The 140,711-nt window shown below is 54.9% G+C and overlaps 1 protein-coding gene and 1 long non-coding RNA gene across 4 annotated transcripts; both read left to right on the top strand.

Moving 5' to 3' along the window:
• Positions 1-23,450: 23,450 nt before the first annotated feature.
• Positions 23,451-130,302, top strand: PAX7 (paired box 7). 3 transcript variants are annotated; one of them, XM_055574316.1, is made up of 9 exons: positions 23,451-23,718; positions 26,230-26,465; positions 27,033-27,159; positions 28,342-28,476; positions 78,831-79,030; positions 86,476-86,641; positions 87,864-88,066; positions 119,390-119,636; positions 126,394-130,302. In XM_055574316.1, exons 1-9 carry the CDS (start codon positions 23,634-23,636, stop codon positions 126,507-126,509), a joined length of 1,515 nt encoding a protein of 504 aa, XP_055430291.1. In that variant the 5' UTR covers positions 23,451-23,633; the 3' UTR covers positions 126,510-130,302. The 3 variants fall into 3 exon arrangements, with proteins under 3 accessions (XP_055430291.1, XP_055430292.1, XP_055430290.1); XM_055574317.1 differs by having other exon boundaries at positions 27,030-27,159; positions 28,348-28,476; XM_055574315.1 differs by having other exon boundaries at positions 27,030-27,159.
• LOC129647125 (uncharacterized) lies at positions 61,473-64,571 on the top strand. Its single transcript, XR_008712283.1, has 3 exons — positions 61,473-61,521; positions 63,049-63,126; positions 63,739-64,571. It is a non-coding gene; the product is annotated as an uncharacterized LOC129647125 (long non-coding RNA).
• Positions 130,303-140,711: the final 10,409 nt, after the last annotated feature.

Genomic DNA, 140,711 nt, shown 5'->3' with positions numbered 1-140,711 from the left:
CAGGAGGAAGATCTTGACCCAAAAGAGAGGTGTCGGGTGGAGGGGTGGGCAGGGAGGAGGCGTGACTTCACATCCCATCTTAACAGAAAGAGAAAGAGGCTTCAGGAGGGTTTGGGTTCTCTCTCTTGATTATTATTATTTTTTAGAGTTTCAGAATTGTTTCCTGGGTTTGCAGGCTGTCAGCAGAATACTTATTTTACTTTATGGTGCATTAGTAACAAGATTGTCTTCCCTTCCCAGAGCCGACTTCAAACCCCCGTCTGTCTGGAAGGAGAGTGTATTAAGTAGGAGGATTTCTTTTTTGCCAAAGTCAGCAGCTAGAGCAGAGACGCCCCAACTCCCAGAGCTCCAGCGGTAGCAGTGGCCTGGCCCATGGAGGCTGGGGGAACAGGGAGCCCGCTGGACCTGGCCCCCACAGCCGTCCACCCCGCCCCACCCCGGCATGGGCACCCCAAATTCTTCAGACGGCCGCAGGGGGCTGCCGCCCTTCGGGGTCTCCCCACCCACCCCCAGCAGGGTACCACACCCCAGGATGGCCTCAGTACTAGCCGCAAATTACAGCCCAGACGAGCGCAGATTCCTGGGCAGCAGGGAAGTGCTGGTGGGGCATGCAGGAAGGGGAGGTGGCCTGTCTGCCCCCTTCTGAAGAGGGGGGGGCGTGGGAGGGTGGGGGGGTGGGACAAAGGACCGGAACATGGAGGCTGGCTGCCACCGCCCTGCCCACAGCAGCTTCCCATACAGGTTTTACAGGTCTGCCCTGGAGGCGGGGAGAAGCGTGGCCACAAGCCATTCATTACAAATTGGTTCAGGGAGGGCAAGACTGGAGAAGCTATTTACACACACACCCCTCCCAACCTCAGGTGGAAATTCTCTACTCCAGTCAGGACGGGCCCCAGAGCAAGCACTGGACTGGGAACAGCATCTCCTTTTGTTTGCTGGGTGATGTCCAGTGGGTTCCTGGCCCTCTGAGCCTCACTTTTCCCCATCTGGCAACCAAGCTGTTGGATTAGATTGGCTCTAGCAGTATTCCTGACTCTGATCATGTCTGTGTTCAGTTCAGTTCAGTTCAGTCCAGTGGCTCAGTCGTGTCCGACTCTTTGCGACCCCATGAACCGCAGCACGCCAGGCCTACCTGTCCATCAGTCCACCCAAACCCATGTCCATTGAGTCAGTGATGCCATCCAATCATCTCTTCCTCTGTGATCCCCTTCTCCTCCAGCCCTCAATCTTTCCCAGCATCAGGGTCTTTTCAAATAAATCAGCTCTTGGCATCAGGTGGCCAAAGTATTGGAATTGCAGCTTCAAAATCAGTCCTACTAATGAACACCCAGGACTGATCGCCTTTGGGATGGACTGGTTGGATCTCCTTGCAGTCCAAAGAACTCTCAAGAGTCTTCTCCAACACCACAGTTTAAAAGTATCAATTCTTCGGCGCTCAGCTTTCTTTATAGTCCAACTCTCAGAAACATACATGACCACTGGAAAAACCATAGCCTTGACTAGACGGACCTTTGTTGGCAAAGTAATGTCTCTGATTTTCTATATGCTGTCTAGGTTGGTCATAACATTTCTTCCAAGGAGTAAGTGTCTTTTAATTTCATGGCTGCAATCACCATCTGCAGTGATTTTGGAGCCCAGAAAAATAAAGTCTGACACTGTTTCCCATCTATTTTCCATGAAGTGATAGGACCAGATGCCACGATCTTAGTTTTCTGAATGTTGAGCTTTAAGCCAACTTTTTCACTCTCCTCTTTCACTTTCATCAAGAGGCTCTTTAGTTCTTCTTCACATTCTGCCATAAGGGTGGTGTTATCTGCATATCTGAGGTTATGGATATTTCTCCCAGCAGTCTTGATTCCAGCTTGTGCTTCTTCCAGCCCAGCGTTTCTCATGATGTACTCTGCATAGAAGTTAAATAAGCAGGGTGACAATATATAGCCTTGACGTACTCCTTTTCCTATTTGAACCAATCTGTTGTTCCATGTCCAGTTCTAACTGTTGCTTCCTGACCTGCATATAGGTTTCTCAAGAGGCAGATCAGGTGGTCTGGTATTCCCCCATCTCTTTCAGAATTTTCCACAGTTTATTGTGATCCACACAGTCAAAGGCTTTGGAATAGTCAATAAAGCAGAAATAGATGTTTTTCTGGAACTCTCTTGCTTTTTCCATGATCCAGCGGATGTTGGCAATTTGATCTCTGGTTCCTCTGCCTTTTTGGCTCAGACGATAAAGCTTCTGTCTACAACGTGGGAGACCTGGGTTCGATCCCTGGATTGGGAAGTTCCCTGGAGAAGGAAATGGCAACCCACTCCAGTACTCTTGCCTAGAAAATCCCATGGACGGAGGAGCCTGGTGTCCATGGGGTCGCAAAGAGTCGGGCACGACTGAGTGACTTCACTTTCACTTTCCTCTGCCTTTTCTAAAACCAGCTTGAACATCTGGAAGTTCACAGTTCATGTATTGCTGAAGCTTGGCTTAGAGAATTTTAAGCATCACTTTACTGGTGTGTGAGATGAGTGCAATTGTGAAGTAGTTTGAGCATTCTTTGGCATTGCCTTTCTTTGGGATTGAAATTGAAAGTGACTTTTTCCAGTCCTGTGGCCACTGCTGAGTTTTCCAAATTTGCTGGCAAACTGAGTGCAGCACTTTCACAGCATCATCTTCCAGGATTTGACTAACACATCTGGTTAGTCGCTCAGTTGTATGTGACTCTTTGTGACCCCATGGACTGTAGCCTACCAAGCTCCTCTGTCCATGGGATTCTCCAGGCAAGACTACTAGCATGGGTTGCCCTTTCCTTTTCCAGGGGATCTTCCCGGCCCAGGGATCAAACCCACGTCTCTTATGTCTCCTGCATTGGCAGGCAGGTTCTTTACCACGAGTGCTACCTGGGAAGCCCGATTCTGATCATAACAATCATTAAATAGTAACAAGCGCCGCATGGTGAGAGCTGACCGGGAGCCAGCGCCGTGCCGTCACTTCATAGTATCTCATGGGATTCTCCAGCAACACCGTGGGCTGGGCATTATTATGCTCATCGCTGAGATGAGGGGGCAGGAGCTGAAGCAGCAAGTTCAGTGGCCCAGGAGGTAGAGAGCGCTTTGTGATCAGGCAGGCAATATCCAGGCCCCCATCCTGCCTGACTCCAAATCCGCATCTCACGACTCTCTCAGTATAACTACCTTGGGTAGTTCTGCAGGTCTAGGATGATCCATTTATCTTCCGACTTTTCCTCCTCAATTAAAAACAAAGACAGAGATGTGTCTAGAATCTTAGGACTTCCAGAGGCTTTCCTGGGCAGATAGTACTGAGCCATGCCTATGCAAACATCAGCTGAAAGATGAGAAAGTCCAGGTCGGAGTCTTCATTCTAGGAGGTGGGGAGGGTGCGGAGAAGGCCCCCAAACCCTGTGAGTGGAAGCGCCACCTGCCCACAGATCGTGTTATCGCCCTCCCCATCTCCTCTCCTCCTCCAGGATGCCCTCATCCCACCAGCTCACCTCTCCTCCCACTGGACCAGCATGTAGAGCAGGGCTTCTCAGCTCAGAACCACAGACCCACTGGGCTGGCGACGCTGTTAGAGGAGCCTGTCTTATACGTTGCCGGACACTGAACAGCATCTGTGGCCTCTGCCCCCGAGACACGAGTGGCTTCCCCTGACTTATCCCTGCCCCCATCACTGTGGCAGCAGCAAATGTTTTCAGGTATTGCTGAACGCCCTTTGGGGGACAAAAGCATCCCCAGTTGAGATCTATTGCTCTGGTTGCTAAACGTACAGGGGCCACGGCGCCCCGGTTCAGATGTCCCTCGGCCACTGAGAGGACCCCATTTGGTTATCCTCTCTAAAGCCCAGTCTCCACATCTGTAAAAGGGCGTGGTAAAGACACACAGGAACATTGTCTGAGGAGCCCACGAGATAAAACCTGTGAAGGGTACGTGAGGAACTTAGCCCGGCAGCTGGCAAATGTGCTTCACCAAGGAAATGGTCCCAGGATGGGAGGAGCAGACTGCGTCACCCAGAGATTAACATCAATGATGGAAGTCACCAGAGCCAGCTGGGAACAGCACAGGCTGAAAGATGTGTGGACTTTGAGACTTGATCCTGAAGCCCCTGCTGGTCACATTGTCCAGTCCTTTATCCAAAGACCCCACCCACATCAGGGATGGTTTCCTTTCACTAGAGCATCAGTACCTAACCAGGGCAGCTTTAACCCCCAAAAGACATTTGGCATTGTCTGAAGATATTGTTAATTATCCCAACTGAGGGGGATGGAGGGTGGGGATTGTTTCTGGCTGGGGGTGCTGCTAAAGACACCACACAGCACAGAACAGCCCTTCACAACAAAGAGCGATCAGCCCAGCACATCACAGCCGCCCAGGCTGAGAGACCCTGCATCAGACTGATTAAACCCACTTGCTTCCCCTTTTCGCACTGGCCACCGGGAAGCTCAGAGCAACGTTCTGATGGGCCAGCCCCTTCATCACAGTCCTCCACCACCATCACCCTCCCTTCCGTGCCACCAGGCTGCCTGATGGGAACACCAGACTCAAAACCGCAAAAGAAAGTGTATCCATACAATGGAATATTATTCAGCCATAAAAAGGATTGAAGTCCTGATTCCTGCTCCAACACAGATGAACTGGGAAAGCGTCCTGCTACGCGAGGGATGCCAGACACTAATGGAGACATATTGTATGATTCCACTGAGAGGAAGCATTTGCAGTAGGCAAACCTATAGATATGGAAAGTAAATTAGTGGTTGCTAAAGGCTGGGCTCAGGCTTCCCAGGGAGCACTAGTGGTAAAGAACCCGTCTGCCTCTTAGGAGACATAAGAGACATGGGTTCGATTCCTGGGGAGGAAAGATCCCCTGGAGGAGGGCAAGGCAACCACTCCAGTATTCTGGCCTGGAGAACCCCATGGACGGCGGAGCCTGGAGGGCCACAATCCATGGGGTCACACAGAGTCGGACACGGCTGAGCGACTTAGTATGCACAGACACAAGGGCTGGGGTCGGGGAGGAATGAGAGATGGCTGCTGCTGGGTATGCGGCTTCCTTCCGGGGAGGGAGAATGTTCCAGAACGATGCAGCAGCGATGGTTACGCAGCGCTGTGCGCGCCCCGAACGCCGCCGAGCTGCCAGCGTAGAGTGCTTAAACGTGGCGCGCTTTGCATGCTGCTGCTGCTTCGTCACTAAGTCATGTCCAACTCTTTTACTGTCCAGTTTAAAATGGTTAAACGCGGCGTGCTTTGCATGTTGCTGCTGCTTCGTCACTAAGTCATGTCCAGCTCTTTTGCAACCCATGGACTGTAGCCCGCCAGGCTCCTCTGCCATGGGATTTCCTAGACAAGAATACTGAAGTGGTTTGCCATTTCCTTCTCCAGGAGCTCTTCCTGGCCCAGGGATCGAACCCACACCTCCTGCATTTGGCAGGCAGGTTCTTCACCGCTGAGCCACCAGGGAAGCCCTTACGTGGTTCATATACATACATGTGTGTTCCCACAATTGTTTTAATGTAAAGAAAGAATGGAAAAAAGAGGAAGAGGAGAAAGAGACTTAGAAAGGAAGGAAAGAAGGGAGGAAGAGAGGGAGGGCAGGACTAGCCTGGCTCCTCTGGGCCAGGAGTGTGTGTGTAGGGGGGGCTGTTCCTTCCTCCTCCGTCTTTCTGTTTGGGAATGTTCTCTGTACAACAACCGAATCAATGGAGGAGGAGGAGGGGGGAAGAGAAGAAGGGAGAAACAAACCACCGGAGCAGCTGAAGTCTCGCTGACGGGGTGGGGAATCAGCAGGTCAAAGAGGTGAAGCGATCAGTCTGTCAGAGGGGTATTTTGTCTGCACAGCACAGCACAGCTGCTTCCAAGTTTGGGGCTCTGTTTGCTTTTCCCTGGCTTTGACTGGCTGCCTTAACTTGGTGAATAAGCAATTTGAGAATGACTGGGGAAAAATAATATTTTCACTCAAGCCCAGGTTTCCAAATTGCCCAATTAATAGAGGAGGGAGAAACCTCTCTTTGAAGGACCTGGCCTCAGGCATTTGGAGTCGGAGTGACTGTTGGTCCCTCTCCAAGCGATGGGAAAATGATGCAAGGGGCTTGGCTCTTCCCTGGGGCCGAGAGCAGAGGGTTTATATAACAGGTGTGCCGGGGGGCTCATCACAGCCCTATTTCTCCTGGGGGAAGGGGGAAGCAACCACAGAAGTGTCAGCTGGGAATAGCTAATGGAACTGCACTCTGTCCATACAATGGAAGGTGATGCTGTCTGGATGAAAAAGCAACTGTGAGCATGAAGATATACTTTCCTATAGATTGAGTAAAACAGCACAGAGTAGGATGGCAAATGTAGGGACAGGGAAAATACTGGAAACAAACACGTGGAAAGAAGGAAACGCAGTGAATGATTTTGTGATGGGCAGTCTTTATTTCGTCCTACATCGCAAAGAGTGGGTGTTGCTTTTATAATCCAAAACCATTTTTTTCCAAACATTTTCAGGGAATATCAAGGACCAGCCTTCCCTTTGAAATGGCTTCCAGCTTGCAAACGGCCTAAACTCGTCTCTGCTCCCCGCCTGTCACGGCAGCACAGCGGCTGGGGGGATTCAGATCACAGGCAAAGAAGCCACTAGGCGCAGGCCGCCAGCCACCTCCCAGAGGTGCTGCCTTGGCAGAGAGCAGCAGAGAAAACAGGTGCTAGGGAGGCCGCGGTGTTTGAGGGCTGGGGCGCGGGGGGTGGGCCGGCGAGGGGACACATAGCCCCCTCCAGGAGAACGCGGGCCTCTCCCTTCCCTGGCTCTGCCCCTGGTGGACTGCCTTCTCAGAACCAGCACCATCCTCTTCCACCTGAGCGTCGGTGGTCCTCCCCTTCCGCCTCCCATCCTGCCTTCTCTCTTGCGTGCTCTCCACCCCTCCTTCACGTAACTGGTCATGTGTCCTTGGGCAAGTCATTCGAATCACCACTATTGAAGGGAAATACAAGGACTTCCCTGGTGGTCCAGTGGTCCTTGCAATGCGGGGGACTCAGGTTCAATTCCTGGTCGGGGAACTAAGATCTCATGGGCCGCAGAGCAACTAAGTGAGCCCATGTGCTCTGAATGCAGGCCACAACTAGAGAGCCCATGCACCACAACCAAAGATCCCCAGCACAGCAACTAAGACCCCATGCGGCCAAATAAATAAGCAAAGGAGAAACCCACTCTGTCGCCGTGGGTGCTGAACCCACGGGTACGGAGGGTGAGCTGTACTCTGCTGTGCTGTGCCGTTTCATATAAGGGACTCCAGCATCCGCAGTTTTGGTGCCCGCAGGGGCTGCTGGAACCAATCCCCCAAGTATGCTGAAGAGAGATAAACGAGGTTGTTTCAGTGAGATTCAAATGAGCACGTCCTCAGCACTCCAGTCCTGCCTGGGACTTTAACCCTGCATTCAGGCCACTCCGGTCTACTTAGTCACCTATCTGGACAGCTCCCCAGGGCAGACGGGCCTCTACCAGAGAGGAAAGCCACACGGCTGGAAAATGGCAGAGTCGGGGTTTGAACACAGACCTTAGGCTCAGGGCCAAAGCCACTTTGAACTGTTTCTCGTTTTTGTGTCCACGCTGTCCCTCTGGCTACAGTGTGGCTTGGCAATAAATGTCATATCTGGTTCAGTAAACGTGTGTGACGAATCTTTAATAACAATAAACATTGATTACGCAACCACCAAATGTCAGCGGCCGCGCTAAGTGCCTCTCGTGCACCACCTCGTCTAATGTTTCATCAGTTGGGTTATCAGCCCCGTTTTACAGACAAAGAGAGGAAGAAACAGAGACACCCAGGGTCACACTCTTGGTGAGCCAGGGTGTCTGAACCCCAGAGGGCTGGATGTGCAGAAGTTTACTAGGTCTACGGCTTGGGATTTACAGCTGGGATCTGTATAGGTGGCTCAGCGGTTACGAACCTGCCTGCCAATACAGGAGACTCAAGAGACTCGGGTTCAATCCCTGGGTAGGGAAGATCCCCTGAAGGAGGAAATGGTTATCTCCTCCAGTATTGTTACCTGGGAGATCCCACGGACAGAGGAGCCTGGCAGGCTACAGTCCATGGGGTCACACAGAGTCGGGCACGACTGAGCACACACACGCGCACACACACACACACACACACACACACACTCTATTAATAAACAGGACCGGGGTAATGGGTTCTATACTGACCGCTCTGGGTAGGTTCAGACAGTAAGGCCACTGGAAACCCTGACCCCAGGTTCTGGCTTAGAGCTGGGCAGCAGAGCCCTGGGTCTAACACTGTCGGTACCTTGGGTCTCCATTGCTCAGCAGAGACTGGCAGCAGGGAGCGCTAGCTGTGGACTGGTGGATGCTGGGACCCGGCTGTAGGTCAGCGGACATCACCGGGTTGGCAAAGACAAGCTACGACGCTCTTTACTTTGCAGCCTAAGCACATGCCCTGCTGACAAAGTGTAGGTGTTCACTTCCCAAACTTTCACACATCATGGCATGCACAGAGACTGGTAATACCTGGGATGAATCAGGCTTGCAGCTGGAGGCAACTGACTCAGCCACCCCCATTCGCATGCCAGGTTTGGGGATCCAGATCTTGGTACACAGAGTGGGAGGCTTGGTTCAGGGAGCTCCCTCCACTGCCCTCTCCCATTCCGGCCCTCTAGGGTTTACTTTGCACTTGAAGGGAAAATAAAGAATTTGCCTCTGGAGGGTTCTTAAAGGACTCCCAGTTCTTTCCAAGGAAGCTCTGCTTTCATGCCAACTCCCAGTTTTCCTGCAAAAGCTTTGGTGTCCATGAGCACTTGAAGAAATGTTTGACTTCAGTGAGCACATGTGAATGGCTCACGTTTTGCAACTCAGAGCAACCAACCCAGGATCAGTCAACACTTTTTGCTTAATGTATCTTTCAGGGAATAAAGACAACTGAAGTCTTTTCCTTTTATCTGTATCTGTCTACATCTCCTATGAGTTCCAGCCCACAGCGGTCTTTAGGGCACAGACATGCACTGCAGCCATGAAATTAAAAGACGCTTACTCCTTAGAAGAAAAGCTATGACAAACCTAGACAGCACTTAAAAAAGCAGAGACATCACTTTGCCAACAAAGGTTTTTCAAGCAGTCATGTATGGATGTGAGAGTTGGACCATAAAGAAGACTGAGCACTAAAGAATTGATGCTTTTGAACTGTAGTGTTGGAGAAGACTGTTGAGAGTCCTTTGAACGGCAAGGAGATCAAACCAGTCAATGCTAAAGGAAATCAGCCCTGAATATTCATTGGAAGGGTGTATGCTCAAGTTGAAGCTCCAATACTTTGGCCACCTGATGCAAAGAGTCAACTCATTGGAAAAGACCCTGATGCTGGGAAAGATGGAGGGCAGGAGAAGGAGACGACAGAGGATGAGACGGTCGGATGGCAACGCTGATTCAGTGGACATGAGCTTGAACGAACACCAGGAGACAGGGAAAGACAGGGCAGCCTAGCGTGCTGTGGTCCATGAGGCCACAAAGAGTCAGACACAACTTAGCTGCTGAACAACAACAAACGAAAAGTCCACACACACACAGTCTCACTTTACAATTCCATGTTTCTTCCCTAGAATTAATCAATACAGGAACACGGCTCTGTGAATCTTCTCAACCAGACCCAGCTCTGGACATTCAGAGCAGAAAATAATTTTCAGGTTCCAAATCCTGGATACAAGCTTCTAGGGACCCTCAGACCCTGTAATTAAACTGAGGAGCCCACTGAGGCCCAGAGGGGAAGTGACTTGGCCAAGGTCATCACGTGAATCTGTGCTGGAGCCCAGGTGGGCCCCAGGCCCCTTGGCTCCCAGTCCAGCACTGCCCAGAAAGGTTCAAGAACCAAGGTCATTGTCTAAATCGCAAGGAGACGAATACACTTCCCCATCCCCGAGGAGAGCCAATGGAGGGAATCTTCGCAGGCACAATTGCCACAAAAAGTTTTCAAAGCCTTTCCGAACCTAATATATGTAAAGAAATCTTTGGAGAGTCATTCCCCATTAATCAGCTGTCAGCAGCGTTCTGAGGAGGAGGAGGGGAGGAGAGACTAACTCATTTCCCAGAGCCTGTCTTCAGGATTTCAAAAACGAGTTTAGCAGAGCCAGTCACTTTGGGGGCATCTAAAAAAGATGAGAAATCCCTCTCACACCCCCAAATACATGTCCCCCAATACTGGCACCATGGACCCCCTCACGCCCCCAAATACTCTAACCTGGCACCACAATCCTGACTTAGCGACCTTCACCCTTTACATGAATCATCTGGAAGGCTATTAAAGCACAGATCCTTGCCACCCCCCTCCCCAGACACCCACCCACTCACCCAGAGCTTCTGATGGAGCAGGTCTGGTGTGGAGCCCGAGAAGTTGCATTGCTAACAAGTGATCTATTGCCGCTGGTCCAGGGAACCATGCTTGGAGAGCCAGTGTTCTCTGCTCCTGAAGCTGCTGGGACAGTCCAGACAAGAGAGGGGGCGGGGAAATATGTTATTATCTGGGAGCCGAATAACACAGCGGTCGGGCCAAAGACTCCAAGTCAAACAGAGGTTCTGGCACCTGACATCCCTAACTGCAGGAGCGCCGTCTGTCCACGCTGCTCCCTGCTGTCTGGGGCCAGCATATCGTGGGTGTCGGGGAACGAGGTGCTGGGGTGCTGTCTTGGTTGCTGGGTGGAGGTAAATCAAGCAAGTGTTTCCCCACTCCCTACGTGGAAAGGAAGGGAGTCACAGCACAAGGGTCTAGGGGAACATCATCTAGGAGAACATTAAGAGTGACCCGAGGGGCTTCCCTGGAGACTCAGCAGAATCCACCTGCCAATGCAGGAGACACGGGTTCAATCCCTGATCTGGGAAGATCCTACAGGCCGCAGAGCAACTAAGCCCGGGAGCCGCAGCTCCTGACTTACCCTTTAGTAGTACATATTCATTATTTGGGTCAACATTCCTCTGGGGTTACTTTTCTATGCATAAGTTTTGCTTTTTTTTTTTTAATGTAGTATCATGCCTTTTTGGAAGTGACTTTTTTTACTCAATATTTCATAAACGTTTTGCCAAGTTATTAAAAATTCTAAGAGGTAGCATAGTTCAGTTAAGACAGACCTTGCTTCTGGATGACCTTAGTTCACACGGAGGTCTGCCACTGACCAGGTAAGAGACCAAGAAAAGTTAATGTCACTGTGCTTCATGTTCTTCCCCAGCTGGGGTTATAATGTTAGCAGCTGTCTCAGTTGTAGGTATTAAATGAGCTAAGCATTTAGAGGGGCTGCTAGCGTGGAGTGAAAGGAATATTATGCAAATGTTACTCCCTTCACCGTGTGTACCTGTGATGGTTCCAGAGTATGCCGCTATACGGAGGTTTCGTAACATACTGGCAATATCCTCTTGTTAGAAGTGTCTTTTCCTGTTTTTCCTATTGTAAAAAAAAAAAAAAAACCTGAACACACTTACATCGTTGCCCATATGCATGATAAATTCCTAAAAGTATAAAGTGATAGCCAGAGGATGGTTCTAAACATTCCTAAAGCTTTAGAAACATGCTTTCCAAGTTGCCCTTCAGAAAACTGATACCAGTACAGTCTGCCACAAAAGTATATGAGAATCCCAGCTTCCAGAACCCTCAGTAACCCTGGACAGCATCATTTTCCCCTCACAGCTGCCACTGTGATGGGTGAGCATGGTAACTTGTTAATTTCGTTTCTTGGGTATCTGGTAGTCCATGGACTCTCAAAGAGTTGGACACGACTGAGCAAGTGAACTGAACTGACTGGGTATCTGGTAAGACCAGCAACTGATGGCTCAGACAGGAAAGAATCTGCCTGCAAAGTGGGAGACCCGGGTTTGATCCCTGGATCAGAAGATCCCCTAGAGAAGGAAATGGCTACCCACTCCATTGTTTCTTGTCTGGAGAATTCCATGGACAGTACAGTCCATGGGGTCACAAAGAGTCAGACACGACTGAGCAGCTAATACTTAAGAGCTCGCATGCATGTCTCTAATAAATTGCCTGCCCGTGTCCGTCAACCGGGGCTGTTCGTCATCCTTAGTGATTTGCAGGAGCTCTTTGTATAGCAAAGACGAGAACAGCAGAGACGTTGACAGTATTTCCTTCAGCTTGTCATTTACTTCTCGGCTTGATTTTTGGTGGGTTTTCCCACCTGTGTGTTACTTTTTTCTCCTCGGATCCATTTGGTAACAAGCCAGGGGGCTATAGCTTCCTCCCCATCCGTGTCTGCCCTGCCCAGTGCTGTCAGCCTAGGGCCCTTTTAAGTTTGTAGCCAGAGGCAGTCCCTTTGATTTACTGCCCCCTACATAATGAAAAAACCCAGATTGGAAAGTGGTCTCTCAGATCTTTCCAGAAGTCCTAGATGACCCCAAATCTCCTGGGCTCCCACCCCTGCTGGCTGCATAGGTCACAGGTCATCACGCCCCAGTGACCCCCAAAAAACGGATAACTCAGGCCCCTTGGTGACAGCAGTTGATGCCAGCCAACTGCTTTGGAGGCTTGTGTCTCTAAATTTCCCTGATAATTTTTGGTGGAATGTAGGTTATAACCCAGGACTGAAAGAGGGAAAACACCATTCAGTTGAGAAAAGCAAGGAAAGCCGCCCTTACCGAGCCCTGCTGACCGCCTTCTATCCCCAGGAGCCCCACAAGCTAAGTGTTTCTGTGCTCATTTTTAAAATGAAGAAACCAAAGTTCAGAAAGGTTATGTCACTTGCCCCAGGAAACACAGCTCCTGAGGACCAAAACCTAGATGAAAATGGAGCTCATCAAGATATGAAGCTTATGTCCTCTTGCAGAATCCCACTCACTGGACCTACCTGGATTCTGCAAACTGGCTTCCCTCATAGCTCAGTTGATAAAGAATCTGCCTGCAACGCCGGAGGCCCCAGTTCGATTCCTGGGTCAGGAAGATCTGCTAGAGAAGGGATTAATCCACCCACTCCAGTATTCTTGGGCTTCCCTTGTGGCTCAGCTGGTAAAGAATCCACCTGCAATGCGGGAGTCCTGGGTTCAATCCATGGGTTGGAAAGAGCCCCTGGAGAAGGAAAGGCTACCCACGCCAGTATCCTGGCCTGGAGAATCCCATGGACTATATAGTCCGTGGGGTCGCAAAGAGTCAGACATGACTAAGCGGCTTTCACTTTCACTTCACTTTCACTTTGCCACCTGCTTGCTCTGTGACACCAGGGAAGTTGCTTCATGCCTTCATCCTCAGCTTTCCTCATCTCGGGAGAATAATAGCCTGCCTCTGTATCACGCCACATTAGGAGAGAATCAAGTGGTGGCTTCCAGTGTCTTCCCATCGATGGCTGTTCAACAGCCAGTTGTGATTTTGGTACTCTGGCCAGAGAAGATGAGCACACGTCCTTCTACTCTGCCGTCTTGAGCCAGTTTCCTGGTTTTCTTATTCGAGGGTATGTGGCTTGGATCCCAAGCTCCCAGGAAGCCTGGGACGGGCAGGAAGCTGCTCCATCCTCTTCAGCCCACCCGATGGCGGTGGTTCTGAGCAGAGAATCAAGTTTTTAAAACACGGTCATGAAAACTCCATAAATTGTAAAAGTGTTCAAATGAGGTGCAAATCCTAGATGAATTTCACGGAAGCACTTACTCACAACCTTACAATTTATACCAACGTGTATCAACTTGAATTCATCATACATACTATAAACATACAGGATAGATATCCAGCCAGTTCCTACCCTCACAATCACACTCATTCATTTGCTCAACAAATAATCACTGTTCCTAGGTCCTGGTCGGGGTGGTGGGGGAGGCGGACTATATCTGTGACCTCAAGGAGCTCACACTCACACGCACGTGCACACACATTCTTGTCTCCACTTGCGTGTTCCTGATGAGTGTCTTGCTCCTCATGTCTGGGAGCATTGCGTCTTCTGAGGTCTCAGAGGCACGGAATCCTTAAGTTCACCTGGAATCAGGTTCCCATCGCTTCTGCGTGCTGCGATGGTCCCAGCCTCCCAACACGTGCAGATCTGTGCCCCTCGGGTGCCCCTACCTGAGGGCACAGGGAGGGCACGTGTGGGCCTGCCCTTACAGAGCACGGGAGCCAGAGACATCTCAGCTTCTACCCAGCAGAACATTTCACAGAGGTGAAAATCAGGCCACTCCAGATCCAAGTGTATTTGCCCAGCATATTAGATACTTCTCTGTCTTTGAACTAACACTATTTGGAACTTCGTTGGTGGTGCAGGGGATAAGAATTCACCTGGCAATGCAGGAGACACGGGTTCGACCCAAGGTCTGGGAAGATTCCACGTGCCTCGGAGCAGCTAAGCCCACACATCCCAGAGCCCTCAGGTCCTAGAACCTGTGCTAGAACCTGAGGTCCTAGAACCTCATCAGTAAGAGAAACCACCGCATGAGACGCCCACGCACTGCAGCGGAAAGCAGCCCCGCTCACCACAGCCAGAGAAAAGCCCGCACGACAAAAGCAATGAGGACCCGGCACGGCCGCCCAAAACCAAAAAATACTGACAACTACTTATGTCAATAAGGATGAATTTCAAAACCATTATGTTGGGAAATAAAAGCAAGTTTCAGGATGAAGCCTACTTATAGCATACCATTCTATAAACTGTAAAGACCACACTCAATGTAAAAGGTTGTAGGATTATAAAAGGATGTATTTGGCTTCCCTGTGATTGTGGTAACGGATTTCCACAGACTTGGTGGCTTAGGACAACTGGAATTTATTCTCTCATGGTTCTGGGGATCACACGGCCACCGGGCCGAAACCAAGGTGTCGTCAAGTCCGTTCTCCCGGGAAGCTTTGTGGGAGAATCCATCCCCCACTTCCTTCGGCTTCCGGTGGCTGTCAGCCTTCCTTGGTTTACGGCCGTATCGCTCCAGTCTCTCTCTCCACAGTCACGGCAACCCTTCCTCCTCTGTCTGTGTCAAATCTCTTTCTTGCCCTCTCTTTGAAGGACACATGGTATGGCATTTAGGACCCTCCTAGAAAATCCAGGATAATCTCTCTGTCTCAAGATCCTTAGCTCAGTCTCATCTGCAAAGATCCTTTTTGATTTTAAGGCAACATTTACAGGTTCCAGGAATTAGGACCTGATATCCCCTGGACTGCAAGGAGATCAAACCAGTCCATCCTGAAGAAAATCAACCCTGAATATTTATTGGAAGGACTGATGCTGAAGCTGGAGCTCCATTACTTTGGCCACCTGATGTGAAGAGCCAACTCATTGGGAAAGACCCTGATGCTGGGAAAGATTGAAGGCAGGAGGAGAAGGGGACGACAGAGGATGAGATGGTTGGATGGCATCACTGACTCAGTGGACGTGAGTTTGAGCAAACTCCAGGAGATAGTGAAAGACAGGGAAGCCTGGCATGCTGCAGTCCATGGGCTCACAAAGAGTCAGACACGACTGAGAGAATGAACAACAACAATCTTTGGGGGCTGTTATTCAGCCTCCTTCAGCGTGTACAGAAATAACAGCAGTCATGACTGCGTTTCTTCTAAAAGAAAAGAAGGGGAATAATTCAGTAGAGGAGAGCATGAGGAAGTTGTCTATAGGCGCCCACTCTATTATATCTGTGTGAAATACTTAATAATTTTTTTTAAAAAAAATTTAAAACCCTGCCACCTCCGAGCAGTGTGACCCTGGGCAATTTATTTCGCATTTCTGGGCTTTCATCTCCTCTTCTGTAATATGAAGATATCGATCCCTCCTTCGCGAGAGTGTAGGCGCTTTCAAAAGTATCAAGTTTATGAAGTGCCTAGCAGGTGTCTGGTGCATCATAAGCATCATTATTATTATTGCTGTTGTTGCCTTTCTGGAACTGAGCAGCATTTTCTACAGCGCACTCATGGGCGCGTGCACACACACACACACTTACTGAGTGAGAGAAATAAGTTTTTCTGCTCCAAGCTCTGGTTTCTGAAACCCAGCGTTGGTGGGGGTGGGGTGAGCAGGAGAGCTGAAACCACGGTGGTAGAGACGGGGGTGGGGGGGGCCTGTGCAAAGGCCCTTTTTGATCTCCTCTAACTGCCACTATAGAGAATTAGATGGAATTCATTTCTATGATGAAGGAATTAATGGTTATGGAGAGAATTGGGTTCAGGTGGAAGACTTGAATCCAAAGAAGGGAATAAAGCCTTGAAATTCAAATGAAAAATTATTATATAAGCATAAAGGAAACCTATTTTACACCTGTAAGACTAAATGTATAAATATGAACCAACCGCTCCCTCTGGGAAATGGGGATTGTGCTTTTAATTCACCTAGACAAATATGCAGTGCTCTCTCCCTTCCGTCTATGCATTCCGGTGAAGACCGGCACTTGCCAGGGCTGCAGAGTAACGCCCCCTCAAGACTGGCCACCTCCTCCCTTGGTCTAAGCATCTTCTGGGTTCCCAGGGCCCCCAGGAGGGGCTGGTCTTCTGAACCTGCGAATTGCATGGACAAGGTCATCTCAAAGACTCCTCCCAGCTCTGGCATGCTCTGGTCTGGTCTTGCCATCCCCTCCCCACCACCCCCCCACCCCCACGGACTCTCATACAGGACATAATGCCCTATGGTCATTAGGATGTTTCAATCTCATTCATTTATTCATTCAGTAGCGTCTCTGAACACCTGCCAAGTACCAGTCTCTGTGCTTAGAGCTGGCGATCATCCAGTTTACCAAAGGGGAAACTAAGGCAGCAAGAAAAGAAATGGGAGCGAGAAAGAGAGCAGCCTTTAGAGTCAAGGCTTTCCCTTTCACCTGATGGCTCCTTGACCTGGAACCAGTCTCAGTTTGACCTTTGTTGTTCAATCGCTAAGTCATGTCCGACTGTTTGAGACCCTATGGACTCAGCACATCAGGCTTCCCTGTCCTTCACTGTCTCCTGGAGTTTGCCCAAACTCACGACCACTGAGTCGGTGATGCCATCCAGCCATCTCATCCTCTGCCACCCCCTTCTCCTCCTGCCCTCAGTCTTTCCCAGCATCAGGGTCTTTTCCAATGAGTCAGCTCTTCACAGCCAGTGACCAAAGTATTGGAGCTTTAACTTCAGCATCAGTCCTTCCAGTAAATATTCAGGGTTGGTTTCCTTTAGGATCGACTCATTTGAAAAGGCAAAAAAGATGACACCAGATGAGCCCCTCCAGGTCAGCAGGCGTCCAATAGGCCATTGGGGAAGAGAGGAAAAATAGCTCTGGAAAGAATCTGACCTTGGACCTCCTTGAAACTCAGCTTCCCCCTCTGTACAATACAGATGCTGCTATCTACCACCAGGAGTGGCTTTCAGATTAAACAGGCTTTCCTGAGTGCCTGGCACGGGGCTACCGTTCAACACTGCTGGTTACTCACATTGGGGCTCATGGTCAAAGAGTAACATGGTCACTCAGTTTAGCCCTTTCTTGAGCACCCTGTGCTCTAGGTCAGCCCCAGAGATAAACGCAAAAGCAACCCAGCGGCCAACTGTATGGAGGAAGCGGGAAGGAATGGAGCCGGCACCCGCTGAGTGCCCACTGCAGATCAAACGCTAGCCTGGGTGTTTGCACCCAACTCACCACTGCTGCTCAAGATGGTACGGATCAGCCAGGCTTCAAGCTCCATTTGGGCTTCCTTCTCTCTGCATGTGTGGCTAGTCACCCTTCTCACGCTCCAAGAGACTGAGAAAGCCTTGGTGCACAGAAGCCACACCAAAGGTTCAATATCCCTACACATCACTGGCCTCACGAGATTCAAGCCCAGGCCTCCCAGCCTTTTCTCGAGGCCAGACACCCTGCTTGTGCCAAAGTCATTCACTCACCCACCCATTTATCCAATGAGCATTTACTGAACATCCACTAAGGAACTTAGTTGACACCAGGAAATACACAGAGTAAGTGCTCCTGCATCCAGGAGAAGGAAGACCCCTCCCCATGTGACGGAGGAGGGGCCTTCTCCAGGAGAGGACAGAGAAACCCTGGGGACCCCAGGAACTCAATTCCACCAGCTTCCCCTTAGCGACAAGCCCATCTGAGGTGGGACCCCAGCAGCGTCTGATGTTTGCTTCCTCAGCCCGGTCCCACCCTAGCCCTCCAAGGCCTGGGGTCCTGGAAGGAAAGTTTCCCTGGGCTTGTGGGCTTCCCTGGAACGTGTGCAGAGCCACAAGCTCCAGGCTGGCTGGAGCAGACAGCCGCCAACCCCTTTGGATTTGTTTAATGAAAACGCTTTGCCGGTTCCACAGATGCTCAGCTGTGATAAGGTAACTGTCTGAGCATGGTAGACAACCCGTTAACGCTGGACTCAGGGCAAGTTGAACTTGGAGAAATGAACTGAAGCGGTCAGTGACGGCAGCCCATCTTCAGCCGACACGTGGTCTTTTGTTCAGGCAGCCAGGGGCTTGGGAGGAGATGTCCCTCCCCAGGCTCCTCCGTGGATCCAGTGCACAGGGCTTTCTGTTGCACACTCACTTCCACCTCCTCGGATCTGTGTGTGTGCACGCACACAGAGGCACACGTGCCCACATACAGACGTCCCGACGCGCTCTCACACACGCACTCAGCTCACTTGTCCTCACACACACACTCTGTCACGCAGTCACCAGCACCCACTCCACGCCTCTCAGGCCACTGGGACCCGATCGGAGGGACCCTCTCCTCTTCCTGGGGAGGTCCTTTGCCCACCCCAGAAACGGCAAGGAAAGAGAGACTCACGGGCGGAGGGCAGGTGTGTACAGATATGGGGGACTGCACTTCTGAAAGTCAGTGGGAAAGCGGTGACAAGACAGGGACGTCCAGAGGCGGAAGAGCAGGACGAGGGGCAGCCCCAGCGGCCAAGCCCCTGCCAGTGAGGGGCCCAGGCGTCTCGGCCTCACTGCCTTTCCTTCCAAGTTTTCAGGAGGCTCTCAGGACCAGCCTGAGAATAAGGAGAAAGAAGAGGGGGAGGAGGAGGTGGAGGAGGACGGAGCCCCAGGAATAAGGAAGGAAGGAGGAGGCTGCCTGAAGCTGAAGGAACAGCGGGCCTGGGAGAAGCCTCCTTAGGAGTGTGTTGCCGTTGTTTACCTTGGGAACTGGAATCCAAGGCACCCCATTCGTTTTTTCTGGGGGAAATTAAAATGTCAAGCCCAGAAACACCCCCATTTTCCTTTTCTTCTTCCTCGGGTTTGGACAAATATTTCAAGGTCACTCTGAGAAGAGTGTTCCTTCTTAAGAGGAAAAAAAATAATAAAAGATTCTGGGGAGTAGGGGGGAAAGGTGCCTCTTCCAACGGCCCTGAGTAATTCTGGCCTCAGGAACCTGGAGAGAGCCCTGAGTGGCCACTGGAGGGGCCTTTGTTCGTGGATATTCCATTTCTCTCCCCGCCCCCACCTCCCTCATTATCAAACATTTGAAGACTGAATAATTCCATTTGTCGACGTCTTCGGCTGGAGCCTCAGAAAATGCAAAAGGCCCTGCCAAAATCAAAACCCTTGGTTTTCAAGGTGGATTTATCATCCTTTAAAGGAAGATTTATTGGGTAATCGCCTTCAAAAAGTGCTCATTGCACAGGGATCTGAAAGAGTGTCCTCTCCCTTGGGCTGGGGAGAGACCCCTGGCCCCCTGGGGGCCCGGGAAAGGAGCCCCAGTGGTGGCCACAACTGATCTCACCGTCTCATCAATTCACAGCCAAAGACCAACTTCCCCAGCTGAAGTCAACCTGAGGTCTTGCCCCTAACCCTTGGGCCTTTGTCTTTCCCCTTTTAATTGGGGTTGGAGGGTTCCATTTGGGAACGCGGGGAGTGGGGATTCCTTATTTTAGCCTTGTTGCGGCCCTTAATAAAGAGGTGGAGGAGCTCTCAGACCAGACAAGGTGGCAGTAGAGAACCACTGTTGAAGCCTTTAGAACATCTGGGAGACACTGGTTCCTGCAGGGAATGGGGTGTTCAACCACACTGGGCCGGGCCTGGACAACCTCCTTTGGAGAGTTTAAGGTGGATGCCAAACAGAGGAAGGTGTCTTCCCAAAGGTCGTTGTGGATCCCCATCTAACCAAAGGGCCCCCTGCCCTGGGACTCAGGCTCAGAGAGCCAAGGAGGACCATACATACTTCGGGAAACCACGGCTATGGGGGACGCGGCGGACAAACCGGGCAGAGGCGGGGAGGAGATAGCCCGGGAGAAGTCAGAAAGGCCAAGGGGAAAGGAGAGGGGACTGGGGGAAGACAGAGGAGCCCGTGACACAGACTGCGGGGGCAGGGAGGGGCAGAGAAGTGTGTGAAAGGGACAGCGGAAGAGGAGCGGAAGAAACAGGGAAAGAGAGACTGGGGTGAGGGGCTGGAGGGCCAAGAGGAGGGGGAGTGTTCCCTCCCCGTCCAGCGGTGCCGCCCCCGAGCCCAGGTGAACCACCCCCCTTTTCCCCTGCTGGATGTGAAATCGCCATTTCACCCCGACACACTTCTTAATTGTTGCAAAAATCATTTGTGAAATTGGTCTCCAACAGGCGAGAACGGCCACGCTCATTCCAACAGACACCCCCCTCTTTCTCCCCCTCCACCTGCCCCGCGGGAGCCCACGGGATCCCCCAGCCACGGAAACCCAGAGTTGGAGCCGCCAGCCCAGGTTTAGGGGCGCCGGCTGGGGGGTCTCCCTTGCAATTGACTGAACCCACCCCGCTGAGTCTTCTGCAGCAGCAGAGGGCTGGGACCAGGCCAAGAGTTAGATGGCCCTGAGTGGGCCGCCCGGGGTTCCAACATCCTTGACAGCCACGTTGGGGCCCTGAAGTGGGAGACAGAGCTCAGCGCGCTCCGGAGGGCTTCTCTCACCCCAGGGGATCGACCAAATCCCGACTCACACCTTCCTGATGGGTGCTTAGAGCTTTGCTAGGACAAGGAAGAGAAGGCAGAACCTAAACCCTGGCTCTGACCCCCACTTAGAAGCACACACTGAGTGGGCACACACCCACACACCCACCGCAGACCTACACACAGATGTGGACACAAACCTGTCCACACACAGACACACCGACCACACCATGGGTGGCCACACATGCAGAGGCGGGGAGGCTTAAACGCTTCCTCACCATGATGGAAAGTACTGATGGGCGCATGAATGGATGAACAATGCGTGTGTGTGCGTGTGTGTGTTACATAGGTATGTCTGTATGTGTACCTGTGTGTGTGTATGCAGCCACCTCAGGAGGTCAAGGCAGGCCAGACCCTCCAGCGAGATGAGATGGACTCAAGGCTGACTCATCATCCCCAGACTCACACACTGTGGCATAAAATGCCACCTCTCATCTCTCTTGGGGGCAAGCATCTACTCTCAGTGGGGCAGCATCTCCAGAAAGGAAAGGGTCACAGAAAACCTTGCAGGGCCCCTGTAACTCAGGCAGCCGGGCACCTTGGTTTCCTAAAGGGACTGGGGGGGGGGGGGGCTTTCCAATTTTAAAGCTACTTGGCCTTCCCCTCTCAATTCTGGGGCCCCAAGGAGGGCATGAGTGTAACAGCTTTTCAGCAGGCCCCCATTTCTAAAGGGTCTCCCCCACCCACCGCCCCCACCTCTGGCCGGAGGAGCCCCCAGTCCTGGAATAGAGGGGAAAGGAAGGAGGCTGTCACAGGCTTAGAGGGGCAAAGGTCACAGGTGAGGCAAGGGGGAGGGGAGGGGGCGCACGGGGCCAGCCTGAGGAGGCTCCCAGGCCATGCCCGGAGGGGGCTGACCCCAGCAAGGGGAGAGGGCGGGCAGGGGGCAGGCTAGGGGTGGGGGCGAGTTTGGGGGCTGGGTTTATTTTATTGTATCTGGCCTCCAGCGCTGGGCCGGAGACACTCTTTCTCGGGGGAGACAAAAGACCCGCAGTCGTGGCGTCCTGCCCCGCTGGGAGGGCGTTTCGCCCCCAGGACTCGGCATCCCCCTGGCAGAAGGGTCCGGTCACTCCGGCCCTGGGGAAGGTGGGGAGAGTGCAGAACGGCAGGACCTCCCTCCCACACTCAGTGATTAACTGGGCCTCCCTCCCCCCCACCAGCAGAGGACCTCGGAACTGGGGTTCTCGGGGGGGGGGGGGTACCCTCCCCCCCACGTCCCAGCCCTTTGGACCCCCAGATCCTGGGCACCTCCTTGCGGGTCGCCTCAAGGCAGCGAAGTACCTGCTGGAGAGGGCTTCTGGGTGTGGCCTGAACAGGGGCAGGAGTTTAATCCTGGCTGGAGATGGGTGAGGGCTGGGGGGCCGGGAGGAGAGGGGAGGAGGGGGTGGGTCCCTAACACTGAGCATTGAGCTTTCCGAGCCCCAGACCCCGCCATCCTTCTGGGCTTCCCAGAGCTGCAGGAGGCCGGGCAAGAACAGGACACCGGGGCTCAGAGGCAGTTTCACAAAGTCATACCCCCACCCCCAGGTCACCTAGGTCAATTCCAGGTGGACCCCAATGGCAGAAATGTCAGAGTGTGTGAGTGAGACCAGGGAGAAGACGTGAGATCCAGCTGGGCTCCGACTCTGGGAGGCTAGAGCTGAGGCGAGAATTCGAGGCAACCACCGACGGGAGGCAGGCATTCCCATGCAGCCGGACTGCAGAGCCGGGCTGTGGGCGACCGGGGGGCTGTGGGCTCGGCCGACCCGGCCCATCCGTCAGGGGAAGACACCGGGACTGGAGGGCCCCCTCGCCTTCTCCCTCGCCCCCCCCCCAGCCCCCACCACGCCCCCGCCCTTTGCTCCCTCTGTTTTAACGGGCGGTTCAGATGCTCCCCCCAAAGCGAGGTGAGTCGAGGATTAAAAAACAGAGGGGAAAAAAAATAAATTCGTAGATTTCTTCTCGTTATTGGTCCTCGGCTGCCTTCCGCCCTGGCCCCCTGCCCTCCTCATGAATAAAAGAAAAGTCCGAATCCATCACGTCCCATTCGCCGCCGCCGCCGCCTCCCGCGCGCGCTACAACCAGGACTTCTGCGCAACTTACCCGGCGGATTGCTCTCCCCTCGCCTCCCCTCGTCTGCCCCCGACCCCGCCACCCCCTTGTCGCCCCCTCTTCGGCCCCCGCAACCCAAGAGGTTCCTTCTTCCCTCCCCAGATCTTCGGGGAGGGGGGCGGGAGTGTGAAAGCTGGCGTGTCCGCGAGGAGCGAGTGTGGTCGGAGAAAGAAGGCGTGGAGAAGAGCAGGAGAGGAGAGGGCGGGGGAGCGAGATGATAAATATATAAATAAATACGGAAACAGGAATCCAGTCCGCAGCCGCTCGGCTCAGAAACTTTGGCCCGCAGCGCGGGAGCGCGGCCCTCGCCAGTCCGAGGCTGGGGGCCTGGACTCCGGCCCCGATCCCCCCACCACCCCCGCCAGCCTCGTTCGGTGTCCAGGCCGCGGGCCCCGCTGCTGCCCCGCGCATCCGCCCGCACAACTTCTGGCCTAGCGGGGCGGGCAGAGGAGGCCTCGGGGTGGCTGTGTTTGTTTGTTTGAACTTCCTCGTCGCCACCTCCCCTCTTTCCCCAGCCTCCCGACCTCCGCCCCCCAACCTCACCCCCACCCCGCCCTCCCCAGCTTCTGGACGCGAGCGGCTGCTGCCGGGGGTGAGGGGTGGGGAGTGTTTGCCGAGGGGAGGGGGAGGAGGTTTAAAAAAAAAAAAGGAGACGAAGAAGAAGAGGAAAGAAAGAGATCGCGGCAGGGGGAAGGGGAGCGGACGGGAAGCGGTATTCGCCGACTCGGGACCTGCCGCCGGCGTGCGCGAAGAATGGCGGCGCTCCCCGGCACGGTACCCAGGATGGTGCGGCCGGCTCCCGGGCAGAACTACCCTCGAACGGGGTTTCCCCTGGAAGGTAAGAGCGCCCGGGGTGGCCTCCCTCCTCCGCCCGGGCCTCCGAGTCCTCGGGGAGGTGGCAATCTTCGCGGGGTCGTGGCGACGCTAGCAAGGGGGCAGCCGGGTGGTTCCGTTCGCTTTTGAGTCCGAGTCCCGGCGCCCGACCCAGGAAGTTTCTGGGGACCCACACTCGTCCGTCTCCGCGTGGGTTTCACCGACCAGCAGCCCCAGCATCACGGGTCCTGGGTTGCGGCCTTTCCCCGCCAGGCTGAACTCCGAGTCGATCTCGACTCCTAGTCAATTTCAAGTCCTAGTGGATCTCAACTCATTCCACTATTTTCAGATACTTTCCACCTAATACTTTCTCGGCTCCCCTGTGTCCTGCCAGCTACGGGGCTTTCTACTCTTGTTTTGAATTGTTCTAACAATCCCTTTTATTTCGAAATACCAAGAGGGTGTGATGTTTTATATGTCTTTACTAGGACCTCGCCTTCGAGCCTGGAAACAAACTAATGTGAAATAATAAGCAGTAACGGTTTCCGCCCCCCGGAAACTTTCCACTCGGGCTTCCGAACTCTAGAAATCCCTCGGGAGAGACCTCAAGACGGGGAGAGGGCACGGAAATGCCCAGACAAGGGGAGAGTGTTAGTTTTCTAAGGTCTCCTCCCTAAACATCCAGCACCGGGGATGAGCCGAAGGGACTGGCGGGGGTGAACCGGTTCTTGGCTCCAGCAAGGGCTGGAGCGCACCGAGACCATTTCCTGCGTTCTTGTTTTGTTTTCTTTTTAAACTAATATTAGGCCTTCGACCTGTCAACTGAGGGATCCCTTGGCTTCTGGGGGTAGGTAGCCCAGGATGTCAGACGTGGTTAGAGATAGGTGCGACTTTTATTTTTTAATTACTCTTCTTATGATTGTATGAGCCACTTGTGCGCGAGGAGGGGAAACAAGGCAAGGAGGGGAAGGACGGGCAGGCAGCCTGCGATCCGGGGAGGGAGGTGTCCCTCCGGCAGCTAGACGGCGCGGGCCCCGGAATTAGACCGCGGCGATGAGAGCGGCTCCGTGATCAAGTGCGCGCGAGCAGCCACGCAGGCGGGAGAGCGCGCCGGCCCGGGGATTTGTCGCAGCGCTCTCTTGTAGCGAATGCAAGTAAAACAGGCGGCCGCGGCCGCGCAGCGGATTAGGACAATATTTGCCCAACATGACGGAGAATACTGAGGAGAGCCGAGTGCCGGTCGCTAAAGAGGCTCTTGAATATAAAGTTGGGCGCTCGAGAGCTCTCCAGCGCTAATGGCATATCCCGCCACGCAGACCGAGTGACTCTGACTTGGCGACGCACGATTTCTGATTAAATCCGAGGGTGGCTTCAGGCACCCACTTTTCCGGGGGCGGGGGGAACGGCAGAGCGAGGGGAGGAGGCGGTAGGAACAGCTCAGCTACCGAACCTCTGCTCGCCTCCTTTCTTCCAATTACACTGTCAGCTCCCTCCACTCCCGGGGCTGTGAAATCGTTCTAATCTACCAGATCTCCGCAGCCGCCGAGTCCCCAAATTGGGGGGATCGAGGCTGGATTAGTGCACCGGGTGTCCCCCCCACCCCCAACCTTCTGGGAAGAAATTGTGTGGACTGTGCATTAAAGCTTCCTCCGCATGCTCCCCTCCCCGGCTCACACGGCGACGGGCTTCTGTCTTCCTGGTTCCCAGAAGGGACTCTGGCCCATCTGTGCACCGGCCTCTTCGAACCTGCAGGAACAGTTCATGGGTGTCTGAGGCCGAATGAGTATTTGATTTAGCCGCTTGCTGACAGTGGAGCAGATCACCCCCAAATCATCCCCAAACGAAATCTGAACTGCGAGAGGGGTTGGAAGGAAGGGGAGTCCCTCGAGGGGCAGCCAGGAGCCCCCGGGGGCAGCAGCCAACAGCTTTCTGTGGCGGGTCCCTCTGCTGTGCCTCGACCATCCAGTTATGGGTAGGACAGTTCTGTTGCACAAGCCAGAGCTGTAAATACTAATAATCAACCAGCCTTTCCAGGGCCAATATCAAACGGATCAGACTTGACCACTTAGAGCATGGAACCGACCAGATGGGCCCCATCTCACCGGTTATCAGCGTCTCTAGAAGGCAAGCAGACCCTCCGCCCAAGCTGCCAGTCCAGAGAGCCATCAGTTCGAGTACCCAGGCTCCACCGGTCTCTAGGCTCTCCCCTCTGCGTCTCTCCCTCCCCTTCTCAGACACAGATCCCCCAGGTGTATCCTCATCCCCCGTAGTGTGGCAGGACTGGGGACTCGCGCCATCTGGGAGGACTCTGGCAGCCAGCCCTGACCACTCTCCCCATCCCTGCTGGGCCTTCCCTGGGCTTCATGGCAGCTTTCCCCCTGACATCTGAACTGCCGCAGCTTCAAATGTGGGGGACGGAGATCTGTTTGCAGGGGTCTTGGAGCTCAAACAAAACTGAAGTCCAAAGGGCGGTACTCAGTATCCCCATCCTCACCCCATGTCTCTCTTCTTCCTCATCTCCCCCTTCCCTCTCCAGTGTCCACCCCGCTTGGCCAAGGCCGGGTCAATCAGCTGGGTGGGGTCTTCATCAATGGGCGACCCCTGCCTAACCACATCCGCCACAAGATCGTGGAGATGGCCCACCACGGCATCCGGCCCTGCGTCATCTCTCGCCAGCTGCGCGTCTCCCACGGCTGCGTCTCCAAGATCCTCTGCCGCTACCAGGAGACCGGGTCCATCCGGCCTGGGGCCATCGGCGGCAGCAAGCCCAGAGTGAGTGTCTGTGCCGCAGAGCTGACAGCCAGCCTTCCCGTGGCTGGGGGTCCTGGCTGGAGCCCCTCTCTCCCCTGTGCCATCCCGTAGCAGTAGGGAGTCAGTCTACATGCTACCTATGGGCAGTACAATGGAAGAAGGTCCCCACACCCAGACCTCCTCCATTATTTGAATTTCTCAAAGATGGGGATAACTGGGGGTCCAGATTTCCCAAAAGGCCAGTGAGTCATTCCTGTGTTGTCCCTACATCTGCCCAGAACCCCGTTGCCATCCCAAATGAGGGAAATCTTCCTTCAGTCTTGCCTGGAATAGTGGTGGCGGAGAAGGGGGGTCCTAATTAGGTTTCTAGTTTATTACCTATCCTATTCTACATTCCCCAACCCCAGCAGCCTTCCTGGGAGCCAGGAACAGGTTTCTGGAAAGGATGAAGCCAATCTCAGAATGGAGGCATGGTGACCAGAGCCATCAGCCTGGCCCTGGGGCTCCTGGGAGGTTGATATTAAAAGTGTCTCCCTCCCCCCACCCCATCTTTCCACTCCGACTCTCCCACCTCCACCTCTGAAGCAGGTGGCGACTCCGGACGTGGAGAAAAAGATCGAGGAGTACAAGAGGGAAAACCCGGGCATGTTTAGCTGGGAGATCCGAGACCGACTGCTGAAGGACGGGCACTGCGACCGCAGCACCGTGCCCTCAGGTGAGAAGGCAGCTGAGCCCGCAGAGCGCGTCCAGTCCTCACCCTGTGTGTTCTTTCTCCAAGTCACCAGGGCCGGGGCTTGGGCCATGTGAGGCTGGGACTGAGGGGCAAGGGGAGGTGATGGAAGCCAGGGAACTTGGAGAAAAGCTGGGAGAAAAAGAGCCAGAGCGCAAAGGAGGCAGGTCACAGGAGGGAGTTAAAACCGAAAGGAAGATGGGAGCAGGGAAAAAGGGAGGAAAAGAAGTTAGGAAAGGAGAGAGGAGCAGAAGGAAGGAAGGGAGGAAGGAAGGGAGGGGGGAGGAAGGAGTTGAGCAGAAAGTTACGAAGTTGGATAACAAGGGACGTTCCCTAGGGGCCTTCGCAGAGAATGGCCTACAGGGCTGAGTCCATCCTAGAAGGGTTGGTCACAAGCTCCCTGGACTTCTTTCTCCGAGTCACCATTTCTGTGCTGTTGCTGACCCCAGCCACCAGTGGGTCCCAAGTGTGGAGGCCCTGGATCTTGCTGCCTGCGGGTGGGAAGGTGCCCCCAGGTGTATATGTGTGTGTACCTGAGCATTCAGGCGTTCCACTGGGATGCACATCTGAGTGTGGGGAGCAGCGATCGGGCTGGAAGGGCTCCAGGAAGGTCCTGGAGGGTGGGTATGAGCGCGTCTAGGGGAAGGTAGGCTACCCACTCCAGTGTTCTCAGGCTTTCCTGGTGGCTCAGCTGGTAAAGAATCCGCCTGCCATGCGGGAGAGCGGGGTTCGATCCCTGGGTTGGGAAGATCCCCTGGAGAAGGGCAAGGCTCCCCACTCCAGTATCCTGTACTGGAGACTTCTGTGGACTGCATAGTCCACGGGGTCGCAGAGGGTCAGACATGCCTGAACGACTCTCACTGACCGACTGACTGAGGGTATGTGATAGTGCAAAGTCCAGGCGTGCACAGGCGTGGCAGGGTGGCACTAGGGGGGCCTCTGTCGCAGCCTTGGGGGGTCCGGCCCGGTGAGTCTCCACGTGGGTGACCGTACCTGTGCCTCCCAGTAAGTGTAGGTGTTTACCTGCGACAGGGCTGGGGTGGGTGTGGGTCCCCCTGAGTGTGTTTAGGGGGGAAACGCGCTTCGTGACTTCTCCCAGCGCCCCAGGCGGCCGGCCTCCGAGGCCCCAACGACTTATACCCGCTCTTTTGCCTTTGAATTTCTGAGGTTTAGTGAGTTCGATTAGCCGAGTGCTCAGAATCAAGTTCGGGAAGAAGGAGGAGGAGGACGAAGCGGACAAGAAGGAGGAGGACGGCGAGAAGAAAGCCAAGCACAGCATCGACGGCATCCTGGGCGACAAAGGTAGGGGGCCGCCCGGGGCCGGGAACGCCCGAGCCCGCGGGGCTCCTCGTGCGCCAGCGTGCGGGCCAGTGGCGGCGCCGTCCCACCGGACCGGCGGGCGGAACGAGAGCCTGTCGGGGTGTGCGGGGAGCGCCCCCTCGGTGCGCCCGGGAGTGGCTCCCGCGACGCCGTTGCGCGGTGGAGCGGGGTCCAGCCGTCCCCGGGGACCCCGGCAGCACGTGGGGGCTCCGGGGGCCGCCAACCGCGCACCCTGACGCGCCCCCTCCAGCCGAGGGCTCCGGGCCGTGCGTCCTCCGGGGCCGGCGTTTTGGCTGGTAGTCCCGGTGTCGATCTATTATTTATAGGAAACTTGGGCAAAGGGGCGGGGGGCGAAGAAGGAGGAGCCGGCCCGCGGCTCCCTAAATGAATTTGTTAACCAGACCCGCACACGCTCTTTAAATGGTCCCTTGAAACCCCGCCTGACAGTTGACTGACCGCTGCAATCAATAAAAATTAGCGCGGGCCGCGTGGGCCGCCGCCTCACTCTCCGACCCGCGACGCCAGGGCCGCACAGACAGCGCGGAGGCAGAAGCGGACATTTTTAAGGCGCTCTCCTCTCGGGCACGCGCCGGTGGGCCCAGGGGTGGAGGCCAGGTTCCCAGATGCCCAGGGTCGGGGCGGGGGGTCCCCGTGGGAGGGAGAGTTTAGGGCTCCACCACGCCCTCTCCCCGCTTTTAGCGGGGCTGTATTTTGGAGATGAGCTAGGGAAGGCATTTCTCTTGTAAGCGCCTGCACGCCCAGGAAAGGGGGATGTGCTTTTGTTTACTGACGGGTTATTTTCAGGAGAAAGGAAAGTCCTTCCCCATCACCACTGCCTCCCTAGGTCTCCTTGAGACTTGGTCAGTGTGCTTCGGGGGTGGGGGTGGGGGTAGGGGTGGGGGTAGGGAGGGCGTGGAAAAAGAAAGAAAAACGTAAGACCCAAAGTCACAAAGATGGACCTGGACCGGGGAAAGAAGCTAAACCCCCAGACACACAACGCAGGGAGGCAGCAGGCAAACCTCTAAATAACCTCTAAAAAAAAAAAAAGTGGCTTTGGAAAAAGTGGGGGAGGAGTGTCTTGAACCCCGAAACTTGTTCAAGCGCACAGTTCTGTTTGAGTTTCCGTCCAAGGGGTTACTGAGGTTGTCCTCTCCTCGCCTCCCTGGAACTTATACCCAGGTCTCCCTCTGGTTTTCAGTAGTCTCTCCCAACCTTGAAGATGAACTTCACAGACAAAGCCCCGCTTCCAAAGACAAGTCCCAGCGAGGCCCAGCCCCCACAGGCCTGGTCTAAGAGGGGAGGGGGGAGCAGGGGCAGCCCAGTGTGAGAGCAGGCTGGGGCTGGGGAAGGGGCGGGCTATTGACATTCAGGGCCCCTGGTAGAGCCCAGTCCCACCGGGACAAAAGGGCAGGAAAGAAAGGGAGCGGGCTGTGCCCGGCACCCCGCTGTGCCGGGCCTGCGGAGGGCCTGGGGTCTGCGGCGGGGAGGGGGATGCCTGCCAAGCAGCCCCTGGCTGGGAGGAGGCAGCCCGGGACCCCTGCGTGGGGACCCACTCCATGTTTCAGTTTGGAATAAAAAGGGACTTAGTTGTACTTCCTTTGTGGGGGGCTGGGAGGGGACAGAGAACTCGAATAATCTTTCCTGGCCAAATACAGCACAGCAGACGCATCTTCTGAGAGGTACCCTGGGAGGGAAGAGGAGGCTTGGTTTTGTTCGGAGAGACTTTAAGGTGTATATGTGTGTGTGCAGCAGGGGAATGTCCAGTTCAGTCTGTGAGGAAGCACAACAGATACATTTCTCCTGAGACGGAAGAGAAAGGAAGGAAGAGGGTAGGAAGTCCGGTCTGACGATGCTTTTGGCTCAAAGGAATCCAGGGGTTTCTAGTGCTGACCTGGCTTCCAGAACCAGCGGACAAGCAGTTTCGCTGGACAGAGGTTTTCCCTGAGTGGAACCGGGAAGTTCCAGGTCCCCGAGGGTTTCAGGAGGAGGCTGGCAGTTGCAGAGTCCTGGCGCTCTGGGAGTCTAGGAGCGGAGTTGCAGAAATGAAACGAAAGTGGTGGGCCCGGCGTCCAGCAGGCTGTGTGGTTTTGGAGTGACAGTGGGCGTGCGGCGCCCCGTGGCTGGGAGCTGGATGGCTGTGAAAGTGCCTGTGTCTCAGGGTGGCTGTCTGCCCACCGGACTTTGGAATGGAATCGTGGGATTCTGCGTGGATGTGTGGTGCGATCGCAGACGGGCGGAATGGATGATGTGAGAGTGGGGAAGACAGGGGGCTGTCTTTCCATCTGTGGACAAAGGGTGTCTTATCAGCTCTGGATTCGAGTACCTTGGCCAGGGACTGGCATCCTGCTGAACCACCCAGTTGGAAACTCTCATCTCTCTCCCAGGCCCCAGGTGTCAGTTTCATGGCCAAGTTAAAGGTGAAAAGACCTCCCAACCTCCACCCAAGTGGGCCAGGTGGGGAGAGGCAGAGATCCCCTTGGGCAGAGCAGGGGGAGGGGTACACACCCACAAACTTTGTTTTGGCTTCTTGCTCTTGACAAATGCTTTCTCCGGGGGTTGCCCCTCTCATGGCGGGGAGTCGCCCAAGAAGGGGTTTAAGAGCTCTCCTCTTTAAGCGCTAAAGAGAGATCCCTCCCTGAGTCCGTTTTTTCCTATCGTCCGCTTGGCATTTAATAATGTTAAGACTTATTAGAGCTGGTAATGAAAACTGGGACTGCTGAATAGGAAACTGTGTTGGAGAGGGGTGTAATAGCTTCCAGGCATGGTAAGAAACTATTTATCCGCAATCAGTCCTCACTCTCAGAGTTTGAAGCACAAACGTTAAGTTGAAGGGTTTTAAAGCAGATTAAATTGAGCTTTTATTTCTGTGCACTTTCATCTCTGAACAGCTCACTCCTGCTCCCCTTGGGCTGATATTCATGAGGCTGTTCATATTTTTTTTTTTTTTTGCTCTTATCCTTGTTAAGACTGAGTTATTAGGATTGTTGGTTGTGAGAATTCTCAGACCACTGTGGATAGGGGCTCCGGCCACACTCAGCACACCTGGAAAGGTTCCTTGCCCTCAGCCACTTGGCCTCTCTCCTCCTCACCCCTTCTCCGAGGAGAATCAGGGCAGACCCAGGCAGGGACCGCCTGGAAAAGGATTTGAGGAGGGACGAGGAAAGAAAAAGATTTTCCCAACCTGAGTCCAGGGAGATGCTTGTGGGAAATTTGATAGGGGTTTGCAGAGTCAAACCGTCCTTCTGTGAGAGCCGAGGGAGTGGGTGTGAAGAAATTATTTACAAAAAGAGTGACAGAGGTACTAATCAGGAGGAGGCCTCTTGCATCTGACAAGTTTAGGCTGAAACTGACCAGATCAGACCGCGCGGTTGGTCTCTAGGGTAGAAAGCCCAGCTGGGTCACAATTAATATGAAATAAGGGGGAAAAGTCACAAGATTAAAAAGAAGAGTGTGCATTCTCCCGCGGAGAGGGGGCGAAGTCCATCTGAGAATCTGTTGACATCTGAAGTGGGGGGCCAAGGGTGTGTGTGAGAGGCAGATTTGTATTTCTTTGCGTTCTTCCTTAATTCATTTTTAAAGCAGCAGACTTACAGGTGTGGAGTGAGAAATGACGGAGAAGGACAGGGAAGGAGGGGAGAGCCCGAAGTCTCGGTTTTAGACACTTGTAAAAGGAGGTGGGAAACAATTTAATTTGGCAGCAGCGATATCTGCTAATGCGGTTTTCGGTCGTTTGCTACACCGGAGGAAGCTGTTTTGATTGTGTGTACAAGGACCTGCCAAATTTAATTAGGCTCCGGGGGAGCGAATGAATAGCGGGAGGGGGGCAGGGCTCCCCTCAGCCCACACCGTTTTTTCGGCTTCACACCTGGAAGGGGCATTGTTTACTGGATAAGCGAGAAGGGGAAAGGGGAGGGAGGGGCCCCCAGGGAGAGGGGCCCTTGGAAGAGCGAGCCAGGGAGGGGTCGAAGAGTCCATTTATCAAGAAACAATCTGCATTGATTTAAACCAACAAGTTCCCTCCTCTGTAAATGTGTGTTTAGAGAAAGGTAATTGACACTCCACCAAATCAAAGGATTACCCCGGGTTGGCAATCTAATCAAACAGAGTCCAGGCGGGATTTGAGGCTGTTCAGAGTGGGATCAGCTTCGCATAATGGGGGCTCGGAGGAAGATGGGAGGGTGTCAGGCAATTCCCCGGCTTTAGGCAGCGCTCGGCGGTGGATATTCAGTGAGACCGGAGGGGGAGAGGGAGGGGGCGACGGCTGTGCCGCGCCGGGGCGCTGGGGGGATGGGGGGAGCGGAGAGGGGGCGCGCGGGGCGAAGGGGGATCTACCCCGGCGGAGGGGGCCCCGGGCCAGGGGCGAACCCACACTGGGATGACAAGACTCCCCCTGTCTTTCCTCTACTCCCCCCAACCGAAGACGAGAGGGGGCGGAGGGAGCTGGGACTAACGAAGAACAACAGTGAGATAACTATTACAAAGGCGAACCCTGGCGCGCGCGCGCTCGCAGCCCCGGAACCCACGGTAAATAAACAGAGTCGGCAAACTGTTTGCCAGATAAACTCGTGCCTAAATCGAGTGTGACGGGCAAAGAGAGAAGAGACAGAAGGAGATAAGGTTGGAGGGGGAATGAATGAACATAATCTAATAGAAGACATTTAGAAAACAAACTTGAAACAAGCGAGAACAGGCGAGCGGAGGGTAATTACCCGCCCCAGAGAGCGAGGGACGCCTTCGGAGGGCTGCGGGTGGGGTCTCGGAGACGCTAGCCGCCGAGAGCCGCGCGCTGCGGAGGAGGGAGGCCTTCGGGACTCCGCAGGGAACCAGGAGAAGGTCCCCCGGGCGCGCCAAGGAAGGGGCTCCCAGACTGAGGCTCCCGCGCGGCCCCCCGTCTCTGAACGCGTTTCGGAGCAGGTTGGGGTCCCCCGCTGCGAGGGCACGCGGGTTTTCTGTTCACCCCCGGGCGCGCACCGCCACGCACCGGCTGTTTCCAGGCGTTTGTACCTAAAAGACTTGGTGTGCACGGCACAGCCGTTAAAGGAATTAGATATTTACCAGTTTGAAATAAGCCTGGCTAAGAAGAAGAGAGAAGAGAGACATTGAAAAGATGAGGCTGGGGGAAGACTTCAAACGAATTCATCATTTGGAATGGTGGAGAGGAGATTTACCAGACAGTATTGGGAAGTTATTTAGATATTAATAACACATTTTCCTGAGGCGCGACCACGGCGGCCATCTGCGCTGTTCTCCGAGCTATTTGGCTGGGTGAAATATGGGCGTCTCAAATGTTGGGAAGAGATAACGCAATCAGGCTAACCCTGGTCCTAAGACGGCATCGCAGCGTTAAACCCGGATTAACCTCCCCCCTCCCAGCCCCGCGGCCCCCTCCCCTTTCACAGCTTTCCAAATTTTTCAGTGGAATTTACATGGAAGGATTTAAAAGCACATATAACAGTAGCCTTAAAGCAGTAAGGTGATTATTTGGGCTTTTTTTTTTTTTTTTAAAGGACTTCTTTCTGAAAATGATAGCTGTCACACACTACATTTTATATAAATAATATTATTTACAAACATACCTACTTTTATATAGGGAGAGAGCACTGAGCAAATGAGATTGCCTTCTAGGTTGCCTGTTTGGCGTTTCTATTTACCATCATCAGCAAAGTTGATGAAGCTTCATTCCTAATGGGGACTAAGGACATAAACATGAAATGCACAGGGTCCCGGGCTCTGGCCCTGGGACAAGCAGAGTCCAAAGCCAGAGAGAGCTCACAGCACATAATAGACGGTCCCTCGTGAGGGGAAGCCTTCCTGCTATAAAGAGGGACATAGAAGAGACACCCCAAAGGGGACGTTCTCCAGGGACTTTGGGGCCTCGAAGGCCATGACTAAGGGGGGCACATTCCAGGAATTCCATAAAAATAGTTCCTCTCCCTCTCCCACTCCAGACTAAGGAGGTAATTAGGAAACCCAGTTGGGGTTGGGGTAAGAGGGATTGGAAGGTTGGGACAATCCCCCCTCCCTTCTCAGTTTTTGCTGTCGCGGGCCTTTCTGCTTCTTTCCACCACCACCACCCCCCCCCCCCCTTCCCCCAGCTCTGGCTGAAAGAGGAAAGGTGGAAATGGGGTCAGCGCTTTCTGACCCGCTCCGGAGCGATTGGCCCCGGCTGGGGTCGGGTAGGGGGAGGGAGGGAACGCGCCTTCCCAAATCGAATCAAGGCAGAACGGTGACCTAAGGGGGAAACTTCCCCATTAGTAGATAGATCTCTCCAGAACTTCAAACAAAGTGGGGGGAAGGGAGAGGCGAGGCAGGGGGGCAGTCCGGAGAGCGCGCAGGGGGGACCAGGAGCTAGCCAAGGGGAGGGGCCTGCAAGAGGAAGAGAAGGGGTCGAGGGCAAAGGGGAGGTGGGGGCCAAAGGAAGGGGTGTAGGGAAGGGGGCGCCGGGGGTGGGGGCTGCACTTGAATCTTCAGCCCCCGGGGAGCGGTGAGGCGTCTCCGACCACAGCAGCGAGGGAGCGCTGAGGGGAAGTTGCGTACACCCCAAGTCTTGCTCCCCAGAGGCCCCGAGGGCATTCCAGGGCGCCTTGGGCTGCTCTCTTGGGCAACTGAGTGAGCGCGGGTTGCCAGGGGCTCGGGATGAATTGGTTCAACTTCCTTGGGGCTGCGGGTCAGCCCGTGGACGTTTCCAAGATGCGGTCGCCCGGGGTTTCGGGGTGTGCTGGGCCCGAGCCCGGGTCGAGAGGAAAGGAGGGATGAGTAGAGACCCGGGAGACCCAGAGCCACGGAAGGGCGGGGGGACGAAAGACAGTCTGGAAAAGGGTGGAGAGCGTCGGAACAGAGCGCGCGAGAGAAAATTCAGAGAAAGACCAGCGCGGGAGGAGGGAACCTTGCTTAGAGCGTTCGTGCAGGGCGAGGGAGGCGCGCAGCAGCAGGAAGAAAGACAAAGAGGCGCCTAGGCACCAAAAGGCGGGCCTGGGCCGGGCGGATCAGGAGGGACCGCGGGGCCCGGAGACAGCCCGCGGGCGAGCGCGGGCTGCGAGGGCGAGCGCGCAGGGCCGGGCGGCGGCGGGAGGCGGGCGAGCCGCTGCCGTCCTTTTGATCCTCCGCGGCCTGCCCTTATCAGAAGAGCTTTCGGTGACACTGGCACAAAGGCAGTTCATCATATTACAGCGCGGCCCGGCGGCTCGCTGAGATCCCGCCGCTTAATTAGAGGCGAGCAAGTCGGGCCGGCGGGGCGGGCGGGAGGCCGACCCGGGTGCTGGAAAGAGGCCGGTCCGCACGCCTGGCCCCTCCGGGACTCGCCGCGAGCGAGAGGGGGCGGAGAACCCTTCCTGGGAGCGTTGCTAGAGAAACGTCCCAGTCCGGGCTGCGCAGCCCGGAGACGGAGGCGCACCGCCTTCCGGTTTTTAGCAGCCGCCCCTTCGAAATTCCCAGTTTGGGGAGGAGATGGCGTCCAGGCCATCATCTCTACTCGCAGCTTCGGACGCGCAGACTGGAGGGTGAGCAGAGTGAGTTACAGAACTGCACGAGCTGCCGGCTTCGCGCTGCTCTGGATTCAGTTCTCACCCACCGGCTCCCGGCGGCTGATAGCTGGATTCCCGCCTCCAAGGGCCTGCTCTCCCAATCTCCGCCTGAACCCAGCAGGGCAAATCCGGGAGGGGCCAGGAGCGCTAAGGTGGACCAAGGGAGTAAGGGTTCTGCCACCCCCACCCCCCAACTCACTAGCAATGAAATCCTGAACAACTCTCTTAGCCCCCCTCTGGGTCTTTTTTTGTTTTCATGAAAAAACCAGAGAATTGCACCAAGTCAAAGTTTCTCATCCTCTGGGGGACCCTGGACCCCTTTGAGAATCGGATAGCACCCTGAGAAATTGGCCATTCACAGAGGTTCATACAGGAGGTATTTTACAGACAGAACATAAAGGATCTCTCTCTGGGCTGCTAGAGGCCACACCCCAGTAAGAACTTCACATACACATGTTTTCTGGTGACTCCGGTATTTTTGAGGGAGCATCCGATTCCAGGAGCAGGCGTCCAGGAGGAGGAAATGGATGGTGGATGGGGTGGGGTGGGGCGAGAGGTGAGGCTGAGCGCCTGCTCGCCTCTGGCCATCGCAGCTTCCTCCTCTTTCCAAAACAGGCAGTGACTCCCACCATCGCACCCCTGTTTGGTTGTTGGAGGGGTCCTTGGGAGGCTGTTATGTGCAGAACTGAACCCAAACGCTGTGCTCCTCTTTTGTCCCTGGGAAAGAGAGAAAAAGAAAGGGAGAGAAAAAAAGGGGGGGAGGGGAGACATCTCAGGGGACCCAAGTCTTCATTCTATTAAAAATTATTGAGCATCTACTATGTGCCAGACTTTGTGTTAAGTGCCAAGGATACCTGAGACATCAGGAAGGCCCCCTGCCTTGGTGGAGTTCTGAGCCAGGTGGCAGAGACACAAAATTAAAGGTTGGTGAGAAACAGACACGCTTCAGTGCGTGTGTTCGTGTGAGTGTTTACCTACCTGCCTGGTTACCTGTGTATGTCTGGGTGTTCGTGGATGCTGGCGGAGGGGGGGATGAAGTGTGTGTGTGTGGCGGGGGGGGGGGGGGGGGGGGTAGGTGGACGGGCGGGCACAACAGCAGGATGTGTTTGGGGGCCGTGGCTGAATTTGGCACGCAGCCTCCAAGCTCATCTGGGCAGCCGCAGGCAGCCGCCGGTGCCTCCAAGCGCGCCGCGGGTTCGAGCGGGAGGAGGACCGGCCGGCCTTCCCAGTACTCTTTGTCTGACCGGAGATCAAAGAGGCCCCGGGCCGGACCGAAAAGGGGGTGGGGCGCCGGCACTGAGAAGTAGCTTGGAAACTCCCCCTGAACCCCTCTGGGGTCCTTTCCCGGGGACCCGTACCCAACAGAGCCCCAGCCGAGTGGGCGGCCATTCTTCCGCGGGGCCCTCTCCACTCGGGTCGCCCGGGGTGACAGGTGGAGAGGATGTGATGGCTTGGGGCTGGAATTCAGACCGCCGGACTCTGGACAGCAGGGGAAGGTGGAGAGACGGCAAGAGTGGGTGTCCGTGGGTTTGGGTTCAGTGTTGTCTCTACTTGTGCGTGGAGATGGGGCCAGACCTGCCTGTTGCCTGGAAGTTGATCCTGAAAGCCCGCGCCGAATTTTCTGCGCTGTCTAGACAAGAACATGGGATTCACGCTAGAGTTTTCCTTCTAGAGCGACAGTTTCGGCGTTGGGAGGGGTCGGGGGCGTCTTAACGAACGTTCTCGGGGTCTTAAGGAAGCTTCTGGAACTCTCTGGTTCCCAGTGAAAACCTATAAAAAGCCTGTATCTCAGGATCTCTCTTGTATCCACGGGTACAACTGACCTACGGCTGGTCCAGCTGCAGGACTAGAACCTGACCCCAGAATCTGCACTAAGCTCCCCCTCCCTTCCCCCTCTGGCGATCCTCATCCTTACAGTTTTCCTCCTAGTCTGGACTTTTTGAGCGCGGACTCACCCTTCGGAGGGTCAAAAAGTCCGGCGGAAATAAAGAAATCCCAGCGTCTGCACTTGGGAGAAGGGGCGCAGCTAGTCTCCTTTCTTCTGCTGCCCCCCACCCCCATCTCTACCCCTTCTCTATTCCTCTTCCAGCTGCCGGGAAAGTCCACGTGCAGAATCTCTACCACCCCTCCCATCTTCAGCGACGGGGGAAGATTCTGAATTACTGCGCCCCCATTTCTGGGGTTTATCCGAAGTGTGGAGAGTGAATCCTAAGACAGGAGGTCCTGGGACTTTCTTGAATAGGTGGGGCATAGTTTCCCTCCTTCAGGGGGTCGCCTCGTGTTTGGGTCTGGACTTTCCTTTTGGTGGCCTGTACAGGCAGGCGACAGCAAGAGATTTAGCTGGTGCGCTCGGAGCTGAGAGCCCTAGGCGTCTCCCCCCCACCAAAAAAAACAAAACAAAATCACACAAATCCCCCTTTCCGCCCCTGGCTGCGCGGTGGGTTTGAATGCCGGGAGCGCATCTTCTAGCGCGGAGCCTCGGTTTCCCGATCTGATTAGTGGGGCTAAGACCCCTCCCCACCTCGCGAGGCGGGCGGGAAGCAGGGCCGGGAAAGGCTCTTTAGAAAACGGTCCGCGGGTCCGAGGAGCGGGGGAGGGAGGAGGGGGAGAGCGAGGAGCGGGAGTTCCTCCCCCGCCCGGCCGCCCCCTCCTCCCAGCGCCCTGTCGGCCCCGTCCCGCTCGCGCCTCAATGGCCACTTTAGAAATACAAACAACTTTAGAAATAAAGTAACCAAACCCCCGAAAGGGGCTTTGAAGGGGCGAATGCCTGGTGGCGCTTTACTATGGTGTGGGCCGAGGCCCCGGCCTAATCCCGCTTTCATTTTCACCGACGGCCGCGGGGGAAGCGCTCCCGGCCTCCCGGCCCCTCAGGAGGCTGATTAGGCCACAAAGAGCCCCCATTATCCCGAGAAGAAAACCGGGGGGCGGCGCGGGGGGAGCGGCCCGCCCGCGCCCGGGCTATTGACTTAGTGGATGAAGTCAAGAACCGGCGCGCTGGGAGCCCGGGACCGGGGGAGGAGGGGGGGGCCGGGGCCGAACAAAACAGGACGCGCAAAACCCCAGCGCGAGCCCGAGCCCCGGGCCGGGGCGCGCCAGGCCCCGGTGGGCTGGGGAGCTTCTGCTGGGTCAGCCGCCCCCGGCGGCCCCCAGGGCTGGGGATGTCCCACTGGAGCCTGGTGTCGCTGGCTGTCTTGCGAGGGGGCTCGGAAGAAGGGAGAGAGGTGTCTAGGGTGAAGCAGTGCTGGCTAGCGATGCGGCCCTGACTCGCAGGCCTTGCCTTCCTCCTCCTGAACGGAAGGGCTTGGGTCCACCTGCGGCCTGTGATGAGGGACGTCTGGTGGGCGGAGGCCACTCCTGGGAGAGGCCCTGGAGGAGGGGCCTGAGTGAGAGGCCGGGGAGGGAGGAGAAGAAAGGAGAAGTCCTGGACTTCCGCAAGGTCTGCGTAACTTTGAGTGAGTTCCCCTGAGAGCCTCAGTGACCCCATCTGTAAAATGGCCCCATGGATGAGACCTGTGAAGTGCTCTGGAAAGAGTCAATATAATGACATAAATCACAAAGCCTATTGAGGGACTGAATTGATATTTTTCTCCAATCCTTTCCATGTCTTCTTCTCCAAGGCTTCTTTCCATCCACAGCCCACTGTCCTTTGGCTTCAAAAATAATGGGGGCTAGAAATCTACAAGCGATTACTGTATTTGGACTGGGGTGTGTGGGGGTGAGGGCAGGTACTCAGCTGGGCGCCAACGAATAGAGCTCTTCCTTAACTGAAAGAAATCAGCGGTCAGAGGGCCACTCCGCATTCAACAGAGGCCAGAGGAGGCAAAAATAGAACTCCACAGCCTTGTCAGATGTGCAGACAGACTTCCCTTCCTGAGGAGCGCTGCCCTACGCCCACTCCCAGAGAAAGGCAGCTTTGGCAGGTAAGGGAGGAAGGTGGGCAGCACGAGGTGACTGGGGAGATGGCAGAAGCACCTTCCAGGAGTAAAGGAAGCAGGCCCCCAAACACCTCCCCTCCCCAATCCTAGCTCCTCGCTTCCGAAATGGAGTAGGTCCACACCCTGACCCAAACAAATGACACGGGAGAGCTTGACGGCTGTCCATCCCTTCATTCCACAAGTGTTAATGAAGCCCTCCTTCCTGCCAGCTGTGCTGGGGGTGATCCCACCAGAGCCCCGAGTGTAGACTCCTCGAGGCAGAGTGAAGGAGTTGGGCCTTACTCCCAGGGCAGTAGGGAGCCAGGGCGGGGCAGAGATGGACTGAGCAGAGTGTGTACGGGAAGGTGTGCAGAGACCAACCGGGAGGTTAATGTGAGACAGAGGCACAGAGGATGAGAAGAGGGATTTTAGGAGAGGGGAGCCCCAGCCTTGATGGAGAGGCAGGGAGAGAAGCAGTTGTTTCCAGATTCTTGCCTCCTGATGCCCATGTGTGCTGAGCCCATGGCTGGCTGGGTGAATTCAAGGGAGCTTGGAATTCCTCTCTAGGCTGAGATCCCAAAGGGTAAGACGGTTGAGCCTGTACATCTAAAATGGCCATCAGGTCATTTCACAGATGGGAAAGCTGAGGTCCAGAGGTCATAGCCAGAGAGAGCCCAAAGGAGGAAGAAATAACCTGGTCTGCTGGCAGTTGCTTTGGTAAAGGGTCAAAATGAGCTGGTGGAAATCTCATCTCCAGGAATTGAAGGCTTTGGGGAAGGGCGTGGAAATACCACCCTTTCCCATCTGTTCAGCACATCAGTCTTTGTGTGTAATGTGATGCATGCTTTCAAGTTCTATTTCAGAGGGGGAAACTGAGGCACAGAGAAATGTGCCCAAGGAAGAAGGCCGTGGGGGCTTCTTCCCTAGTAGGGTCTGCAGGACTTTGATGCCTTTTCCCCCAAGAAGCCTGAAGGGCACAAACCCCGCTGTGCTTCCTGCCACTTCTGAACAATGCAGCCCCCAGCAGCCTCCCCATCCTTCAGGAACCCTACATCCTCAGGCCTGGGGAGACTGTGGCTTAAGCTGGTTCCCCCCACTGCTTCCCATGAGCACCTACTGGGATCTTGAGTCTTGAGGGATGCCCCTGATTTGGCCTTCTGAGGGTCTGGGAAGAGTCCTTTTAGCAGCAAGAGAAAATAAAGCCCCAAGGGAAAGTAACCACTGTATCCTGGCTAGGGCCGGAATTCAGATTCTCCCATGGAGAGGCCCCGGCTTCAGCACTAACTGCCATGTAACTCTGGACACAGCTCCTCTGGTCCCTGGTCCTGTCTGAGCCACGGCAAGGCGCAGCCAGCCTAGCAGTTCTCTAACGCTGCTCTGTGGAGCCTTGGGGTTCCATGCAGGAGCTTCAGGGGTGACGCAGTCTGTGAGGATCCTCCAAGCGCTGATGCTCTGAGCATGTCTGCACTGGGCGGTGGTGGGGGAGGAAGTCAGAATTATTGATAGAGGAAACTCTGGTGAGATTCTGGAGGGGAGGAGGGAGGAGCTCTGTTTATGCCTGGGATCAAGCCCCAGGCTGTGGTCATTGGTCTTCAGAGATAAGCTGATATTGCTTATCCGGTGACAAATGGTTCCCCCTCCTCTTCTATTGCCCTGATTAGGGAACTTTCTCTCCTGGCTGGGAGGTCTCTCTGGGAGCGCAGGCAGAGCTGGGCTGGATTCCAGACCGTGGGGTCTACCCCTGGGGTCCCTGCCCAGCCTGCTGTGTGGCCACGGGAGGCGGTTGCCCTCTCTGTGCTTCCTTGGGACACTGGTGGTGTGTCTGGGTTGCAGCGCTGTCTGGGCTTGGTCCTGGAAGGAGGATTCAATATAGGGTAGGGGAGATGGAAGGCCAGGAGGGCAGAAGGGTGTGCCCGCGTCACCCAGGCATTTTTGCCAAGCCTACACGCCTGGTGCTTTCTCGATTGCGACTTCTGAGGGGAGTGGGGTTTGGGTCCTTCTGATGGCCACCCTGTTGAGAGCCTTTGCTCTAGTGCAGCCCTGTTTACAGATGGAGAAACTCAGGCCCAGAGAGGGAAAGAGACCTGTTTCCTGTCGCACAGCAAATGGAGAACAGAGTCAGAACAGAGACCCCACCTCCAGACTGGGAGCCCAGACGCCATGCAGGGAACACTCTTCTAAGTCTCTGGGCGCCTCACCTTTGATTACTGTTTCCTGCCCCCACTGAGGGGCATCCTGCCAAGGCACCGTGCCGAGAGCCACGGGGCTGAGGGCACCCCCTGCCTGCCCTGTGTCCAGCTCTGCCCACGCCGCAGGGATGGCCTCCGGACACTGACCTTCATCTCAGCTCCGGGCCCCCAGCCCTCGCATCCTGAGGCAGCCAATGCTGGGCCGTGAAAGGAGCCAGTGAGACCCAGACCCAGCCCCCTGCCCTGTGTCCCCTGAGAGAGTCGCTTCACCTCCCTGAGGCTTCGTTTTCCCATCCAGCCAGTGGACAGCAAGAATTACAACAGGAGTGAATGAGTGAAAAGAGAGAAAAGATGGTTGGCACCCAGGGAGTGTGTGATTAACATGAGATAACAGGCCTGAAAGTAATTTGTGTGGCATCAGGGATCCCTAAACGTGGCTGAGAAGAGAGTTTCCTGAGCCAAACACACGTTGTTTGATCAGGGGCTGGAAAATAGGTATGCATGTTTTTTCATATGAATTTTAAAATATATTACAAAAGCCACAAAATACTCATAATATTTCAAAGCAGAAAAAAAGTATATAAAATAAAAATATATTTTTTAATATATAAAAAATCCTCTACTTCTCTAGAGAGAATCTACTTCCCTAGAGATAACTTTGTTGAGACTGGGGGTATAACTATCTCAGTGTATATACACCTATCTAGATTATATCAGTATTCATCGATCCATCCATCTAGATACAGACGTATATTTAAAGGAAAGTGACATCACGTCGACTTAACCCAGGGACTACAGGGGCTTCAGAGGGGGCCATGGAGCCCCTGAACTGAAGTCTTCACTCATGGGTACGTGTCTGTGTCTATACATTTCCCTGAGGGAGAAACTGTTAGGTTTCCTGGGTCTGCTAGCGCTCAAGAGCCTCAAAAGGTTGAGCATTCCAAGGTGGGGGCTTTGCAGGCGTCTGTCCTCTCTGATGAGGGGCAGACAGAAGTGTCCCCTCCCCCCAGGCCCCTCAGTGCTCCCCCCTCCCCTTCATGCACCTGCCTGGGCTTCCGGCCTCCTCGGCTTCAAAGCAGCAGGCTGGGCTTTACCTGCCTCGCCTCGGAGAAAAGCAGCCTGGTTTGAAAGGGGAAGTGGCATTTCAGGCACTTAATTAGACCCAGGACAAGAATGGAGGCTGGCTCTAGGGTCAGGCCAGGGGGGATTGTTGGGGGATTAACACCCAGGTAAACCCATCAAGGCTCACTGGGCCCCTTGGCAGCAGGCAGCGGAAAGGCTGGGCCGGCAGGTTGGGAAAGGGGGCGGCGGGGTGCAAGGGGGGTGGAGGATGGGAGGAGAAGGAAGGGCCTGCAGCCTCCACCATCCTCCTTCCTCTCCCTCACCACCGGTGCCCCAGGGGGCGGAGCTAGAACTACCACTTTATTCCCACAACGATGTGCTGAGTACCTACTGTGCGCTGGGCACTGTGCCAGGAGCTGGGACAACAACCTGGAACCACACAAAGCCCTGGTTTCCTGGATCTTGCACCTTGGGGGAAGGGAGGCAACACGCACATCCTCAAGTAAGAAAATACTTTCAGAAGGTGGACAAAGGTTTGAAGAGGATAAAGCAGAGTCCTAAGAGAAAGTGACTGATGGTGTTGGGTGGGGTGGGGTGGGAGAGTGATTATCAGGGCGGCCTGCCTGGAGGAGGTGATATTTGACCTGAGGCCTGGATGGCAGAAGAGAGGCAGCCATTTATTGAACATCTACTTGGGAGAATAGCCCACTGGAAGCCGACTATGGGTCAGGCACTGGGTTAAGCCCTTTACAGGAATGAATGCATGAAATCCTCCCAAGAGCACCTTGAAGGAGGGATTATTGCGATGCCCGCTTATAGATTCAAAACGTGAGGCACAGGACGTATTCAGCCTTTGGGGCACAGACAGGCAGGGATGTCTCATTGGAAAACTACGTTGTCGGCCTGTCCCCCTCATGATGCTTCATCAGGCGCCTCATCTCACTTAACCCCCAACCCTGCCCTGTGGGTATTTATTATCCCGATTTTGAAGACAAAAGTAGAGCTCAGAGAGGCTCTGATTCCCCAGAGACACACAGCCAGCAGGCGGCAGAGCCAGAAACAGAATCCGGGCGCCCCGAACTCTTCCTGCTCTGGCGCACCAGCGATTGGCAGGCATCTGACTCTGGAATACCCTGCACTGATTCGCAGGGTCCTGTGTCCCTGGGGAGTGGCTCCCCCGTCCCTAGAGCCAGTGGCTTGTCATTAACAGAAGACTGAGCAAGAAGACGGCTTGATGATCTGTTTTTTTAATGGGGTACCCTGCCCACATTTCTGATCTGCATTTGGGATCCTGAATTGAGAAATCGGAGGTGGCCTCGGGAGTGTGTTAGAAGGTAGACGCTGCGAACCGTTTAGGGAGTGTTTTTCCGTGTGTGCATTTTGTTGTTGCGGCTGTTCTGTGCACACATGGCTGCTGATGGATCATGTTTAGGAGTCAGGGTGAGGTAGAGTTGGCTCTGGTTAGATTGGGTGGGGTTTTTTTTCTTTTTAAATCAATTTATTTTTTGGCCACACTGCTCAGTATGTGGATTCTTAGTTCCCCAACCAAGGGTTGAACCCAGGCGCCTGCATTGGAAGTGCCGAGTCTTAGCCACTAGACCTCCAGGAAAGTCAGGGCAGGGGCTTTGTCTTGGGATGTTGGTATGTGTGAGTATGTCCTTGTGATGTGAGGTGTGAGGACGGCGTGTGAGTGTGTTCAGGGGTGTGTGGGTGTGTAGATGTGGGTGTGCATCTATTGGCGATGTCAGGGGGACGGCCCTGGGTGTGCGTGAGTACGTCATTTCCGCTGTGCATGGGAGAGGTCAGTGCGTTTCTCTGGGGTCTAAGCGCACCTGCCCCCATCTTACAGATGGCAACTGAGGCTCAGAGACTTGAGGGGCCAGAAGCCGCCTAGCTAGTTAGTGGCTGAGCCGAGAAGGAAAACCAGGGATGCCCTGAGTTCCAGCCTCTCTCCTCCGGTCCCCAGGATGGGTGTAAGGGACAACAAAAGGTTCACAAGCCAGCATGCATGGCGGCAGCCTCTGTCCTGGGGCTTGGCGGGTGGACATGTGTGCGGTCACATGCCTGTCCCCCTCCTCACCCTGGCGTCTCAGCCTCTGCCCACTCCCTGGGCCCCGGGCCCAGCCCTGTTGCACGCGGGGCCTTTCTTTCTTGGGATTGCAAATACGCCGAAGATTAACGCCCGCAGCTGGCTACAGCCCTGAACAATGGCAAGACCTAGGAAGTGAAGAAATCACCAGAGAGGCACCACAGTTCTGTCCAGAGAGGCGGTCCGCAGGGTCTGCCCAGTTGACTCGGAGTGACCCATCCCCCCAGCCCTCCCCCCGCGCCCCGCCCCCTCCTCCTCCCAGCTGGAAAGGGAAAACAGCCTGTAAAGAAATTCTCACTCCAGAGAACACTGCTCACAAGTTCACCGCCTCAGACCAGAGATTAGGGGAAAGTTAAAGAAGGGGAGGGGCACCCCTTCCAGGGGGAATATCCAGTAAATAATCACGTGTGGGAGAGAGAAGGAGAAAGCTGGGCAGGGGCCGGGGGGGGCTGGGATCCCAGCCTGAGATGCATCAGCTCCAGCTCTGATCTCCTTAGTGGGCGACAGAGCACAGCAGAATAAAGCGAAACCAGCTCGCTGGGATGCAGGGCCTTTCTCCTTCCCGAATCTCTGCTCACCCACTTCTTCCTGGCAAGCCGGGAGGTGACCAGGTGCCCCTGGGGAACTTCACAGGCGGCAGGGCTGGTGGAGAGGAAACAGCAAGGTTGGGTGGGCTGGGAGGTAGCAGGACTAGATTGCAAGGCTGCCACAGCTCCAGTGGACGGGCCGGGCCCTTCTCCAGCTAAGAGGAAGTGTCACTCGCTCAGTCATGTCTGACTCTTTGCGACCCCGTGGACTGTAGCCTGCCGGGCTCTTCTGTCCTTGAGATTCTGCAGGCCAGAATACCAGGGTGGGTTGCCATTCCCTCCTCCAGGGGATCTTCCCAACCCAGGGATCAAACCCCGATGCAGCTCTGGAAAACAACCTCAGCAGGGTGGAGAACTCACTGTGTGCCAGGCAGTCGCCCTCCTTAAGGTGCCCACAACCCTGTTGAGTATCACAGGTTTTATTAAACCCACTTTACAGATGAAGGAACTGAGGCCCAGAAAGGTTAAAGTCACTTGCATAAGATCAGGTCTAGAAAAAGAAGCGGAAGGAATTTGATCCCAGCCTCTCTGGCTTTCAGGTCAGCCCCCGACCACCTCCCCCAACCAGGGCTCAAGAGGGGCCAATCAAAGGGAGAACTGAACTCGCTTTGCACAGGCTTACCGTGACACAGTCACATCAGAAGCGCATATATATTCCTTTCTTTTTGGCATAATTATTATGATTTAATTTTAACTCTGCTCTTTCATCTGGAGCTGGTCAGGTTTGTGCAAGCTCCTTCCCAATTCAACAGCGCAAAAAGAAAGAAAGAAAGAAAAAAAGCTGTTTTAAAGGAGGATGACAGAAGTCCCTTCTAGCAGCCAGAAGCTGGTCTCCCTGGATTCCAGTTTGCATGGTCAGAAACAAGGGCTACCGCCCTGTCCTAGCCCTTGACTGGGAAGCTCAGAAATGCAGGTGGCGCGTCCCCTCCTCAGATGAAGCCACTTAATTACCACGCAATCAATATGCAAACAAGTGCCAAACTGGGCTTGAATCAAATTTCTCACTGGGGACTCAGTGGGGGAGGAGAGTCCTGCAGAAGGGAGGCCCTCTGGGGTGGGCTGGCCGGGAGGGGGGCTGTGGAAAGGGACCCGGGCACCCGAGGGCTGCTCCGAGGCCCCCGAAGCCCCCGGTGTCTGGCTGGTGTGGGCCCTGCTCCCATTGAGGGAGCCAGGGTCTGTGGCTCAAGGCTGGGGCTGCGGGAGGGTTTCCAGGCCTGTCAGCTGAAGTCTGGCGGCCTCCACTAATTCATTTGACTCGGAAATCTCAGTTTGACCAGGTCCCCCCTCCCCTCTTTAAAACAAACTCATTAAACTTGTCAACACTCATTAGGCCTGTAAAACATTGAACTAGAGCCACTGGGGAGACTTTGAGGAGGGGTGTGTGTGTGTGTGTGTGTGTGTGTGTGTGTCTGGGAGCCTGCACTGCAAAACTGAACCAGGACCTTGGAGACGACAACTTGCCGGGGTAGAAGTCAGGTTCGTCTGTTCATCTGCTTCGTCTTCTGCTTCTGCCTTCATTGTACTCACAGCAGCGTGGGGACCCAGGTGGAGCCTCAGAGTCAGGACAGGCTTGGGTTCAGATCTGACTCTGCCCGCTGGGCTGTCTGCCAGTTCTTTCTCCTCTGTGCCTCAGTCACCACTTCCATATTATGGGTGTTATAATAAAAGGCCCCGTCTCACTGGGCTCTTGGGAAAATAATGTCCATAAAGTCTTATGACAATGCCCAGCACCTTTAAAAGTGTGACTTTTCTAGCTATTATGACTTTAAATAACACCTTAAAATGTAAGAGGCAGCTTTGTTTAACACTTGAAAATGTGGATTAGAGAAGACTTGAGTTTGGACCTTGGGTCAGGGATCATTTCTCTGAGCCTTGGTTTCCCCAAATAAAATGAGAAAAAAAAATGTGTGTTAGAAAGTAGCACAGTGGTGAGAAGTGAGTTAACACATACAGAGTCAAAATTCGTATAGCGTCCAGCATGGTAGAAATGTTGGAATATCCTGTCTTTCCTGTTCCCCCCAATTCAGCCCACTCCCCTTACCTCACCATGCATCATGGAAATGGGGGGGGGGGGATTTCTGAGTCTTACTCTTTTGGGGAGGAGCAGGGGGAGCACTTTCTGGGCTTCCCAGGTGGAGCTAGTGGTAAAGAACCTGCCTGCCAATGCAGGAGACATAAGAGACGCAGGTTCAATCCCTGGGTAGGGAAGATCCCCTGGAGGAGGGCAACCCATTCCAGTATTCTTGCTTGGAGAATTTCATGGACAGAGGAGCCTGGTGGGCAACAGTCCATGGGGTCACAAAGAGTCGGCCACCACCAAAGCGACTGAGCCGCACGCACGCATGGGGGCACTTCCTACAACCTCAGCAGAGCTTTAGAGGGAAATAGGGCTGGGGATTGAAACTGCAGAAGGAAACACTGCTCAGAAGAGAAAAAACTGCCCACCCACCTCATCCCATCACTGTCTTGATTAATTAAAAAAAATAAACACACACCTCCTCCCGCTTTTAAAAACCACCTAAAGGGAAGGAGACCACGTGACCCCAGATCTCACACAGAAACTGGACAGAAGGCGCCTGCCTATCATCCGTTCTGAGCCACACGTTCCTTCTAAGAAATGTCTCCTCTCACCCCGACTCCCTGCAGCGGCGACCTCAGCCTTTCCAGCCGAGGGCACCCAGAGCCAGTGGCCCAGAGAGGCTCAGATGCAGGCAGGCCTGGGGCCCCTGTGAATAGCGGTTTTGTCTGGGCGCCCATCTAGGATTTGTGGCTGTGGTTGTAATGTGTTCTTTTTCCCTTTAAAGTGGGGTGTCTGCCGGCTTTCTCCTTTTCTCTCTCTTTTCCATTCCCCTTCTCATTGAGAATGCCTCCTAAAAAAAAAAAAAAAAAAAAGCCACGCCAGCCTTCTGCTATTTTTCTTCCCTCTCTGAAAATGAGAACATCAGCTATTGAGGCGGATTGATGAACTCTTCCCAAAAGTTTATTAAGGGAAGGTTAGACAAAGGCCCCGAGGCCCGCGGGCAACTGAGCAGTCAGTACGTGTACCGGCCCCTTTTGTCCCCCAGGGCCGACGCATGAATACCCCTCAATGGCCCTCTTCAGAGTGACAAGATCAAGCCAGACAACGGCTTGTTAAAAGGCGCTGTTTCTCTTCCCCCAGCCCGGAGCTCTGTCCCGCTACTCCTGCATTAATGTGCATCTGCAGCAGTAGAAATAATCGGCTGGAATTCACCGGTTTTGTGTGGGTTTTTCTTTTCTCCTAACTGCAGCCTTCCTCCTCCTCCTCCCTGCCCCCACCTGCCTGCCCGCCCCTCCCCCCGCCATATGTTGCCCAGCACAGCCTGCTGGAGTCTTCCGGGGACCCCAGGGTGGGCAGTTCTGGAGAAAAGCGAGAGACTGGGGTCTCCTCCCAGCTCGCTGCCTCCTCGTAACCGCGTTTATTGAGCACTTACTGCGTCCTGGGGGCTGGAGGGGGTGCAGGTGTGTGTCATCCCTCAGGGGAGCCTTCATGTCGAGGATGGGGTTACTCACCCCCAGTCGTGGGTGGGAAGTGAGACGAGAGAAGGAAGATGCCGCTGGGATGTACTCTGAGCCTGGCTGACGCTTGAGGCCTCTCCCTGTTTTCCAGGGTCTGCGTTCAGGACACAGTTTGAAGCCGAAAGTGAATCTTAGTCCCAGTGATAAGCAGGCTTCTAAGCGGGCTGGCTGTGACTCAGATCAGAGAGAACCCGTGTTGTTCTGGGAGAGCAGTCGTCTGGAAGAGGCCTGAATCTTGGGGCGCCGGGCTGTGGGAGAAGAGCTGGCAGGGGCACTGGACTGGAAGTGGGGCCAGAACCCCTTCCTGACTTTCACCCAGATCAGCCACCGGAAGGGGGAGAACTCCAGGTTCCCCCGGACTAGGATGGGGAGTGTGTATGTGTTTGTGTATGGGTCTGGATGTGTGTGCATAGTACACGTGGGCTATAGTGTGTGCACACTTGTATGTGTGTGTGTTGTGTATGTGTGCATGTGTGTCCATATGCGAGTACACATGGGCAATAGTGCGTCCACTTGGGTGTGCTGTGCATGTATACATGTGTGTGCGTGTGTGCGTGCAAGTACATGTGGGCAATAGTGTGTGCACTTGTGTGTGTGTTGTGTATGTGTACACGTGTGTCCATGTGTGTGCATATGTGAGTACACTTGGGCAATAGTGTGTGCACTTGTGTTTATGTGTGTGCATGTGTGTGCATATGCAAGTATATGTGGGCAATACTGTGTGCACTTGTGTGTATATGTGTTGTGTATATGTACACGTGTGTGTGTGTGCATATGCGAGTACACGTGGGCAATAGTGTGTGTGCACTTGTGTGTGTTGTGTATGTGTACGTGTCTGCATGTGTGTGCAAATGCGAGTACATGTGGGCAATAGTGTGTGTGTATACTTGTGTGTGTGTGTGTGTCCTGAAGATTTCACTGTCCTAGTGGGTATAGTTCTGTGCTTCCATTTCCTGTGCCAGATTAGAACATTTTGGAGGGCCAGGACTAGTTAACTGCATTCTATTTTGTTTTGACCCCCCTCTGCTCGGTTCAATACCGTAGGCAGAGTAGGTGCTCAAGACCTGCCCCCTAAATCTGGAACTTTCCTGAGACAGGTGGACAGTGGAGGCGAGAGGGGCACCAGGCGTCTGCTGGGAGTGAGGCCAGTCTCTCCCACCTTGCCTCCCCTTCCCCTTTCCCCCTCGCTCCCTCCCACACCTGTCTTAGCCTGAGTCCTGAGGGGGCCCAAAAAGGGAGCCTCATGATCGAGGGCTAGAGAATCAGAGCCGGGTGGCTTGCCTTCACCTTCTGAGTACCTTCCCTTGTAGCAGCGGCGGGAGGGGCGTTGGCAGTCCTCCTCCCTGCTGGTTGTTCCCTGGAGAAAGGGATAGACTGGAAGAGAGGGAAGCTGAGTGAGACAGGTGGCAGGAAAATGCCGCTGCCTCGGAGCCTCTCCATCAGGCCTCCCCTCTCCGGGGGGGCCTAGGCTGCCCTGATTTGCATGGAGCTGTCCTGGGTCAGCACTGGGGCTCTCACATTCCCAGGGAAACTTCAGTCCTGGGCAGACTGGGGTGGCTGGTCACCCTCCTCCCTGGGGCGCAGGGACAAGTCTCTGTGAGGTTCAGCTATGTCACCGTCGAGTGGGGTCATCTCAGCCTCATCCTGGCTTTGTGAAAGGGCGGGGTGGGAAGGGAAGAGGGGCGTTTCCTCTCTGGAAAAGCATGGAGGGCTCTGTATTTTGAGGCAGCGTCTGGGGAGGCCTCTTGGCATGCGCACTTGTGCTGGGTGGCTGAGGAGGGTTCTGGCTGCTCCTGGAAGTGGAGCTTGGGGCTAGGGCCTCGGGGCGGGGGAGTTTCCACCAGCGGAGGGGTCGCCTGGGTGGGCCCGATTCTGACTTGGTGGTTTGGTCCTGACTTTATTTGGTCACACTGGGTGGCTCGTGGGGCCTTAGTTCCCCGACCAGCAATGGAAGCCATGCCCCCTGCAGTGGAAGCGCAGAGTGTCGACCAAGCGGCCCGCCCTGGGGGTCCTGACATTTAGTTTCAGACCGACCTCCAGTCCCGGCTCTGCCCCTCACCAACCAGTGATTTCTGCCAAGTCACCCGGCCTGTGAAAGGGAGTTGAGACCCCCTCAATCCCCAGTCTGCCCAGAGCAAAGCAGGCCTCCAGCGAATATCCCCTCCTCCCTTCACTTCTGCTCTGCTGGTCCCCCAGACCCCGTATTCCTTTCTGGCTGAAGGGCGGAATTAGAGGGAAGCAAACGGGAAATCCAGATGCTGAATCTACCCAGAGAGACCAAAGCGGGGTGGGGGTGAGTGAGGCCTGCCTGGGGAGGGGGGGCAAGATGGGGAGGTGGTCGAAGCATCATCATAATTTAAGAAATCTGCCTCTCCTCCCCACAGCCCGCCCCCCGAGATAACAGTCGCTATTTCATGGATGGTTCAAGTCAAACGTCCCCCAAGGAAGGGCTGTGACCTTCTGACCCCTGTAACCTGTATTTAGCACGTTCAAAAGTCCCTCCTAGCCCCAGAGAGCTGACCTGAGCTGGGACCCAGGCAACAGGGCAGGCAGGGCTATAAACAAGCCCGGCTCCTTGGACTTAGGAATCCTGAGCGAAAAAACAGAAGGGCGCTCAGAGGTGGGGCGGACCCAGGCTGGAAGCACGCCGGCCGAGGAGGGGCTGGGTGAGGGTGGAGGGCCCGGAGGGTAATCGGGAGGTAGAAAGAATTAGGGGAGAAGCAGTGGTCAGCCAGATCCCCCCAGAGAAGAAGGTGTTTCTTCTCTCCGACCCTCAGTTTTCTCACCTGTAAAATGGAGCTAAGAATTCTGTTCTCTCGGGGGTTTTATAAGGATTCCGTGAGATAGGGTGGGTGAAAGCAGCCTGCATGAGCTTGGAGCGGATTAGGGGCTCAGGAATGCTGCAGGGGAAAGATCCGAAGAAAAATGTGATAGAGCAGGGGTCACAGAATGAGGGGGTTGTGATTGAGAGTGGAAATCGTTGGTGCCCTGTTGTCAGTCCATCAGTTGGTCTTTGTTGAGCTCTGACTAGATGCCAGGCGCTGGGCTGGAGCAGAGAACGACCTGGGCACATCCCTGCCCTCTTGGGCCCCTTGTTTGGTGTGGGGGACAGACAGACAGACAGGATATGCCCCTCCCATGGTGTGAGCGGTGCCTGAGGTGCAGCACGCAGGCTGAGAGGGGAGGGAGATGAGTTTGTCTTTCTTTTCTTCAAGCTCACGCTTCCTATGCGTCTTTCCAGAATCTTTCTAACCCTCAGTCTTCTCATCTGTAAAATAGGATGAATGGCCCAGTGGACAGTTTAGAAAAAGCCAACGGCCTGGTGCGGAGCCGGCACACAGTGGGTCCTCGGGGCGCAGGCGCAGCGGGTCCTCGGGGCGCAGGCGCAGCGGCCCGCCCGGGTCCACGCTGCCTTCTGGCCACACACAGGAGCCAGGGCTGGGCTCCTGGCCGGCTGGCCTTTGAAGCGGAGGGCAGCTCCTTATTACCGCAATTAATTACCCGGGACAATGGCACGCAGCCCTGCCCTCTGCCCACGCCTTCGAGTGGCAGGGGGTGAGCGGAGGGTGCTAGGAGGAGGGGGCCAAGCGGCTGCCTATTTGTTTACGGGCATAGGACGCATTGTTGGTTTTACACTCCAGCCTGTTTTGAAGTCAAGGAACGTTTCCAGGGAGGGGGTGGAAGCCAGCCTCCCTGAGCCCGGAGAGTGGCTTCTTTATTTTTTGGTCCCTGGTTGAGCACAGCCCGGTCTCGGCGAGCACCGATGTCCTCAGAGGCTGCCCTGGGACTGGATGACGGGGATGGATGCTTTGCCAGGGACAGGGTGGGCACTCAAGGGCCAGGGACGCGGCCTTTCTTCCATGAGCTCCCTGAGTTGGGGACTGGGGGTGGGGTTGACCTCCCAGAGCCTGAAGTGAGCCATCTGAAGCATGGGGCCCTGGCCAAGCCTCTCGTTCTCTCTTTGGCGACCTTGTCCTCAAAACAGACCCAAAGATGATGGCCGCGTCCCAGCAACCTTGTAGGACGCCCTAAGTGATGCTCCGTGACGATGTGAAAACATCAGGCAACCATCGTCAAGTTGTGGGGTTTGTAGTCGCGTCTCTGTTCTTACTTTGGTTCGCGTGTTCTCTTGCCCTGGAAGAGAGGTGATGATTGCAGGTCAGACTTCTGCCTGGAATGAGAAAAAAGAAAGCTGGTTTCTAACCTCTTATTAGTTCTTTCTCTCTTTTTTTTTTTTTAACACAGATTTATTTATTTTACTTTTTCACTGCACTGGGTCTTCACTGCTGCTTTCGGACTTTCTTTGGCCGCAGCGAGCGGGGGCTGCTCCTTGCGGTGGGTGCGGGCTTCTCACTGCAGTAGCTCCTCGTTGCAGAGCCGAGGCTCCGGGGCCTGCAGGCTTCAGGAATGGTGGCACATGGGGTTGCTCCATGGCATGCGGGATCTTCCTGGAGCGGGAGTCAAACCTGTGTCCCCTGCATTGGCAGGTGAATTCTCAACCTCTGGACCGCCAGCAAAGCACCTGTTAGTTCTTCATTATAAAAAATTACCTGCTTCATGTGAAAACAGAAGTCAAACATAGAAAGGAAGTAGAAAGTTATCTCCTTCTTTCTGTCCCCCAGAGTTAAATATTGTGAATAATTTGGGAGTCTGATCTTCTAGGTATTTCTCTGCAGGGAAATGTGCACATCCACACGTGTATTTATTTTGATTAAATGAGCAGCAAGCCCTGTTCTAGGCTCAAACAGTTCATGTGTCAAGGACATCATTTTCTGGAGGCTGGCACAGAAGCTGTTTCCTTCACGATGCCTCGCGAGCCATGGGCTTTGTCACTTGCTTTGTCCCTGTTGATCTGACAGGTGAGAGCTGATGTGCCTAGCTCTGGGCCCGTGGCTCTCACCTGCTAACTCCAGGAGCCTCTGCTGCCCCTATTTTACAGACGGCAAGACTGAGGACCAGAGAAATAGAATGTTCCGTCAAGCCTCTTGATAGAAAGTAGCTGAGCTGGAATTTGAATTTTCTAAGTCCTCTGGAATATTCTGGGGTGTGCGGAGGAATAGGCCCCATCCTAAAATACAACCGCTAAATTCAGAGGACAGACTCCAGATAAGAATTGCCTGGCCCCATGGGAAAGATAAGCAGTGCCGACGTTCTCCCGACGGGCCAGGAACTGCTACAAGACTTTAACGTGGCCTTGACGTTAGGGCCGGCTGCTACCAGCCCATCCTCAGTGGCTCCTACAGAGTACCACAGCCTTTCCTTCTCCCTCCCACTAAAGAGAGAGCGCAGAGAAAGAGAGATGTCTGCCCGCCCCTCACCCGTCATGAAGAATGTGGAGTCCTGGGGCTTTGACTCCCTTTCCCATCCAGGATCGGGAGACTCCCAGCTCCCCCAGGTCGTTGCACGAGGGTTGTGATTTGGAGCAGAAAGGAGCTTCCCCAGCACCAGATCCATCTCATGTGTCAGCTCTGGAGGCATCTAGTCTGACCCTCTCACTTTCACAGATGGAGGGGCAAAGGCCCCAGAAAGGTTAAGTGACTTGCCCAAGGTCACACAGCTAATTAGTGGCAGGGCTGGGACCGATTCCATCTTGCTGGAAAGATGATCTCGTTCCTCTGAGGCGGTGGTGACCCCTCTCCTGGCCCCCCTGACAGCCTACAGCCACATCTGGGTTTCCCCTCCCCAACTGTTGAGAGTCCTCCAAACCCGGAGGAGAGCAGGAGGCATGACAAATGGGGAGCCAGTGACCTGGAAAAGGGAAGACAAAGCTTGGGGGGGAGGGGGAGAGGAGGTGCTCCCGGGGCTGAGGGTGAGCTAGCCATGCCCGGAGTCCACTTACGAAGTAACCACCGGCTTCTCCATTGGCCAGCGCTTCCCCTGTGGCTCAGCTGGTAAAGAATCCGCTTGCAGTGCAGGAGACCCTGGTTCAATTCCTGGGTCGGGAAGTTCCCCTGGAGAAGGGATAGGCTACCCACTCCAGTGTTCTGGCCTGGAGAATTCCATGGACTGTAGAGTCCACGAGGTCGCAGCGTCGGACACGGCTGAGCGACTTTCACTTTCCCTTTCCAGTTTACAAAGCTCGTCCAAGGCTGTGGTCCTCGCTGCCCTCTGTGGGGCATCACTCTGTTTTACATAAGGGGAGACTGAGGCTGGAGGGCAACATCAGTAGCTCAGAGCCTCACAGGAAGTGACAGAGTGTCAGACCGGGGCTGGGGCGGGGAGCCTTGGGGTCAGCTAGCTGTCTGCCCCCATTATACAGATGAAAAGTGTAAGGCCCAGAGGAGGGCAGGCCAGGAGTTCCTAGTCTGTGATCTGCTCCCCTGGACACATACTGTTCCCCTGAACATGTGACAGGTGAACCCCAAATCCTGGGGGACAGGACAGTGTATTGCCTTCCCCGGGGGCCATGCCAGGCTCTTGACCGTGCCCAGCCTGAGGTGCCACCTCTGGCTTCCAGGGATTCTAACATGGCAGTGCAGGGTGGCAGCTGAGCTCCCAGGCTCCAGAATCAGCTGGACCTGAACTCCAATCCTGACTCTGCTGTGTGTCCTTGGGACGGTGACCTCATCTCTCTGGGCCCGAGTTCCCTCATGTCCACTCACTCCTTCACGTGACGCAGTTCCATCACAGACAGTGGCTGAGCAAGTTGGATGGCGGATGCACGCATGCAGCAGGGAGCCTGGACGCAGCTCTCGATAAATGTGGCAGCTGATTATTTTTATTTCTGGGCCAGACTGAGAGGGGTTGAAACTGGAGCTCTCAGCCCCAGTAGCCTTGACAGCACACCTATGGCATAGCACACCTATGGCATGTGTGCTTCCCAGGACTCCAGCCAACACGGAAGGCTGAGGGACCAGGTGTCTTGTGTCTGGAGCTAGACAGACGTGGGCATGGGCAGGCTCAGGGAGCGGGGCGTTTCAGCTGCAGAAATGATGGGGTTTCCTGCAGGAGAAAGCAAGGAGTGGTTATTTGCACCCGAAGTGAAAGTCGCTCAGTCATGTCTGACTCTTTATGACCCCATGAACTATGCAGTCCATGGAATTCTCCAGGCCAGAATACTGGAGTGGGTAGCCATTCCCTTCTCCAGGGGATCTTCCCTACCCAGGAATCGAACCGAGGCCTCCTGCATTGCAGGTGGATTCTTCACCGACTAAGCTATCAGGGAAGCCCCAATAGGTGCAGAAAATTTACACCTATTTTCTGCCAATTCAGAATAATGATTCTGTTTCGAAATGATGATTTAATCTGGAGGAGAAGAGCCCCCAGCTTTGCAACTCCAGACCTCAGGCCTGTCCCCCGCCCCATCCCATTGCACACAGTGGCCTGGTTTCAGTCCGGGGGGACCTGAGCACTCTGGCCTGTGGGGACCACAGGCCCTGCAGAGAAGAGGTTGTTGGGTGCGGGTAAGTGTACTCTCTGCCTCCAGCCCCAGCAGGGCATGCGGCACAGGTGAACACACGTTCCCTCTAAGAGCTGCCCGGTAGGACCCTCCAGGGTGCGAGGGACCTTCAGCGTGCTCTGCCCATCTCAGGCCCCCAGTCGGAGTCAACTCCGTGGCAGCCAATGACTGTGGCAAGGCTTCGGGTGGGGGAAGGGCACAACGGGGCCCTGAGCTGACTCTGGGAGGCACCCACCCAATCTCGGAGCTAGGATACCTCCCCATTCATTCCCTGGCAAAGTCCTCGGGGTTCAACCTTTCGCCCAGGTGGTGCGTGGCAGCGTTCCACCTGAAGACAGGCTGTGAAAGTCAATTATTTGAAACCGGGGAAGCCAAGGCCTCACGGGCCTCTCAGAGCAAACAAGCTCTTGGCAAGTTCAGAGAAAAGGAAACAGGATTGAATTTCCTCTCGGGCTCACCTGGGGGAGATTCAGGCTGCTTGGTTGGGGGGGCATCTGAGAGCCTGGCTCCAGTGGTAGGCTGCGGGGGCAGGCATGCTTAGGGGTTCATTCAGAAGAGACATCCTACCGCTCCCCCTGAGCAGCTGGTTCTAGGACTTGGGGCGTCTAAGGTTGAGTAGTCCTTCTTTTGGTCTGACTCTCTTCCCTCCTGCTGCAGATCCAAAGATGACAGGTCCTTGACTGCTTGCCCTTGACTCAGAGGCTGAGTTGAGGAGGAGCTGGGTCCAGGTCCTGACCCTGCCACAGCTAGCCAAGTGTGCAGTGGGGCAAACCGCTGGACTTCCTGTGCCTGCTCCCCGTTGGTAAATGGGGGCAGCAACAACACCCACTCTCAGATGGTCAACTGTTAACTCTTACAGAAAGGGAAGGGCTGGGGAGAAGTTTGTTCTGTGACTGGTCTTCATTTCCGTCCTCTGTTAGAGACTTGCAAGGGAAGGAAAGATTCTTTGGACTAGATACATCCCTCAGTTTGCAGCAGCCCCATAGAGGGAAACCCTCTTCCCAAGAAGCGTAGCTAGATCCCCCCACCCCCCCCGACAGTGGCGCCCAGGGAGGACAGGTTCCAGGAGACAGATTCTGGAGGGTGCAGCTAGAAGGATTGAGGTCAGACTTAAGGAAATGCCCACCCACTAGTCTCTACAAGTCATGAGGTCCTGAGTGGGGGGTGGCGGGGAGGAAGATTAGCTAGGGGCCAGGGTGGGATTTACTCCAAGAATGTGGTGGAGGCAGGAGGATGGTGTGAATGACCCCCCCAGTCCAGTCCCAGGAGCTCCTGCCCACCTGTTACCTTCGGCTGGGCCCCCTGAGCCAACCCAGCCAGCACCAGGGGTTAGTTAGGGAGAGTCCAAATTTTGCTCCTTTCTTCCTCCAGCCAAGGTCACTGGCATACATGCTCCCACTTCATGCCAGTCCTCTGAACTCTCTTAACCATCCGTCTCTTCAACTCCAGAGCTAACTAGGAGATGGGAAATTCTGGAGCAAGGCCCAGGAGCCCTAGAGCAGCGGTTCTCAGCCCTGGCTGCATGGAAGAGTCACATGGGGGAGCTTTAAAAAACCTCACTGCCCAAGTTGCACCTTCAGACCATTACATCAGAAGGGAGCAGTATTTTTTTAAAAAGCTCCTGAGAGGATTCTAGTGAGTGGCCCAGGCTGAGAGCCCAGAATCAGAGCTGTGGGTATTCCATCACACGGATGCCCGAGCCACAGGCTCCCAGCTTCAGCCTCTTCACCTGCAAAACCGAGAACTGTGAGAAGTCTCTTAGCCCGGATGGCAGCTTAGGAGGGAGAGCATGCGAGAAGGTTCCTGGGGCTGAGTAGGTGCTCATTAAGTGCTCGTGAAAATAATCGTGGCTCCCGTCATGGAGCACGTGCTTGGTGCTGGGTTGGCACATCTTTTTCCACGAGGAGGGTTGCCTTTGTCCTGGTTTTGAAATGGGCAGGTGTGTCTGGCGGCCCTGGAGGAGGACCCTGCCTGGTTCTTGTTTGGGCACATCTTAGGTAACTGTCAGCAAATAGTGACTCAGCCGTCGTGGAGTCCCTTCCCCAGCCAGGCCCGTCTTCCTCAAGTTTCTTCCTGCAGCATGTCGGGGCCCACGAGGAGGTAGCCAGCGCCTGTGTCCGTTTTCCTCAGGGGCCCTTGGGATGGATGGGAGTGAGGGACAGCAAGCGTCTCCCTTGCCTTCCTGTCCTCAGACACTTGCGTCACTTGGGCACCCGCCTGCCTCCCAGGTGCTGGAGCTCAGAGAGGTCACAGGGCCAGTGAGAGCTCGCCCAGGATTCAGACTCCCGGCTTGCTGGTCTCCGAAGCTGCATCTTGCTGGCCACCTCTAGTTCCACGTGGGGAGCACAAGAAGGGCGCTCCAGTCCCAGCCTGGCTGACACCAGTCAGTTCCTGGCACTTGGCCTCCTCTCTTTTTTTCTCCTTCCCAACTCCCAGGTCTGCAGGTCTGCAGCCAGGGGTGTGGTGGGGATGGTGGGGGGTGGGGTGGGGCGGGGCGGTGGAGGGGTGGGAGGGGTGGGGGTGTGTGGGGGGGGTGGGGAGGTGGTGGCAGCCAATAGAATTGCTTCCAGGTTTGCAGGGGAGGGCTGGGAGGGATCAGGGCGTGGTCAGAACTCAGAGCACGTGTCCTGGGTCAGTGACCCCAGGGCTTAACTACACAGCGGCTGTACTGGCAGCAGCCTTTGCAGAGCCCTGTCTGGGAGGCCTGCTGTTGGGCACCCTTCCCCCCATTGCTCACGTACCCGGGAGTGCCCAGGGGTCTCTAGAGGAGGGCCAGTCCAGCTCTCCCACTGACTTGCTGTGTGACCTCAGGCGAGTCACACCCGCTCTCTGGTCTTGGTTTTTTGCAACTATAAGTTGAATCCTAATGAGTTGGGACTCCCGGGTCTCCTAGCTTGAACCAACAGACTCTCTTGACAAAAAGATTTCAAACATTAGAGTCCGAGTTCATCTGGGAAAGCCTCCCCTCCCCAAACAGGTCGGTGCCTGCCCTGGACCTGGGATCAGCTTAACGCTTTGCCTTTCTGAGCCTTGGGTCGTCTTCTGTAAATGGAATGATAGTCATTGCAACATGTTGCCGTGGTTAGGGGAGCTCACTTATTCACATTTGAACAGTGCCAGGTGCATGGGAAGTGCTTCCTGGGGGCGGTAATAACTGCTGGGAATGGTGTTTCTGCTTTCCAGAGCTCTCCTCTGTACAGTGGGGGTAATGGTGCCTACCTGGTGGGAATACTGCCAGGATTAAATGAGACCACCGTAAGTGCCTGGACCTGGGTGCCTGGCACATGGTCCCCGTTGTTGTCAGATGAATTATGTGCACGGGTGTAGCTGAGTCGCTTTCCTGTCTCCACCCCGCACTGTGGGAGCGGGGCGGTAGGAGCTGGGAGGTGGGGCTGTAGGGGTGTCACCATGCTTATGATGCCAGAGACATTCTGTCCCACGAGCCCTGAGTGCCCGGCCCCAAAGCCCCGCCGTGCCCATCTCCACCCTCTCAGCCCCCAGCCGTGGTTGCACCAGCCACACCCTCACCCCAGCCCAGCCCAGCCCTGGCCGTGTTCTGCACCTCAGCCTCCCTTCCACATTCCTGCCTCCCCTTGGGCAAGAGCTCTCAAGCGCTAATTTATGAAACCTGTCCACTCGGAGCTCAGATCCGCCGTCCCCCAGATGCACCCTTCTGTCTGCTTGTCTGTCCGTCCGCCACACGTGGCTGCCGGTCTGGCTGAAGACTGGGTGCCCGCTGGCCGCTGAGGTGACACCATCCACCTGGCTCCCCATGCCATCAGGCACCACTTAAAGGGATGTACCCTTCAATGCGGAGGGCCAAGGCAGGGCTGATGCTTTCAGAAATGGAAATGGGACCCATTTGTTTATGATTTATTCCCTGACACTTAACGGGAACCCGATGGGACCAATAAAAGTCCTGCCTCACCCAGCTCCCACCTCAAAAGTGGCTGGAGCCGGTCCAGTTCTCCAGAGGCAAAAAGCATCTCAAAGTGGAGCAGACCGCTGTGCCCCACCCCGCCCCCGGCCTGCTCGCTCAGCTTTGAAAGGCTGCTCGCTGTTCCCGAGATGAGCGGGGCTGCCAGGCTTTCCAGGCTGTGGGGCAGGAAGGCAGGGGGGCCCTTGCTTTTGAGGTCAAGAAGGTTCCAAGGAGGGTTTGAGGAACGGACTCGCATATTCTGGGCTCATGATCGGCCAGGAGCAGGGGCTGGCGGTGGAGGAGAAATCCAGTTTTCAATTTTCCTCAAGAGAAAAGCGAGTGCATGAGAGAATAATTTTCCAGTGTGCAGGCCCTAAGTAAAACCTCCTTGAGACGTTGCGAGTTATTAAAGAGGAGGAAAGAAAAGAAATTGTAAAATCCATTTGCCTTCAGCAGAACGGCACAATACACTCTTATTTCCAGGGGAATCTAATTAGAGGGCAGGCAGCCCAGCCTGGAGGGGGCGGGGGGCCCCGTGGCCGTGTGCGAGGAGGGCTGTGAGGGTAACAGTCGGACTCTGGGGGAGGCCTCCCCTTCCCAGCGTGACCGGGGCTCGGCTGGCTTGGATTCGAATCTTGCGTCCAGGCTCTGCCTTGTCTCTGAGTTAGAGCCTTTGTGGGATCATCTGTCTCCTCATTTCAGAATGGGAATGATACAGTTCCTTTCTGCTCAAGTTGTCAGGATGGAAGGAGGCAATGTATTTAATACCATCCAAGCTGGACACGGGGCCGCCCTGGTGGTTCAGAGGGTAAAGAATCTGCCTGCCGTGCGGAGACTCAGGTTGGATCCCTGGATGGGAAAGATCCCCCAAGGGCTTCCCAGACAGCGCTAGTGGTAAAGAACGAGCCGGAAATGCAGGAGATGTAAGAAACGTGGGTTCTATCCCTGGGTCGGGAACGTCCCATGGGGGAGGGCCTGGCAACACACTCCACTGTTCTTGCCTGGGAAATCCCACGGACGGAGGAGCCTGGGAGGCTACAGTCCAGTTCAGTTCAGTTCAGTCGTTCAGTCGTGTCTGACTCTTTGCAACCCCATGGACCACAGCACACCAGGCCTCCCTGTCCATCACCGACTCCCGGATTTTACTCAAACTCATGTCCATTGAGTCGGTGATGCCATCCAACCATCTCATCCTCTGTTGTCCCCTTCTCCTCCTGCCCTCAATCTTTCCCAGCATCAGAGTCTTTTCAAACGAGTCAGTTCTTCACATCAGGTGGCCAAAATATTAGAGTTTCAGCGTCAGCATCAGTCCTTCCAATGAATATTCAGGCTACAGTCCATAAGGCTGCAAAGAGTCGGAAATGACTGAAGCAACTTAGCACATAGCACGCAGGCTGGACACACACTGGGCCCCCTGGGATTGTATATTTCTGTCCTTCTTCATCTGCCACCAGTGTCCATCTCCACACCATGGTCACTGACGCCTTCCAACTCTCCAGACACCTTGATCGAGCCCCTCACTTTCAGAATCCCTGGACCATCTCCCTCTCTTTCACCACTGACCCTCTGAAGGTAGCCACCGGGTGCCCTGCTGCTACTGCTGCTAAGTCACTTCAGTCATGCCCGACTCTTAGAGACCCCATGGACTGCAACCCACCAGGCTCCTCCATCCATGGGATTTTCCAGGCAAGAGTATTGGAGTGGGTTGCCATTGTCTTCTCCGCTGGGTGCCCTAGGCGCCTGGTATTACTTGTCTAGTTCAGCCTTTGAGGTTGCCAAGCCATCCCCGCTCCTTTAATACACCCGTCACTCTTGTAGGATACGTCAGGTTCTTTCAGTAAAAGATCAATTCTTTTGTTCAGAAATATCTAACAGGAAGTAAAGGTCCCAGGAATTGTAAGCACATGTGCTCATACCCAGCGGGACCATGGCTAACAGTGGATGTGGGTCCTTCCATGGGACCCACGTTGCACGGGATCCAGACCTTCCCGCCGTGCTCCCCTCTATGGCAAGGGTTGCAGCCCCTCCCCCAACGCCACCCCAGGCCAGACAGAGATCGCTGGTCTGATCAGCAGCCCTGTATCAGGGCGATTTGGAGCGAGCCCAGGATGGCACTGCGGGGAGAGGGGGAGAAGGCAAGCATGTAGAGAAAGAGGCATCTGCCTGCGCTTGTTCCATGGTTTCCCAGGCCTTGTCACTGCCCTCACCCAGTGAGAGGGAGATGGGGGCAAAGGGGTCCGACCGTGTGCTCAGGCTCCTGGTGGCCCAGGTTCAAGCCATGGCCAGCTGTGTGATCTTGGGTGAGTCACTGCCTCTTTCTGACTCTTGTCCTTAGAATCAGTTCCGTCTCAGTTCTGCTTTGAGTCTCGTGGGAGGATGTCAGTTACGCGTGCCGAGCACAGCACTTGGCCAGGTGAGACCATCGCGAGGGCCTGTTATCGCTGCTTCACCCTCATGGAGATTTATCCCCACTCGCTCCCCAGAGCTGGGAAGCTGGGAAGCCCAGCCCTTTACCACCTCCTCGAAGCATGGTTTCGGGTGGACAAAGCCCTCTGAGAACCAGTGTGTTTTCAGATTCCACTCCCTCCCTGCTGGTTTAACGGACCTAACCTGTGGCTGGCCACGTTTGGGGAAAATAACATTATTTATTCTATCAAGACTCAGCAAACTGAGCCCAGAGCAATAATTGTCCCAGGGTGCAAGTAACAGATTTTATTTTTATTGATCAAAAAAAAATTTTTTATCAAAAACACATCAAACTAGAAAAGGCGTAAGCAGCAGGATCAAATTGGATTTTAACTCCTTTAAAAACAGGCTCCTCCAGCCACCCGTTTCCAAAGGTGTCTGATGCTTCGCAGGAAGACTCTCGCAGTCCAGAGTGGCCAAGGGGTTCCGTGGCAGCCGCGGAGGCTGTTTTGCGAGCATCGTTCAGATGGTGCGTTAGCATCTGGGCCGCCTCTGAGTGGACCAGACATCTGGATGTGGATGAAGGGATTCAGTGGAGTATCTGTATGTTGGTTTACAGAGCAGCGATCCTCCAGACCTCTTGGAACTGTTCAGCTGGCTAGCTGGGGCTTTCAGCATGGTGCCAGGTGTCTGACGATGCATAAATACATCTCTAATGAGATCATTGTGCAGGGTGATTCTAACCTAGTCGCCAGCGAGCACGTTGGCCTGAAGAGCAAGCCTTCGTCGGCATCTGTCGGAGCGTTCCAAGTCATAGCAGAGATCTGAGCATATTGGAGAGGGCTATGCATTCGTTCCATAAATTCATTCATTCAACAAATCTGTGTTGAGCTTTTTGAATGGGCCAGGCTCTCTTCTGGGCATTGGGAATTAAAGCAGTGAACAAAACAGAGAAAGATCCTTGTTCTTCTGGAGCGGAAATAAATAATGACTCTCCAAATAATTCAAGCTGGGAGGCTGGAAGGTGGGCCGGGGAGGAGGCAGGTGTGGGGAGGGTCCCTGACTTTGAAAACCTTTTAAAGTCGCTGTTTGGGTGGGCGGCAGGTCTTTCCCCTACTAGGAACAGTGCCCACCCGATTGCTGATGGTGAAAGGAAAGATGGTGGGAGAAGGAAGGGAGCTTAGGAAGGGGGACAGGGTAGATAGAAGGAGTGGGAAGAGGCTGGGGTGGAGCCGGGACAGGCAGGACCCTGTGTAGGGTTCCAGGCATGCCGGTGGTCTGTCCGGGGTCTGATGGATGACCCAGCCACCATGGCAGGTTGCCGGACCACAGAGAAGAAAGTTCATCTGCTGAGCCGACCCCCTGGCTGGTCCTCTTTGGGCTGACCGTCTTCTCCCTCATCATTCTGGAAAAGATCTAGGGTTTTGGTGCCATGAGAGGCTGCGGTCTCTTTCAGCCTGGCTACTTCCATTCTGATAACAGTGAGAAGACTTGTATGCTTTTCCATTCCCCTGGAGCAGTGTGGTTTTTGTTTGTTAGCTGTTGGCTACTTTTCTCTGAATTTCTGTGCAATGGTTCTCAAATTCTGAGCAATGGTTCTCAAAGCATGGCCCCCAGCAGCAGAGGTGGCTTCCCAGGGAACCTGTTGGAAATGCAGCTTCTTAGGCTCCACCTACTGAATCAGAAACTCCCCTGGGCGACCCAGCAATCTCTGTTTCATATCTGAGTCCCCGATAGCTCAGTTGGTAAAGAATCTGCCTGCCACGCGGGAGACCCCGGTTTGATTCCTGGGTCGGGAAGATCCACTGGAGAAGGGATAGGCTGCCCACTGCAATATTCTTGGGCTTCCCTGGTGGCTCAGCTGGTAAAGAATCCACCTGCAATGGGGGAGACCTAGGTTTGATACTTGGGTGGGGAAGATCCCCTGGAGAAGGGAAAAGCTACCCACTCCAGTATTCTGGCCTGGAGAATTCCATGGACTGCATAGTCCGTGGGGTTGCAAAGAGTTGGACATGACTGAGCAAGTTTCACTTTCCCGAGGATTCTGATGCCCTAAAGCTTGAGAACCACCCTTGTAGGAGCTGCTGGCGAGGCAGTTTGGTTTACTTAAAATGCATTAGTTAGCTTTGGTGTGGGACCCACCTGGGCTGAAGGGCGGCTTTGCCACTTAGTATCCGAGCAGGTCTCCGCCCTTTTCTGAGCATTCACCAAGGAGCACCAGCTCCAAGAGATGACTGAGCATTTCATGCAAGGCCGCAATGCGTGTTGACTTCTTGGCACGGAGCAGACCCTGAATAAACTGTAACTCCCCTGCTCCTTCTGTTACTGCGTCACGTGACTGATGCGAACTACCAACAAGAGACTCGAGTGTTTCACAGGACAGATGCTGTTCACTTTTGAAAAAAACCAACCCCACCAACTCTAAAAATAATGGAATCACAGCATCCCAGGATCTCAGAACCATAAGACGTTAGAGCCAAAAGGAGGGAAATCCGTCCTGCCCCCTCTTTCCTCAGGGAAAGATACAGAGGCTCACAGAGGTACCTGGTCCAAGTGGTACAGCCAAAGCCATCGCTCGTCCCCCTCCTCCGCCTTCCAGCCCCACTGCCTGCCTCCTCCCCTCTGCTGTCCTGCCTGCTGACTCATTTTGCGGGAGGAGCCCCAAATGAGCCCCAGCCGCTTTTTGCTGATATCTTCTGTAACTGGACATCTCGTCCATTTCATCCTCTGCTGTGTCACCCAGAGCTGGTTCAGAACCTACATGTGTTGGACCCCTATGTGTCGAGTGGATGATTGACTGTCTGGGTGCAGGAGCCTGGACAGAGAGAGGGCATCGGGTCCTGGGAAGCCCCTTGCCCTCGAGGGGGCGAGTGATATCCTCCCACGGACCCAGCAGCGTCCCAACCCCGGGACCCGGCTCCAAGCGGGTGTCTGCTTCAAGACCAAGTTTTCCCGGGCTGGGGCGTCCGCCTGACATAATACGTAACAGTAATTAAGAAATAAGCCGCCTTGCCCAGCTTCACAGTGATCATTTGGCTAAGTAACTACCATGGTCTAGTGCCTCAAAAATCACCATTAGAGTACGCTCCTTATGGCCATAAAATTTCTCGTTTTCTGCCTTTCATCAGCCTCCCCCTGCAATCTTCGCCTTGCTTTATTTATACATTCGTCCTCAAACAATGGCAATAAACTCTTTCCCAGAGTGTTGCAAATCAGAAATTTGTCCACATTTTTCCACCACCTTCCACTGTGGACCTGCTCCGCCTGGGAACGGCCCAGCCGGGCCAGCTGGAGGGGCCGGGCTGCCATAGATTGATGGGGGCACAACAGGATGAGGTTGCCGGGGAGCGAGGCTGGGGAGGGGCAGCGGGAGAATGCACCGTGAAAGGCCCGCTGCCCAGCGACCAGCCGGAGACACAGGGGATGGGGAGAGGGGAGGGGGCGACGCGGGGAGGGGAGGGCAGGGACGGGAAGGGGGACAGAGGGCCGAGCCTGCCCACCCCCCTCCCCTAAGAGAGGAAGAAGGGTCTGGGACCACTGGCCAGGCAGCATGTGGTGTGCACCCCAGGGCCACGAGGTCCATCCTTCCCCACCCCCACAGGAATCAGATGATCTTGGGGCGTCCCGTAGCCTACCCTGCACCCCCTCCTTAGCAGCCCAGTCCCCCCAGAGCTCCTTGCTACCCTCGACCACCAGCATTCTCTCATCTAGCCACAGATGCATGTCCCAAGGCCTACTGTATGCCAGGAGTTGTACTGGGTTCTGGAGTGGGAAGTGATGCATAAATCAGATGCCGTCCAGCCCCCCTTCTCGGGCTCACTCTCAGAGACCCAGGAGGACCTCTGATTTTCAGGGATGGGCAAAAGGAGGCCCAGAAAGGGGTTGGGACTTGCCAGAGTCACACAGCAAGTTGGAGGCAAAGCCAGCCACACACAGGTCAGGGTTCCAATCTGGAAGCCCCCCGTCTTTCCAAACAGCTCACAGGCTCCCTGGGGACCCTGCTGTGGGTAAAGTAATAAGACCTCCTCCGGCCATGGTCTCAGCTGCCTGGGGCAGGGGTGAGGTGGCACCCTCTTTTAATAGGGGCCCCTCTTTATTTTAGTCTGGAGCCCCCACGGGCAGCGAGATGGGGAGACAGGACTCGGTGGGGCCTCTGCTGCTGGCCCGCGGGGGAGGAGTCTGTCCTGTTACGCGGGCTCCCCAGGTAAAGCTTTCTGTCTCCAGGGAGGGAGGCCGGCCTCCATGAAGCAACGTTAAAGGTGCAGCTTGTTTTCCCAGAAATCCTGGTTCACCTTCAAACCCGCGTCCGAGAATCAGCTCACAGCCCTGTCTGCCTCTAAGAGAGTGGTTCTCTTCCAAAGGGGTGAGATGCTCAGAAATCTGCTCGTTTTCATGGCAGTGGACTTGGATTGCCCTGGCTTTTGTTGGGGGGGGGTCTGTGGGGTACCCTGTGGGTGCCCCTTAATGTTCCATATGATGTTAGAGGTTTCTGGGAGACCCATTCAAAGAAAGATGAGGGCGGGGTCAGATGGACGTTGGACAGCCAGAAATGAGTCCCGAGGGGAAAGGGATCAGTCCAGGGTCCTGAGAGAGAACCTGTGACTCGGGGGAAACTTGAGTCATTTCTCCTTGTTTTGCCCGCGATGGCAAGGCCCATCGTGTCTTTGTTCAGCTGACGGCTGAAGTTTGTATTGGATACTGTTATTAAGAACATCTAGAGTGATAGGAACACAGAGATGTGTCCAGTCACCCCGCCCTGGGGTCATGCCCACTTATAGTAGAAGAAATATGTCGATAGATTAGAACTTTAAGAAACCCCAGTCTTATTCTGGAGGCATAACCTCTACTCTGGGGTGTCCCCAGCTTGACGGAGGAGACCTAGGTCCCATTCTCAAGCAGTTCAAATAAACTCCTTACAAATTGGATGATAAGGCATACTCATAAACAAAACACAGGCCTTAAAACTTAATTGTCTGTCCCCAGCAGGAGTCAAGGCCACGGGGGGCAAATGGCACAGGGATTTCAGGAGGGTGCTCAGGGTGTGGTAGTCATGGAGGGCTTCCTGGACTAGGTGGGCTTCAAGTCCGGACCTGAAGGATGGGGGAAGTGAGACAGTAAGAAGCAGTGTGAGAGCAGCATCCCAAGTCACCGCAGGACACGAAGGCCTTGCCACAGCCTGCAGGGGGGGTCACGTTTGGGCCAGGACAGGGAGGACCCTGAACGCCAGGCTCACAAGGGTCACCTCGATGGTGAAGACAGGGCTTGGGTGCAAGCTGCCCGGGTGCAGTCATCAGTCTGCTCTAACTCCTCCTGAGCCTCCCCATCCGTAACACAGGACTCAGAGAAATGCTCATCTCTTAGGGCTATTCTGGGACCACGTGACTTGCTACAGGAACAGCACAGAGCCCAAAACACACAAGCAGCTCTTTTCATGTTTATTCTCCTGTGGCCTTCATGCAGTGACAATAATAACTAACATATACTGAGCACTTACTGTATACTCCTGCTGTAGGAGGCTCTGTGTGGTCACAGCGCCCAGTCTTTGGGGTTCCATGAGCCCCGGCTTTAAGCCCTTTCTCGGGGCTGAGCCCAGAGGCAGGAGGGTTGGTGGATGGAACCAGGCTCTGAAACCCCAGGTTCTCCACCCCACTTCCTGTGATGGCTTTCTAGCGGCTGCAGATTTGAGGAGGGGGAGAGGGGAGCTGGGAGGTGGGGGAAGGAGGGTCCGGCAGGCTTGGCTCCCTGGGCATATGGTCTTTTCACAGCGGCTTTGTGGGGCGCGGACGGGTGGCCAGGCTGCCTTTCCCTCCCTGCCACGCAGGGCGGCTGCATCTGGCTCTCCGGGGCCCCAGCTGCGGCCATTTCCCCTTGGCTGGTTTTGAAGCCTCACCCCGGGCCTCCCCGGATCAGCTTCCTGGGGGCCCGCCGCCCTGCTTGGCCCCCTCGGCCCTGCCAGCGTTGGTGGCCCAGCTGGATGGCTCACCTGAGACCTTTGCGCCCTCTCCTCTCCGTGGGCACCACGTGTGTCTGAGATGGCCCGCCCCTGCGGGTGGGATGTGGGCTCTGTGTGTGTGACCGTGTATGTGCAAAGCCCCCACCGTAGGAGAATAAGGAAGAAATGACAGAGAGGTATTCATTCATTCATTCATGTGTTCATTCATTCATTCACTGGTTCATTCATTCATGCATTCCTTGCCTTTGTGCTTGGTGCTGGGCAACTGAGCTTACCTCCAAGGGCTACTGAGATAGATGAAGTTCTTGTACTCAGGCACCGATAGTAATAGCAATAACAATAATAACTAACATGTATTGAGCACTTACTGTATACATAGCAGTGTTGTAAGCCTTGTCTTGCAGTAATTCAACTAATTTTCGTGTGTGACGACTCTGTGAGGTCCGAGCTATGATTTCCCTCATTTTGCAGAGGAGGAAGTTGTGGCCCAGAGGAGTGAAGCAGCTTTCCTGAGTTAGTGGAGGAGCAGGCTGTGATCACTGCATCAAGGGTGCCCCGTGGTATTTCTCAAAGTTTCCATCTATGCAGCTGCATCCGTACCCTACGGGGCAGGTGGATGGCTTTTCTCCCAGTGGGCAGATGGGGAAACAGAGATTCCAAGGGTGCGAGTGACATATTCAAGGTCACACAGCAGGTCGAGGGCTGAGCCCAGAGGGCCGGCTCCCCACCTGCCAGGCTTCTGTCTGAATTAGAGGAGAGATGGCTCAGCTCTGCTCAGCCACCTACACTCCCGGAGCTCAGCCTCCAGACGGCTTTCTGTCTTCCCTTTTTCCCTGACTCGCATCACTGCCCCTATTTTAGAAAGGATGAAAATGAAGCTAGAAGGTCAATTACACATTCAGCATCGATAGTGGTGGGAGACGGATCCAGAATTCAAACCCAGGTCCATCTGAGCCCACAGCTTCTATTCTGCCCACCTTCTCTCAGTGTCTGCAGCCTCGGCCATACTCTGTGAGAAGAGGCCCCGTTGGCAATCCCCCTTGTTAGAGCAAACTCTGTTGTCTGCCCAGCACTTACCTTCAGCTCACCCTCTTGCCTTAAGGAGGTGAACCTGGTTTTAAACTCTGTCCCCAGGAAGTCTTCCCTGACTGAGTGCCCTTGGCTCAGACAGCTCCAGCCCTTTACCAACTCTGCCTTCTCCTCTAAACGTGATTTGTGCTTCACAATTCAGGGCAGCGGGATCTCTGGGTCCATCATGAGAAAAAACATGGCTCTGAATTCTGGAACTACAACAACACGCTGCTATTTCTGGCGGTACTACTTCCTTCTTCCTCGAGATGCCCCTTCCTGGCAGGAATGTACGAAGAGCGCCCTCTAGTGCCCGAGGACGGGACTCTACTGTGACCACGGAAACCACCATCAGAGAATACCCCAACGGACACAATTTTTTATAATGCAAATCATCTACTTAAGGTTCAGAGTTCTGCTTTGTTTTCTAAGGTAGTTTGCTGGGACTAGATGGACACTTCCCGAAGAAGAAGAAGTTCTGTCGCATTTTCCTCCCCTCCGTCTCCTCTTTGAGTTGGCCGAGTGACACGGGGCGTCAGTCTGTGGCTGAGAAATAGCGTAAGATTTGGAGTCAGATGCTTCCCTGGTGGCTCAGAGGATAAAGCGTCTGCCTGCAATGCAGGAGACCCGGGTTCAATCCCTGGGTTGGAAAGATCCCCTGGAGAAGGAAATGACAACCCACTCCAGCATTCTTGCCTGAAGAATCCCATGGACAGAGGAGCCTGGCGGGCTACAGTCCATGGGGTCGCAAAGAGTCAGACACGACTGGGTGACTTCACTTCACTTGGAGTCAGATAGAACCTATTTGGATCCCCACATCACCAGGGCCTGCAGTCCCCTCGGGAGGCCTCTGGGAGAGCAGGACTGAAGTGAATCCATGTGGACGGTTTGGCTGAGCCCCAGCCACAAGGGCACAGAAGCAGGCACTCCAGACTCAGACGGAGAGGTTGTGTCTGGAAGGCTTCCTGGAGGAGTGGTCCAAAACCGATGGCAGCTTGCGCGTGCAGGGCACTCACTTGTCCCTGGCACTCCTTCATGGCCTTCACAGGCTCACTCATGTACTCGTTCAGTCATTCAGCAAACATTCGGGTGTCCACTGTATGCCAAGCCCTGGAGATTCAGCAGAGAAAACGCCCACCTGCTTGGAACTTGCACTCGAGTGATGACCAGGATGATGGAGGGGGTGAGGACAGGCAATGAAAAGGAACATTTAGCACGTCTGTCTGTGGTGCGCGCTGTGGGAAACTGCAGAGCAAGGAAAGTAGCTCTTGGGGCAGGGGGAGGGAATTCCCATTATTATCCATATTTACACACGTGAAGTCTACAGAATCCAGGCAAACTGTGTCAGGGGCCTGTGCTTTTCAGTGCCCCTCTTTGGTGGCCTGCTGCAAAGGGCAGGCCAGAAGGAGGATGAGGGGGTGCTCCAGGCATAGGGCACAGTCTATGCAAAGGCCGGCAGTTGCTGGGGCAGGAGACGACCGTGGGAGTCCAGGGAGAGATGGACAGACTGTGGGGCTGGACCGCAGTGGGGTCGGGGTGGGCTTGCTGATAAGAAGGATGCTGCATCTCCCAGTTTGGGTGCTGGGCTGGCTGCCTGGGAGGCGTGATGGGAGAGCAAAGGGGTTATTAAGGACCCTGACAGTCTGCAGTCTGGATGCCTGGGTGGTGCTAAGACGGGTACCCCAGAGCAGTGTGGGCAGAGGAGGTGGACGGGGGGGTCGCTTCCAGGGAGGTGTAACTTGGGATCCGATCCCTGCCTCTCCATCCACCCCCGGTCCCCCGGCCCCTTGTGAGCGGCCTGGCCTGGACCCCGCAGAGGGACCCTAGGAGCTGCACACGCCATGTGCTGGTCACAGCTGAGCAGTTCGCGCGGAGGGACCGGGAGGACGCCCGCCGCGGCCCCTGCTCGCCGGCCCCCAGCTGAGCTGTAAATGACTTTTCCATTTTCCGAGGCCTGCGCCCAGGCCTGCTTGGTATTCAGGGACACCCAGCCCGCACTCGCCGGCTCTCGGCTCTGCCCGAATTACTCGATTAAAACGCATATCAGCTATTATGTGATTCATTTCTCTGCCGCGGCTCCGGGCCGGCCTATGTTAAACTGTAATAAAGGTTGGGCTGGGAGGCTGCGCAGGTGGGGGTGGGGGCTCCGGAGTGGAATGGGAAGGCGTCTCTGAGTTGGGGGCAGCTGAGATGAGGACCCCAAGTCTCAGGGTCTCCCTGCTGCCTTCCGCAGATCTGGATGGAAAGGATTTGGTTTGGAGGTGGCCAGGTCCCTCCTGCATTCTGAGAGGTGGGTAGGTCCCGAAATTGTGACCATCCTGTTTCCAGACTTTTCCTTTGGCAAACGGGAGAACAGAGAAAGTTTGAAGGTCGGGGTAGGATGCAGCAGAAGCTGCTTTAGCTTTCATGATCCAAAATGGAATTCTCCATCACCTGGGAATTATAGCAAAGTTGGCTTCCACTCAGCTGGGAGTCCTGGGTCCTGGGTGGTCTTCCCGGCTTCAGTGACCTTGATTCCACCCACCATGTGTAAAATGGGGCTAATCCCGCCTACTTGACCCCCTGTCGGGAGAGATCGTGTTGGAACATTGAAAGGGCCTGTAAACTGTGGAGTGCGTGCGGAAGGGGAGAGTGCTGACTGCTCCAGCGTCAGTGTGAAAGGGACTCTGTGGTCGTTCTGCTGACCCTTATCCATTTCAGAAGGCTTTGCGGGGCCCCTGCTGGGTGCCAGGCCCCGTCTCTGCTGCGCTCCTCGATCTCCTGGTCCAGTGGGACCAAGAGACCCAGGGACAGCCCAGCTTGATGTCTCCTGAGGAGCTCTGAGAGCTCCAGGATGAGACGCGAGTGAAACCAGCCTGGTCTGCATGGACCCAGAAAGACTTGCAGGGGGAGGGCACCCGCCAGCTGGGTTCTGCCGGACGAGCAGGAGTGCGCCAACGAAGGGCGAGGCGTTGCGAGCAGAGGGGGCTGGAATTCAAAGGCAGGGAGGCGTGGGGCAGCCTGGCTGGGTCGTTTAGGAAGCTGGGAGCTGGACAGGGAGCGGGGGGTGAATCTGGATGTGTGGGCAGGCCCAAGGGTGGTGGGGCCTCACTGGCATAACGGAGGCCTTCCCAGTCAGTGGCTGTGAAAGCCAGGGAGCTTCGGAGGAGGGGCAGAGGCTGGGGTCGAGAACCAGAGGGCTGCCCCCAGTGGTTTTCTGGCCACTTGCATCAGCCCGGCCTGGGCTGGACTCTGGCCGGAGCAGACCTGTTGAAGCCTCTCCTCTCTTTTTCTGTCCTCAGGCTGCTCTCAAATCACACGGAGCTGTCTCCCTGTTTTACGACAGTCTTGGCCCCAGCTCATCTGGAAGTAGTGTTCCTCCATCAGACTGGGAAGTTCCTAGTGCAGGGGTGATGCCTCCTCCATCCGATCGGGAGTTTCCTGAGACAGAGGCTGTTTCACCCTCCTAAGATTGGGAGGGCTCCAAGGGAGGAACTGTATTGGACTCCCCACCTCCCTAAGTGAGACAGGATCTGGGAACCCAGAGAGAGGGTCCCTCATGATATTCCTCCCGTGGAGTCATCTCCAGACCCGTTCAGGCTCTGTCCCGCCCACTGTGGGGCCTTTCCACCCACAGCTGCTTCAGAGCCAGAGAGGAAGAGCTGCAGCTGCCTGGGAGACCGCTCCCCTGCAGCCCGCCCCCCAAATCCAGCCTCTGTAATGGATGCAAGCCCATGCCCGTGCTTCCCACGTGTCCCTGTCCCCGTGCTGGCGGCCCAGTCTGCACCCAGAGGCTTTCAGTGCATGGAGGACTCAGCTCCAGCCAGCAGGGCCTCTCTGTGGCCAAGTCCACCTAATCCTTTTGATTAATTTAACTCAGAGGCTCAAGGGTTCCCAGGGGTGGGGGTGAGGAGGGGCAGCATATGGGGAACCAAGGCGAAGTGGTGGCATCTGAGTTCTTTGTGTCCCTCCTCTCGGTCCAGTGGGACCTAGAGCCCCAGACACAGGCCAGCCTGCTGTCTCCAAGGAGCTCTGAGGGCTCCAAGGATGAGTGGAGAAGCCAGCCTGGCCTGGGTGGGCCCAGGAAGGCTTGCCAGGGGAGGACTTGACCCTGTGGGCCCTGCTGGGTGAGCAGCAGTGCCCTGAGGCTCCTTTTTCTCTATCATCATCGTCATGACATCATCATCAGTAATTAACAGTAATAATAGCAATCCTTCATGTGCCCTTTACAGGCTCCAGCTTCCTCTGAAAGTCGTTATTTCATTCTGCTCTCAAAGCATCCAGTGAGGAATGCAAGGATGTATCACTGTCCTCATTTTTACCTTGAGACAGTGGAGGTCCAGAGAGGGGAGGCAACGGGGCCAACGCCATGCAGCAAGGGCGGAGACAGACCTCACAATCCAGGTGTCAGGCCTCCCAGGAAAGGACTCTGGACCAGACCAGAGCGGCCCCGGGGGCCTGCAGACCCCCTCCCAGTGTGTCCTCCTCCCCACCCCTCTCCAGGAATGAGTGTGGCACGCTGGTGGTGCGGCCTCTCTCGAGTTACTGAACCTCTGAGCTCCATTTCCCTGTTTGTAAAAGAGCTAACAGTGCCCGCGTCCTAGGTCTGCATGAGGCTGGCGCATGGAAGAAGGAGACAGACCTGACATGGGGTGGGAGATTCTTCCCCTGGGAAGGGCCAAGAGGAGGTGGGAGATCCCTTCCAGGGCCCAAGTCACAGGCCCCAGCCCCGCTCTCTAGAGCTCTCGCTGCGTCTCCCGGCCTCGCTCTCCCCGCTCAGCATCCAGAAGGTTGTTATGGCAGCCACCAGCATCCTAATGTGACCCTCCATTCTTTTCTCTTTTTTAAAGTGGGTATTTTTGTTTGTTTCCTTTTTATTTACTTATTTTCCCCGTGTGGGATCTTAGTTCCCTGACCAGGGATTGAACCCGCACCCCCTGCAGTGGAAGCATGGAGTCCTAACCCCTGGAGCTCCAGGAAGCCCCTAGGTCTTCTCAGCCAACAGAGACCTGTAGGGGCCTCTCCGCCTTTCCCGGCCTAGGTGTCCACCCAGGTGTGTCTGGGCCCGTGGAGTTCCCAGATCCATGCTGAATAAGGAGCAGGAAGGACAGGGAGACGGGAGAAAGAAATGCAGAATTCCATAAGACACCTAGAAAGCCCGAAGTCATTGGGATGGCAAGGCTCTGAGGCTGGGCAAGGTCTGGTATCAGAAGCACCTTGAACCTATCCCGCATTGGTCATTTGCTGATTGCGTGCATGACTTTGATTCCAGCCTGCCCTATTATTAAGGAATATTCTTCTCGGTACAAAGTTATCTTTAAAAACCAAATTCAAGGAAACTGATCTTCTTGTAAAGGGAATACACGTATCACATCCTATAAACAGGTGTGTGCGTGCAAAGTCTCTTCAGTCGTGTCTGACTCTTTGCGACCCCATGGACCATAGCCCACCAGGCTCCTCTGTCCATGGGATTCTCCAGGCAAGAACACTGGGGCGGGTTGCCATGCCCTCCTCCAGGGGATCTTCCCCACCCAGGGACGGAACCTGCCTCTCTTGTGTCTCCTGCAGTGGTGGGCAGGTTCTTTACCACTGGCGCCACCTGGGAAGCCCACAGACAGCTGGGACCCATACAAACGAGTATCCTAAAAACAAATGAGGTCATTAAACTCTACCAGAGACTAGTGTGGGCAGAAAGAACTTGAAGCCTGTCCTCTCCTTGTTAAAAAGAGAGACCAATGGTGCTAAAGACATTCTGTCGTTTTGGGTGGCCACCAGCCCTGTGTGGCGATGCAAGTTTGCAGAAAAATTGAAATAACATGAAAAACTCAGATCTTGTGCTAGACACATTTCAAGAGCTCAGAACCACAGGTGGCTGATACTGCCATATGGAACAGCGCAGACCTGGAACATTTCCATCATCACAGAAAAGTTGTGTTGGATGGCACTGCTTTAAACTGAACTGAGACTTAATCAGGCTGGAGATTCTCCCAGGATAGGGCTGTGCCTCCGCCATCAGACTGGGGGTCGCCTCTCCTCCCCAGTCTGACCTCACAGCTCTGAGTTCAATCTCTGCCCATAGGCGTTGCCCCGGGCAACCCTGCTCCTCACCTCAGCTGCTGTCCGAGCCCAAAGTCCCCAGGAGAGGACAGAGCCGGTTGTCTCATTCCCTGTCTGTGGGCAGGCCTCCCTTCCTGCCAACCTCTGCTTCCTCCTTCTGAGGCCCCAAGGGCCCTCTGTCCTTGTCAACGTCAGAAAACTAAAGCTATGCAGTGAGTTTCAGGAAATGAATCCTTGGGATTAGTTGTATTTGGCTCTGAGCCCCAGCCATGCTGGGGAAAGCACCCCAGATGCCAGCTGTGCCCGTCAAGGCCTCCTCTCGGTGATGGGGAGCTGGGCAGCTGGGAGAGGGCAGAGGGAGGGGCTGGACCCACCCCAGGTCCCTGCCTTTAGGGGTGAGACAGGCAGCAATGAAGGCACGTCTCCCTTGCCGTTGGTTCCTTGCTGCGTGGCATCATCATCGGTGGCCAGTGAAAAGCAGGGATGACTTCCCAATGGCCATGTTAGCTAAGTCCCTTCAGTCCTGTCCGACTCTTCGTGACTCCCTGGACTCTAGCCCACCAGGCTTCTCAGTCCATGGGATTCTCCAGGCAAGAATGCTGGAGTGGGGTGCCATTTCCTCGTCCAGGGGATCTTCCTGACCCAGGGATCGAACCCAAGTCTCTTGTGTCTCCTGCATCGGCAGGAGGGTTCTTTACCACTAGCGCCACCTGGGAAGATGGCCATGTCAGCAGGATGGGGGAGAGGTGATCTGGGGGAAAGGGGGCTTTGCCCGAGACCTGCCAGCCGTGGGCGCCGCCCCACGACAGCACCACCCACCGTGCCCTTTGGCGCGCCGGACCTTTGCACACACTCTCCCCCCGGCCTGGCAGGCCTGTTCCTTCACCTTCACTCGCACCTAAGAGGCGGCATTAGGCGTTGTGTTGTTTTCAGGGCTGGGAGAAGGTTGTCCCTTGTGGGAGGAGCCTCGACCTGTCCCTGTCACCAGCCTTTGAAGCCATTGGGTAGGAACAGGACGGGAACCCGGGAAGCAGGGCCTGGGTGGGATCTGGACGCTCGCTGAGGCTGTGGGCGCTGCAGTTACTTCTCTGTGGCTCAGCTCCTCCCAGCTCTAGTGCAGGCACACGCACTCTGAGGCTCGACTCAGGCTATCTCCCAGAACACGGCTTGCGTCCGTAGTCCGTGCGTGGCACACGGCTGGTGCTGCGTCAGTGCCCCGCAGAGGGAAGGAGAAAACGTGGAATACTTCCAGGAACACTGAAGGTGGAGATGGAAAAGGAGGGCGAGGAAAGCGAAGCAAGGAGAGGGAGACGCGGGTGTGGGGACGGGGATCGTCCCTGCCTGCTTTCTCTCCTCCTGTCCTTGGTTTCCTCTTCTCACTAGCCCCCTTCTCCCCGCTCCCTCTAGGTCCCCCGGCACTCCTGAGGGTGCAGTTTCAGAGCCCCAGTGAGCCCCTTGCTAGCATTCCTTCTGCCAGATCAGGGATGGGCAAGAGGCCCAAGCTTTGTGGGCAGAGAGTCAGTTCAGTCCCCAAGGTATGTTCAGCCCTGACTCTTGAGGAGCTTGATCAAGCCCTTCTTGCAGCCTTCCTCACCCAGACATGGAACAGGAGTAGATACCTGGCCTGACAGACCATCAAGAGTCAGGAAGCAGGCTGGCCCCAGACCCCCGAGCTCTCTCTGCAAAGGAAGCAAAGGCCTTCACCCACTCCTAGGCTCCAGGGTGGAAACACTGGGGATGATGGGGTGGGAGTCATAGTCATGACCAAGATCACCAGGTGGGGTCTCCCCCTCCAGCCTGGAAGATCACTCAGTGATCCTGGAACGTCCCAGCAAGGGCCTGGGTGTGGAAGTCACAGAGTCTAAACCTTTCATAGAGAAGAATGGGGGAACCGAGACCCAAGGTCAGAGTTCAGGGCATCTGGGAGAGAACCAAGCCTGGAATCCACGCTCCCTGGCTGCCAGCCCGGGGCACAAGTGTCTGCCCGCTTCCTTGGTCCTCTCCTTTCTTCCTGCTCTCCTTTACTTAGTCTCTGCAGTGTTTTCCCAAAGTGCGATCGCATCCTTGTCTAAGTGATTGTCATTTAAAAAATATTAAACTGTAAACAAATTTCAAAAAGAAAACAAAAGTCCTGTCATCCTGAAGGTCTGCGTTTGTTCACCTGTTGAGTGTAGAGTTCCATAATGTGTTACACGTGCTTTCTCCAAAAGTGGGTTTCGGTTCTGCACGCTGGTTTGTGCCTTGTCTTCTTCTAAAAGTCATGTTGATTGAGGTACAGTGAATAAATGGGAAAAATTCTCCCCTTTTGGGAGAATTTAGTTCTAGGAATTTTGACAAATGTGCTTCATCATGAAACCATCCCCCGAGTCCTATGTCATGAACATCCTTTTGCGTCAGTGGTAAGAACCTAAATGCCCAACTACAGGGTTTTGGTTTTTTTTAATGGCTGGACCATAAGGTATTTAACCAGTCCCCTAGGTTGGGCAGGGAGGTTGCGTCCCAGTCTTCGCTCTGATAAACAGCGCCGTGAGGGACGTCCTTCCTGTACTCAGAGGGATCTGACCCTCAGTGCCGTGGAGGCCTGGAGGTGGGCACACAGCTCCCGTCCGTCTCACTGGGCCCCCGCCCTCTCCTGCCCTCTCGCTTGGCCGTAGGGAACCGTCTGGACGAGGGCTCAGACGTGGAGTCAGAACCCGACCTCCCTCTGAAGCGTAAGCAGCGCCGCAGTCGGACCACATTCACGGCCGAGCAGCTGGAGGAGCTGGAGAAGGCCTTCGAGAGGACCCACTACCCAGACATCTACACCCGAGAGGAGCTGGCGCAGAGGACCAAGCTGACCGAGGCGCGCGTGCAGGTGAGGGGCACCGGGCTTTGCGCTGCGGGCGTCGTCTGGAGGGGCTTCCCCGGCGGCTCTGTGGGAAAGAACCCACCTGCAGTGCAGGAGACGTGGGTTCGATCCCTGGGTGGGGAAGATCCCTGGAGGAGACAATGGCAACCCACTCCTGTATTCTTGCCTAGAGAATCCCATGGACAGAGGAGCCTGGTGGGCTACAGTCCATGGGGTCACAAAGAGTCAGACACGACTGAAGTGACTAAGCACGCACCATAGCACACAAGTCATCTGGAGACTGGGATTGAGAGAGGGGGTGGCCAGGGTCGGGGGGTTTAGTGGGCCCCCTGGAGTAGGAGTGGGGATTTTGTGGCAAGTGGTCCAGGGGCTGTGTAGACAAGTAATGCCCCCAGCACTTGGTACAGAGTAAATGGGCAGCAAATGTTAATCGATTGACTAACCAATCCTCGGACAGCCCCAGGGAAGCCAGGAGGGGCTGTGAGGACTTGGAATGCCTCCCTCCTCCTGCCGACAAGAACTTCAGGAAGATGAAGGAAGGAGGGATGGAGAGAGAGGAGGAAAGGGCAAGGGACGGAGGAAAGAAGGACATGAGTTCAGCCACAAGAGAGGGAGCTCAGGAAATAGAAACACTTCCAAATCTCTGAGGAGGGGAGGAAAGATTCAGGACAAAACTTTCCAGAAGAGACCTAGCTTCCTAGGATGGGTAATGAGTTTTCTGTTATGGGAAGCATGCAAGCTGCCTGGGCGCATATTCCTGGCCAGTTAGAAGCATCCGGGGAAGGGTGAGCAGACTTTGAACACCCTGTGGACATCCACACCCGCAAAGTGCCTGGTGCCTGATCGGTGCGCCTGCGGTAGGTGGGGCACAGGAAGAGCTGTGTCTGTCTAGGGTTCAAGGCCTGCAGTGGGGATGGGGGAAGGACCCGCCTCCTCTCCCTGAGCTGATTTCTCAGATTGCACGATGTCTGTAGTTCTCTAAGGCAGAGTCTCTGGGGGCCTGGCTGGGTCGGGGGGCGGGGAGGGGCGAAGGAGGAAGGGGGGGCTGATGAACAGCTCCTGTGGGAGCCCGTCTTGGCCTGGCCCCTCCATGAATGGGGAGCTGAGTCTGCCGAGGGGCTGCCCCCAGCTGCTCGCTGGGGGCTCTTCTGTCTTATCCAAGAGGGATCCGAGAGCTTCTGTTGGGCATCTGCCTTGGGGCAGCTGCTGGGAGGCTCCTCCCACGGGACCCCAGGGAACCTCAGACCCCTTTGTCAGGCCAGGATGGTCACTCATCACAGGCACAGAGACTGAGCAGTGATATGGCATTAGGGATGTGTGCACAGAGCTCAGGCCTGTGGGTGCCAAGCCCAGGCTCTTTCCATCTGGGAAGGAGAAACGGACTCCGAGCCTGGCATTTGAAAGCAGTAAAGTGCTAGAAGCAAAGGGGCATTTGAGCGCTTTGGGGACCAGCATACCTCCCTCTGCCCACCCCACCCCTCCCGGAGTGGGAGGCCCTGGGCCGCCACGCAGGGAGACCCCGGGGGGCGCGGATGGGCAGCCGCAGCCAGCTCGGCTCGTCCCAGCCCCCTCCCCTCGGGGTGACACCCGAGCTGCCGGGCCTCCCTCCTCCTCCTCTGATCCCCCTGCAGCTGTTCTCCTGGGCACATTCCTGGGTGCTTTCTCATTCCCGCGTCTGGCGGCCACGGCTGCTTCCCACCACCTTGAAGCCTGACTGCTCCTTGTAAAACGTCCTGGCTGTCAGGGCAGTGCTTTTATTGGCCTAGGGGACTCAGAAACAGGTGTCACTCAAGGTCCGAGGGTGAGGAGGGGCTGAGAACAGGGGGAGCAGCAGAACCCAGGCACATCCCCGGCGCGGGGGCCAAGGCAGCCATGCTTCACGTGCTGCTCCCCTCACAGACCCTCAGTGCTCCAGGGCGGGGTTGGCTCTCTCCCCACTCGTGGCCTGAGAACTGGGCCTGATCCCAGCAAAAAAGGGATCGATACACGTTGAGTTTTAAAGAATGAACAAAGACTGACCACCCCCTGCCCTCCGCCCCCAAATCAAGACAGAAATAATAGAGCATTTGGCCTGGAGAAGAGAAGGCTTGGAGGACGCAGTTGCTCTGCAAGGCCCTGGAGCAGGGCTGGGGAGGGGGAGACCAGGAGCTGCAGGTTGGGTTCCCACTGGTTTCTGCCTCTGATGAGCTGTATCACCCTTGACAGATCAGTTTCCTCTCCTGATACTTAATCTCTCATCCATAAATAAAGGGGCCAAACTAAATGAGCATGAAGGCTCCTTAAAGTTCTAGGATCCTGACTTACTGACAGTCAGAGCTGCCTTGGGAGGTGATAAGATCCCTGTCACCAGAAGTGTTCAAGCCAAAGTGCGATGTCCAGGGGATGGCAGAGCCCGGTGAGAGGGTTCCTGCTGTGGACAGGGCGGCAGGGGCCTTGAAGCCCTCTGAGCACTGCTTAGATTTTAGGGCTGGATACTTCTGCGGTCTTGGCCTCTAATTCTAAGAGCCTATAGTTCAAGGATTTGACAATCCTGTGTCATCTCATTTCAGTGGCACTGGGAGGTGCCAGAGTGGTTCAGATGCCTTGGTGTGAATTCCAGCTCCATCACTTCCTCCCTCGCCCTCGGTTTCCTTCTCTGCAAAACGGAGATGATGATAACAGGGTCTGCTTCGTTCTGAGAACTACATGATAACATGGAAACAGACTCACACACAGTCAGGAAGTGCCCTGCGTAGGGGCTGTGATTATTAAAGGTCACCTATTCTTAGTGGGCCCAGTGCTGGCCACCCTCGAAACTCCAGGCTTATTCATCTAGCAGTCATACTGGGCACCTCCTGTGTGCCAGGCGCTGTTCTAGGCACCAGGGACCCGGCAGACAGAAATTCCTGCTGTCCCAGGGCTGGCGTCCAAATCAGCAAGAAAGCTGGTAGGCACAGGTCGGGCAGGGCCCCGGCCCTCGTGTGTCGCCCCTTCTGCCTCCCCTCCAGCCCTGCCCCCCAGCAGAGGGTCAGGCGCCTCCCTCGGAAGCCCACGGGGCACTGTGTGGGGTTATATGGTACCCCCAGTGTTGGGCGGAGATGCCCATCTCAGTCTGCAGGAAGCCCTGCCACCGGGAAGGGTGGGGAAGGCACATGAGGCAGGACACGTGCCTGGTGACCGGTGACTCCTTTCCCAGAGGAGTCTTCATTTCTAAACATCTGAGGGCCCGACCCCCACCTCGCAGACATCTTCCTTGCAGGTAAACAAGTCTGATTCGTCCTGAGCTCCGAGATTCTGAAGTCTGCGTGTCTCTTCTAGAAACAGAGGCTGAGAGCTGAGAGGCCCCAAGGCCAGCCCAGGTGTCTCCCACAAGGCCTGGGAGAATATCCCGTCCTCCAGAAGAGCAGCATCCAGGGACCAGGGCTGCGTGCAGCTCATCTGGTCCCAGTTTGGAGCCCTGCTGTTTGCTTGGGGGCGGGCGGGCGGGAGCTCTGAACCGAATCCCATTTGGGAGGCACTGGAGGGACTCTCTAATTAATAACTTAAACTGAATCTTTTCGTTACGCCGGATGACATTCATGATGCCTTTCTCGTGTGCCGGGCACACCGCTCAACGCCCTACGTGCGTAATCTTCATCATCCTTACCGTGATCCTAAGAGGCAGGGACATTCAGTCTCTGCATTTTACAAATGAGAAACCTGACCTTTCACTAGCAGAAGCGAATTCCTAAAGACACAGGTAATAAGCGGCTGTCCTGGGACCCAAGCCCTAGTCTGTCTGTGCTCCTTTCCTCGGGGCTGCATTGGAAGAAGGGCCAGATGAGATGTTCAACTCAGTCATCAGACTCTTCTTATAGCGTCCTGCTCCCAGGGCAGGATGTGGAGAGAAGGACCAAGAAGGAGTAATAAAACTCAGCCTCTGTTTTCAAACAACTCAATCCTGATCAAAGATTCTGGGTGGGGATCTGGGTCCACCACTGTCCCTCTGGGAGCCTCCATTTCTCCACCTATAAATAGGAAGCTTGCAGTCCGTACTGGCTAAGAGCCCTTCCAGTTCAGACGTCGGAGGCTTTCCAGCAAAATAAGTGTCGGAGATGCTGTTCTAAATAAGCACGTTGCCTGTGTTAGCTGCCTTGAGGTCCAGAGCCACCGAGAAGGTAGGGGCTCTCATTTGTGCGTGCGCTCGGTCGCTCAGCTGTGTCTGACTCTCTGCAACCCTACGGACCGTAGCCCACCAGTCTCCTGTGTCCATGGGGATTCTCCAGGCAAGCACACTGGAGTGGGTTGCTGTGCCTTCCTCCAGGGGATCTTCCCAACCCAGGGGTCAAACCCGAGTCTCCTGTGGCTTCTGCACTGGCAGGCAGATTCTTTAAAACTGAGCCTATTAGCAACAAAGAAAGTGAGGCTCAGAGGAATAACAGAATTTGCCCATCTTAGCTACGAGTCAGAGGCAGGATTCAAATTCAGGCAACTGATCAGACTCCAGAGCCCCTACTCTTGTGCTGCATTACACTTTGTGAGGATGGAGATGCCCGCTGGGCTGGGGGCAACCCCGCGGAAATAGGACAGTGAGGAAGAAGAGGAGAGAGAGAGAAAGCAAAAGGCATGTCCTCTCCTCCAGGAAGCCCTCCTGGGTTCTGGGAGGAGTTGGAAGCCCCTCCTCATGGCACCTCGCACGCCAGCCCGTCTAAGCTGACTGTACTGAAGAGCAGCTGTCCTTTGACGTGTCTGTCATGTGGCCAGGCCAAGGGCAGCTTGAGGGCCAGGACCGTGTCCTGCTCACCCCCTGTCCTTCCTGTCCTGCTTGACGCAGAGGGAGTCCTGGGAGCCGCTGGAGATGGGAAGGAGGGAAGTAAGGAAAGCAGGAGCGAGGCGGCCAAGGAGAGAAGGCGGGAGAGCGTTCCCACCTTAGCTGAGTCCTCTTTATCTGCAGATGACCCTCGCTGAACAAACAAAACCACAGCAGAGCGTCCCAAACATAAACCGTTCTCCACCGTCTTCAGGATTTGGGCCACTTTTGCATATCCATGTTTTCCTTTACTTAAAAAAAATACAATCAGTGTATTTTAAAATAAACATGCATATCACTCTCAGGGGCCTCCCAGTTGGCACAGTGGTAAGGAATCCACCTGCCAAGGCAGGAGACATGGGTTCAATCCCTGGGTCAGGAAGATCCCCTGGAGAAGGGAATGGCCACCCACTCCAGTTTTCTTGCTTGGAGAATCCCACGGACAGAGGAGCCCGTCAGGTTACAGTCCATGGGGTCGCAAAGAGTCAGACAGGACTGAGCAACTGAGCACACACGCGTGCACACACACATCCCTCTCATGGAAGGAAGGCGACTGGAAACACACAGGGAACACGAGACAACGTGGCAAGGTTTCCAGGAAAGCATCACCTGGCGCGGCATCCTCCCTGGGCTTTAAAAAGGGAGGTTGATGGATGTTGTGTGTGTGAAAGTTGCTCAGTCATGCCTGACTCTTTGCGACTCCATGGAATTCTCCAGGCCAGAATACTGGAGTGGGTAGCCTTTCCCTTCTCCAGAGGACCTTCTCAACTCAGGAATCGAACTGGGGTCTCCTGCATTGCAGGCGAATTCCTTACCAGCTGAGCTACCAGGGAGGCCCTGATGAGTGTTAGGAAGGCATGAAGAACATTGAGCACCCAGTTGCTTCTCTTCCACACACCCCAGGCCCGGAAGAGATGGGAGCGGTTCAAGGTTATCTAATGTCTGTGTCACTCGCCTCTGGGGAGGTGTCTCCACCTTGGAGTGTAGGATCCCCAGCCTTTGGGAATCGCTGATTTAAAACAGAGCTGTTCAGAGGGCCTCAGTCAGCCTGGCCAGCGTTCATCTGCCCCGGACGCCCCTGAGGAAGCCCTCTCTGCCCTGGGGAGGTGGGAGCAGCCAGGACCTGCATTTTATGCAGAAGCCAGTTTTTTTTTATCTTTATTTGGCCACCACATCTCCTTTCTTTGTGAACCCTAAACGGGTCAGAGCCAGCAGCTCTTCATCCAGCTCAGAAAACCGAATTCCATTTCTTGCCTCGGAGAAAAGACAAATGATCCGAGGGGACACAAACACCCCGCCACCCCCGTTCAGACTCCCCCTCCCGCAGGTCAGCAGACGCAGACTAGAGGTTTGAGGGTCTCAAGTGATCTGTGCCAGGGAAGGCCTAGGTCTTCACCCATGAAGGGGAGGACTCCCCACTGGGCCTTGCAGAGGGAGGAGGGCAGCACCAGCAAAGACACACCAGAGTCATCTCTGCCTCCCACCATCCATTCATTCATTCAATGAGGATTCCTATAGAGGTGTGAGCAGGGGGCCAGGATTGCTTGGCCTCTGCCTGTGCGGCTTAGGGCCAGAGGGGAGACAAGAAAAACAGATAAAGACAATAATTGTTTGGGTAAGGGAGCTCACAGTTGGAGGCCTCCTGAGAAAAGGAGGTGGGGACTGGCCTAAAGTGCTTTTGAGGCAGGCAGTCCCCGCTGGAGCAGGAGGAGGCGTTTCTGCGAGCCCTGCAGGCCAAGGAGCCAGCACAGGGAAGAGTGTTTGAGATGGAGGGAACAGCATGTGCAAAGTCCAAAGGTGGAGAAGCACCTTCTCTCAGGAGCCCCGTTTTGCACACTCGTTCTTGTATTTCTCTGGCCCATCCCAGGGAACTTGTTGCAAATCTAGATAAGAGGATTCTAGAAAGTCAGACTGACTGAACTTTGAACCTCACATCCATTACAGACTAGCCATGTGGCCATGGGCAAGTGATTCCACCTCTGTGAGCCTCAGTTTCCCCCTGGGTCAATGGGACTAGGAGGGCCTCATAGGTCTGCGTATGGACAGATGTGGGAAACGCTAGCACAGGGCTCGGAGGAAAGGGAGACTCAAAGATGTTAGGTTATCAATCAGTCCCTGTGTTTGGGGGTGGGGGTGGTGGGCTTTCCTAACTCAGGGGGCCTGTGCAGCGTAAGCCAAGCACAGCCTCAGACTCCAGACACAGAACTAGCTTTTGCATCTGAGTCTGGCAGGTGGGTCTCATTCAGGTGGGTTCTGGATGTGTGGCCTTCCTTGGGGGCTTCCTGGAGATGAGGAGTGTGCAACATGGGTGAACAAAGATGGTCACCCACCGACTTTCTTCAGGGCAGCTGCAGGGAAAGAGCACTGGGCTGAGAGTCACTCGGGCCACCCTGGCACATGGGCAAGCCCCCCACCCCCTCTCGGGGGCTCAGTTTGCCCATCTGTAAAATGGGGATCATAACAATGACTTCGTCCCTGGGTAGTGAGGTCATGAGGACAGAATAGGATCCTGCCCATGAATGTGCTTTGCAAACTGTCTTGAGCTGCAGGACGGTGGGGCTCTCCTCGGAGGAGGACACTGGCTGGACCCAGGGTGATGGCGCAGGGGCCCGGTTCTAGCTGTGCCTCAGCACCCTGCCAGAAATCAGGCTGAGGGCTCAACGCTCGGCTCTCCGTCCCCCAGGTCTGGTTCAGTAACCGCCGTGCCCGCTGGCGTAAGCAGGCAGGAGCCAACCAGCTGGCAGCGTTCAACCACCTTCTGCCAGGTGGCTTCCCGCCCACTGGCATGCCCACGCTGCCCCCCTACCAGCTACCGGACTCCACCTACCCCACCACTACCATCTCCCAAGGTGAGTCTCAGCTGCATCCCGGCCATGCCCCTCACCCGCCCCGCCCCACCCCTTCATCCGCCCCCCTTATCTCCCCCCCACCCCGCCCCCACCCACTCCTTCCCTCCTCAACAAAGAATGCATAAAAAGCGTTTTCTTTGGCGGGAGGAGGGGAGAGCGGTTGTTTTTCTTGCTCTTTCATGACCGTGTTTGTCTGCGTTGATGTGGACAGTGAAGATAAAAGATGGTGTCCTGCTCTTGAACCTCTTCCCTCTGCATCCAGGTGAAGATAAGCAAGGTCGCCTCCATGCGCATGTTTAACAGAGCTTCGCAAACTATAAAAGTCACATGAATCTCCTGGGTCTTACTAAATTTCAGAAGAGACGGTGGCGGGCCCTGTAGGTAGAGAAGGGCAGCACCCCTACTCCCTGGCCCATGCCCCCTGGTCTGCCCTCTGCCCGCTCCCTCCACCCCACCCCGCCAGCACACAGCAGGAACCCACTGCTTGACTTCTGTCTCACGGAGGAGCCCCATGGCTTCCTCTTAGAGGACTGGCAGGCTGGAGTTCTAGAAGCTGGGGAGAGAGGCCTCTTTGGGATTCCTGATGAGAAACTGAACCATCGCCCACGGCGGAGGTCCCGTCTGCTGGAAGACCACGTAGCGAGGCTGTGACAGAGAAGAGCAGCCCAGCAGCTAGGATCAGAGTGGCGATTCAAACCCTGGTCCCCTGCTCCCTAGCCACATCACCTTGCACACGGGCGGGCCCTGAGCCCATTGAGCCTCAGTTTCTTCATCTGTAAAATGGGAATCATTCTTGCTTCATACCCTTAGATGGGATTTGTGAAAGCACTGGTGATTTTGGTGCTCACCAAATGTTATCCAACAGCCCCAAGCAGACTGACAGAGTCCTCAAGGAGATCTGACTTTTAGCCCAGATAAGGTTTATTGAGCACCTACTGTGTGCCAATCACAGAGAACAGGGCTGGTGCGCAGTAGGTGCTGAGAAGTTGTCTGGAATGTTGCTCGTTATCAGTCAAGACCTGCCAGTTCCTGGTGTCCTGCTCAGAAGCCAGCTGTCGCATCCCCAGTAGTGAGAGAAGGCAGCCCCCTCCCCACCTCCTCTGCTGGATGGAGGTCCAGAGAAGGGAGCTGGGGACCTGCCTTCCAGACGGGAGGTGCCTGCCCTGCTTCGCCCTCTGGGGCCAGGCCGCTGGCTCAGGCCCTCTGCTGGCTCTCTCTGCAGACGGGGGCAGCACCGTGCACCGACCCCAGCCGCTCCCGCCGTCCACCATGCACCAGGGGGGCCTGGCCGCGGCGGCCGCAGCCGCGGACACCAGCTCTGCCTACGGAGCCCGCCACGGCTTCTCCAGCTACTCCGACAGCTTCATGAACCCGGCGGCCGCCTCCAACCACATGAACCCCGTCAGCAACGGCCTGTCGCCTCAGGTAGGGGGCCCCGCCTCTCTGTCCAGGGTCCCAGGGGCCAGAGGCTTGCCAGCCCATCCAGCGAGGGTTCAGGGGGACACAGGTGGCTCTCTCTTGGGGAGGAAGTCTTGGTCTCCGCCACATCGCTGGCTGTTGGTCAACTCGAGAGGGTTTGCGTGGGAGGCGGGGTGGGGGGTGGGCTCCTCCGCCTTCACTTGTCATTGTTCTGTGAGCCTTTCACCCCGGGTTTGTCATCTGCAAGTCCGGTGACCCCGTGGGCAGTTGCAGAGAAAAGGTTTCCATACTTCTCACCACCCAGAGCTTGTTAATCTGGCCCATCACCCGCTTCATGACTGTGCAGACCACAACAGTCAGGCATTTTCAGTGCGTTGATGGAAGCCTTGCGCTGTTTCCTAGGGGATGCGAACTGTGGTTGCGGCTTTGTTCTAGAAGCAGTAGTCCTTCTTAGATTCCATCCTGGGCTCCATCTCCCACCTTTGGTCACCAGGAGTGACCAACGAGTGAAAGGCAAGACCACGACCTACTGGTGGAGAGAATCAACCGGGCGGGGATGTGGGGCGGAGGCATGATTCTAGCCCGGGAGCTCTGCTCTCACTGGGTCGTGAACTCTGTCCGCTCACATGTGATTGGCTGCTGGTGAAGTCATTCCATGGCCGATGGAGCTGTTAGAAGTGGTGGGACCATCTTTAGATGAAGCGGGAAGACAGGCTGGAGCTGATGTGCTTATTGGTGAGCCCGGGGAGCAGGACTCAGTGACGCTTGAAATCAGAGCGAACTGGAAGAACTGTTGAGTTCATTTTTGTTGCTGTAACAGGCTCTCAGACATCCACAGGGAAAGAATTAAATCCAAGACTCATTTTACCCTGCCTCCCACCTTCTGAGACACCTCTCTCGTGTCTGTGGTGAGAATACGTGTGATGCAAACTTATCTGAACAGCTGTAAGAACAGGCGAGGCTTGGAGCGGGGGTGGGATCCCAGCCCCACTGTTCAGGGAGTTAGGCTAGTGAGCATCTTCGAGCTTTGGGGTATCCCCCATTAAACACGAGTGATTAAATAAAGAGTTGCTAACCTTAAGAAGGGCCTTCTCTGCCTTCAGCATGCTAACAGGTCAAAGCAGTCAGCATAGAGGTGGGATAAAATAGAGGTCAAATAAACATTAGTTCTCTCCCTCCCTCCCCCCACAACCATTGCCAGGACAATATAGTAATATGAGAAATCTGTTACGTAAAGAAAAAAAGGGACCAAAGAGAAGGTCAGCTGCACCCCCGCAAGTCACTTCCTTCCAACTACCTGATTTTGTAAATAAAGTTTTATTGGAACACAGCCATGCCCGTTCATTTACATATTTATGGCTGTTTTTGTGCTATGATGATGGCAGAGTTGAGTGGTTTCCCCAGAGATCACACGGCCTGGCAAAGCCTGAAACATTTATCATCTGGCCCGAATAGAAAAAGTAAGCCACCGTTGGTCTAAAATGTTTCCCGGGCTTAATACCCTTTAATTTTCTGCGTGTTTGGGGGATTTTTCTATTTGTCTCAGTTAATATGGGTCACTGAGGGCTTACTGGGGCTTCCCAGATGACTCAGTGGGAAAGATTCCACCAGCCAATGTAAGAGCCACTGGAGACATGGGTTCAGTCCCTGAGTCAGGAAGATCCCCTGCAGGAGGAAGTGGCAAGTCCAGTATTCTTGCTGATAATCCCATGGACAGAGGAGCCTGGCCAACTACAGGCCATGAAGTCGCAAGGAGCGACGGAGCGTGCATGAGGGCTGATTGTATTTCAGTTCCATCATTTGCGTATGCTAGGAGCTAGCATCATCCCCGTCTCCTGGACAGGAAAACACGTGCAGAGAGCACGCGCGCCAGGTCCCTTCCCCCCTACAGGTCAGGTTTCTTACCCATGAAATGGGGGTGACGCTAGCTCGTACCTCATCGGGTTGGGAAGGCTGACTGAGACGACCTAGCTAAAGCTCTTAGCCCAGGTCTAGCGCAGAGTTGTGAGTGCCCAGTGAACGGAAGCCGCTGAAGCCAGAGCTCCCCGGGGTGAAGCTCCAAGGCTCTCGGGCCCCACTTAGTAGGGGTAAGGCAGTCTGCCACCGGAATGTTTTCCCAGTGGAGCCTAACTGTCCTCTTTGGGGTTCAAGGCCACCACCTCCATCTCATTGGTGCCGAGGACTAACTGGCCAAGCTAACCTTCCAGAGCCAGGTTTAGACACAACAGGACCTGGAGCCGGCCGGGTAGGGATAACTGCAGAGACCCAGGACGTCTGTACCCGAGAATGGGGCCCAGGCCCAGCCTCGTGATACAAAACAAATCAGAGGAAATCTGAAGAGGGCTGCTGAGTCTGAGCGGGCCCTCCAGCGCCCTTCACAGAGGGGGCACAGGACACGCTGACTGGGCTGGACCCGTGCGTCCAGGGCACCTGGCTCCCCTCCGCTGCTCTCCCCAGGCCCCCGCTCATTGTGGGCTGAGCTTTAGCCCCTAAAGCAGCACTTTCGTCACAGGGCAGAGGAGAGACTAGTAAATTAAGGGGCCCTTAGCTTGGGGAGTGTGGTTCAGCACTGAGATTAAAAGGTAAGGAGGTTCCAGGTGATGTCTGGGCCCAGAAACGTTGGGCAGGAGGTGGGTGGGGGGAAGGGGAGAGCCTGACCCGCTGCTGTGGGCAGCCAGACCAAAGCTGGCCGTGTCCCTGCCCTCCTCCAAGAGGCCCCCAGCTTCCGCCCCATCCCTCAGGGTGGACAGTCGTGTGGGGCATGATGGATCGAAGGAACTTCAGAGACCTGTCCAGAGGTTCCCACCAAAGGTGTGAAGACAGATGGGGGGTCTGACAGGGGCAGAGGGGACTGGGAGGTGAGCAGCTGCTGGAGGGCAGGGTAGGGGCTGCAGGCAGGGCAGACACACGTCAGGGCAGGCTGGGGGCACCTCCGGGTGTGGACCCCGCTGGGGTCACGCTGCAAATGCTTCCTGAAGGTGCGAGGGGCTGTTTTGGTGTCTTAGGTGGACGTTCTTGGCTTTTCTGAGCTCTGATTCTCTATGCACGTCCTCCCCTGTCTGAGCGTCTTCGCACTTCCAGCTTATCTGTGTGGTCCTGAGACGGGTGGGCCCGGGAGTTCTCCACCAAGACAGACGCATCGTGGTGTCCCGTCTTCCCAACAGGAGGGGTTTCTCTGCAGGGTGATGGGGAGAGGACGGGTCCCACCTGGGCCATGGAGGCATATTCCCCCGACCCAGGATCACAGGTCCGCCGTCCCCCAAGAGAGCCTTGGCTCTTGTTCTTACAAAAGCCCAAAGGGATGAGGCTGGGGCCCTGCTGGGCACCTGCTCGTCACGCCAGCCGGCTTGCGGCCGCCGGGGGAGGACTCGCTTCCTCCCCGAGGGGGGACCGGGTGCTGGTCCCGGACCCAGCCAGGGCAGTGGGTACCTCCAGCCTTGGAGACCCCGTGGAGAGTCTTCCCAGCGGAATCTCATGGCAGAAGTCATGCTCTCACGTCAGCTGTCCCCTGGCTCTGATGCAGCACCTGGCCACAGAGGGCCTGCCACAGGCACTGTCCTCAGCACTTGGGGTGACTCAGTGAGCGCAGGGGTGACCCTCTCTACTCTAGCGGGATGGACAGGCAGGCAAGAAGCGTCAGCAGGCGGCACGGCGCGCAGCATGCCTGACGCCAACACGCCGAACACGTCCAACAGGGACAGCCGGACTTCCTGAGGCGCTGCTCTTGGCGTTCCCTCTATACTGATCTTCTCCAGGGACAGAGCCTGGGTTCAGCCCTCATTTGTAGAGCCTGAGATTTACCCATCCACATGCCCTCCTGCCTCACAGAAACGCACAGCCTTGCTCTCTTTTTGAGAGACTGACGGGCAGTGAGGGGAAACCATCTCGGGAATCCAGTCCTTCCAGCTCAGTGGACAGAAAAGCTCCTTCAGCCCATATTGTGGATGAGAACACTGAGGCTGGGACCTCAGGTTAGGGGCCAATAGGCAAGGCTGAGTCATATGGGCAAGAGCCTCCTGAGAGGCGTAGATGACCCTGAGGCTTGGTTCCCTCGGGGCCCAGGCCCTCACCCACCCCCAGGGCCCAGCCTGGCAGCATTAGGGACTCAGCAGGTGAATGGGCCCAGCTGTGCTTGGAAGCAGCTCTTAGAAACCAGCTGAGGAGAGCTTAGGACCAAAGGACCCTTAGGTGACCCTTTGGGTGATGCGATTCCTGCAGATGGAGCAGTTCATACCAGCCCTTGTGTTGGAGTCGTGAGTGGAGCACACTTTCAAGGGTGACGGGCGGAGAGAGAGGGGCCACTCGGGTCCTTGGATCTGCCAGCGTGATGAGGGAGACACAGCCCCTGCCCTGAGGAGCAACTCGGGGCTCTGTGCTCAGATCCCAGAGTCTGACGGAAGAGAAGCCCTGTCTGTGGATGCCCCAGTCTGATGGTGGAAGCACCCACAGCTGTGTCTTGGAGAGCTCCCAGTGTGACAGGGGAGACAGGCCATGGACTCATAATCAGTGCTGACCTATCTGAGCTTCTGAGCAAAGAATCAGGAGCAAGGATCTGCTGGTTCAAGGGCCATGAGGGCTGGAGGCCCTCATGGTCACACGGGCAGGCCGCCTGTCCCGGGGCTTCTGCGGGGCCTGTGCTGCCGTGTTCTGGGGGAGCAGCCCGTGGCTGGGGCTGCCTTCTCCTCCAGGCTTTCTTAGAGGCAGCGTCTCATCCGAGTCGGAAGTGGAAACTGAGGCCCAGAGAGGGGGAGAAAATTGCCCAGATCCCAGCGTCGGGGTGGAGGCCGAGCTGGGACCCCAGGCCTGTGGCCCCCGCCGTGGGCACCTTCCTGGGAAGCAGTCGTTTCTGCCACCACGCCTCCGCCTGCTCCATCATGCTGCCCCGGGCGTCATCCCCTTTGGCTCCTCTCTGGAGCTTAACGTGGAGGAACCTGTAAAGGGATTTACATATTTACAATCTCCCCCCCTCGGAACTAATGAAAAATGAAAAGCAGTCTCTAAGTGTGAAGTTAATCACACGGTTGCGATCACCCTATCTCCTGTAAGAGATACGCTGACGGCTTCCACGGAGCGAGTGCTTACGGTGGGGCAGCCGTGGATGAGCTAAAGGTGGCGCCAGCTTCATCCAGCCAGGCTTGGTGACCTCGGTTTACAGATGAGGAAAAGCAGATGCGCAGCGTCGTCCTGGTGGCTCAGAGAGTAAAGAATCTGTCTGCAGTGCAGGAGACCCAGGATCCATCCCTGGGTCGGGAAGATCCCCTGGAGGAGGGCATGACAACCCACTCCAGTATTCTGGCCTGGGAAATCCCATGGACAGAGGAGCCTGGCAGACTACAGTCCATGGGGTCACCAAGAGTCAGACATGACTGAGCAACTAACTTTAAACTTTCATCCGTCCATCCACCCGTCCAGATATTAATTAGGCCCCTACCACCTGCCAGGCCCCTCGGTAGGTTCTGGGAAGGTCGCAGAGCCGGGATTCGACTGGTCTGGCTCCAGAGCCCACTCTGCTGTTCTCTCGTGTCTGCCCCGGAAGCTTGGTCCTGTGATCCATATGGGGAAACTGCATTTTGAGGCCACAGTGGAAATTAATGGCATGGCCAGGTTCATGGTCTACATCTTCAAAAAGCCCAGCTTCCCCCTCCCTAGATCAGCGGGGACAAAGCTCAGAGCCTTCCAGTTCTTTATTGGTGGGGTCTCCTGAATGCCTCTCCACCGCGACCCTTCTGGCATCCGTTGAGGCCTCCAGGGGGCCTGATCCAGCAAGGAAAGACAATCCATCAGCTGATCATGGACGGATGCCATGTCCCTTATCAGCCCTTTGCTTCTGGGAAGTGACTCCAGCTCCCTGGGACTTGGGAAGACAGGCTCAGAGAGGTTAAGTGACTCGCTGAAGGTCACACAGCAGGCGAGTGGTGGCGATGCGACTCTCGGGCAGGTGCGCCTGACCCACGCATCTCACCTGGCCCTCGCCCTCGGCGGGATCTTATCCCTGAGCCTGGGCCCCTCACGCAGTGGCCACTGGAAACTCCCTTTCGCCTTTTTCTCCCCCTCACTTCCTCTCTGTGTGTTTTTTTTTCCCCCTTTATTGGCAACACTGCGTCTATAATAAGCATTTAAAATGAGTCTTGCTGGACCAGGAACGAGGAAGGAGGAGGGAGTAGGAGATTTGTAGGCAGGACGACGGGGAGGGGGATCGTGGGGTGTTAAATAGCCCAGAATTTTTAAAAAACTGATGCAAATCACTGGTAGGAGAGAAAATTATGTGCAATTACGTCCTGATATTGGAAGGTTTTGCCTAGCCCAGGCAACAAGATCTCATTAACAAGCAGAAAATAAGATTGAAATGGTGTGTAAAAGAGCTGAAAAATGAATTTGAATGCTGCGTTTGTCCACAATTACCCCCTCCTTCACACATATTTTATTGCAATTTTTTTATTATTCTTAATCTCTCCATTCCTCAAAGCAGATTGGGGACATCCTGGCATTACCGGGGCGTCGGGAGGAGGTGTGAAGGATTTCCCGCTCCCCTGAAAGGAGACCCTTCTCTCGCACATTTTCCAAGGTTGGGTTTTGGAGGGATCAGAATTCATTTCTCCGGCTTAGCAGGTTGTAGGAACATGGGGCTTTAACCCCAGCCGAGTGAGCGCTCCTCTGGGCCCTGCCCCGCCCTTCCCTCTCCTCCCTTCCCAGCAGCTCCTCTGCCTCCAGCTTCCTTCCTTTTGCCTTCTCAGGGTCTCTCCCAGGCTCTCCCTGTCCCGGGAGGTCTCTCTCGGGAAGCCTGGGGCAAGAGAAGCTGCACGGCCTCCACCAGGGAGCAGCCAAGTTGGAGTTCTGGTTCTGCCTCTTTCCAAGTTGCTGTGTGGCCCTGGGTCACTGGCTTAGCCTCTCTGGGCCTCCTTTCATCATCTGAAAATGGGAGTGATGGCGCTTACCTTTCCGGGGGTGCTGTGAAGACTAAAGGAGAATCTGAGTACAGTGCCTGGCAAGTGCTGGTGGTTGTGGTTTAGTTGCTAAGTTGTATCTGACTCTTGCAACCCCATGGACTGTAGCCCACCAGGCTTCTCTGTCCATGGGATTTCCCAGGCAAGAGTACTGGAGTGGGTTGCCTTACAGCAGGTGCCGAATGAATTCTCCACCCACCTCCCAACTCTGTTGTACTGGAACCCCATCTTTTCTGTCTTTTCCCTCCTTCCTCTCAGTACTGGAAAATGCCTGAGTTGGTTTCCAGTCTTGGGAAGAGAAGATGCCAGGGTGCAGGGAGTGGAAAGCACAGGAAAGGCCATCTGTCCCCTTCCACCCTCGGGCCCTGGGGAAGGACGAGCTGGGATGGAAGGAGTGACCAACCCCGGTTGGAAGGACACTGGTTTCCCCAGGATTAGGGGAAAGCTATCCGAGTCACCCCAGCCACCCACTCACACACCTGTTTCTCACAGTGACCAGTGGTGATGGTGTAGGGTCAGCGGTCAGCTTGTGGAAATGACCGCGAGTCTGTGGCCAGATTTTCCTGGACCTAAAGCCAAATGCCCTTTTCCAGTATCTGCCCTCCCCAGCTGGCTTTCACTGCATCAGTAACAGCCCAGCTCCCAGACCCTCCGCCCCAACCAGTCACAGATCTGCCAACCCTAATCACAGCCCTGATCGGGGTACCAACTGGGGGCGGTGGGGAGTGTCCACTCAGCTAATCAGGCCTTCCTGCAGCCCAGTGCCCCTTCTGCCTGACTCCCAGCCAGGCCCACCGCAGGACAAGGGTGAGCTGTGCGCTCAGAGAGTCAGCCTTGGGGTCCCGGGCATCCTCCGCCCTCCCAGCCCCCAGGGGGACAGACCCTGCCAAGATCCTGCTCTCACACCCAGCTTCCCTTTGTCCACGGTTAACCTACCTCAGTGGGAAAGGCTCAACTATTTCCCCCCTGGAGGCTGCTCGCCAAACACAGCCACCTGCTCACGTCAGTCACAGCCCAGCGCCAGCCCACAGGGAGAGGCCCTCATCTACTGTGAAAACAGACCGGTGTTTATGTCCCTGCTTTTCTCACCCCTTCTTCCTGGGTGGAGGGGACGGGGGAGGGGAGGAGGGTGGGGGACAGACAGGCGAGACCGGGATCGGGAACTTTCCTGAACGCTAGTGACAGGAGCAGGTCATGCCTATGGGCAGGTTCTGCTAGGAACTGGAGGGCCTGGTTTATTACCTTTTTATCATGGAGGCCACGCCTTGGGCTTACCCTGTGGCTCAGCGGTAAAGAATCTGCCTGCAGTGCAGGAGCTACAGGAGACACAGGTTCGATTCCTGGGTTGGGAAGATCCCCTGGAGAAGGGTATGGCGACCCACTCCAGTATTCTGGCCTGGAGAATCCCATGGACAGAGGAGCCTGGTGGGCTACAGTCCATGGGGTCCCAAAGAGTCGGATGCGACTAAAGTGACTTAGCACGCACACGCTGGGCTTTTCTCTGTTCTTAGTGGACTGAATGGGATTCTGGGAAGACAGAATCTTGAACCTGCCTCCCTGAGTCTGGACGAGAGCCGCTGGTTCAGGGCTGCCCTCCACAGACGCTCTGATTCTCTCTCTTTTTTTTTTTGGTCCACCATGGTACACCTGTAGCGATCCGGACCTCCGTCCTTGAGAAGGTGTAGGTGGGAGCTGACCTCTGCCCCTGCCAGTGGGCCTGGAGTCACCAAGCAGGGAAGGGGAGATGCAGATGTTTCCAGGCACCACCGGACGCAGGGACCAGGTCTTCATACTGTGTGTGGTGATTCACCCTGGTGACACAGAAGCCCGTGTCTGGCCCGCAGTGGGCCTCCAACAAGTGTTGCTGAGCCCCCCGCGTACTACAGGCCATACTACACGCTGCTCAGTCTGTACCCGAGGTGTTTGAGGCAGCTGGTGAGTTAGTCTGAATGTCATTACATGCAATTCCCTTCAAATTCATTTGTTTACCACCTGTTACTAACACAAAGTATGCACGTGTGCCTGAAGTTGCTTCAGTCACGTCTGACTCTTTACGTCCCTATAGACTGTAGCCCACCACACTCCTCTGTCCATGGGATTCTCCAGGCCAGAATACTGGAGTGGGTTGCCATGCCCTCCTCCAGGGGATCTTTCTGACTCAGGGATAGAACCCATGACTCTCATGTCTCCTAGCAATGGCAGGCGGGTTCTTTACCACTGGCACCACCTGGGAAGCCCAACACAAAGTACAGGGAGGTGCAAAAAAGAAATATACATGGCTGTTACTGCTCTTCCCAAATCTACTCTGGGCGAGACTCACCAAAGACCAATGAGAGAATCAGTTACTGACAGTTGAGCGGGATTTCTGGTCAGACAGGATAGCAAGAGCAGAGGAGTTCGGAAAAGGGAGGGCATGGTCAAAGAAGGCTTCTTGGAGGAGGCTTCTCAAAGGGATAGGTGTAGCATTTGCTCAGAAGAAAATCAGTGAAGGAATAGGAGGCTGGTGCAGACTGGGCCGTTCAGTTCTGTCGCGCAGTCATGTCCGACTCTCTGTGACCCTATGAACCGCAGCACGCCAGGCCTCCCTGTCCATCACCAACTCCCGGAGTTTACTCAAACTCATGTCCATTGAGTCAGTGATGCCATCCAGCCATCTCATCCTCTGTCGTCCCCTTCTCCCACCCTCCAGTGTCTAATCCAGACACATCACGGGCTCAGTGGGGTGATGATACAGACCGGGGTCTGGATCCCGGGTTGTCTGTACTTACTTGCTGTGTGACCACAGGCACGGTACACGAGCTCTCTGCGTCTCAGTTTCCTCATCCGTAAGATGGGGCCAATACTAGTCACCTGGTAGGATTTCGAGAAATACATGAGACAGTTCGTGCAGCACACCACACACCGTGCCCGGCGCAGAGGAGGGACTCAGCAAGTGGCAGTGCGTCACCCTCTGTGTCTCCCGGCCCTGATGAGAAATTGGGTGGGTCGGGAGTTTGGGATTAGCAAACCATTATATATAGAACGGATAAACAATGCGGTCACGTAGAGCACAGGGAACTATATTCAATATCCGGTCATAAACCATAATGGAAAAGGAAAAAAAAAAAAAGAAAGAAATTGAATTAGCCATTCTTTTCTGGGACTGGAGGCCTGGCTCAGCCCAGCCCAGGTCACTGGCTGGAAAGTCGGCCAATCTGAGTTCCCTCTGGACTTTACTTCTGACTCACTGTGTGACCTTGGTGGACGCCTTGCCCCTCTGGGCCTCAGTTTTCCCATCTGTGCGGTGAACGCGATGGGCCACCCGCTAGTTAGGAACCATCCTTCCTGCACAGAGTCCGTGATTCCCAGGAGTTCTTTGTAAAAGGAGCTTACGAGTCCCAGTCTCGGTCTCCGGGTGGGGGCCAGCCCTTCTCTCCAGCCTGTGCCTCCTCCGCGCCCTCCCCAACCTTCTGGGGCCCCAGCCTGAGGTCGGCGGGCTTCCCACCAGGCCAGGGGTTCAGCCAACCAGACCTGCCTGGCATGGTGGGAGACAATGCAAAGAGAGGGATCTGTCCTTCTTTCTGATTAGCACAGGGAGTGCGCTGAACCAGACCGTCCCAGCCAATAGAGGGAAGAAAATAAGGGAGATCAGCAATGAATACAGCAGGCAGACTCAGGACTGGTCCGGTCCATCCCTGGGGTCCCTGGCTGTAGGAGAACTCTGAGATGGCAGGACAATACTGGACCTCGGAGGCCAGGCAAGTCCCCAGACAGGATAGGCAGGGGAGACTTTGAGGGTCCCCAGAGGGCCGGACTTCTCCTGCCTCCAAGCCTTTGTACCTGCTGCATCCCCTGCCCGGGTCTCCTCCACAACCCTGTCATCATCTCAGACCCCCTCCTACTTACTTTAGGACTTGGCCCCTTCCAGGAAGCCTTCCCTCACCCCTCATGCTGGGTTGGTTGTGCTTTCCTTGTGCATTTATCACATTTCATCAGGGTATTAAAAGTACCTGTATTACTAGACAAACGTTCAGTCTTTGCAACCCCATGGACTGCAGCACGCCAGGCTTCCCTGTCCTTCACTATCTCCCAGAGTTTGCTCAAACTCATGTCCTTTGAGTTGGTGATACCATCCAACCATCTCATCCTCTGCTGCTCCCTTCTCCTCTTGCCTTCAATCTTTCCCAGCAACAGGGTCTTTTCTAGTGAGTCAGCTCTTCACATCAGGTGGCCAAAGTACTGGAGCTTCAGCATCAGTCCTTCCAATAAATATTCAGGGCTGATTTCCTTTAGGATGGACTGGTTTGATCTCCTTGCAGTTCAAGGGACTCTCAAGAGTCTTCTCCAACACCACAATTCAAAAGCATCAATCCTTCAGCACTCAGCCTTCTTTATGGTCTGACTCTCACATCCATACATGACTACTGGAAAAAGCCATAGCTTTGACTGACTTTACAGACCCTTGTCAGCCAAGTGTCACTAGACAAATATTCAGTAATAATAATAATAATTCCATTTTGGGCACTTACACCACAGGTCAGACGCTGTCATAAGCCCGTTACACGGATCCGCCCATTTAATGGTCATAACATCTACTTTGGAAGGGGAAGACCTGGAATTATTTCTGTCTTACAGACGAGGTGGGGGACAGTGGCACCAAGCAGTTTAATTCCCTTGTCCAAGGTCAGCTGCTAACAAGTGCTGGGGCCTGGACTGGGACCTGGCCCCAGAGACCATGCTGTTGGCCAGTACACGTCACAAAAGTGGTCCGTCTTCCACTCGCTGGCGAGACCTCTGAGGTCCTTGCACCCTTTGATTTCGCTCTTCGCGGGGCCCTAAGACACTCGCTGGCGAGACCTCTGAGGTCCTTGCACCCTTTGGTTTCGCTCTTCGCGGGGCCCTAAGACACTCGCTGGCGAGATCTCTGAGGTCCTTGCACCCTTCGATCTCAGCTCTTCGCGGGGCCCTAAGAGGAAGGGGGGCAGCGCCACCAGGGCAGCAGGTCTGGGGCGCCCGGCCTGGGTGCACCCCAGCACTGTCACTTCTGCCTGGACGATTCCGAACAGGTTTTTCTCTGCCTCAGTTTACCCCTCTGTAAAGTGGGGCTAATGAATAGTTCCCATCTCAGAGCTAGTCTGAGGAATAAGTGTGCTGATAGACACACAGCAAGTCGGCATCTGGCGCCTTGTGGCGTAGCTGTTTGCAGATGGGGGCTCCCAAGGCCATACGGGGGAGCTGGTGTGGGGCCCCAGGCTAATTCTTCCCAGCACCTTTGGGGCTTCCTGCTCCTCCCTGCCTCTGGGTCTAGACTCCTGACCTGCCCCACCCTCAGCCCCAGGGTTCCCCCGCCTCCAGACCCTCCCGGCTGAGCCCTTTCTCCAACACCTTGGTCCTTGGGACAGGTGTTCTGAGCTGCTCCGGGGGGGGTTTCTGTGGGGTCGGGGTTGATGGGGAGGAATCAGGGGGAGGAGGCTCCTCTCCTGGGGCTTCTGGGAGCATCTGAGACCTGGGCCTGGGTCCCCCAGGAGGCCCGAGCGTGGCCCCCACCCCCCGCGGGTGATTCAGCCAGAGACGTCCACTCTGTGCTCCGGTCTCCTTGTGAGTCAGGAGGACCAGCCGGGTCTCTGGAAGGAGGGCGGCCCGACCCCACCCTCAGCCCGTTCAGACCGCCTCCCCCTGCCTTCCTCCCGCCAGAGTGGTCTCCAGGTCCCCCACCCCCACCCCGCCCACGCTCAGCCTAGAACTTTCCCTCCGCCCAGGGGATGGGAAATTAGCGGCTGTGCGTGTCTCCCCTCCAGCCCCCAGTTCTCCGGCTCTGTTCCCCATTTTGGCCCTGTCTGCGTCCCACTGTCCTTTCCTCCATCTCTCCGTCTCTCAAACCCAGACCCTCCCCCATGCTCTGTCCCCTAATCTCCCACCACCTCTCCCGGGTTCCCCCCCACCAAACACCTCTTTATCCTCCCCCGCTGCCCCTCCCCTCCCCTCCCTCCTCTGCACCTCCTCCCCTCCCCTCCCCTCCCCCTCTCCCAAACCTTGCCCCCGCCCCTCCCCTCCCCCTCCCCCAGACCCTCCCCCATGATCTGTCCCCTAATCTCCCACGGCCTCTCCCGGTTTCCGCCCCCCAACACCTCTTTTTCTTCCACCGCTGCCCCTCTCCCTCCCCTCCCCCCTCTGCACCCCCCTCCCCTCCCCCCTCTGCACCCCCTCCCCTCCCCCCTCTGCACCCCCTCCCCCCCGCCCCAGATCCTCCCCCACCCCCGCTCGCCCCTCCCCTCCCCCTCCCCCAGACCCTCCCCCATGCTCTGACCCCTAATCTCCCACCGCCTCTCCCGGTTTCCCCGCAAACACCTCTTTCTCCTCCCCCGCTGCCCCTCCCCTCCCCTCCCCCCTCTGCACCCCTTCCCTTCCCCTGCCCTTCCCCCAGCCCCCCTCACCGTTTCTGTCTCCCACCCCCGCCCCCCCATCTCTCCGTACCCAGCTCGCCGATGGCGGGCTCCGGGCAGGGGCTGCGCGCGGTTCAGGCGCGGTCCCGGGCCCAGCGGACCTGGGGCCGGCGGGGGCGGGGGTGGCGTGGAGCGGGGCGCGGGCGGGGAAGGGGGGACCGGCGGATCCGCGCGGCCGCCGCCGCGCCTTTGATCCATGGCCCGAGGCCGCCTGACAGTGGAAAATGCGGGGAGACAAAACCACTCAGTCAAAGTGATTCCCAACAACTGTCTCCCCGAGATAAGGACGCGCGCGGGCTCGGCGGCCCGCTTAACTCCTGCGGCCGGGGCCGGCGTCGGGGAGCAGCGGCGGGCCCAGCCGCCCCCGGAACGCCCGGCCGGCGCGGGGCGGCGGCCGGTGGTCCGGGGACCGGGCCGGCAGCGAGCGCACCGGCAGACGGGCCCTTCTTCCTTCCTCTCTCCCCCACACTGCTTTCCTTTGGTCCCCGGGTAGCCGGTGACGCACTTGCTAGAACATTCTCACCGCCCCCTTCACTTACCAACCCCTCTTCACTTCCTTCGAGAAGCCTCCCTCTTCCAGTCCGAGTGACCTGCACTCCTTCCCGGGGTAGCGCTTTTGCCTCTGGATGCTAACTTTCTGGATTCTGCTCTCTCCCTAAGCAAGAACCAGGTTTTTCTGGAGGCCTGTCCTCAGCACAGAGCCTGGCGCATGGCGGGGTCTGGTAAACACGGGTGGAGCTGCAGTGGACACTGGCCATCCATCCGGGTTTGCCTGTCCCGGTGACCCCTGCCTTCAGAGGCTTTCCAGTTAGTTTGGCAATAGTCGAGCGGGCAAAACAAGAGCCAGAAGCCCCAGAGAGGAAGGGATGCCCCAGACGAGGGGGAGCGGTGGCGGGAAAGCGTCTGTGGCCCCCGCACCCACCAGACAAGCACACGCCTTCCTTAGCCGCCACGCTGGGCTGGACGGACCACCACCTTCCTTGGCTCCCAAGTCCACCGTGGAAATCCAGGAGGTGACGAGGTCAGATTATGTAACCTGAGCGCAAAAGGGAACCTTCACAATCCCATCCTAAGCCCCCAGGGCTGTCTGGTCTGTTTGGGACAGGGAGAGCCCCCAGGGCCCAGGTGATGCAGGAAGGGGGTGCTGGGCAGAGTTGGGGGGAGGCAAACCCTCATCTAAGGAAATGGCAACCCACTCCAGTATTCTTGCCTGGAGAATGCCAGGGATGGGGGAGCCCGGTGGGCTACCGTCGCACAGAGTCGGACACAACTGAAGCGACTTAGCAGCAGCAGCAGCAGCAGAAACCCTCATCTTGGGGGTACAGGCAGGGTCTGGTTTTGGCAAGTTGGAGAGCAGCTTCTTGGAAGGGTAGCAGATTCAATTAGTAGTTCCCAAAGCTGTGCATCAGAATGATTGGGAATGCCTGTTAAAAATAGAAATTCCCAGGCTCCACCCTGATAGATCAATTGTTGTTGTTCGGTTGCTTAGTCATGTCTGACTCTGCGACCCCATGGAGTGCAGCACACCAGGATTCCCTGTCCTTCACCATCTCCTGGAGCCTTGCTCAAACCCATGTCCATTGAGTCAGTGATGCCATCCAACCATCTCATCCTCTGTCGCCCCCTTCTCCTCCGGCCTTCAATCTTTCCTAGCATCAGGGTCTTTTGCGATGAGTTGGCTCTTGGCATCAGGTGGTCAAAGTATTGGAGCTTCAGCTTCAGCATCAGTCCTTCCAGTGAATATTCAGGGCTGATTTCCTTTAGGATGGACTGGTTTTATCTCCTTGCAGTCCAAGGGACTCTGTTGGGGGACAGGAGTCTATATTTTAAAGAAGGCACTGTCCGAGGCAGCTGTTGTGAGGTTTGGCACATCCTGAGCAGTGGATTAGAGAGCCTTCACCTTGTCAACCTCTCGTCAGCACCTTGACCCCCAGGCCCCCTTCTTTAGGAAGTGACTCAGGGGCAGGACTGAGACTCCTCTCAGCAGTCTCCAGGATAGGCGACTGCCTTGAAGTAATTAACCCACTGGTACCTTTTACGACAGACACGTGCTATAGCGCTACACACTTGTCACTGCCTAGAAAGACTCGGGAATTAGCCGGGCTTTTCCTAGGGCACAGTGAGCGTGGCCATGCCCAGATCCTTTCAGATCTGATCAGTGGACAGCGTATGCAGTCAAGTTGCATGGGCAATCCCCACTTTGGCACAAAACCCTGGGAAGCCTTTTCGAGCGCACTGAACAGGGAGACCCATCACTTCCCCAGCTCCTGTCCCTCCACCCTGCTGGGCTGCTGGGGGCCAGCAGAGAGCATGAGAGCTCAGCGTGAGGCTGACGCTCCTGCTAGACGGGGGTCTGACCTGCGGCACCAGAGGATTAAGGTCCTATGAGAACACTGGCAAGCATCTTACACAAAAAGTGTGCATCCAGGCCGAAATTGAGACGTGACGCCCCGGGGCAGAAGTTCCTGAGCTTCCTCCCGGGGGCTGCCTTCTCCTCCCCATCACACATAACACCCATCCCCAACCCTGACTCCCCCGGGCGTCCTTCCCTGAACGCCCTGGATGCTGACTCCACCCCCAGCCAACTCCAGTTTCTCTAAGCCTCTGTCCCAGCTGAGGTCCCATTCTGCTTTGACCCCCAAAGAAATGGGGTTTTCCTCCAGCACCTTTATACAGTCCTCAATAATGACAAGAAATCCCCCTTCTGTTCCGAAGCAGAGGGGTCAATGATGTGCTTCCACCCCCATTAACTATTTGGTCCTCACTGAGCTCTGAGGGCCCGGAATTGTCATGCCCATTTTGCAGACTCAGAGAGGCAAAGCTCAAGGTCAGCAGCAAAGGACAGTGTCAGAATTCAAAAGCCCGGTCTGCCCGATCCCAGAGATTAAATTCTTCCCTCCATGCCAGGCTGTCAGAGCAGAACTCTTGCCTCTCCAGGTCTGCTCTGCACCTTGACAAGCTCCCAGGGGATTCCCATGTGCAGGAAAGTTTGAGAAGCACTGACTGAAATGACCGTGTTGTACCTTCCCAGCTCTCAGATGCCTCCTGAGCTTCTGGAGTGACTCAGAATGGTCCACCCTGGGCGGCAGAGGAAGGAGACAGGAAGGGGCTTTGGAGGAAAGCTGCCAAAACCCCTCAGGGGAAGAAGCAGGGGAGGTTGGCTGAGGGTTCCTCCAGCCTGGGCGGACAACCTGCTGGACCAGGGTTCAAACCTCGCCTTCCGACCTGGTAACCTCAACTCTGGCACGCTGAGCTCCAGGGCTGATTAAAGGGCGCTGCCTCCTGGAGGTGTGTGGGCACAGGGGCGAGGAAGTGGACAGACCCTTAGAGAGGATCGGGGTGTGAGATGCTGATGGAGAGAGGGGAGGTGGGTTTGGCTAGGCAGGCAGGATGGTCAGGAAGAGGGAGGAGGGGAGGCTGAGGGAGGGAGGTGGGAAGACCGTAAGAGAATCTGGGGGAGAAGAGTACAGAGGAATAGAGACGGGAAGAGAGACGCCTGGAGACAGAGAAAAAGAAAAGGAGAAAGAATAATACAGACAGAGCTGTGCAGAGAGGGGAGAGGACGGGAAGCAGAAGGCAGAAACCAGGAGAGGCCGGGATGACGGGGAGCCAGGAGTGATGGCGTCAGAGATGCAGCTGCAGGGAGCTGAGCTCACGGAAGTGGGATGGGGCCCCGGAGCCCAGGCAGGAGGGGGACCCCAGAGCTGGAGGGGGCAGGTGCAGAGGGTGTGCCGGAGCGCCAACCTGGCCCTGCAGCCAGACTCAGGTTTGATTCCCAGACCCGCCACCTGCTTGCTGCATAGCTTTGGGGAAGGAAGGCGCTGCACTTTGGGTTCCCGCATCAGGGGGTGTGGGCACCTGCCTGAGCCCAGCTGCCGTCCAGGCTCCCTCTCCCCCTCACGTGGACACCGAAGGGCCAGATGTCCATAGCAGGGACCTCACCCCAAGCCCCGGCCTGAGCCCCCAATGCCCCGCTCCCAGCCCTGGCTTCCTGGCCTGGCGGTGGTTGGTCTCCCAGCCCCCGGAACCAGGGGTGAAAAGTCTTGGCCTTCTGATGAGTGTTTCTCTTTAGTTCCAGATGCCACCCTGACAGGGGGCCCCCCTGTGATTAATCTCCCCGCTCCCGAGGCTGGGACCTGCCCCGCTCCCCACCCCAGAGCTGGCGGGTGTTGGGCAGCACGGGGCCTGAGCCTTCCAGAGTCCCCGTCTGGTCCTCCCTCCTCCTGGACCCGAGAGCAGGGAAGACCCTCCCTCAAAGCCACCCTCGGAGGAGCCACTTAAATTCAGATGAGCCGACTTTTCATCCAAGCTCCTGTTCTCCTGTCTCTGTGATAGCCTTAACCCTGCAACCATGGTTAGGAGGTCATGTCAGCAAAGTGCCCAGAGCCCCTTGGGGCAGGGCACAGAGACCTCTGAGGGCCTGCGGGGAGGTCCCTACAGCCCCGAAGACAGAGGCACTAAAGCTGAGCCTGGGTGCAGAAGAACAAGTGTGGCTCTGGCAGTTACCCCAGGAGGCAACTTGACAGTCGTCGAACCACGTGGGGGCACATGGCCTCCAGGCACTTGAAGGCTCTCATGCAAGTGGCCGAGGAGGGGACTGTGGCTAGTTGGGGATACTGCCCGGTGGCTTGGGGACGACTGTCAGAGTCGGGGACCCAGGTGGAGCTCCGATTGGTCGTGGTTGAATGTGAGCGCTTCAGATGATAACTCTCCAGGTGGGAGCAGAGGTTACAGCTGTGTGATCTTGGGCAAGTGACTTGACCTGTCTGGGCCTCAGTTTCCTCGTCTATAAAATGTGGATCACAGCAGTGCCTGATTCGCAGGGATGTTGTGAGCAGTAGATAGGTTGACGCAGGAAACGCTTAGAATGTTGCTTGGCGTGGAGTCAGCGCTGAAGCCGCGTTAGCTGGGATGGTTACCTTTGGAAGTGCAGTTAGCAGAGTCGTGGAGTTGGATTGTGTTGGGAGCTGGGAAGCCCGCTGCATTGGGGTGCATGCCTTAGAGGGTGGGGTGGGCACTCCATTCTGATTCTTTCCGCCACCCCCTTCTCAAACAACCCGGGGCATCGCCTTCCCAGCCCCGAGTGCCAGCCGAAAAGCTCCTATCTCATTCTGTATCTCTCCCAGCCTGGGGCCGGCAAAGAGACAACATCTCTCCATGGCCGTCCCCAGCCTCTTGTTTGTTTGGTACATCGGAGCCGTGGGCACGTTTCTGCTAATTTTGTGGCTGCCTTTATCAAATGGGGATTCACAGGCGCTTTATCCTCGATAAGTGGATTAGTCGGTGAGCTAAACAAGATGGTGCGGGACGCGGGGGCTGCTCCGGAGAAGATATTTGTTTCTCGAAGAATGGAGCTTGCGTCCCTGCCCTGTGCAGCAAGGCAGGCAGGGCGGAGGAGTAGCTGGCGGGCCGGCCCTCTGAGCTCCTTCTCCCAGGGCAGGGGCGTGCTGACTTGTGGGAACTCGCTACAGCAGGAAGTGGAGGGAGATTGGGTCCCCCTGCAGAAGGAGCCTCTGGGTCCTCTGGGAAGGAGAGGGTGTGCCCCCGAGTTCCGTTCTGCTGCCTGTCACCCCAGGCCCGTCTGGGGACTGTCACCTCCCTGGACAGCAGCTTTCTCGCCATCTTCCACCTTCTGACGCCTTTCTCTTCCCTCCCCCCTTTCCTCCTAGCCTTTTACTTCCTTTTCATTTCTTTTCTGTCTTCCCTCAACCACCTCTAAAGGGATTTTGCTAAGTGTTGTGAATCCAGTCGTAGATGAGACATAGTCTTTGCTTTTACAGACAACAGACCAGACCAAACCCAGCGGTCCCCACACATGGCAACAAGAAGCAACTCTGGGTGTGCACTGGACTTCTGGAGGTTCACTCCAAAGTCCAAAACGTGCCCCCCGCGAGAAGGCCCTGGGAGTGGTGCGTAACATGTCACAGACTGCTCATGATTACCTTTAAAATGCACACTCATTTTGCCTGCTTTGCCACTGTGGAGCCATATTTACTGGCCATCATAATAAAATTAATTCACACCAGGGCAAGTCGATGCTCCAGGAAGTTGTGCCATGTCATCTTGTGACTTGGCATGGTACGTAATGCCATGCAACAGAGTGGATGTCGAGGCTGGGAGAGAAGCAAAGATGACTGGACCTGTGGAGTCCGGGTGACCAAGAGGCTAATGTAATCCTAGCAGATACAGGGCGTGCAGAAGGAGGACTTGGGTCCAAGTGGACGTGTGGAGGTCAAGGCTGGGGGAAGGCAGGCAGTGCCCAGGGGAGAGGTTGGGGCAGAGATGTGGATTTCAGCGGCTTCTCTCTAGAGAGACCAGGAGACGGAATGTGTGTTCAGAGGGAGAGGAGAGAGAGGCTGGGAGGACGCTTGGCCCAGCTGTCCCCCTAGGTGGAGGAGAACGTGGGGAGACAAACGTTTGCGTTTCCCTTCTGTTTTTAGCGTGGTGGCCAGGATCTTGCAGTCTCTGCTCTGTGCTGCGGTGCAGTCTGGTTGGAGGGGGGCCGGGAGCAGAGACTCTTCTCAGAAGGGAAGAAAAGGATGGAGCAGAGCGACCAGGGTCCCCAGCTGGTCCTTTGCAGCGCCTGTCCTCCCCAAGCTGCCTCCAGCTGAGTGTGATTTTGCTATTTATTTACATGTAATTATTGCTATGAGGTGCAGATATTAACGCTGTCAAGAGCAATTTGCTCTGACATTTTTCACTCGCTCAGTGCCCCCGCCACTCTTCGACGGAGCCCAGGGCTCTCCCCGTTCGGGCCGCTGCGCGCTCGGTGGCCCAGCCGGGAACCACCCAGCCGGCAAGGAGTGGCGTCCGTGAGCTCACCCGGCTCCTCTGCAAACTCATTAAGCTTCGAAATTGAATTTGGTCCGGGAAAGGGCTGGCTGGGCCCTGCTCCACCCAGACGAGGCTGACTCAAGGCCTCTCTGCCCTGCCCTCCTCCAAGAAAACCCAGGCAGGGGCTGGTGGCGGAGGCTGGCAGAGGGCAGCTGATGAAGTGGGCGGAGGGTCGTTGTCAGAGAGGTGGGCGCACACAGCCACCAAGGGTCAGTTAGGGCCACTGACACCCTCTCAACCCCATCAGCTGCTCCCCCGACAAGAAAACCAGGGAGCTCTAACTTTGGGGAACATTACTGCAATTGACTGCTGTACCCCTCTAACAAAGAGGCTTCCCATGGGACCACGCAAGCGTCTTAGGCAGCCTGCAAAGAATGGTACCATGGGGTTGGGGCGGGGGCAAGGTACCGAGCTGGCCCTGTAGGAGGAAAATGCTAGAAAGAGAATCAACTTTGGAGTTAGACTTTCTGAGTTCAAATCCCAGGCCACCACTTCCCGATTGTGCAGACTTGGGTGAATTTTTTAGTTTCCTTGAGCCTCAGTTTCTGGCTGTAACCTGGAAGAGCCAATACCCATGTTTCATTGAACCTAACGATTGATGGGCGTCCCTGGTGCCTCAGTGCTAAAGAACCTGCCTGCTAATGCAAGGACACAGGTCCAGTCCCTGGGTCCAGAAGAGCCCCTGGAGGAGGAAATGGCAACCCACTCCGATATTTTGGCCTGGGAAATCCCATGGACAGAGGAGCCTGGCAGGCTACAGTCCACGGGGTCGCAAAGAGTCGAATATGGCTTAGCAACTCAACAACAAGACGATTTGAGGCTGGCCCTTTCTTTTGCTTCTCAGAAGGCCTCAACAAATGCTTCACACGCAGCCAGCATCCTGGCTGCCATGATAGGCATGGCACGGTGCTGTGGGTGGTGAAATGCATTCCAGTTCTTCCAAGACTGAAGTCACATCATTCGACAGCTGTGCTGAGGAGCGAATGGCAGTGCTGCCCACTCCCATAGTAGGTGCTCGGCATATAGTAGGTGCTCGGCACATAGTAGGTGCTCGCTCCCATAGTAGGTGCGCGGCACATAGTAGGTGCCCACTCCCATAGTAGGTGCTCGGCACATAGTAGGTGCTTGGCACATAGTAGGTGCTTAAGGATGGACGGGTTGGATCAGGTTTCCTTGTGAGCCTCTGGATCACGAGGGGTTGCTTTATGTAGAAGAGAAAATTGAGGTTTGCTCCTCTTTACATTCCCTCTTTCCACGTTCAGGGCATTGCTCCTCCCAGAGGACCAGCAGGGCCTGAGCCATCAGGGCAGCGAGTCCCTAACGCATTGTGATACGTGCCAGCTTGTCTGCCCAGGTTCTAACGAGGCCTCCCTGCCACCACTCACTCCCTGCCATGGCCAATCTGCATCCAGTCTCGGGTAATTACTGCGAGGGAGCTCCCCCACCCCATCGGGGGCGCCGAGAGCCCAAGCCACCCTGTCCCCCACCTCCTCTCCCAACCCGCCCGGCCAAAGTCAGGGAGGCCCCGTCCCCCTCCCCCTCGGCCCTCCCGGCTGCCCCCCGCCCCCCAGCTCAGCCAATTAGGCCCCCGACACCTGGAGCCGCTAACAAACTGCTTCTGTCACTTGCTCTCTGTCTTTCATTAGGGCCGCTGAGCAGGGGAGGGGAGGGGGAGGAGATGGCATCTTTCATGCTTAGTAAGGCCAGATACATTAATTACAAAACGGCCATTTGCCGCGTGAAAGTGTGCTAATTAAATTTATGCAATCATTATCTTTAAATAGTCATATCTTTCCCGGCGATCGGCCCCTTCCTTCTCCAGCCCCGCCGCCGCTCCGAGCGGACTTGCGCTAATCCCGGCCCCCCATTATCGCGCCATCGGAGACAGTGTCTGAACCCTCCGCACCCGCTCGGCTCCAGCACCCGCCGGGGCCTGGGGCGCGGAACACGGGGCCCGCGCAACCATCCTGGCACCGAGCGCCTTCAGGCTGGGGCCAACCCGGGGTCCACCGAGGGAGGGGGAAGCCCAAGCCGGCCCGCCCCAGCGGTATTTTTAGATGTTTCCAGAGATACAGTGTGACATCTTATTGACCAAACATTGGAAATGTGTGTGAGAGAGAGAGCACCTTAGCTTCTTGGAAGGCATTCTGTGCACCCCACCCACTTTGTATGTGTACCCCCCATTTTCTAGACAGCCTTTAGCTAAGCCTGCAGGACCCCTTGAGGTGAAGAGGGGGCCCTGACACCCACAGAGCTGAGGGGAGGGGAGGGAGCTTCCCTTTCTTTTCATCCATCCAGTCTATGCCAGGCCTTGTGCTGGGGATAAACAGAAAAGTCACTCACACATTCACAGCTGTGAATTCATGCTCACACACATTTGCACACACAGGACTCTCACACGGCACTCACACGAGCTCACAGGCACATGCACAGAACTCATACCCGCACACGCTCCCTCACATGTACACGCGTGCACATACACGGCACTCACACACACAGTGTGCCCACGGACTCACAGACACACACGCATAAGCCCTGGCTGGACACCTGCCATGCGATGGGCAGTGGGAATAGGACAGTCAGCGTGCCTCTAGTACCTCTTGGTCGACCCAGGGTCAAGGTCGCTGTGCGGCCTGGGCAGAGAGGGGGACCCCAGTCGGGCTGAAAGTCCTCACTCAGAGAGGCCCTTTTTTGGCTTCCCCGTCCGCGTGTCCCCCTCCACACAGCAGGAGGCTCTTACAGGAGGTCTTGGCTGAGTCCTTGCTCTGCAGAAATTACCCTCCCTGCTTTCCTCTCCAATCAAACAGAGCCTGACTCCTGAAGTCTTTTCGGGTCCTCTCTGTTGAACTGGACTTCCCTGATAGCTCAGTTGGTAAAGAATCCGCCTGCAATGCGGGACACCCCGGTTCTATCCCTGTGTCGGGAAGATCCCCTGGAGAAGGGATAGACTACCCACTCCAGTATTCTGGCCTGGAGAATCCCATGGACAGTCTACGGGGTCGCAAAGGGTCAGACAGGACTGAGCGACTTTCACGTATGTTGAGCTACCCCCATGGAGGGGGAGAGAAGCCGGTGGGCTCTGGGGGCGGGGCCAGAGGTGGCAGTCCATGGCCCGGCGTTCTCCTGAGCACGCTGGGAGCCTCTGAGGCCTCCAGACCCCAGCGTGCGCGCTCAGAGAGGTCACCTGTGGGGGCAGGCTGGACGTGTGCCCAGACACGCGGGCAGTATCCACAGCAGCATTCACATGTGAGACTCACTCGTGGTGCTCACACACGTGCACGCAAGTACTCTCACACGACACTCACATGAGCTCACACACACAGAACTCATGCCTGCACGCACTGTCATGGGGGCACGTGTGTGCATGCACAGCACGCACACACGCACACACAACACCCACGTATATGTGCCCGCGGACTCACAGACACACATACGAAATTCAAGTGTACCTACACACTGTACCTTTGCATGAACACACACGTGTGCATTCCCACACTGCCCTCAAACACGCGGCATCCCCACGAGGGCCAGTGTAACACACACTCAGAGTTAAGAAGGACCCAGAAGCATCTCTGGTGAACGACACCCACAGCCAGTGCAGGGCTGGAGTACTGGACCAGAAGTCAGGGGTCAGGTGTTCCTGCCCCAGGGCTGTCACTCATCCCCTAGGTTATTCTGGTTGAGAGCCTCCTGAGCCTCTGTTTCCTCATCTGAGAAATGGGGTTAATAGTTTCATAGAATAGTTCTGAGGCTTACAGGGAGATGGCTTTGGGAACTGTAGCGTTCTGTGCTTGTGCAAGAGAGTGGCCTCGCTGGAGGGCTGGGTGGGGCAACTGAGAGGGGCACCGGAGTCAGGCAGGGCAGGGGCGCCTGCCAGGGTACCAGCTCTCCCGGGTGGGGGCGGGGGGACTGCTGTGTGAGTTGTGCCTGGTGGAGGGAGTGGCGGGCTAGGGCCATAAAGCAGAGATGGAAGGAAACGAAAGGTGGGTAGGGACAGGGAGACCTGCAGGAAATCTTGTTAGGAAGCTCAAAGTCAGCACCCGAAGCCCATTACCGCTGTCCACAGGGGGCAGGGGGCGGGGAGGGGCCCCGATCCTCTTAGCCGAGAACTGAGCTCCAGAGAGGGGGGAGCGGTGGGGGACGGCTGCCTGGGTGGGTGATTTCTCGCTTGCACTAATCCCAGCATGGAGCTGGGGACGGGTGGCCGGACGGGCGGGGTGCATCTGTGATGCGTGTCTGCGCGTCTGTCGGGGGGCAGGGGCGGGGGTGAATGTGGCACGGAAGCTGGCCCTAGTGAGCTGGCGGTTCAGAGGCTGCCGTGTGCGAATGTGTTCAGGTCTGTTGCCCGTGCGCATCTGTGCAGTGTGTGGATGGCATGGGGGCAGGCAGCTGTTCGCGTGGGTCCTTCTCCGTGTGTCCATGTTGGTCCGTCTGTGTAATGCTGTGCTTATCTCCGTGTGAGTGTCTGAGTGTGTTTTGTGTGCGAGCCCGTGATTTCACCCATGTGAGTGTGGATGTGTGGTCATATTGTGTGTGCAGCAATAATAGCGATGATCTGAGAGCGTGATTCTCAAACTTGGCAGCCTTAGAATCAGCTGGGGAACGAGCTTTTAAAAATCTCGATTCCCAGACCCTTGGGTCAACATTCAGCGTCTCTGAGGCAGGGGTCCCCAGTCTCTGGGCTGTGGACCGGTATTTCCTGTCAGGTCAGTGGAGGCACTGGTTTAGAAATAAAGTGCACAACGAATGTAAATGCGCTTGAATCATCCTGAAACCACCCCCCTTCCTGGTCTGTGGGAAAATTGTCTTCCATGGAACTGGTCCCTGGTGCCAAAGAGGTTGGGGACCGCAGCTCTAAGGGATGGGGTGCTGGCATCAGTGTTTTAGAAGACTCTGCAGGTGTTTGCACTGGGCGGCCAAGGTGGAGAATCAGCTGTCTCAGCAGACAAACCCTTGTGGGGCCACCCTGTGCCTGCTCCCCAGCCTTTAACCTGCCCCTGTGGGGTTTAGCAGGTCACGGGGATGGACTCAGGGCCCTGCGGGACCAGGGCAGGTCATGAGCCAGGCTTCCCCACCTCAGCCCCAAGCTGGGGCAGTTTTGGGCCCCAAGAGACAGAAATTGCTTTGCTTCCCCGGCAAGCTGTGCCCTCATCTTCTCTGCTCGACCAGAGGGAAAGGCTGCCCCCCAAACACGCCGCTCCCAGCTCCTGTGGAAGTCAGAGGGATGAGTTAGTAGGAGGGTGGGCCAGGCAGAGGTCTAGTCAGCTCTGAGACTTGGAGACAAAAGTGTTCCGTGTGCCAAGATAGCTGGTCATTTTGGGGCCACACTGGAGCCTGGGGTCAAAAGGAGTGAGTGTTGGGGGTCCTGGGCCTGGCCACCCTGCCCCTCGTTGGCTGCGACATTCTGCCTGAGTGTCTGAGCCTCAGTTTCCCCACCTCTGAAGCCATGGCCCGTCTCCACGGTGCCTCCTGGCTTTCCTCTGTGTATCTGGGTGCATCTACGTGCGTGCATGCTGTGTGCAAGCGCATTGATGAATAAGAAAGGGAGAAGGGCATACGCGAGGTTTATCAAGCCGGTTTATTGGGCTTTAGATGAAAGGCTTTTTGGCAATCTGGAGAAGCATTCTGAGCTGCCTCACCTTCTGGGATTCAGGTGTGTGTCCCTGTGAACGGTGTGTGTGTTGTGCAGGTACGTGAGTTCTGGGCCTTGCTAGTTCTCCGCTGGGACTTCAAGATTCGCCGTCACTCTCTACAAGTGAGCAGGTTCAAGGACCCTCGGGGACCAAGGCAGGCCATGAACTGCCCTCCCCCACCCAGACCATCCCCCGGAGCGGGTGTGGCCTTTCTTTGGGCAAGAAAGGCCCATCTTGCCCCTTTCCAGAGTGCAAGCAGAGTGGCACTTCATTCAGAAAGCACCCGCTGGCTGCCAGGCACCATGGGGCAGAAGAGAGGCAAAAGACAGGGTCCCTGACAGCGAGGAGTTCCTGGATCTGCCCTCTCTCAAGCCTTAGCGCACGTAATCCAGTTGGAAGTTGGGGGGAGAAGGAGAGGTAGGGGAAAGCTTGCATTTACCAAGAATCAGTAACGTGCCAGGCACTGGCTGAAGCATCCTATGTGAGTTTACTCATTTAATCCTTCCAATAACCCTATGGGTAGCGACGGTTATTATCACTCCCATTATACAGATGAGAAAACGGAGGTACAGAAGGTTACAGAAATTGCCCAGGGTCAGAACTAGTCAGCGGCAGAGCGTGGATGCTCATGCAGACGTCCTGGCCTCCCAGTGCTGCAGGGAGACCCCTCAGAGCCCTGATTGGCCGAGTGCCCTTGGTGAAACTGCTGTCGGCCAGGGCCTCGGGCCTCAGGGTCTCCTGGCATGGAGGAGATGGGGCTCTCGACCTACCGCCTGGTTGCTGGTCCTGTGGTCCTTGGCGTCAGTCTCACCTCGAGGTCCGCCGTCCTGCCCAGACGCATCTCGGCCCCTGCCCCTCCCTGCCCGCCTGCATCCCACCACGGCCCCCACTCGCCCACCCTGAGCTGGGCCATGGAGCGCCCACGATGGTGATCGCCCTTCTAATTGCAGCCTCACTCCCAAAGCCACGTTCGGTTATCACAGAGGGTGCAGATCTCACAGCTCAGCCTCCCCGGTCCCAGGCCCTCAGGGCCAGCTCAGGAACGGAGGGAATTAATTACATTTTCCCATCCCCTTCTTTTAAAGTAGGGGAGTGCCGGCAGGTCCCCGGGGAGGGGGCGGTGAGCAAAGGATGTGGAAGGGGGACTGCTGCTGGGTTCCCGTGGCCCCCACCCCCCAAAACCTACAAGCCTCTCCCCAGCGGGCGGAAGGTGGGGGTGTGGGGAGGTGAGGCCGGCCCCTCATTGATTTAGTCCGGTGGAGGCTGGGACTGATTTAGAGCAGAGGGAGACCAAGGGGCCGGGGGTGGTGGGGGGGGGGGGCAGATGGGGGGGAGGAAGGGACGGCTGTCACTCAGCCTGACGGACAGCCCAGAGATCGGCCTTCAGATAAAACCTTACAGATGTGGAGGTCGGTATTGATTTTGAGTTAGTAACGGTAAGGTACCAAGAAGTAATACATTAGTGAAAGCAAGGTCACTGGGAAAAAGGTAAAACCCACTGGGGGAGAGGCCATAGCATTCTTGAGGGGGGTGATTACCGCATCAGATCAGGACTTCCTCAAGTTCAAAAGTTTGCAGGCCCCAGACCTCTGGCTGGGCCCCTAACTGTGGGCCAACGCTTCCTGCTTCCCTGGGTGAAGGGGGACCCGTGGGGGTCTGTTAGCCGCCCGAGGCTGGCGAGGGCCGTGTAGGCCTGTGGAGCTCTGCCCTGCGGGGCTGCCATGGGCCTCTCTCCCCATGCTGTCTGGCTCAGCTTGCTGTGGGGAGGGATCACAGCGAGGGGTGGGGAGACACGGGTTCAAGTCCCAGTCTGCCACGTCCTGGCGGTGCAGTCTCAGGCACTCCTTTTCACGTCCCTGTGCCTTGATTTCCCCATCTGTAGAATGGGGGTAAAACAGCTCATTTGCCGGAGAAGTCATTCCATGCTCCACCTCTCTTTAGAGGGATCTGACCCCATCAGCTTGGAAGCACTCATGCATGCCTTGAGACAGGAGGCTGGATGCAGGCAAAGCCCTCTGATCCCCAGACTTCCGGGCACCCTGGAATAGAGCGAGCAGATGCTGCACACCCCCCATTCACACCCAGCCCAGATGTGGACCTGATTTGATGTTGCAGGGCAAATCCCACAAAACAAATCCCAGTACAGGGAAAGCTCCCTGGGCCTGAGCAGATTCTGAGCTGTCTGTTAATGGCGCAGGGTCCAAGCCCCCCAAGCCACTGGGCACCACACGAGCCCCTTCTCACAGAGCATTCCAGGAAGGTTAGCATCAACCTTCTTGCTGTGTCTCAGACCTGCTAGGCGTGTTCCAGCCTTTGCACTTGCTGGCTCTTCTGCCTGGACAACTCTCTGTTCTGTCTTCCCCTGGCTGATTCTTTCTGGTCTTGCTAGTGAGGTCTTCCCTGACTACTCCACGTATTTTTTCTTCCATAGCACTTATCAGTATTGGAAATTATATTATTTGTTTTCATCTTCCTGCAGTTGACTGACTGGCAGCTCCTGGAGGTCATGGAGCTGTTACTCTTCATTCCTGTATTTCAATGCCTGATGTAGTGTCTGGCACATATTAGGTGCTCAATAAATATTTGTTAAGTGAACATGCATGTATTTGACAGGATTTTCTGAGCTTATAGTTTGCAGGAGGTACAGTGTAGCCACTGGGGCTGCAGTGATGGATGAAACACAATTCCATTCTGCCCTCAGAGAGCTCACAGCTGAGCCCTGTCTCTAGCCTGGCATATAGTACCGCTCTGTGAAGTGTCTTATGAACGAATAAGTGAATGAAGGAAGGAAGGATGTCTTCAGGAAACACTATGCGGTTTGGGACAGCTGGGACAGAAGGTGCAAGGTAGGAAGGAGGGGGGATTTGGGACAGGCAAGTGGAGGTCCAGTTCCACGAAGCTTTGCCCTGTTCATCTGGGAGGTTCCAAAGAGCCACGGATAATTCTTGAGCAACGTAGTCAGATTTGTTGGGCGGCTGTTGCCTTGCAGGATGAGTATGGATCTATGCACACCTTCCAGCCTGTCCTCCAAAGCATCCTTCTTCTCTCCTCAAATACCTCCCCACTTGTCTCCTCCATCCCATCCTTGCTGGGCCTGGCATCTTGGTGATATGTAAAGAGAAGGATTATACCAGAGGCTCATCAGAACTGACAAACCCTCATGAGAGGCTTCCCACCCCACAACGATCCTTTCAAAGAAAGAGAAATGGGACCTGTGTGTTTTCCCTGAGCCTCTAAGTTTGTTCTTGGGGCCAGGGCTCCTTGAAGGAGGAGCAGTGTTAGTGTTTGTGTGGGGTAGACAATGGGAGGGAGGCTGATTTTCTTAATTTGGGTGGAAGGAAGGTCTAGACTGGGAAACTGACAGGCAGCCTAGAAGAGAATCAGGTCTCCTTAACCCCAGGGCAGTGTCAGCCTCCTGAGTGCCCCCGGCCCCGCAGACACACCAAACACACACACCCAGCAAACTCCTCAGGCGCAGGACCCCACCGCAACAGTCAGGAGAGAACAACCCCAGCTCCACCTGTGTTTCTGCCATCTCATTGGGCTGACACCCTGCAAAGTCCCACCCAAACCTCACCAGCTGTGGTGGGGACAAAGTCCAGCCCCAGTAGGCCTGGTGCCCTTGACTTCAGCTCTGGGGGTGGGATGAGGAAAGGACAGAGGGGTTGAGAGAAAGGCTGAGAGGCGCACGCTGGGTGCATTGCGGGAAGAGTTAGGGGAGGCTGTGCTCGTGGTATTCTTGAGGAGCCAGGCCCCCCGCGGGCCTGGGATCCCACCCCACACCCCCAGGGAACCCCCATCTGGAGTGAGAACCTCTATCATGGTCACGTGTCTAAAACCCATCCTTGAGAGTCAGACTTGACATCATCAGGCTAGAGGGGTCAAGCCCTGGCACACCCACTGTGAGATCTGGGGAAGACACAGCTCTGGGTGAGCCTCGGTTTCTTCATCTGAGAAATGGGCGTCATGACTCCGCCCCACACGTCTCTGGAGGGCTCTGCACTGGCAGACTCACACCGAGTCCGTTGCTAAGAGGAGGGAAAGAGAAGGAGGATCAGAGGACCTGGGGCCGCTGATGCCTGAGCATGTCCCGCATGCAGAGCCCGTCCCGGCCTGCCGGCCCCGCTCTGAGGATAGAGGTGGTCGTACGGATTAAAGGTTAGCATGTGGAGGAGCTCAGGATCTGGCCCTGGCCTGAGGATTCCACATCGGTGCCTCCTGCCTGGAGCAGGGATGAGTCAGACCCGGGAAGGTGAAAGTTTTCACAAGGTGTCCAGTAGGCCAAAAGCTCATCGCTCCAATGTGCAAAGTCTGCTTTCTCCCCAGGGGGCGGGTGGGCTCATCAGAGAGCACGCTGTGTGCCCAGCATGGGTGCCAGTGTACCCCTTTGGCTCCGTGCAGGGCAGGCTGTCAGCAAGGCGGACCTCGCCTGGGCCTGGGGTCTCCCTCCCATAAAGGGTGGCCTTGCCAGGAGGTCACCAGGGTCCCCCGGCAGGTCAGGTCCACAAGAACTGCTTCTCCCTCCCCTCCCCTCCTCTCTGGATTGGCCAGGTCACCCTGGCCCCTCCCCTCCCCTCCCCTGCTGCCTTTACTACCCTCTCTCCAAGAGCTGGACCCCGGGATGCCCGAGTGCCCTCCTGCGGGCACCCGCAGCCCCCTCTGTCATGCCCCTCGTCACTCCAGATCCGATGGTCTGACAGTACTTACACCCCCCCAGACCCAGACCCTCTCCCTGGGCCAAGGTCAGGAACCAGGGCTCTTCCTCTCTGAAGACCCGGGGCCTGGCCTGAGGCTTGGAGCCATAGTCATCATCCGTCTGTGTTTGTTGAATGAATAAGTGAGCACACCAATGAACCCACACCGGGTTCTTTCAGCTGAGTTTCTAGAGACGAGCCTTACCTCGCGAACTGGGCTTGCCATCACCGATAGTGACTTCCTGTCTGCCAAACCGTGCCAAGCGGAGAAGGGGGTGATGGTCACAGACATCTGTGAAGCACTTGGAAGCACCGGCCGTGTAGGGGCAGAAGTTCCAAGTCGAGAGTGCAGTGGGCGTAGCACGGGACTGGGGGTGACGCTGACAGATCCAGAGCCTTGAACTGTTGTGTTGGAAGATGGGGGCGTCCCAGGCTGATGGGGAGACGCAGTTCCTGGGGGAGCTCCCTGTCCGATGGAAGAGACATAATTAGCTGGTCCATTCATTCATTCATGCACATGTGTATTCATTCATTCAGACAGGCACAAGGTGCCCCTCAGGGCCCGGGAACAGAGAGGGGAACTGGGCCTGCCCTGCCCCCAAAGCTCTCAGTGCAGGGACGCTCCGGGGCCGGGATGTAACCAGACAAACCCGTAACCATCTTCACAAGGCTGCAGGACCTTCAAGGAAGACAGTCTGGCGAAGGCCTTTCAAGGCCAGCCTGGCATCGCCCCTGCGCCCTGCTTGCCCCTGCGGGGGCCCCCGCACACCCGCCCGCCCGCCCTGACGCTCTCTCCCCGCAGGTGATGAGCATTCTGAGCAACCCCAGCGCGGTGCCGCCGCAGCCCCAGGCCGACTTCTCCATCTCGCCGCTGCACGGCGGCCTGGACTCCGCCACCTCCATCTCGGCCAGCTGCAGCCAGCGGGCGGACCCCATCAAGCCGGGAGACAGCCTGCCCACCTCGCAGTCGTACTGCCCGCCCACCTACAGCACCACCGGCTACAGCGTGGACCCCGTGGCTGGCTACCAGTACGGCCAGTATGGCCAGAGTGAGTGCCTGGCGCCCCAGGCGCCCTCCTCCCCTCCCTGTCCCGGCACCGCCCCCCCCACAAGGACCTCCCACTTACTTGTAGAGAACTGCGAGGGGGTGTTGGGTGGGGGTGCCCATTTCACAGGTGAGGAAACTGAGGTCCAGAAAGGCAGAACTGCCGTCCTGACATGATACAGGGGGACCCCTGCACGCACGCTCCTCTTGTCTTGGAGCCTGGCTGTCCCGTGGGAACATAATACGAGCCACCGGTATCATTTAAAATTTCCTCCTAGTCCCCTTTTACAAGAGGAATGACTTTTACTAACATTTCTTAGGTGACCCGGTATATCTAAAAAAGATGATCATTCCGATACATGATCCACATGTCATGATGACAAAGACTTTTTCACATTCTTTTTTTCATAGACTGTTTTTGAAATCCAGGCCATTTTCCTTCAGTTACTAAGTTTTCACTGGAACTATGAGATCTGCCTTTGTTTCATGAAATTTACAACTGGAGGAAGTAGATTTGCACACTCAAGTTGTTCCAAATATTTTGAAAAACTTCTCAGTGGCTGTGAATGTGGCAGTGATAGTCGCTGAGTCGTGTCCGGGTCTTGGAGCCTCGGGGACGGGGGCCCACCAGGCTCGTCTGTCCGTGGAATTCTCCAGGCAGGACTACTGGAGTGGGTAGGCATTGCCTTCTCCAAGGGATCTTCCCAACCACTAAATTAAAGCAAATTACAGGTTTTAAATCTAAGAGGAAATCAGATCGGAAGGTGACCTGCAGCTCCCCGCTTGCGCAAGGCACATGCCGAGCGCTGGGGAGCCAGGGGACAGACCGTGCCCCTTTCTCCTTCTCCCCCTGCCCCCCAGGGCAGAGCCGTGTCTCGAGTTCTCTCCCCCAGCCCACCCCAGCTTTGGTCTCCACAGACCATGAGGTGGTCTCTGGTGCCCACCCCTAGTGCCACGCTCCTGGCCCCTGGTCTGGAGCAGAGACGGCAGGCCCTCAGACTGGGCCACCGCCTCCAGCTGCCAGGTGGACGGGGCGGCCGCGGAGCCAGTCCCGACGGCCGGGGTGGGGGCGCTGAGGTCACGCAGCCCCCACCCAGCCCCCGGCAGGGGCATCACCTGCTGGTGTCAAACTCATCAGAAGGGCGTGTGGCAGCAGGGTGTGACCTCCCGGCCCAGGGCCCTCTCTGCCCCTGCGCAGTCCCGCCTGGCCCCTGACCTCTGCTTCCTGACCCCACCCCCGCCCCCACCCCCCGCACAGCCTGGCCTCCACGGCTAAATGCGGGCCAGCTGTGCCGGCCTCACCTCCCCGCTGTGTTCATGGCCTCCTCCCTCTGGGTGCGTGTGTTCACGTACATGTGTCTAGGTGAGCGCGAGTGAGCGTGTCAGGAGTACCTTGCGGGGTGTGTGTGTGTGTGTGTGTGTGTGTGTTGGCACACCCGTGTTAGTGCACACATTCTGTGTCTAGGTGAGCACGCGTATATATGTGGATCCGTGGATGTGGGAGTGACACAATGTATCTGTGCACATGACGATTTACATGTGTGAGTGTAAATGAGCATATTGTGTGCACATGGGTTTCTATGTGAACATGTGTACACATTTGGTCATGTGAGTATATGTGGCTATAACATACGCATGTGTGTAGAAATGTGCGTTCAGGCGTGTTCATGTGGCTCAGTGTGTGTGTGGGTGCCTGTGTGTTTGACCTGCTGCACTGTGTGGAGAGTATGCGTGCATGTGTGTAAATATGGACCATGTGTGGCTGTGTGTACATGTGTATACATGCATTTGCCATGTGCGTATGCTGGAATGAGCATGTGTATTTGGGGTCTGTGTGTGTGCAGAGTGTACTTACAGGTATGGGTATGCTTGAGCATGGGTACAGGTGTGGCTGTGTGTACTGGTATCCAGGTGTGCATCTGGGTGTGAACTCATGAGGTGTGTATAATTGTGTCTGTGTGAGTGTGTGTGTGTGCCTGTGAGTCTGAGAGCTGGGTGTGCACGCAGGCAGGGCGGTGTCTGCAGAGGGGCCAGGGTGACCCCGTGCCCCGGCCTGCGTTCCCGAGCACGGAGCAGGCCACACATGCTCTTGATAAAGAGTTCAGCGTGGCTCCAGCGGCAGCCACAGCCCCGGCCCGGGGCGGGCGTTAGTCACACCCGGAGCCCGTGCCCGCCTCCAGGGGCGCCTGCCCAACTCGGAAATAAAATTAACCCCAAAGTCAGCATGGGGGCCATGAGGGAGGGGGGATCAAAAAGGGAAAGGGCCCCAGGGGGCGAGAAGGGAGTTTTGTTCCCCTTCGCTGGGGAAGAGCTGGCCGGGGTTTCCTCCCTGCCCGCTCCTCACCCCCCACACCCCTTCACCCTTCCGACCTCCAGCTCCGCCCCCCAGTCATCCCCCTCCAGCCCCACTCTGCCTCCCTTGGCTCTGCCAGGGGCTGCTCAGAGCTCCTCCTGGGCCACCTCCTCCAGCCCTTCCCCAGGGGTACCCCAGCTCGGACCCCACTCTCATCCACCCAGCCCACAGAGGCTCCCGGGGCACACTAGGAGAGAACTGAGGGAGAGTCTGTCCCTCCACCACCCTGATGTGGGCAAGTTACCCGCCTCTCTGAGCCTCAGTTTTGCCATCTGTGAAATGGGGGCCCAGGGATTCGATTCCATTGTCTTGATGTTTTCCTATGGTACCATCCCCCTTGGCTGTGACATCCTGGGACAGCCCAGGGACACACGTGGGATTCCCACTGACCACCTCCCCCTGTCCACGGGCCGCTGAATTCACCATAGTCCATGTGTGACAGCCTCATGCTCTAAGCCATGCTGTGTATGCCCAGGGCCACCTGCCGTCTGCCCACACCTGTCCTGTGCATGAGTTAGCCCACTGAGCACTGGGGGAAATGCATGTTCTTCATTTCGTGTAATCCTCAAAAACCCCAGGTTTGTCCTCAGGTTACAGATGCAAAAGCTAAGGCTCAGAGAGGCTGGGAACTTTCCCCATGGTCCCACAGAAAGTGGAGTCTCCTAACTTCAAACCTAGTTCTCTTTGAGTCAAACCACAAACTTGTGCAAGATGTTGAGGAATGATGCACACTAGCCTTGGTATGGAGTCCTGTTCACAAGTTCACACTCATCTGTGCATGGACAGAGATTTATTTCTCTGTGAGTATTCACTACTCTGTGTCTATAATGGCTCCAGGGTATCACTTTACAACATGCACGTCTGCAAAGGAAGGAGAAGTGATCATTTCTTGAGCATCTGCTGTGGGTCTGGCACCCCATCCCCACCGCCACCCGGTGCAGGGTCCTGGGTTATTCCCTCTGGGCAGATGAGGAAAGGGGATCCCAGGGAGTTTGGCTGGGACCACCAAACAGTATCTGTCCAGGCGCACAGGGCCACCCCTTTGACCATGGAGAGCATCACTTTTGAGTGTGCCTGGGTCAGGTGGACCAAACCCTAAAGCAGGAGAGTCCACCACCTCGCCTTGGTCCTCTCATCTTCCCAGGGACACCGTCACACCCTCCCCCCCTGCTCCCTGCCGCCACCCATCCATCCGTCTGTCTCTCCCCATCCCTAAATGGGGTGGGGGTAGGGGGGCAGGGACAGGGCGCACAGCAGATTAATATGGCCCTGGTGTTCCCAGAGGCCAGGGCCGTACTAATGATGGGGCTGATAGAACGCAGAAGTGTGAAAAGAATTTTAATAGATCTGACAAGTCTAATAAGAATTTGTGTCTAGAAGGGTCCTCCTCTGGGGCCGCTGGCTGACGAGACGCTGACGGCTGAGATTTGTTTACTGGTTGGCATCGCCACCACCTCTCCTGCCAACTCCTGATTAATCTAATTTGAGACGTTGAGAGCCCAGGCTCGGGCACGAGGCAGAGGAGGGGAGGCTCGGAGAGACAGAGGGGCAGGAAGGGCCACTGACAGGCTGTAATGAGAAAAGTCGCAGCCCTGCCCTCGCTGGACCCCGGCCCCACCCCAGGGAGAGGCAGACTCTGAGGGATGACGGGGGCCCTTGAAGCTGGCTGAGTCGTCAGTAAAGTTTGGTGTTTCTTGGTGTTTCCTTGGTCGTCTTGACAACAGGGCCTGGGGAAGTCCCTACAGCGTGCAGGGCCATGGCTGGTGACAGGGAGAGACTAAAGAGGAAGAGACAGAGTGACCAGAGGCACAAGCAGAGTAAATTCAGGCACCTCCAGCTCATATGTGCCTCTGGGCCGGTGGCTCTTCCTGAACCTCAGTCTCCACATCTGTAAAATGGGAACAACTGTAGCCTAAAGCATGGGGCAGTTGAAAGAATTAGATGAGATATTGTCTGCCTGGCACTTAGCAGTTCCCATCATTGTTATTCAAAGCCAGACCTTTCTGCCACTCCTGCAGGAAGAGCTGGCCCTTAGACAAGTCCCTTACCTTGCCTGGAATAGAGAATGGGGCCATTCCAGGCTTCGGGTTGTAGGGAGTTCCATCCATTCTCAAGTGCTGTGTGGGGACCAGGGATGATTCTGCAGGAGGTGGAGCTGGCAGGGGTGGTTAGCAGCTAGCATCAGACTGCCTGAATTATGGCCCCACAGTTTAGGAATGCTGGGATCTTTCAAGTATTGGGGGAATTAAGTGAGATGATGCATGTAAAGTGCTTAGAGTGGGACTGGCATAGAGTCAGCTCTGGGGAAACGTCAGCTCTTTCCTGCCCCTACTTCCTGTTACCACTCTGACAACGTGGCCTCCTCTTGGGCGAGACCCTGAACCCAGATAAGACAGACCCCACTAGTAGAGACGGTGTGGCCACAGCTGCTGGGTCCCCCTGAGACCAGAGATGGGAGGTTTTCTCACCCTCCCCCAGAGTAAGGGCTGGACCCTGGACAAGGGTGAGGTGGGCCACCACCACTCTGCCCCCCCAGCTAGGAGCCTGGAGGCTGAGTAACCTTAGAGGCAGCCCCTGGGGGCTCAGCGTGGGAAGCTGAGGGACATGGAGTCCAGGCCTCCAGTAAGGCCCAGGGCATGCGTGTATCCTTTAGGAATCCAGGGAGCCATGCCCGGAGCCCCCTTTGCCAGGCATCTTAAACCTCATTGTCTCATTTGGTCCTTAAAACAGCCCTTGAGGAGGCTGGAATTTGTCCTCCCCATTTTACAGACAAGGAAGCGGGGCTGGAGAGACAGAGTGTTTTGCCCAAAGCCACATGAGCAGGAGGTAGTCAGGAGCCTGAGTCTCCCAGTTCACCGTCCCTTTCCTTCTTTTCCCCATCAAAGGGCATGCCTGCTTGCTGCGCCGCAGCCCTAGGAGCCCTCATCCATCCAACTCCCTGTGCACCAGGCATGGTGCTGACTGACCGCTGTATATACATTTTCTCATCTAATCACAATAACCCTCCAACCCAGGTGCTCTTATCACCTTACAAGGGAACTGAGGCTTGGAAAGGGCAGATGGTACGTCCCCAGATCACACACTGAGCATTGGCAGGTGAAGAGTTTGAACGTAGGGCATTTGAGCCCCTAGGCAGTACGGCCTCCTGGAACTCAGTTACTGATACAGCCCATCTCAGCTCCCTATTTGCCCTCTGGCCATGCCGTCACCTCCTGGCTCCACCCACCCACCCTAGGCAGGGGCCCCCCAACTCTGGGAAGGCATGGAGAGTGTTACCAGGCCCCTCAGTGGGCACGGGACAGTGAAGGGAGAGCCCTCTCTCCAGCTTCCTCTCACCTCCAGATCAGAGGGGTCCCAGAAGGTAGGATCGGCTGGAGCTGCAAATTCTGGCTTGGGAGGCAGCCTTTCTGTGCCTCAAGGGGCCTCGGTCACATGCCAGACAAATCTTCTGGTCCAGGATGGTTTCTGCTGCAGCCCCAGGCAGGCACAATGAGGAGAGTCAGCCCAGAACTCAAGTGGGCCTACCTGCACACACCTGATGCGCGAGCCTGGCTGAGGTGGGACGCACCTGTGCAGCTGCCTGTGTTCCCACCATTCACCTCACGCAGGTGCACACAACTCACCCACGTCTGTGCACACATACAAGGGCAAGTATTGCTTGTGTCCATCACTCCGTCACAGAGAGTCTTGTTCCCACTGTTCACACACACGTGAATATACGCCCTCAGACTCTCATCCCTCTCTGGGTGACCAGAACTGGCAAGGCTTCAGGTCTCATTTCCCTGCATTATAGGCTCCTGGCCCTTCCTCCTGCAGGGACCCTTCAGCTCCCTGGCAAAAGCTCCCTTCATTTTTGAGTGTCAGGTCTTGCTCTGCCTCAGCCATGAGCTGGGCTTAGGGTCCAGAAAAGGCAGAAGGACCTTGCCCCGACTACTGCCTGGATACCAGGGGACTCGCTGGATGCACCTCAGAACAGGGATGGGTAGAGGCGTGCTGGGGAAAGGGACAGTTCTTCGCTAGACAATGGGATACCCTAGGTACTTTCCTACAGAGCCCATAGGGGAGTTGGATAAACAATGTGGTAAGAAAATATTTGCTGAATGATTGGAAAGGAAGTGAGAGAAAGAGTCTTATGAAGAACCTGATGGATAGGTGGGTGGATGGATGAACAGGTGGATAAACAGATAAAAAGTGGATGGGCAGATTGATGATGAATGGATGGACAACAGATAGATGGATAAAGATATGGTTGTGGATGGGCGGATGGAAGAAGAGATGGGTAGATGCAGAGAAGGACGAATGGATGAATTGATAAGTGGATGGATGGGTGGATGAATAGATGTAGAACAGATTGAATTAACAGGCAAAAAGAATGTCAATTTCTAGGAGTCTCTCTTTTTTTCCCCAGCTGCTGTTGATTACCTGGCCAAAAATGTGAGCCTGTCCACACAGCGTCGCATGAAGCTCGGGGAGCACTCGGCTGTGCTGGGACTCCTGCCTGTGGAAACTGGCCAAGCTTACTAGGGCCCCTGGGGCGACTTGCCCTAGCCTGAGTCCCAGCCTAACCCTTACTGATCCCTGAGCCTCCCATCCTCAGTCCCTCCATCGCCCTGGGGTCCCTGGAGGCCAGGGAGGGAGCCCATTCCCTTCCTGTGGCCAGCCCTCTGGAGACAGGCAGCCTGCCCACTGTTCCTCTGTGGTTAGGGACCTGGAGTGACCCCCGTGGAGCCTGCCTCTTCACTCTCCCCACTGGAGGGTTTCTGGTAACCTGCCGTCTTGCCCCAGCCAAATTCTGACATGGCCTCTGTCATCTCAGACCCAGAGACCACAGCTCACCCTGAACAGAGCACCTGGGGCAACCAAAGGAGAACGCTGTCTGGGATAAGGTCCAGGAGCCCTTTGACCCCAGTGCCAGTGGGTCCCCTGGTCAGACATGGAGCCCACGGGGCTGATCTCGGTGGCAGTGCCGGGAGCCAGCCCTCCTGGTGGGTCTCTGGCTCAGGGCCTGAACCACAGCTCGTCCTCCTTAGCAAAGGAGGGGGGACCTTGGCCCTGGGCTGCTTCCAGGAATCACCCATGAATTCTGAGATCTTCAGGACTTCTCCACACACCTCTGCTGGGTGGAGGGGGGAAATCTAGCCCAAGCAAGGGGACTGGGAGGACCAGGAAGAAGCTTAGCCAAGGGGGCAGGGCCACATGGGTGGGGCTTGTTGGCAGTGGGCTGGTCCAGGGTACCAGGACCCAGGCCGGGTATTCGGAAGCAGCTTTAGGCTCTAACACTGAAGGCCCGGTTCCAACCTTGCCCACCCCGGGTGGGGTCTGGGGAGCACCCAGAGCCTCCAGTTTCCTCATTTGCTGAATCAGATGGCACGGGGAGGAGACCAAGTCTTGACAACACGTGAGCGATGAGGCAGGCTCAGAGGAGGGTTTCATAACGGGTTGCTCTGCTTGTGGGCGGCAAACCTTTGTTGCCAAAGGCTTCAGCGGTCTGCCTTCAAGTCCACACCCCATGGAGCATCGATTTCTCACAAAGCCTCCTTCAGAGACCTGGGCCCATCCCCTGAATGCCCTGCCCTCTAGGAAGGGCGCCTCCATCTGCTCTAGAAAATGGTTCTTGGACCATCAGGGACTGCTTGCCCCACAGACAAGACCACAGAGTCCCCTTGGCATTTGGGGGGCAGGAGGGGCATGTCCCTGTCCCACCCAGACTGGCATCTTTCAGTGTTGACCCGTTCTCAGCTGAGATGGCTTTGTCTTCTGATCCAGCAGACCTGGGCGTGGAGATGTGGTCAGTCTTTGAGCCACGGCCCCTGGGCAGAGAGGGGCACCAAAGGTTCTGGAAAAGAGGGCAAGGTCATCTTCCAGGGCCACTCCAGTGGCTCTCCCCAACTGCCTTCTCTTTACATGTTGAGACCTTTGGGGAGTGGCTCAGGCCCCTGACTACGGCCTCCGTTGTAACTCTTCCCTTTACCCTTGATCAAAATTATATTCATCTTCATCTCCATCATCATAATCTACACGTGGATCACCTGCATCAAGTCCTGCTGGGTCAAAGGCACTTGAGACGGGAGACACAGCGCTGAATCTGCATAGACCGGACCAAATTGCTTGGCCCCTGCTGGGCACCTGGCACCACCTCTTTGCTCAACTCACACGTCGCCCTTAGCTCACAGGACATTCCCAGAGGGAAAGGCTGCCGCTTTGGGAATCAACCTGAGCTCCTCCTTTCTGGGGAACTGGATTAGCAAGATACTAGGACAGTTCCCTGCATGGACATCACCTCTGTGACAAACGCTCTCACCTACTTGCCGTCTTCAGACTCAGTATCTCAGGCCTGTCCTGCACCACGACCAAGGCGGCCTGTGTCTCTGGTTTTCGAGGAGCCTATGACTAACTGGGGACAAACACTCTTTGGTAGCAGTGGACACCCAGACACATGCGGCTCATCAGGGTCAGCCAAAGTTCAACGGGAGCACCCAAGGCAGGAGACGCTGGGCTCTTCAAGCTCTGGACAGAGGGAAGGATGCGTGCTGCCCGTGGGTGGCCCGGCCCGGGCTTTTGTAGCTCTCACAGCCAGGAAGCAGTTCTTCCTTAAGCTGGACTACAGTCTTCATCCACATTCCTTGAATGGTCAGTCTTTCCCTCTGGAAGCCGGTCTCAGCCCTCCGCTGCATCTCCTTATACCCTGGGTTTTCCGGGAGCAGCAGGGATCTCAGGCTGGTGACCTCAAAACCACCCAGGTCCCCCCACCCCCGGAAGTGACATTCCAATGCTAGGACCAATCCCAAATATCTGCCTCTGATGGCAAAACGGGTGTAAACCAAATGACTTCTCCTTACGTCCATCTTCTTTGGAGTTCTCCCAAGCGACCATCTTGGTAGAAAGTGGGACTTACTCCCCCAGGGGCCCCACCCTCCTCAGAAAGAAGCCCTGACCCTAACAGGTTTTTTCCTAAAACCTAGTGTATTGATGTACCTAACCAACTCAGTCTGTAAAATTCCGTCTGGTGTTGGCAGCTTGCAGCTTCACCAGCAAGATGATACTGGATGAGAATTATAAAAGGTTCCAACTCTTGAGGGTTGACCACAGGCTGAGAAAGAAGGTCTGAATCCCAGTGGCAAGGCTGGCCCAGGAACGATCCCGCTCCAGCCCTGTAAATAGAGTCCATCGCGAAATAAAACATGCTTCCTCCAACTTCTCACAAGTAGCTGTTGGTCCTACCTATGGGGGCCCCTCTTCTGGACTCCTTGTACATTAGTTGGAAACGTGGTGATGTGCTGTTCGTTTATAGGAAGTTTTATAAATATATATATAAATACTAAAAAAAAAAAAAAAAAGGACCGAAAACCCCCACAGTGCGTGTCGTGCTAGCGCCAGGGACCATCTGTAGGGATATATCTGCATATCGTGTGTTTCAAATTATACATTCCGGGCTCTGCTGGGTTTTTTCATTTTTATTGCTTTGTTTTTCACTTGGTCTTTCTCTCTTGCTATGAAAAAAAAAAAAAGTGATGTGTAAGAACCAAGCTATGTTTTATTTTTTACTCGTATGTTTTCCTTGATTTACATTTGCCGTTCTTTTGCCAGAGGAACGTGAAGGAGGAGAGAGATGTTGGTGGGGAGGATGAAAGAGAAGGAGAGAATAATCGAGAGAGAGGTTTGCCCAGAAGGAAAACGAGAAGGTCAGATTTTCCATCTGGTGGTGGCCTGAGAACAAGGCAGATTCATGACTCTGATCACTCCACCGAAATCCTGTGTTGTTGGACCTGGAGCGGGCAGTGCGTTCAGAGATGAGGATCCAGGACTCTGGGAAACCCCACGATGGCCCAAAAAAGACACGACACTCTGGGGCCTCTCTCGGGTTGATAGTCTCCTCAGGCCCCCCAACGTGCCCCGCACTGCTGGATGCTTTTTGAGGCCGACTGACCTTCTCCTTCCCCTCCCGCAGAGGCACCACAGCCGAGGCCAAATGGGGGTCCTCCAGCCGCCGTCTTCAATTGTCAGAGACATCTGCGTATCGATAAGGCCAATCCCAACCCGGGAACTATCTGCATAGCACTCTAGATCATTCCTTCTTCCTAGTAACGGCAACTTGGTTGCTTCCGTGTTTGACTCACAGCCATTTTCCTCCATGTGGGAGTGAGTGTGTGTGCATGAGAGTGTGAGTGGGGTGTCCGCGTGGGTGCGAAGGCGTGTGTTTAAGTATAATCGCACCATAATTTATTCAGCTATATGGAGTAGTAGACTAGAAAGAGAAACTGGCATTTGCTTTAACTACCTGCTTGTAAGCGCTTCCTCTGTAACTCAGGCGTAACTGTTACATATACATTAAAAAGAAATTAAAAGCATCTCCAGGGTTCAGTGTACTCAATTGATCTCCACGTGCGACTGCCCTTAAAAGGGACCGAGGGGCAGTCAAGAAGACCTTTGACCTAATCTAGAGAGTGTGTGTTGAGGGGTAGGAACTCCATTTCTCTTGCGCCCCACCAGGTCTCCCAGTGCTAAGCAGATGCTGGACACGTAGCAAAAACCTCATCAATGTTTGTTTAGTGGACGCATCTCTCTGGTGAAACCTCAGTTCTCTTCACCAGGATTTTCCTGCCACTAAACATAGAACCCTCTGTGGTCTCTCCTTGTATCAATGTACAGAATTTGCAAGGTGGCAGAGAGCTCACAAGTTTACTTATTGTCTTTCAAGCAGAGCCTGATATGAGAGAGTTGGGGGCAGTTGAATTATTGGAGAGCCTTCAAGAGAAATCCTTGAGGGCAGTGGTCCCCAACCGTTTTGGCACCAGAGACTGATTTCGTGGAAGGCGAATTTTCCATGGGGGACTGAGGCAGGGGCGATGGTTTCAGGACGATTCAAACATATCACATTGGTTGTGCACTTTATTTCTGTTATTATTATATAAGCTGCACCTCAGATCATCAGCCATTAGATCCAGGCAGTTGGGGAGCCCTGCATAAGGGAGTCAAAGGAGAAGAATGGGGCAGGGGAAGGAGCTGGGCAAAGAGGAGGTTTTACCTGAGGTCTAGTCCTAACCTGGTCCGGCAGAGAGCTTTGGACTGACTGAGAATCAGAGAATGGAGTCAGCCTCACCTTGAGATCAGGGGATTTTTGCTGCACAGATCAGTCATTCACTGGCTGCTGGCTGTGCCTGGGGACGGGATGGGATGGGTGGGTAAAGGGTTTGTGTGGCCAAGCACCTCTGGTTAACGTGGCCCCGGGGGCTGAGGGCAGTTCTCCAGAGAAAGGAGTGGCGGTGAGCCCTCAGCAGCGACTCACATCAGTCGGGACGGGTGCGCCAGCCAGGTCAAAGGGGCTCTGGGCAAGGACTGACACCATCTACTCCACATGCGTCCCTCTGGCTCTAGACCAGGCCACCCGTGTCATTCCAGGGCACTGGTTTACGTGGATCATCTGAACAGGGAGGTGGCGAGTTGGAGGAGTTTGGGGAGATAATGTACATGAAGGATTGGGAACATGTGCACAAAGGAAGAATCTGAGTCCACCCAATCCAGCCAAGTTCTCTTCCCAAGGTCAGAGCAGCCGGAAGGCTGCCAGGCACCCTGCTCTACATAGAATCCCTACAGTGCGATGAGCTCTATATCAGCCCCCTAAGGGATCCGGGCAGCTTATGGCAGAATCAGGGCTCCCAGCCACAGTTCACCCAGGTCTATCTCCCTGGCTACCTGCCACCCCAAACTGAGCAGCTGTCCTTCAGTGAATCAGGAAGATGTAGGGGAGAGTCAAGAGCTAGTCAGGCTCTGCATTGACCTCTGCATATGACTCATTGTGGGTCCTGAGACAGTTTTCTCTCCCTGTAAGACCCTATTTCCATATATGTTTTAAAAAGCAGACTCGATGATATCTAAAGATCTTCCAGGTTACCACGACAATAAACTGAGCCACAGGCTGGTCTCAAAGCAGCCTGGAGAGTGGCCAGGCGTCTAGGAGCTGTCCATCAGCAGTGCTCGGGGAGCAACACAAAGGGCTAGATGTTAAGTGTACGATGCCAAGTTGCCCCAGACCCAAGCCTGCCCCTGGGGGCTCCCAGAGAACCCCTCTTAGGGAGCCTTCTGGGGTCCCACTCCACAACCTTTGTTTGTTTGTTTCTGAGTACAATCCCGTCTGTTGCAAAGTTAAGTCTAGAATATCTAGTCCTCCCAAGAATGCAGCTTCCACAACTCCATCCCATCCACTCCCCAGGCTGGCACTGACTTACTCTGCACAGAGAATCCCTCCTGCTCCTGATCATGTAAATATCCGGGGCAGGGAGCAGGGACTCACTTGCAAGAGACATCAGGAGAGTACATTCAGGCCTCCGGACACCTCCACTCTCTCCCCTGGAATGAATCAAATGTGCTGTCTCAGGTGAAGCTCCACCCTTGGTTCAACGTGCCCTCTGTGTGACTGTAGCCAAGCTACTCCCGTCATCCTTCAGGTGGAGATAAAATCTGTCACACTGTAACAAGGCTAGAAGGCGGTAGCAACCACCCAAATCTCGGGGGCTTAAAACAGCAAAGGTTTACATTTTTCCTTGTTCATATTCATGTTCAAGACTCGTCATAGTCAGCCTGATAGAGAATGGACGTTGTCTTGAGTGTTACTGGTCACTGGTACCAGAAGGAGAGAGGTGGTGAATCACGCACCGTCTCCTAAAGCTTCCACCCGAGGGACTTAGGTCACGTCTCTGCACCCTTCATAGACCAGAGCAAGTGCGATGGCCACAGCGAACTTAAAAGGGAGCAGGGAAGCGTAATCCATCCTGTGTCTGGGAGGTGAGAGGTGGAACTGTTGGGAAAAACCCTACTGACCACAACATCTGCTGCAGGGGGTTTACATGAGGATTAAATGAGGGATGAGAAGGTGAAAGCAAACGTCTCCTTAAGCACCCGCTCTGTGCTCTTCTCTAAGATGCCGGGAAGGCCAGGGAGTAGCAATAAAGGACAGACATAGTCTCTACGGGAACGGGAACTCCATCTGCAGAGCTCCGGTGATGGGCCCCAGCACACAGATTTTGTCACATCACCATCGTAACAGCTTTGTAAGGTTGGACTCTCACCCTCAATGTTTGGGGAAGAAACCAAGGGTCAGAGAGTTGAAGTCACTGGCCCAAGCTTACACTGCTGGTCAGTGGAGAAGACCAAACTCTCCAAAAGGCTTCTGTGTCACACTTTTAAATTAACTTAAAAATTTAATGTGCTGGAGAGATGGAGGCGGGGTCTTGTCTGAGGGTGGATATCCAGGGTCTCTACTCCACAGAAACCAAGGAGGGCTGTCTTCCACAATCCGGCTCAAACAGCCCATTCGAGGTCAGAGAGCCCTGCAGGTCAGCTCCCCGCTGGTGTGAGACGCCATCCAGGGGTCAGCAGAGCAGCGGCCCCTCCCAGAATGCACGTCACATCCACCCTCTGAAGATACGCAAATGGTGGCTAGAAGCACGAGCTTTAGAGAGATGCAACGCGAGCATGTGTGGAGCGTCCTCCGTGCCAGGTGGTCCTCATCCACGTTGTAGTTAACCTTCCCGACATCCCAGTGAGGTGGGCGTGGCAGATCCCACTATTTGGATAAGGAAATGGGCCCCCAGCCAGGAGGGAGAGGAGCAGAGGTTCAAACCCAGACCTCGCTGGTCCCAGTACCCTGCCCATCATAGCAAACTGCCTCCCCCAAATGGGAATAGGGCACTGTATGAACTGGGAGGGCAATGCTTCTTGAAGTGTATCGGCCAGCCATCGCCACAGTAATCAGACAGCCAGTGGAATAGGCTGTCTCAAAATCCAGCGGCTTCCAATAAGCATTCATTCTCACCCTCACGGTTTGGTGGCTTAATGGTGGTTTGACTAATTTAGGCATGGACGGTGCAGCAGGCAGAACTCTTTGAAGTTCACTAAGACTCCTACCTCTGGGCGTATATGACCTGTATAGTCCCCTGCCATTGAAGGTGGGCAGGATCTGTGAAGACGAGGAGATGGTCACTATCTTGGTATGGCCATGTTATCTGGCACAGATGATGGGATGGCCACTTACGTGATTACATTACATTACAGAAGACTTCATCAAGCAGACTTCAGTGAAGTCCCTGCTGCATTTAAAGAAGCGTGCTCTCAATGTTGTGGCAGCCCGGATGGGAGGGGAGTTTGGGGGAGAATGGATGCATGGATATATGTGACTGAGTCCCTTTGCTGTTCCCCTGAAGCTATCACAACATTGTTAATCAGCTATATCTCAATGCACAATAAAAAGTTGCTTAAAAAAAAAAAAGAAGCGAGCTGCTGTCTTACAAGAGGACCATTGCTAGGGTGTGAGGTCACCCTCTAGGAGCTGTGAGGGACCCTTGACTGACAGGCAACAAGAAAGAGGAGACTTCAGTCCTGTAGAAGGGGCTGAATTCTGCCAACACCCTGAACAGATTCTTCCCCATCAAGCCTTCAGATGAGATCACAGCCCTTGCAAATACCTTGACTTCAGCCTGGTGAGATCCTCAGCAGAGGAGACCCAGCTATGCTGTGCCCAGACTTCTCATCTACAGAAACCGTCAGATAATTAATGAGTTGTCTTAAGTCAGTAATTTTTTATGCAGCGATAGAAAAGTAAAACAGATGGGCAGCTGGACTTCAGGCTGCAAGTCTGACAATAATTTTTCTGGGAGGACCATGAAGAAAAGAGATTCTGGGCCATGATTACAGATCACCAGAGTTCTAAGGGCATTTGGAGGGGGAATCCCATTTCAAGCTTCTTTCCGATCAGATCTACTAACAACCTATTGGCCACGGCAAGTTTCATGGGCAAGCCCAAAGCTAAGAGTTAGGGAAGTCCATTCTGTCCATCTCAGGGCAGGAAAGGGGTATGGATGGCAAATTCTATTACAGGGGAGTATATAAGAGATTTAGCAAAAAAAAAAAATTGTCTGATTCTACCTCCTCCACTTCTATGGGCACACAAGTAACCAATAAGCAGTTACCTCCATGATGCATTTGAAGTCCGTGAAGCCCTCTTCCTCAATCCTGAAAATTTACCTCTCGAAGAAAGCGTCCAAAGGAGGGAAGTGGGACTGAGGAGAAATAAGAGTGAGGATTAGGGGATCAGGACGAAGTTTGTCAATGGCAACCCACTCTAGTACTCTTGCCTGGAAAATCCCATGGACAGAGGAGCCCCTTAGGCTGCAGTCCATGGGGTCGCTGCGAGTCGGACACGACTGGGCGGCTTCACTTTCACTTTTCACTTTCATGCATTGGAGAAGGAAATGGCACCCCACTCCAGTGTTCTTGCCTGGAGAATCCCAGGGACGGGGGAGCCTGGTGGGCTGCCGTCTCTGGGGTCGCACAGAGTCAGACACGACTGAAGCGACTTAGCAGCAGCAACGAAGTTTGTGGGTCACCAGGGGCAGCTTTGGATAAAACTGGATTCGGCAGGAGCATCCCCAGGTAGGACTTAGGTAAGTATTGGAGTGGGGATGGCTGGATGCCTGGGTTTGGGCTGGGACCACACTTCCTCCTTCTGTGAAGCCAGGCTTGAGAGAAGCCCTCGAGTTGCCCATGCCACAAGGATGAGCATTTCCTCTGTGCCAGGGCTTCATATACATAACTTTTCTACTTGTTTAAGAGGGCGGACTCTGCAGTCAGACATGCTATGTCCCAGTCCTAACCTTGGGCAAGCAGCCTAAACTTCTCTAAAGACTCAGTTTTCTTGTCGTTTATAAAACTGGCACAATGATGGCACCAATTCCCAAGGTAGCTATTATATAAAGATTAAATGACACAGAATAAAGAAACATTAATTTTCTTTAGCCCTGTGTTTCACAAACTTATGTGACCACAAGATCTTTTACCGTAGGAATGCTTATTAATATTACGGGGAGGTTCCTGTAGCTTCCTAGAAGCCAGTGGGAAATGGGAAACTGATAAGTATCCCAAGTACCAACGTGAATGAGAACTAGAAACTTGCTAGAGGAATGTTCTCCCTGATAGCTTCCTGAATAGGACAGTGTGATAAAATAAATAAAAACTCAAGGATAAGCTCCTGAATACACTTAATGTAATGAATACAGATATGAAAGTGAAAGTGATTATCACTCAGTCATGTCCAACTCTTTGCAACCCCACGGACTATACAGTCCATGGAATTCTCTAGGCCAGAATACTGCAGTGGGTAGCCTTTCCCTTCTCCAGGGGATCTTCCCAACCCAGGGATTGAACTCGAGTCTCCCCCATTGCAGGTAAGTTCTCTACCAGCTGAGCCATATATAAATATAACAAACCATTTTTCTCCTTTTAGGTTCTTTAAAATATATGATTGTTTTTTAAAAGTATTATTTTATTTGCGAAGGTCCACTATATGTACACATAACACACAAGTTGGATTTAGGTCTATCATTTCATTATTTTCTGTTTATAATTTCATTTTAAATTTCCCTGTTCCTTTCTTCCTTTCTTCCTGCCTTATTTTGGATTTTTTAAAATATATTTTATTGCTTCATTTTAATTTATCTCTTGATTCTCTTTATGTTGTTTTTTAGTTGTTGATCTAGAAATTAAGGGGCTTCTCTGGTGGCTCAGATGGTAAAGAATCCACCTGCAATGCAGGAGATCCAGGTTTGAGACCTGGGTTGGGAAAATCCCCTGGAGAAGGGAATGGCTACCCACTCCAGTACTTTTGAATGGAGAATTCCATGGACAGAGGAGCCTAGTGGGCTACAGTCTATGAGGTCACAAAAAGTTGGACATGACTGAGTGACTAACACTTTCACTTTAACTCTTTCTAGGAATTATAATATATATATATATATATATATATATATATACACCTAATTTCTTCACAGTCTTCTTAGCATTAATATTTTACAACTTCACATAGATGCCTTCAACCCTTGATGTTATAGTTGTGTGTTACAGTACTCTTGCCTGGAAAATCCCATGGACGGAGGAGCCTGGTGGGCTGCAGTCCATGGGGTCGCAAAGAGTCGGACACAACTGAGCGGCTTCACTTTCACTTTTCACTTTCATGCACTGGAGAAGGAAATGGCAACCCACTCCAGTGTTCTTGCCTGGAGAATGCCAGGGATGGGGGAGCCTGGTGGGCTGCCATCTCTGGGGTCGCACAGAGTTGGCCACGACTGAAGCGACTTACAGTGCAGTACATGTATACGCATTGAAACTTCCCAAATAATATAATACATTTTTTAAAACAAGCATGTATTTTAAAGAACTTATGAGGAGGAAAATGGTCTGTTATATTTACCCAAATATCTACCATGCCGGCTGCTCTTCCTTTATTCCTGAGGTTCAAGTTTCTCTCTGGCATCAGTTTCCTTCAGCCAGGACATCCTTCGGTCTTTCTTTTAGAGCACGTCTGCTGGTTAAGGTGTCTCTGAGTTTCCCTCCATTTAAGAATATCTTTAGTTCATCTTCATTTCTGAAGGATATGTTTGCTAGGTGTAGAATTTTGGCTTGGTGGTTATTTTCTTTCTGAAAAGATGGAGTCTCGATGTCTTCTGGCCTCTGTGGTTTCTAAGGAATTCACGGTTCCTTAAATTTCTGTCGCCGTCCATGTAACATGCAGTGTTCCTATGACTGCCTTAATGACTTTTCTTTATCTTTTATTTGCAGAAGTTTGATTAAGTTTGTATTTAGACCTGGTTTTCTTTTTTTTTTAATTTTTATTATAGTGTAGTTGCTTTACAATGTTGTGTTAGCTTCTGCTGTGCAGCGATGTGAATCAGCTGTATGTACACACATATTCCTTATTTTTTTAATTTCCATTCCATTTAGATCACCACAGAGCACTGAGTAGAGTTTCCTATGCTACACAGTAGGTTCTCATTAGTTACCCATTTTATAAATAGTAGTGTGTATGTTTTAATTCCAGTCTCCCAATTCACCCCACCCCCTTTCTTTCCCCTTTGGTGTCCATATGCTTGTTATTTATTTCCGTGTCTCTGTTTCTGCTTTGCAAACAGGTTCATCTGTACCTGTGCCTGGTTTTCTTTGGGCTTATCCTCTTTGGGGCTTACTAACCTCTTGAACTTGTAACTGTATGTTTTTTCACTTAAGTTTGGGAATCTTTCAGGCATTATATTTTATTTATTACTTATCCAATTATCTCTTACTCCTCTTATTCAGGGATTCCAATGATAGAAATATTAGATCTTTTCTTATTGTCCCACAGGTCACTGAGGTTCTGTTAATCAAAAAATTTTTTTCTCTGCTCTTTGGATTAGGTAATCTCTACTGATCTGTTCTCACTTCGATGACTGCTTTCTCTGTTATGTTTTTTCTGCTATTAAACTCACCTAGTGACTTTAAAATTTTTTTCTGATATTGAATGTTTCAGTTATAAAATTTCCATTTGGTTGTCTCTTATAGTTTCTATTTCTCTGCTAAGAATTTCTACCTTCCCTTTTATCTGAAGAATGTTCACTTCACCTCGTGGGGCATGATTATAAAAATAAATAAAGTCTTTACAATAATTCCAATATCTGGGTCATCTCAGAGTCAGCATCTGTTGATTATCTTTTCCCTTAAGAATTGGTTTATCTTGTTCCATTGGTCTATATTTCTGTTTTTGTGCCAGTACCATACTGTCTAGATGACTATAGCTTTGTACTATAATCTGAAGTCAGGAAGGTTGATTCTTCAAGCTCCATTCTTGTTTCTCAAGACTGCTTTGACTATTCGGGGTCTTTTGTGTTTCCATATGAATTGTGAATTTTTTGTTCTAGTTCTGTGAAAAATGTCATTGGTAATTTGATGGTGATCATGTTGAATCCATAGATTGTGTTTGGTAATACAGTCATTTTCACAATTTTGATTCTTCTTACCCAGGAACATGGAATATCTCTCCATCTGTTTATGTCATCTTTGATTTCTTTCATTAGTGTCTTATAAATGTCTGTGTACAGTTATTTTGTCTCCTTAGGTAAGTTTACTCCTATATATTTAATTCCTTTTGTTGCAATGGTGAATGGGATTAATTCCTTAATTTCTCTCTCTGATTTTTTATTGCTAGTATACAGAAATGCAAGTGATTTCTGTGTATTGATTTTGTATCCTACAACTTTGCTAAATTCACCGATTTATTTCAGTTCGGTTCAGGTCAGTTGCTCAGTCGTGTCTGACTCTTTGTGACCCCATGGACTGCAGCACACCACGCCTCCCTGTCTATCACCAACTCCTGGAGTTTGCTGAGACTCATGTCTATTGAGTCAGTGATGCCATCCAACTATCTCACCCTCTGTTGTCCCTTTCTCCTCCTGCCTTCCATCATTCCCAGCATCAGGGTCTTTTCCAAGGAGTCAGTTCTTCACATCAGGTGGCCAAAGTATTGGAGTTTCAGCTTCAACATCAGTCCCTCCAATGAATGTTCAGAACTGATTTCCTTTAGGATTGACTGGTTGGATCTCCTTGCAGTCCAAGGGACTCTCAAGAGTCTTCTTCAACACCACAGTTCAAAAGCATCAATTCGTCTGCACTCAGGTTTCTTTATAGTCCAACTCTCACATCCATACATGACTACTGGAAATACCATAGTTTTGACTAGATGGACCTTTGTTGGCAAAGTAATGTTTCTGCTTTTCAATATGCTGATTAGGTTGGACATAGCTTTTCTTCCAAGGAACAAGCGTCTTTTAATTTCGTGGCCTCAGTCACCATCCGCAGTGATTCTGGAGTCCAAACAAGGAAAGTCTCTTACTGTTTCCACATCTATTTGCCATGAAGTGATGGGACTGGATACCATGATCTTAGTCTTCTGAATGTTGAGTTTTAAGCCAACTTTTCACTCTCCTCTTTCACTTTCACAAGAGGCTCTTTAGTTCTTCTTCACTTTCTACCATAAGGGTAGTGTCATCTGTGTATCTGAGGTTATTGATATTTCTCCCAGCAATCTTGATTCCAGCTTGTGCTTCATCCAGTCCAGCATTTCTCATGATATACTGTGCATATAAGTTAAATAGGCAGGGTGACAATATGCAGCCTTGACGTACCCCTTTTCCTATTTGGAAGCAGTCTGTTGTTCCATGTCCAGTTCTAACTGTGCTTCCTGACCTGCATATAGGATCAGTCACCTAGAGCCAGACATCCTGGAATGTGAAGTCAAGTGGGTCTTAGAAAGCATCTCTTGAATTTTCCACAGTTTGTTGTGATCTACACAGTCAAAGGCTTTGGCGTAGTCTATAAAGGAGAAGTCGATGGTTTTCTGGAACTCTCTTGCATTTTCTATGATCCAACATACGTTGGCAATTTGATCTCTGGTTCCTCTGCCTTTTCTAAATCCAGCTTGAACATCTGGAAGTTCATGGTTCTTTGGGATTAGAATGAAAACTGACCTTTTCCAGTCCTATGGCCACTGCCGAGTTTTCCAAATTTGCTGGCATATTGAGTGCAGCACTTTCATAGCACCATCTTTTAGGACTTGAAATAGCTCAACTGGAATTACATCACCTCCACTAGTTTTGTTTGTAGTGATGCTTCCTAAGGCCCACTTGACTTCACATTCCAGGATGTCTGGCTCTAGGTGAGTGATCACACCATTGTGATTATCTGGGTCATGAAGATCTTTTTTGTATAGTTCTTCTGTGTATTCTTGGCACCTCTTCTTAATATCTTCTGCTTCTGTTAGGTCCATACCATTTCTGTCCTTTATTGGGCCCATCTTTGCATGAAATGTTCCCTTGGTATCTCTAATTTCTTGAAGAGATCTCTAGTCTTTCCCATTCTATTGTTTGC

This window comes from Bubalus kerabau, chromosome 3 (assembly GCF_029407905.1).
Source record: "Bubalus kerabau isolate K-KA32 ecotype Philippines breed swamp buffalo chromosome 3, PCC_UOA_SB_1v2, whole genome shotgun sequence".
Taxonomy (NCBI): domain Eukaryota; kingdom Metazoa; phylum Chordata; class Mammalia; order Artiodactyla; family Bovidae; genus Bubalus; species Bubalus kerabau.
The sequence above is the reverse complement of the archived record's forward strand: the minus strand, read 5'-3'. Positions and strand labels throughout refer to the sequence as shown.

Bases quoted from the DNA above. Each gene is read 5' to 3' on its own strand.
- PAX7 (XM_055574315.1), top strand. From the start codon at position 23,634: ATGGCGGCGCTCCCCGGCACGGTACCCAGGATGGTGCGGCCGGCTCCC. The intron at 23,719-26,229 runs GTAAGAGCGCCC...TTCCCTCTCCAG, and splicing joins AACGGGGTTTCCCCTGGAAG to TGTCCACCCCGCTTGGCCAA. The intron at 28,477-78,830 runs GTAGGGGGCCGC...GCTTGGCCGTAG, and splicing joins CGGCATCCTGGGCGACAAAG to GGAACCGTCTGGACGAGGGC.